This window comes from Petromyzon marinus, chromosome 64, assembly GCF_048934315.1.
Source record: "Petromyzon marinus isolate PM22_M1 ecotype Great Lakes invasive population chromosome 64, UKy_Petmar_22M1.pri1.0, whole genome shotgun sequence".
Classification (NCBI taxonomy): domain Eukaryota; kingdom Metazoa; phylum Chordata; class Hyperoartia; order Petromyzontiformes; family Petromyzontidae; genus Petromyzon; species Petromyzon marinus.
Window position 1 is genome coordinate 14,420,607 of NC_133730.1, and position 144,179 is coordinate 14,564,785.

General features: G+C 46.0%; 1 protein-coding gene across 1 annotated transcript; it reads right to left on the reverse strand.

The window, feature by feature from the left end:
* Positions 1 to 34,067: 34,067 nt before the first annotated feature.
* LOC142906386 (uncharacterized) lies at positions 34,068 to 114,231 on the reverse strand. The gene is made up of 3 exons (XM_076054043.1): positions 114,199 to 114,231; positions 46,002 to 46,152; positions 34,068 to 36,490 (listed from the first exon to the last, which is right to left on the reverse strand). The coding sequence occupies exons 1-3, from the start codon at positions 114,229 to 114,231 to the stop codon at positions 35,196 to 35,198; spliced, it is 1,479 nt and encodes a 492-aa protein (XP_075910158.1). The 3' UTR covers positions 34,068 to 35,195.
* Between the last annotated feature and the right edge of the window lie 29,948 nt (positions 114,232 to 144,179).

Here is a 144,179-nt window from a genome sequence, read left to right on the forward strand (position 1 = left end):
GTGAAGTGTCGATCGCCGGCTGGCAGGAGGTCACGGGGCAGACCCAGGTGCCACTGGTCGACTGACTGAGATGACTGAGATTACTGGCTGATGCACCACCTGTGCCCTCTACTGTGCCAACTTGCTGAGCTTTAGCCACCCGACGCTCCGCTCGTTTTTCTGAGCGTCGCTCCTCCGCCCTCCGTTGTTGTTGGAGGGCGACTGCCTCCAACTGCCCAGTAGAGACACCGCTGGTACCAGTCATTGGCAAGTCCACTCAGCTCCACATCCTCCTGTACCACATCACTCCATCTCTTCTCTAGTCCGTGCCACGCCCGTTTAGCTCCCTCGATCCGGCCGAACAAAAGCTGTTTGGGCATGCGGTGATTGGGCATGCGGGCTACATGGCCCAGCCAACGCAGCCTTGCCTGCTGGAGGAGCTCACCGATGGGACTTTGTCCAGATCTTTCGAGGATTTGTGAGCTCCTCACACAATCCAGCCTGGTTAAACCCAGGATTGATCGTAGGCAGGCCAGCCTAAATGTTTCTAACCGGTGAAGATGCTGCATTAGGGGGGTCCACGTTTTGCAAGCGTAGAGAAGGGAGGGAATGACTGTGGCCGAGAAGAACCGAAGCTTCATGCGGAGCGACAGACCAGGTAGCTTCCACACAACGTTACACAACAGATGAAAAGATAATGCCGCTCGACTAATTCGGAGTGAGACCTCTGCTGTTAAACCGGAGCCGATCATGAGCACACTGCCCAGGTATGAAAAACTCTCCACTCTCTCCCCAACTGCCCCATCACCGATTGGGAGTTGTGGGGGTAGAGTGCCCGATGGCACAAAATACCCAGGCAGGTGCTTCGTTTTGGTGGGGCTGATGGTAAGGCCCCACCTCTTAGTGGCACACTCCAGTTTCAGCAGCAGCGCCTCCAACTCCTCCTCTGAATGAGCAGCAATTACCAGGTCGTCGGCATACATAATGTGGTTGACCAATAGGGAGACATCCCTTGACCGCACCTGGGCATCGATCAGCCTCCCATTGTATCTGTACCAGACGTAAATTCCTCTGGTACAGCTACTGAAGGCTTCACGAACTATGTGGTCGAAATAGATGTTAAATAATGTTGGAGCCAGAGGACATCCCTGTCGCAGGCAATGGCTCTGACTCCCGGCTATGTAGTTTTACTCGGGTCTGCTCACCATCATGAAGGTCCTTAATGAGTGTGAGCAGGGGGTCAGGGACTCTGAAAGCACGAAGAACAACCCAGAGCCCAGGCCTACTGATGGTATCATAGGCCTTAACCAGGTCAATAAAGCAGAGATGTAGGTCTAGTTGGAATTCCCTCCACCTCTGCTGTAGCAGACGGACAGAAAATATGACATTTTTGCAGGACCGCCCTTTCTTGAAACCGCATTGGGGCTCCGCAAGCCTCTCCTTAGCGTACCTAGCAAGGTGATGTTGAATAATCCTTGCCAGGACCTTTCCCGGCACACTGAGGAGTTAGATGCCCCTGTAGTTGTTACAGTCTGTGCGGTCCCCCTTCTTAAAGAGGGGGACCGCCAGGGCATCTTTCCAATCCTGCGGAACCCGTCCAGTGGCCCAGACTGTTGTTATGATGTCATGTAGGGCAGTCTACGCACAAACGCCACCCTCCCTCAGCATTTCGCTTGGGAGATCATCTCTGCTCGGTGCCTTTCCTGGTCTCAGACTCTGGATCGCCCTCAGTACTTCCTCAACAGATGGTACCTCAGCCAGCCACTCACAGGGGGTGACTTCCTCCTCTAATATTTGAGGCACCGCATCCTCAGCAGGGTCATCCCCACTTTGTCCCATGATGTTTTCCAGGCTGAGGGATTCCCCCTCCCCCAGGACCTCACAGAAATGCTCAGCAAATCCGCAAACCTGTCGCTGGGGGTCGGAGATTGGATCACCCTTCGTTCCCCTAATGATGGTGTAGTGGGTATAAATTGACGAAGAAACTTCTGATGAGGCAACACGATATTTATTGTCTTGGCCCCTTTTTGGGCCATGGACATTAGCCCTGGCGTGATAGCGTTTCCGCCCCCTATTGACGATAAGGGGAAGCTACCAGCCCACAGAGTGGTGAGTGACGATTACCCCTACAATGGTAATAGGTGTGGCGCTGTAGGTTACTTTTTTAATGGAGTTAAATAGGGATTTGTGATCGCGGGCCATTGAGGCAGACTCCATCTCCTCAGCAACCCGCGACCACCACCCATCCTTGCAGCGCCTCACGGCTCTCCGAACCTCCGAGCGAAGGCTGCGGTAAGCCTCCTCATTCTCTGACGTGGGATGCTGTAGACGATTAGAGTGGGCCTGTCGCTTTTTCTCAACCATCCTGAACACCTCCTCTGTCAGCCAGGGTCTCTGGGGAGGTCTGGACCGCGTACACAAAGCAGCCATTGCAGCTGCATGAGTCACAGACCTAAACCTCGCCCATTTACCCTCGACATCAGGAGGAGTGGGGGACGATGCTGTCTCACTCACACTCACTCACAGCGCAAGGCCGACTCATTACATCTCGCGGAGGATCGTGCTGATGAACAAAAAAAGTTCCGCGGTTTCAGTTTGCAAGCGCGAGTTCGCGTTTTAAGGCGATGGGGGCCATCCATAAATGACGTCACGCACCTGGGGAGGGGGGTCAAACATTTGTGACGGGGGGGGGGGGGGTTTGAGAAATGTGACGTCACGTCGAAATGCGCAACTTTAAATAAATATAGACAACATGTTCTACTTAGTTAAATAGACTTTTTAATAAATGTTTTCTCCTACAACATCAGAGTGCAGCGCCACATTAAATACAATGACAATAGTTTAAAGCGATTTGAAGCATGTTTTATTTTCAAAATGGAAATATGGTTTTGGGGGGGGGGGGGGGCAGAGCTTTGTGACGTCAGCGAGCTCCGCGGCGGGAGCGAGCTCTGCGGCGGGAGCGAGCTCCGTGGCGGGAGCGAACTCCGCGGTGGGAGCGAGCTCCGCGGCGGGAGCGAGCTCTGCGGCGGGAGCGAGCTCCGCGGCGGGAGCGAGCTCCGCGGCGGAAGCGAGCTCCGCGGCGGGAGCGAGCTCCGCGGCGGGAGCGAGCTCCGCGGCGGGAGCGAGCTCCGCGGCGGGAGCGAGCTCCGTGGCGGGAGCGAGCTCCGTGGTGGGAGCGAGCTCCGTGGCGGGAGCGAGCTCCGTGGCGGGAGTGAGCTCCGTAACGGGAGCGAGCTCCGTGGCGGGAGCGAGCTCCTAGCGGGAGCGAGCTCCGTGGCGGGAGCGAGCTCCGTAGCGGGAGCGAGCTCCGCACCCGAACGCGTTGGCACGGCCAACTTTTAGATCGCTAACACGGCTGCTTTTGTCACACATGGACATGCTACCACCGGCATGACTGCATCGACTTGCTCATCTCTCATTGCCTTCAACATGATATTCTCATTGACTTCGTTCATGTACTTTTACATGCTTTTCTCTTTAACATGCCACTCTTGGTTACACATAGACTGACATTAGCTTACTAATTTTTTCATTAACTTTTACATGCTTCTCTCATTAAAACACATTCTCTCTCTCTCTCTCCCGCCAGCCGTTCTTATGCTAAGTTCATTAACTTTAACATACCACGCAATTTATTACACGTAGACTGACATCGACTTGCTCATCTCTCATTGACTTTAACATGATATTCTCATTAACTTCGCTCATTGACTTTGACATACTTTTCTCATCAACTTTAACATGCTATTCTTGGTTACACATAGACTGACATTAACTTGCTATTTTTTTCACTAACTTTTACATGCATCTCTTATCAAAATACATATGCTAATCCTACATGCTAATCTGAACTCTTATGCGCTACGGAAGCAAATTAACTTTGCACTATAATCCAACATGCTAATCTAAGTTCATTTCCTTTAACATGGCACGCTATTTATTACCTTTACACTATAATAACCCATTAGCACTACTTTGGCTACCTTTGTTCTCAAAAACTTATGTAAACTCTTGCTGGTAACAGCTTCTCTTCACAAGGCAGCAGACATCGTGCTGCTCGCAGCAGACATCGCGGCTGTCGCGATTTTCACCTGAAGACGATGGCTTGTGTTGCTATCGAAACGTCGTGATTTATTTTGTTTTATTTCTACCTACGTGACTTTACCGAAAGAACCAAAGAGTATGGATTCCTGCAGTCACAAAAGCTTCAAATCAAGATCGGTTTTAATTATTTATCGAGTGTGGGTAGAATCTGTGCAGAGTTGTGCTGTTTCCCCATGTGCAAGGTGGGGGTCTCTCTGGGTTCTACTCACACAGAGCCAAACGCTCATTAATGTAATTGCCAAATATCTAAATGCAATGGGAAACTTCTGAAAAAAAATCAGTCTTTAGACTCAATGAGGCTTTCCTGGGTAAATAGTTAATATTGTAATAATTAACATGAGCAATAATGAAGTTCACTTATGAGTGCCACGAATAGTACTATACTGGACTTTTAATTAAGACTATTTAACGTAGTTTTTTGGAAAAAGTGTCCATTCTCAACACTTTTTGACGGGCCCTCATGCAGAAATTATATTGCAATCTTACATGGGGATTGGGAGTCAAGTGTGTCATGAATAGGGACTGAACGTATGGTGCTATAATTAGCTTGCTGTTGTGTATATACAGAAAGGATCTCTGGTGGGTAACATTTGGAAAATGGAGATAGTCATTGTTGTTCATATACAAAATCTTATTTAGGTGATAATTTGAAGCTTTTGTGACTGCAGAAATCCATACTCTTTGGTTCTTTCGGTAAAGTCACGTAGGTAGAAAAATAAAAGAAAAAATAACATATAACGATGTTTCTATCGCAACACAAGCGGTTGTCCTCAGGTGGAAAAAATAATCCGCTGCATCTCCGACCAGCGCCACCTAGCCAGTGAACTGGAGCACATATGAAGTGGGTAAATAATCGGCGGAGAACTTCTTGCGAGGCAACACGATATTTATTAACACTATTTTACAGGGTCCCTAACACAAAGGGGTAGCGGCCCCTTAACCCGATACCTGGGGAGGTATGGCCTCCGGACTACACGGGCCCTAACACTGGGAACCCGTTAATTCCCCGTCCTCTGGCTGGGGGCCCTAGGGGAGGCTATGCTGACCCGACCGTGCCAGGGTCTTCGGGTCCTGAACACTGGCCTCACTGAGCTCCGACCCTTGGAAGGACGACGGAGCTTGGGGTCCAGGGTCCTAACTTCAGCCCAGGTCTTCAGCCTTCGGCTTGGAAATGCCTGAGCCGGACCCTTGAGAGGTCCAGCTTATATACTGGTTCGTGGCTTGCTCCGCTCTAGCCACACCTCCCTTCCAGAACTTTCTGGAAGGTGACATCATCTCCCAGTCCCCCCTCCCAGGGTCCGGGGAATGTGTCTCAGGATCCGCTTCCCAGGGATTGTCGTTGGCCCCTTGGGGCATAGTCATTAACAGTGGCGTGATAGCGCTTCTGCCCCCTGTTGACGAGAAGTGGGAGCTACTCGCTAACAGGATGGGGAGTGCCGATTAATGCCTCTACACATACACCAAGCCCTCAAGATGAATGAATACTCAGACCGCACAATCCGCAAAGCTGTATCTCCAGCCATGTGGAGACAACCATCTGAGGGCCCAATCAAAACCATCACCTTGCCATACATAGCACGTGTCACCAAAAATATTTCCAAAATCTTAAACAAACACAAGATCCAGGTCCGATTCAATACAGTACACAAAATCCATGACATGTCTTGGACCGTGTTCGCGAACACAAGGCAGATTTGAAACACGGCAGAACCAATACCTCTGCCGTGGATGATCATTGTTATAATGCAGTGGGCTCGCACGATATTATTTTTTCCGAGACCTCCCATCTACGTGTAACCGGCCTCTGTTCTCCAATCCACGTATTCTTCCGCTCTGTCTTTCTCAGTGTTCCATAATAACGATTTTTTTTAATTACGCGTTTAATTTGGTTTGCCGCTAAATTTGGTAAATTCCAACTGTGGGTGGCTTTATATTTTTAGCCAAAACTTTTAGTTTCACGATTAACAACTCTTCCACATGCGACTCATCTCCCTGGGCCTGCCTGAGCTGCTGCTCCCTGGGTCTACCTGAGCTGCTACTCCGTGGGCCTGCCTGAGCTACTGCTCCCTGGGCCTGTCTGAGCTGCTGCTCCCTGTGTCTACCTGAGCTGCTACTCCCTGGGCCTGTCTAAGCTGCTCCCTGGGCCTGTCTGAGCTGCTGCTCCCTGTGTCTACCTGAGCTGCTGCTCCCTGGGCCTGCCTGAGCTGCTACTCCCTGTGTCTACCTGAGCTGCTGCTCCCTGTGTCTACCTGAGCTGCTGCTCCCTGGGCCTGCCTGAGCTGCTACTCCCTGCGTCTGCCTGAGCTGCTGCTCCCTGGGCCTGTCTAAGCTGCTCCCCAGGTCTACCTGAGCTGCTGCTCCCTGAGTCTGCCTGAGCTGCTGCTCCCTGGGCCTGTCTAAGCTGCTCCCCAGGTCTACCTGAGCTGCTGCTCCCTGCGTCTACCTGAGCTGCTGCTCCCTGGATCTACCTGAGCTGCTACTCCCTGCGTCTACCTGAGCTGCTGCTCCCTGGGTCTACCTGAGCTGCTGCTCCCTGGGTCTACCTGAGCTGCTGCTCCCTGGGTCTACCTGAGCTGCTGCTCCCTGGGTCTACCTGAGCTGCTGCTCCCTGGGTCTACCTGAGCTGCTGCTCCCTGGGTCTGCCTGAGCTGCTACTCTCTGGGTCTACCTGAGCTGCTCCCACGGCTCCCGTCACGCAGCGTTCGCAGCGCCACCATCGAGAAGCCGGAGCGGCGCCTGGGAGCCGTGGACGCCCTCCCATTTACAAGACACCGGGCATCTGGGTACAAGCTAGTGCTAGCTCCACACCTGGATTCCACCACTCCACTCCACCACCAACTTCCACTCAATCAACAACCACCTTCATTTGGACTGCATTGACATTCACCGAGAAACTGGACTAATTCGCCGTCCGCTTCACAAAGGCTCTGGTCCTGTTTGCGCCCCACAACTTCCTCAATACGTCATCACAACATACGACACGTGCACCTAACCAATCTCCGCCCCGTCCCTCGGTCCTCTCAATTCACCACGAAGCAAAGTCACCTGAAACTGGCTTTGCTCAACACCTGCTCACTAAACAATAAAAGCCTCATTTTAAATGAATTCATTACTGACAATAACCTGGATTTTCTCTGTATCACTGAAACTTGGCATAAACCTACGGACTATTTCGCACTCAACAGGACTACACCTACAGGATATGCATACATGGACAAACTCCGATCTGAGGGGCGGGGAGGTGGTGTCGCTGCAGTGTACAGAAAGGACATTAAAACATCCACCATCTCCATCCCTGCTGTTCACTCCTTTGAACACATCACTTTCAAACTCTCTGGTCCCACTCCTCTGGTCACTGCCATAATCTACCGACCCCCCAAACCAAATCCTTCCTTTCTCTCTGACTTTTTAACTGAGTTATCTGCCATCTCACCTTCAGTTCTGCTCCTGGGAGATTTCAACATCCACATTGACATTGACTGTAAATTTGCTATTGAATTCCTGGAACTGCTACACTGCTTCAATTTCACCCAACATCTCAACTTTCCAACCCACAGCCGTGATCACATTTTGGATCTGGTCTGCTCTACTGGTCTCACCATACCGCTCCCCGAGCCCCACAACCTCAACATCTCGGACCACCTGGCAATCACCATGAACATTGATCTCCCCATTTCTACAACCAAGGACAAAAGGACAACTTCTTTCAGAAATCTTAAATCCATCTCTAGTCCTGCCCTTTCAGCCTCTCTTGCCAGCAAAATATCCTCCTTCCCCCCACCCATGACTGACAACCCTTCCGACCTCACCAACTACTACAATGAAACACTTTCCACCAGTCTCGATCATCTGGCTCCCATCAAAACTAAAACTGTCTCATTCACTCACTCTGCTCCCTGGTACACTCATATTCTGCACAAATGAAATCCCGTAAGCGTCAGCTTGAAAGGCTCCATAAGAAAACTGGTTTAACTGTTCATCTACAAGCTCACACAGATTACCTTCAGCAGTATAAGGAAGCTCTTAACACTACCCGGTCCACCTACTACTCACACCTCATACATTCTGGTTCTACCAACCCAAAGGCTCTTTTCTACACAGTAAATACACTTCTCAAACCCAATGACAATATCGTCAACTCATTCACAATTGATAAATGCAACACCGTTCTATCATTCTTTCAGACCAAAATTGACACCATTTACAACAACCTGTCCTCTTCTTCTGCTTCCACTGTCTGCTCTGTCATTCCATCATTTGTTCCCCCCCACCACACCTCTCAGCCACTGTCTCAGTTCTCCCCAGTGTCGCCGGGGGAGCTGTCTAAAATCTTGACAGGGATGAAAACATCAACATGTGTCCTGGACCCCATCCCACCTCATCAAAGACTGTTTACCAGCTATCTCCACACTCATCACAAAAATAATTAACTCCTCTCTCAGCTCTGGCTCAATCCCACGTTCACTCAAACTGGCTGCTGTCACCCCCATTCTCAGAAAAAATGGACTTGACCCCAACATTGTCAAACTTTCGGCCCATTGCCAATCTCCCCTTTCTGTCTAAGATACTGGAACGCACTGTCGCCAAACAACTCAAAGCCCACCTCTCCTCAAATGACCTGTTCGAACCATTTCAATCCGGCTTCCGTTCACAACACAGCACTGAAACAGCCCTCCTCAGAGTTACCAACGACATCCTCCTCTCCGCAGACTCTGATGATAGGATCTGCACTATTGAGGAGTTCTGTTATATTGAGGAGTTCTGTTATAATGAATCTGTTATAATGAATCTTGCCACCTTATGTATGCCTTTGTGAGTCCACATATGACACAGGTGTAATGCGCTTGACCATTGTCTTTTGTTTCAGATGTGCGAGAGCAACTCCGCTGCGAGTCATGGTGGTGCTGGGAGAATTGCCTTTACCATCGATGGCACTTCACCAGCACCCGTCTCGACCCCACCTCAATCCGGTAGAGTTACAAGAGCGAAAAAACTCATCTCTTGTGACGTCTGTGGGAAAAAATTCCAACTGGCATGGTGCCTAGAAGCCCACGTAAGAACGCACAAGGAGACCCATGACCAATGGTGCGGCATATGCGGACGAAGCTTTGATCAGCAAGGAAAATTCAAAAGGCAGATGAAGACCCACGAAAAGGATTACATGATAAAGGGTGCACCAGGCTTGGTGAATAACGGCAGTTTTGCCAATGCGGTGTTGAATCCGATAGAGTCACTAGAATCCGATAGAGTCACTAGAGCAGTGGTTATTAACCTGGGTTCGATCGAACACCAGGGGTTCGGTGAGTCGATCTCAGGGGTTCGGCAGAGCCCCCGCCACGGAGGTCCGGACACACTTGAATTATTGTGTAAATTTGTGATGACACACACGGCCCGCTTGGCCATCACTGGCTGCAGATGATCATGCTACACTGCTTGGCCAATCAGCGCTGCGGGGAATTTAGTGCGTACTCAGTACTCAACGTGTGACTGTTGTTGTCGTACGTCGTGTGATTTCTTTAATATTTTATCCATACTAACTATGTCGGGCAAAAGAAGAAAGTGGTCGGACGAATATGTACAACATGGATTCTCATGTATCACGGAACGTGATGGGAGTGAGCGTCCTATCTGCATGATTTGCAACGCCAAGTTGAGCAACTCTAGTCTTGCACCGGCAAAACTAAAGGAACACTTCTTGAAGCTGCATGGAGACGGGGAATACAAGAACACAACACTTGCTGAATTCAGGGTGAAGAGAGCCAGATTCGATGAAAGGGCCACTCTGCCTGCTCTTGGATTTGTACCTGTTAACAAACCGATCCTGACAGCATCGTACGAAGTTGCTTACCTGATCGCAAAGCAGGGCAAGCCACACACCATTGGTGAAACACTTGTGAAACCAGCTGCATTAAAGATGGCGAATCTGATACTCGGAACAGCGGCCGAAGGTAAATTATCCCAAATTCCCCTTTCAAATGACACCGTCAGTGACAGAATAGAAGACATGAGTAAAGACATCTTGGCTCAAGTAGTCGCGGATCTGATTTCAAGCCCGGCAAAATTCAGCCTTCAACTCGACGAAACCACAGACGTTTCTGATCTAAGCCAGCTTGCTGTTTTTGTACGCTATGTGAAAGACGACATGATAAAAGAAGAGTTTTTATTTTGTAAGCCTCTTACAACAACAACGAAGGCAGCCGATGTGAAGAAGCTTGTGGATGACTTCTTCAGAGACAACAATCTTTCATGGGATATGGTTTCTGCAGTTTGTACGGACGGAGCTCCAGTCATGCTGGGAAGAAAGTCTGGTTTTGGTGCGCTAGTAAAGGCCGATGCACCACACATCATTGTGACGCATTGTATTCTGCACAGGCATGCGTTGGCAACAAAAACCTTACCTCCAAAAATGGCAGAAGTATAAAAAACTGTGGTGGAATGTGTGAACTATGTGCGAAAAAGTGCTCTGAGGCACCGCATCTTCAGTGAGCTGTGTAAAGAAATGGGCTCTGAATTTGAGGTACTTCTGCTCCATTCTAATATTCGGTGGTTATCCCGGGGACAGGTGCTGAATCGTGTTTTTGCCATGCGTGTGGAATTAGCCCTGTTTTTGCAAGAGCACCAACACTGCCATGCAGATTGCTTCAAAAATCCTGAGTTCATTCTCATTTTAGCGTACATGGCTGATATATTCGCAGCTCTCAATCATCTCAATCAGCAGATGCAGGGTGGTGGAGTCAATATCATGGAAGCGGAAGAACACCTGAAGGCTTTTCAAAAAAAGCTACCGTTATGGAAACGACGAACAGAGAACAATAACTTCGCAAACTTCCCGCTTCTGGACGACTGTGCAAGTAAGATCGAAGATGTGTCTGGAATCGGAGATATTTCTGTATCCACGGAACTGAAGCAAACAATTGCCACGCACTTAGATGAGCTTGCAAAGTCTCTCGACGGATATTTCCCTACAAGAGAGTCATATCCAGCATGGGTGAGACAGCCGTTCACGTTTGCTGTTGAAACAGCAGATGTCAATGATGAATTCCTCGACGAAATAATTGAAATTCAGCAGAGCCAGGTTCAACAGCAACTCTTCAGAACAACAACGCTCTCAACGTTTTGGTGTCGACAAATGAACAAGTATCCAGTTATTGCTAAGAAAGCCCTGGATTTTTTTATACCATTTGTTACAACATATCTTTGTGAGCAATCCTTTTCGAGGATGCTGGACATAAAAACGAAGAAAAGGAACAGACTTTGCTGTGAAAATGACATGAAAGTGGCACTTGCCAAGGTGAAGCCACGCATATCTGAACTGATCTCTCAAAGGCAACAGCAGAAGTCACATTGATTTCCAGGAACCGGTCCCGGGCCTCCCCTAGGTCTACTCAGCCTCAAATGAGTACCTGGTGCGGTGTGTAAACATCGCCACTAGGGAGACAAAGGCGGTCGGGCGTGGTGCTGGCCACCCACCCCCTCGTGTACTGTTCCGGCCTTCATAGGTGCTCGCTAACAGCACTTGCCCCTACAGTCTGTTCAGGCTATACGGGGGATCTTTGTGTCTCCCTGTCTGTGTTTGGTCTCTCTCTCAAATTTAGTTTCACCTGATGACGACTGCTTGGGTTGCAATCGAAACGTCGTATTCTATTATTTATTTTATTTTCTTTCTACGTGACTTTACCGAAAGACCATTGAGTAACAACAGTGTTTTTAAGAATCACAGCTAAGAGACAAACAGCATTATATTTTCTACTAAACATAACATTTTAATAACATGTAAAAAAATACTTTAAATCTCATCACTGCTCCTCATACTCAATCCGTGATCAGTGCCGGATTATCCTCGGAACAAAATAATCATTAGCTGTGGGCCCCGCACTTTCAAGGGCCCCGTGGTAAATGATCTCACGCTATAAATCCCGGTTCAGTGATTCTGTACTTGCTCTATTACTATAGTAAAATTACAATTACTTTACTATGCAAGTTAAAAACTTCGTGTTTCAATAATTGTGTTTTTTCATTATTTTGGGCACCTTTATAATATAAGCTACAGGACCCGCACGAGCTTAATCTGGCACTGTTCGGGATACTGTTCCAGTGCCCAACCAGGCTGTTGAAGACACCGTGAGTGGAGTTGAGGGGGATCGGTGGAGGTGTGAAGGGGGCGAGTGATGCCGACGGGCTGCGAGGGGGTCATCCGAGAGGGTGCCCAGTGGGGAGATGAAGCAATGAAATCGATCCACGTGCAGGTGCTGGGTGGATTACTGCACAGCGGCATCGTGGGAGGTGGCGACGGCTCGTGGAGGTCTCTACCCACTAGTGGATTGACCATGGCTGATGGTGGTGATGATGATGGATGTTGCTCACTCACTTGGCGACGTATGAAACGCCAGAGATGCACGGCGATGTGCAGGGTGTTCAGCAGCACGGTGGAGCTGATGGCCTCCTTGCAGCCGCTGTACAGCTGACCCACAACGTGGAGCAGAGCAGGGAGCATGCTGTCCACTATGGCCTGGCAGCTGCTGCTCAGCTCACCCATAGCCTGCAGTAGGGCAGGGAGCACGCTGTCCACAATGTCCTCACTGTGGCTACTGCACAGCTGACCCGCAGCGTGCAGGAGAGGAGTCGGCACGCTGTGCATGAGCCAGGACATCCCGTGGGGCCAGGCTGGGCCATCCCTCTCTTGTCCATCTGCGTGGCCGCTAGTGAACATCGGTCCCCAGGTGGCGACCCCTGCTGGTGCAGAGACGTTCTTCATGAGTCCCGAGTAGTTGATCGTGGTGGTGGTGGTGGTGGTGTTGGAGCCGTGGATGTCCGAACCCCCACGCCGAGATCCTCCGAGGAGTTCCACCATCGGCTGCGTGAGCAGCAGAACCACAGTGAGGACAGCCGTGAAGATCGCCATGGTGGTGGTGGCGAAGTTCTCTGAAGACCTCGAAGTGGAGGAGCAGCGTGGGGCGAGGTGGTTGCCTCTGCAGGAGCCGACTCCACTCTGGCCTCTGCCGTGACGTCACCGGGCCATGACGTCACCGTGATGTCAGAGCTTTCCACGGCTCTTTCGTCATTATAGCATTCCGCACGTGGCTGTGCAATGGAACATCACCACGTGATACACTACAACACTGTATTGTTTATAGAATTGTAATACAATACTAATTATTCACATCTGAGACACGAGTGACGCTCTAGATTCTGTGCGGATGGAGGAAGCCGCTGGGAGCAGCTGCGTCATTCTGGACGCTTCTGGCTGCCCCTGGCATCTGCTCGTAGCTACTGCCAGGGCTATAAAAGCAGCTGTGGTGCCGCCGCAGCGGAGCCGCTCCAGCGGAACCGCGCCCGCTACCGCGGCGCCATCACCTATGCCGCGGATTTCCCGCCACTCTCCCGGGGCCGGTGCCTTCTCAGACGTCCGCGTTTTGGCCCCTGCACAGTCGTGAGGCCGCTGCAGCAGGGCCACTCTGCCGAGGTCGTGGCCACCGCTGCAAAGCCGCCACCGGGGGATGTCGACGCCGACGCTGCGCACCTTCACCACCCCCCCCCCCACACACGAACGTACACACGCCCCACGTAGAGCCAGGAGGGGAGGTCACCCGGCTGATAGGTTTTTGTCCAGAAGTCCCTAGTGGGATCGAACCTCATGGTTTCCTGCGGCCGGGAAATTGGGCGATCCTCCCCCCTGTAGCTGACATGCACTGCGGCGCCGCGACCTGATATTAAAGTTGCATGGTCGCGGCAAGGGCCATCGAACCACCGCGAGTGGAACCACACACGCACAAGCACGGGTCAGTGGACTGGTAGCGGGAGAACAGAGAGCGGACGTCGGTGAGATCACTGCGGCGACGTCATCTGAGCTGGGATCCGGACATCGAAAGGGCGGGAGAATCCGAGCCCCTGATTGGACGGGAGGCCAAGGGTCGGAAAGAGCAAAAATTCCTTTGTTGTAGGTAGGATAAAAAGGGGGGGGATCGGGGTAGCAGGGGGGTTCTTCTGGTTCAAGATCATCGCGGTCCCGGGAGCAGGAGAGTCAGCCATCCGAGACGTCCGTGAGACGTACTCCGGCATCGGCAGGCTCGTCGCCTCATTCCCTCACAGCGGTCAGTACATCGGGGAGAAGTAAGTACGAGTGAGAGAGGCGTAAGTTCAGCCGTTTTACATCCAGGATAGAGAGCGGGGCGAGCGGTAGGGGAAATCGACTCGTAGACCTCCGAGGGATAGGTTAGCGTCCACTGACCATACCATCACAGGTAAATAAAATTCGCTAGTGGGGGGAAAAACAACTGTGTTGCGTGGTCTTTTGGGAGCGTGAAGTGGAGGGCAGTGTGCGCTGGGTGTCTACGTGTATGCGCGGCTGTGCACCTCGAGACGAAGCGGGTGGTGTTTACGTGCCCGCACGATTGCCCACCATAGTGCTTAGCGATCGCGTACCTGGGTGGCGGTGCCGCGGTCACGCACCCGCACACGGGTCTGGTCGCGAGATAGCGAGTTAGAGCGCCGAGCGTGCGCGTATTCGCGCGACTGTTTGAGCGGGACCTTTAACTCAGAGCCAAGCGAGCGTCCCCAATCAGCGGCGCGCACGGCAGAAACCCTGCCCGCCCGTCCCCCGGCTCCAACCCCTTCGTGTGCGATTGGTTTGTTTAGGGGCAGAGGGTAGGGGCGTGTTTGTTATTGTCGGTACACGTGGAGCGCGGGTGGGAGGGAAACACGCGCCGCGCCTGTTTGTTTACGGGCGGGACGGAGATTTACTGGTGAGCGCGCTTACAGCCCCACCCCGCCTTTGCACAGTGTAACGCATCGCAAGCGCGGAGCGTACGAGCCGCTAATTAAACTATGTAAACGCGGTCTACATCCCAGGCAGAGGTACAGGGGGGCGAGACGTTAGGGGTCGTTAGTCTGGACCTGAAGGAGCAGCCGGGGGGTAGCGGTGTGAGTGGAATGGGGGAGTCGGTGAGCAGCGGCCCCGACAATTCAGTGATGGCGGGGGACGGTAGCCCCCACACAGCTCCTGTAGCTGCACTGGCAGAACATCGGCGGAGGAGGGAGCAGCGCTCACAGCTGAAGCGAGCCTCACTGTGAAGTACATCAACAAGCATGGCCCTGAGTGTTTACTTCCCTGCGATGCACGTGATGGAGAGGAGCGTCTGGCCAGGCTGGCCGGTCTGGAACCCCCGCGGTGAAAGTCTCTTCCAGCAGCTGCAGCAAGACATGAGGAGCGAGATCGAGAGGATGGAGAGAATCTTCCGTGGAGTCGATCAGCTCAGCAGCCACACGCGGGCTCCGGGCAGCCTCGGAGACGCACTGCTGCAGGAGCCGGCCGTGAGCATGTGGGTTCCAGATTGAAGATCCACAGGAGCAAGGAGGCGGGTTTGTCGCGTCCCTGGACGTGCAGGACTTCTCCCCACAGGACCTGGCCGTGAAGGTGTCTGGAGACAAGCTGGTGGTGGCCGGACGGCGCGAGGTGAAGAGCGGAGAAGTCAGCAGCGGCAGCTACAGCCACAGCTGCCAGGAGTTCCACAGGGAGACGCAGCTGCCCAGGAACGTGGACCCGCAGAGCGTGAGCTGCTGCTTGACTGAAGACGGGAAGCTGAAGTTCAAGGCTCAGCGCCGCGCCCTCCCTGCAGCGGCCGAGAGGGTGGTGGTCATTGAGCAGCCAGCGACAGCGACTCCTGGCACGGCCTCTCAGTCCACTGGCACCACTCACGCGTAGAGTGGCGCCTGGAGGATCCATTCCAGCAACCTGCTTTATTGATGTTTTAATTGTATGGATATTTAGTTAAATCAGTTTCTTCTATCCACGCAATGTTCAGTAATATTTACGTGTTTCAGCGTTCACATTCAACTTTATTGGATTAGGTGTTTATTTTCCACAGTCTAATTTTCGAACTACTATAATATATACTGTTTGTGTGAATGGTAATGATGTTTGTTTTTTGTATTAAAATGCCTTTCAATTTCCTGTAACAGTTGCAACTGTTCTTTTTTTCTACATTGTGTTTGTTTCATCGTTACTGTGGATCAGAGTTCTGGACACAGAATTCCCCAAAACTAAGACAACCGGTAACGCGGCCTCATTGCTCCCTGTCCATGACAACTCCCAAGGTGCCAGGCTCACCCGTCGGCCCTGCCGAGTCACTCCGAACTCAGAATCTGGGATTGGCTTGCAATGATCTAAGGTCAATCTTACCACTTCACATTTCACTTGTATCATCCTTCAATTGGTAGTAAATCCGTCGCTAAGGAATTGGCCCTCAAATCGTGGGGACAATCGTACCACAGAAAAATTAGTTTCCATTTAATGTTTGCGGCACAGCGAATGTAACTAGTTACATGATAACATCGCTGCTGTAGCAGTGTAAGTCACGCTGCTATTAAAATATTCTATGTCTCGAGTTTCCTGGCTGGCTGCTGGCTGTGCTTCTCTCCACCCCAACAATAACTCCGTTGTTAGTGGGTGCAGGAGACAATAGGGACACCAACAAGGTGGGAATAACCAGAACAGTATTTGAAGACTCACACGGTTAATTTAAAATTTCACTTTCAATGTATGCGACAATTAACGTCATTATTTTTGACAAAATAACTTGTTTTATCCTAGAGAATTAGAAACTAAAGCTGAAGACATTAAACTAGCGCAATTAAAATGTACGATTGATTGTAAAGTTAGCAAAATAAATAAATGATCTAATTCATATACTATATTCTTGGTTCTTTCGGTAAAGTCACCAAGAAGGGAAACAATACATTAATAAAGATATAAAACAATAAAATTCTCACAAATCAAAATTCATATACTGTTGATTTATTCACTCCATCTCCGCACTTGACACTGCCGGTTGTGTCCCTCCTTAGCTCCCATTCCCACGTTAGTCTCGACCACCGGCCGTCATCACTTCAAGTTGTGTGTCCTGCCTCACCCCACCTTTCTAAACTAAAATTACGTCCTTAATTTGCATATGATGTCCAATTGATTTGTCCGTCTTCCAGTATCAGTGTAATTCTTAGGATGTGCATCATCTCTACGCTTCCTTGTGCATTTCTAAACATTGGTTCTATTTTCCGTTTGTGATGAATCTGTTTGAAAAAAACGTTGTGCTTAAGGTATATGGCTCAGTTACTTTTCATTATTAAGTTAAGATAACAATAAGCACTTTGTTCTGCCCTGATACGCCTCTCTTAATCATTTTCATTCCTCTTCCCTTCAACAACCGCCCTACGTGTAGATGCACTTCTGTGTTTTCAAGGCTGTGTCCCTGTTCTTTTTGCGTTCAGTTTGTTATTCACCCGCACCTCCAGTAAAGCATGGTTGGCTGCGTACGGTGCGAAAGAAGTTCACCATGCAAACATACGCTGCGTTGAAAAATTATTCTACTGACTGCAGACCAAACCTGGACAGATTTCTCAATACGAGTGCAATATCGAGGGTACAGATCAATGCCACCTGAACACAGATGCTAATTCCCGGACGGGTTGCAACTCTAGCCATGCCCATGCAAACATACACAACATCTTGACCATGAATCGCCTATGCGGCAGATTAAATGTCAAGCATTTAACATTGAATTCCGATCTACTTTTGTTCGTTTTGATTTATTTTGGCGCAGCTTCAAGTAAGTCTTTTTGATATAATTATTGTATTGTCTTTTTCTGTATAATTATGATAATAGACCAAGCACTGAGACATTGCCCAGGGTTGGTCTACAATCGAAAAGGTGGCAACCCCATAGCACACCCTCCTGTTCCAGTGTTAACACATCGTATGTTTGTATCTTGAACTTCTTTCGCACCGTACGTAGCGCACCGTGCTAATCGGAGGAATGAGGTGAGCGGGAATCGACCTCGTGTAGTCGGGGTTCGTAGCGCAGTGCGCTAACCGCTGCGCCACCGCTCCCCCCACCACACACGCGCACAGCAACTCCAGAGAGCGACTTTTGGGTCAGAGGTAGCCGCATTGCACTGGGGCCGTCCATAAATGACGTCACGCACCTGGGGTGGGGGGGGGTCAGACATTTGTGACGATGTGTGACGATGGGGGGGGGGGGGGGGTTGAGAAATGTGACGTCACATCAAAATGCACAACTTTAAATAAATACGGACAACACGTTCTACTTAATTAAATAGGCTTTTTAAATAAATCTTTTCTCCCATAACATCAGAGTGCAGCGCCACATTAAATACGCACTACAATGACAATAGTTTAAAGCGATTTGAAACACGTTTTATATTTGGGGCGTGGGGGGGGGGCAGAGCTTTGTGTCGTCATATTTGAGGGGGGGGGTCTGACTTTTTGTGACGCCGCGTGACGATGGGGGGGGGGGTGGTCCAAAATCGAGTGACGTCATTTATGGACGGCCCCCACAGCGTGAAATAGCGCAACAAACCGAACCCGCGTACATTGAGGGAAGCCCTGGCTGGTTTATCATTAATTAATCTCCAGTTAAGTCACAAACGAATCTCTTAGAGCCGAAGGCGCGATCCAGTATCACGTTGGCATGCCGTGTCAACCCGTACCGGGTTACCCCGTATTGGTGTACAGGGAGATTGAGTTCTCAGGTCCATACGGCTTACTATAGCCGTTTTAAAATGGGCAAAACAATGTTTTGTGTTTCTCCCCTTGTGATGGGACTTTGTAGGATGAATGTTGAGATTTGTAAGGGGCACGGGGTGACCAATAAGGTCTGAATTGGTCTGTAATAAGAGAGGCAATGGTTATGGGGTGACAGGTGTGCGTTGGCACTGCGTGCCACGTCGCGTTGTCATACAGCTGACACTCCGATGAGCAATGATTCAGCGACGCACGGTGCCAAAGGGGCCGTCCAAAAATGACGTCACGCGATTTCTGACGATTTTTGACCCCCCCCCCCCCATCGTCACGCGGCGACACAAAAAGTCAGACCCCCCCCTCAAATATGACGACACAAAGCTCTGTCCCCCCCCCCCAAAAAAAATATATAAAACATGCTTCAAATCGCTTTAAACTATTGTAAAGTAGAACGTGTTGTCTATGTTTATTTAAAGTTGCGCATTTTGATGTGACGTCACATTTCTCAGCCCCCCCCCCCCCCCCTTCGTCACACATCGTCACAAATGTCTGACCCCGATGCCTGCAGGATTAGCTTTTTTATTCTTCGTCTTCCAAAGAAGATCATTAATGAGAATATTTATGGAATTTCCCCCAGTGCATGTTGGCTGGGGAAGGGCTGTTTAAGACCCGCGGTGAACCCGCTCATCTCCACGTATCGGCATGAAATGATAAAATCGCGGATTTTAGGAAGCGCGTTCGTTTCAAGTGGATGCTTGTTGTCAACACCGCCACATTGACAGCATTCGCAACCATCCCATACCTCCGATTAGCACGGTGGGCTACGTACGGTGCCAAAGAAGTTCAAGATACAAACATACGATGTGTTAACACTGGAACACGAGGGTGTGCTATGGGGTTGCCACCTTTTCGATTGTAGACCAACCCTGGAAAATGTCTCAGTGGTTGGTCTATTATCATAATTATACAGCAAATGACAATACAAAATTATATCAAAAATACTTACTTGAAACTGCGCCAAAATAAATCAAAACGAACAAAAGTAGATCGGACTTCAATGTTAAATGCTTGACATTTAATCTGCCGCATAGGCGATTCATGGTCAAGATGTTGTGTATGTTTGTATGGGCATGGTTAGAGTTGCCACCCGTCGGGGAATTAGCATCTGTGTTCAGGTGGTATTGATCTGTACCCTCGATATTGCACTCGTATTGAGAAATCTGTCCAGGTTTGGTCTGCAGTCAGTAGAATCATATTTCAACGCAGCGTATGTTTGCATGGTGAACTTCTTTCGCACCGTATGCAGCCAACCATGCTTTACTGGAGGTGCGGGGGAATGACAGACTGAACCCAAAAAGAACAGGGACTCAGCCTTGAAAACACAGAAGTGCATCTCCACGTAGGGCGGTTGTTGAAGGGGAAGAGGGATGAAAATGATCAAGAGAAGCGTATCAGGGCAGAGCAAAGTGCTTATTGTTATCTTAACTTAATAATGAAACGTAACTGTACCATATGCCTTAAGCAGAACGTTTTCTTCAAAGAGATGCATCACAAACGAAAATAGAACCAATGTTTAGAAATGCACAAGGAAGCGTAGAGATGATGCACATCCTAAGGATTACACTGATACTGGAAGATGGACACGTCAATTGGACATCATATGCAAATTAAGGACGTAATTTTAGTTTAGAAAGGTGGGGTGAGGCAGGACACACAACTTGAAGTGATGGCGGCCGGTGGTCGAGACTAACGTGGGAATGGGAGCTAAGGAGGGAACACAACCGGCAGTGTCAACTGCGGAGATGGAGTGAATAAATCAACAGTATCTGAATTTTGATTTGGAGAATTTTATTGTTTTATATCTTTATTATTTTATTTTCTTTGGTTCTTTCGGTAAAGTCACGTAGAATGAGACTAAAATAATAAAATGACACGATAAAATTCTCACGACGTTTTGGCAACAACGCAAGCGGCCGTCTTTAGGTGAAAGGTACAGAACTGTCGGGACGACAGAGCTTCAATTAACGATGTTAAGATTCGTAGCGACTTTTAAGCTGGTTGGGAGAAGTGAGACACCTTGACAAAGGGGTTTACATATCAATAGCAGAGGGATTAGCTTGTGACTGGTCACGGAATTGGCTATGTTAAAGTCAAAACCTACACATTCACAGAGGCAACTAGTAATTTAGCATTGAAATAACTAAGGGATTAGCTTGTGACTGGTCACAGGAATGGCTATGTTAAAGTCAAAACCTACACATCCACAGAGGCAACTAGTAATTTAGCATTGAAATAGCTAAGGGATTAGCTTGTGCAAATAGCTGAGGGATTAGCTTGTAACTGGTCACGGAAATGGCTATGTTATTGTAAAAACCTACACATCCACGGAGGCAACTAGTAATTTAGCATTGAAATAGCTAAGGGATTAGCTTGTGACTGGTCACAGAAATATATGTTAAAGTAAGGCCTACACATCCACAGAGCTTCAATGAACGCTGTTAAGATTCGTAGCGACTTTTAAGCTGGTTGGGAGAAGTGAGGCACCTTGACAAAGGGGTTTACATATCAAATAGCTGAGGGATTAGCTTGTGACTGGTCATGGAAATGGCTATGTTAAAGTCAAAACCTACACATCCACAGAGGCAACTAGTAATTTAGCATTGAAATAGCTAAGGGATCAGCTTGTGACTGGTCACACAAATAGATGTTAAAGTCAAAGCCTACACATCCACAGATGCACCTCGTTCATGGACGCCAAAGGGGGCTGCAACAACTCAACTGTCATACAGTAAAGCGATATGCAAACCAACCGGCTACCATGAGAGATTCGTTCATGAGGCCATCCACATATAAAAACACAGAGACTATTTCAACCGAGAAGATGGATTCTGGCTTAGTAACCATTGGAAAGATGTTTTAAACCATTTCGGTTCTTAATTAATTGTATTTCACGAGGACCTTCAGACCGCTGCTCTTTCGCTGGCACTGACTTTTAATACCTCTCACACCACGGTTAATGGTATGGTTTATAACATGGAGTATAACAGCGCCTCGCAGCTGTTTCTCCCCTCCTTCCTCCTCTGCTCCAACCATGGATGGACTCGTCCGTCTGAACGTAGCTGTCCGTGGTGAGTAAGGTAAGAATCCACCCGTTTTTTCACCATATAACATTGTGATATAACATTGAGGTAGTTTTGATTTAAAGCTTTCGTGACTGCAGTAATTCATAATCTTAGTTCTTTCGGTAAAGTCACGTTGAAGGGAAACAATAAAATAATAAAAATATATAAAACAATAAAAATTATCACGACGTTTCGACCATAACACAAACGGTCGTCGTCAGGTGTGTCGGTTTGCATTAATTTATTTATTTTTAAACGGTGTAAAAATAAGAAGAAGGACCCTCTTGAGGAGCCTTTCAAAACCATCACTTTACCCTACATTGCGGGGATCACAAAAAAGATCTCCAAAATCTTGAATAAACACAAGATCCAGGTCCGTTTCAACACATTACATGAAATATGATATTCATTATATAGTGTAGTGTATACCCAGTTAATGTTAATAGCTCAGCTTATTGAAGAATATATTGAGTACATTTATTATATTGATGTAATTTAGAAATAGGTTTTTCACATCGCTTTACTGTATGACAGTTGAGTTGTTGCAGCCCCCTTTGGCGTCCATGTACGAGGTGCCTCTGTGGATGTGTAGGCTTTGACTTTAACATAGGTATTTCTATGACCAGTCACAAGCTTATCCCTTAGCTATTTCAATGCTAAATTCTCCTGTTTGATTTGTACTAGGTGCCTCTGTGGATGTGTAGGTTTTGACTTTAACATAGCCATTTCCGTGACCAGTCACAAGCTAACCCCTCAGCTATTTGATATGTAAACCCCTTTGTCAAGGTGCCTCACTTCTCCCAACCAGCTTAAAAGTCGCTACGAATCTTAACAGCGTTCATTGAAGCTATGTGGATGTGTAGGCCTTTACTTTAACATCTATTTCTGTGACCAGTCACAAGCTAATCCCTTAGCTATTTCAATGCTAACTTACTAGTTGCCTCTGTGGATGTGTAGGTTTTGACTTTAACATAGCCAATTCCGTGACCAGTCACAAGCTAATCCCTCAGCTATTTGCACTAGCTAATCCCTTAGCTATTTCAATGCTAAATTACTAGTTGCCTCTGTGGATGTGTAGGTTTTGACGTTTACATAGCCATTCCTGTGACCAGTCACAAGCTAATCCCTTAGCTATCTCAATGCTAAATTACTAGTTGCCTCTGTGAATGTGTAGGTTTTGACTTTAACATAGCTATTTCCGTGACCAGTCACAAGCTAATCCCTCAGCTATTTGATATGTAAACCCCTTTGTCAAGGTGCCTCACCTCTCCCAACCAGCTTAATAGTCGCTACGAATTTTAACAGCGTTCATTGAAGCTCTGTGGATGTGTAGGCCTTTACTTTAACATCTATTTCTGTGACCAGTCACAAGCTAATCCCTCAGCTATTTGCACAAGCTAATCCCTTAGCTATTTCAATGATAAATTAACAGTTGCCTCTGTGGATGTGTAGGTTTTGACTTTAATATAGCCATTCCTGTGACCAGTCCCAAGCTAATCCCTTAGCTATTACAATGCTAAATTACTAGTTGCCTCTGTGGATGTGTAGGTTTTGACTTTAACATAGCCATTTCCGTGACCGGTCACAAGCTAATCCCTCAGCTATTGATATGTAAACCCCTTTGTCAAGGTGCCTCACTTCTCCCAACCAGCTTAAAAGTCGCTACGAATATTAACATCGTTCATTGAAGCTCTGTCGTCCCGACAGTTCTGTACCTTTCACCTGAAGACGGCCACTTGCGTTGTGGCTGAAACGTCGTGAGAATTTTTATTGTGTTTTTTTTATTATTTTATTCTCATTCTACGTGACTTTACCGAAAGAACCAAAGAAGATGAATCCTTGCAGTCACGAAAGCTTCAAATCGAAAAAAAATATTTTATTGTTTCCCTTCTACGTGACTTCACCGAAAGAACCAAGAATATAGTATATGAATTAGATCATTTATTTATTTTGCTAACTTTACAATTAATCGTACATTTTAATTGTACTAGTTTAATGTCTTAAAGTTTAGTTTCCAATTCTCTAGGATAAAACAAGTTATTTTGTCAAAAAGAATGACGTTAATTGGCGCATACATTGAAAGTGCAATTTTAAATGAACCGTGTCAGTCTTCAAATACTGTTCTGGTTATTCCCACCTTGTTGGTGTCTCTATTGTTTCCTGCACCCACTAACAACGGAGTTATTGTTGGGGTGGAGAGAAGCACAGCCAGCAGCCAGCCAGGAAACTCGAGACATAGAATATGTTAATAGCAGCGTGACTTACACTGCTACAGCAGCGATGTTGCCATGTAACTATTTACATTCTCTGTGTCGCAAACATTAAATGGCAACAAATTTTTTCCGTGGTACGCTGTCCCCACGATTTGAGGACCAATTCTTTAGCGAAGGATTTACTACCAATTGAAGGATGATACAAGTGAAATGTGAAGTGGTAAGATTGATCATAGACAATTGCAAGCCAATCCCAGATTCTGAGTGCGGAGTGACTCGGCAGGGCCGACGGCGTGAGGCGGGCACCTTGGGAGTTGTCACGGACTGGGAGCAATGAGGCCGCGTTACCGGTTGTCTTAGTTTTGGGGAATTCTGTGTCCAGAACTCTGATCCACAGTAACGATGAAACAAACACAATGTAGAAAAAAGAACAGTTGCAACTGTTGCAGGAACTTGAAAGGCATTTTATTACAAAAAACAAACATCGTTTACCATTCACAAAAACAGTATAGTATTATAGTAGTTCGAAAATTAGACTGTGGAAAATAGTCATGTGTAATGATGAAAAATACTTGAAGATAACATCATTATCTCATTGCAATATATGAACGTGTAATGGCAAATTAAAACGATGCGATACAATTTGACAATCATTTACAGCGATACACTTAATCCAATGAAGTTGAATGTGAACGCTGAAACACGTAAATATTACTGAACATATCGTGGAAAGAAGAAACTGATTTAACAAAATATCCACGCAATTGAAACATCAATAAAGCAGGTTGCTGGAATGTATGCTCCAGGCGCCACTCTACGCGTGAGTGGTGCCAGTGGACTGAGAGGCCGTGCCAGGAGTCGCTGTCGCTGGCTGCTCAATGACCACCACCCTCTCGGCCGCTGCAGGGAGGGCGCGGCGCTGAGCCTTGAACTTCAGCTTCCCGTCTTCAGTCAAGCAGCAGCTCATGCTCTGCGGGTCCACGTCCCTGGGCAGCTGCGTCTCCCTGTGGAACTCCTGGCAGCTGTGGCTGTAGCTGCCGCTGCTGACTTCTCCGCTCTTCACCTCGCGCCGTCCGGCCACCACCAGCTTGTCTCCAGACACCTTCACGGCCAGGTCCTGTGGGGAGAAGTCCTGCACGTCCAGGGACGCGACAAACCCACCTCCCTGCTCCTGTGGATCTTCAATCTGGAACCCACTGCTCACGGCCGGCTGCTGCAGCAGTGCGTCTCCGAGGCTGCCCGGAGCCCGCGTGTGGCTGCTGAGCTGATCGACTCCACGGAAGATTCTCTCCATCCTCTCGATCTCGCTCCTCATGTCTCGCTGCAGCTGCTGGAAGAGACTTTCACCGCGGGGGTTCCAGACCGGCCAGCCTGGCCAGACGCTCCTCTCCATCACGTGCATAGCAGGGGAGTAAACACTCAGGGCCATGCTTGTTGATGTGCTTCACAGTGAGACTCGCTTCAGCTGTGAGCGCTGCTCCCTCCTCCGCCGATGTTCTGCCAGTGCAGCTACAGGAGCTGCTTTTATAGCCCTGGCAGTAGCTACGAGCAGATGCCAGGGGCAGCCAGAAGCGTCCAGAATTACGCAGCTGCTCCCAGGGCTTCGCTCATCCGCACAGAATCAAGAGCGTGACTCGTGTCTCAGGCTGCAGTTTGTGAGCAGTTTACTGCCATGAAATTCACTCTGCACTGATAATGAATGTAAAACAGAGTGATGCGCTCTTCTATATATAATTGAAATTACTACACTTTGAAGGGTGATACAAACCGAAACTTAAATTCTCGCTTACACAGCACAATGACATCATCAGCCTTATCAGGAAAGACTGAGTCACACAAAGACAACGAATGTCCCTTACATTTCACTTAATAAAAAACTATCAATTCTGTACAATGGTTATTTTTAAAATATACGTAATGCTATAGTTTGATACTTACACATTGGCAGGGTGAACTAAATGCTATTGTAGTGAACTTGTCACAAACTGCAGCCTGAGACACGAGTCACGCTCTTGATTCTGTGCGGATGGAGGAAGCCCCTGGGAGCAGCTGCGTCATTCTGGACGCTTCTGGCTCCCCCTGGCATCTGCTCGTAGCTACTGCCAGGGCTATAAAAGCAGCTCCTGTAGCTGCACTGGCAGAACATCGGCGGACGAGGGAGCAGCGCTCACAGCTGAAGCGAGCCTCACTGTGAAGCACATCAACAAGCATGACCCTGAGTGTTTACTTCCCTGCGATGCACGTGATGGAGAGGAGCGTCTGGCCAGGCTGGCCGGTCTGGAACCCCCGCGGTGAAAGTCTCTTCCAGCAGCTGCAGCGAGACATGAGGAGTGAGATCGAGAGGATGGAGAGAATCTTCCGTGGAGTCGATCAGCTCAGCAGCCACACGCGGGCTCCGGGCAGCCTCGGAGACGCACTGCTGCAGCAGCCGGCTGTGAGCAGTGGGTTCCAGATTGAAGATCCACAGGAGCAGGGAGGCGGGTTTGTCGCGTCCCTGGACGTGCAGGACTTCTCCCCACAGGACCTGGCCGTGAAGGTGTCTGGAGACAAGCTGGTGGTGGCCGGACGGCGCGAGGTGAAGAGCGGAGAAGTCAGCAGCGGCAGCTACAGCCACAGCTGCCAGGAGTTCCACAGGGAGACGCAGCTGCCCAGGGACGTGGACCCGCAGAGCATGAGCTGCTGCTTGACTGAAGACGGGAAGCTGAAGTTCAAGGCTCAGCGCCGCGCCCTCCCTGCAGCGGCCGAGAGGGTGGTGGTCATTGAGCAGCCAGCGACAGCGACTCCTGGCACGGCCTCTCAGTCCACTGGCACCACTCACGCGTAGAGTGGCGCCTGGAGCATCCATTCCAGCAACCTGCTTCATTGATGTTTTAATTGTGTGGATACTTTGTTAAATCAGTTTCTTCTATTCACGATATGTTCACTAATATGTAGGTGTTTCAGCGTTTCCAGTTAACTTAATTTGATTATGTGTATTGCTGTACAGGATTGTTAAATTGTTTCACATCGTTTTAATTTGCCATGACACTTTCATATATTGCAATAAGATAATGGTAAATGTTATCTTCAAGATTTTTCATCAAAGCTGCTATAGCAATGTAAGTCATACTGCTATTACAATAATGTATGCCTCGAGTTTCCTTACTGGCTGGGTTTCTCTCCACCACAAAATTAACTCTGTTAGTGGGTTCCAGCTGTTTCCACCGAAACTAACTGGGTAACTGGCTACACGGATTTTTCCGTTTACAGTCACAAATAAACATTACACATACATGCAGGCATCGACTTACGAACCACTCGACTTACGAATTTCCGCACTTAGGAACCAGCTTCCATGAAATGTGTTTTAACATTGAGAATTACAACGCGAACTCGCACTTGCAAACTGAACCGAGGATCTATTTTTTTTCAGCGGAGCGATCCTCCACGAGTTGTGTCATCCTCGCACTTCCAGTGTTTGTGCTCGTGTGTGCGTGCACGCACGTGTGTACATTATTGTGTTCCCACTTACAAACCGTTTGACTCACGAACGGGTCCCAGGAACTAATTGAGTTCATAAGTCGAGGACTGTCGGGATCGTGTATGAAACATAAAATACATACAAATTTATAAAAACATTTTATGTTCAAATACCTTGCGTCCTGATGCTGGCTTGCTTGTCGTAAGGGGCGAAATGAGTCACTACAATTGCACACACACAGACAACAACCGCCACTAAGTGGCTGTGACGTTGCTACGGCACTTGTGCCAGGCTAAGTGCACTTTATGGCCACGTGATCACGGGTCAGATTCAGCTGCCATGGTTTGACAGAGATGAGTGGCACATGCGTCAGCTGTGCCTCCCCTACTGTGCCAACTTGATGTGTTTTAGCCGCCTAAGGCTCTGCTCCTTGTTGTGAGCGTCTCTCTGCTGCCCTCTGTTGTTGCTGGAGGGCGACTACCTCCAACTGCCCAGTATCGTCCATTATGAGTCTCCTCCACATAGGCCGCGCTTTACACTGCTGGTACCAGTCATTCGCAAGTCAATTCAGTTCCACATCCTCTTGTACCACATCATTTAATCTCTTCTCTAGCCCGTGCCGCGCCTGTTTATCCCCCTTTAATGCAGTGGTTAGGGAGGCGTGGTACATGACCCAGCCAATGTAGCATTACCTGCTGGAGGCGCTTACCGATGGGACTTTGTCCAGATCTGTCAAGGATTGTGAGCTCACACAATCCAGCCTGGTTAAACCCAGGATGGATCGTAGGAAGGCCATCCTGAATGTTTATAACCGGCGAAGATGTTCCATTAGGGGGGTCCACGTTTGGCAAGCATCGAGAAGGAAGGGCATGACCGTGGCCGAGAAGCTCCGAAGACTGCTGTGGAGCGACAGATATCAGGTAGCTTCCACACAGCGTTATGCAACCGATGAAAAGATAATGCCGCTCGACTGATTCGGAGTGAGACCTCTTCTGTCAAACCGGAGTTGGTCATAAGCACACTATCCAGATGTGGAAAACTATCCAATTTACAACTGCCCCATCACCAATGGGGAGTTAAGGGGTGGAGGGTTTAATGCAGACATGGGCTGGGCTTTTTAATCCGGCCCCCTGAACGTGTCCAAATATTATTAAATTAAATTTTACCTTTCACCTGTAATGCCCTCATTTCCCCATTAGATGGAGCACTTTGACCGGGAGTGTGGTAATTGGTTTGGGCGCAGGCCTCAGATGTTTTCATGATGTTTGATCAGTCACGTTACGACATGTTTTTGTATTGTTCATGTTCGTGCAATTTGTTAAATGGCCTTGCAAATAAATGCTTTGCTACCTGTTAAAGGCCAAATCCTTTCATGTAATGATTTTTACATGCCATTTATATTAGTTCACACAAACACTCCATCCATCTGTTCCTTGCCCGGCCCCTCTGTCAAATTTTAGAACCCATTGTGGCCCGCGAGTAAAAAAAAATGCCCACCCCTTGTTTAATGGCACAACATAGCGAGGCAGGTGCTTAGTTTTGGTGGGGCTGATGGTTAAGGCCCCACCTCTTAGTGCAGGGGTGGGGAACCTTTTTTGTGCCAAGGGCCATTTGGATATTTATAACATCATTCGGGGGCCATACAAAATCATCAACTTAAAAATTAGCCTATTATATTTGGTCAAACATTTAATTAACTCACCCCTAATGTGATGGCTGGAACTGCTTCTCTTTGGTGAGTGTGTGGAGATATTAGCTGGCATTGATGATGTTAGCTGATATTGATGATGTTAGCTGGTATTGATGATGTTGCTACTTGCAACTGCTTTTCCAGGTTTGCTCCAAGATTGATTGAATTTCGAGTCCCGCCTGCGGTTGCCTTGGCAGGGCCAGACCAAATGATTTCGCAGGCCTCATGGCCGGCCGGCCGGACGTTCCCCACCCCTGTCTAGTGGCACGCTCCAGGTCTAGATCATTCGCATACGTAACATGGATGACAAATCGGGAGCAAGCTCTCAAGCGCACCCGGGCATCAATCGGCCTCCCATTGTATCTATATCAGATATAGATTGCTCCGGTACGGACATGGAAGGTTTCTCGAACGACGTGGACCAAAAATATTTTAAACAGTGTACGGAGCCAGAGGACATTACTGTCGAACCCCAAGGTTAACGGGGAATAGCTTCGTCTTCCGGCCAAGTAGCTTTACTCGGCCCTGCTCAATATCATGGAAGTCCTTAATTATTGTGAGCAGAGAGTCAGAGACTCCGAAAGCATGAAGAACAACCCAGAGTCCAGACCTATTGATGGTATCATAGGCATTGACCAGGTCAATAAAGCAGAGATGTAAGTCCTGTCGGAATTCAACACTCCTCTGCTGTAGCAAACGAAAGGAAGATGTGGCATCTGTGGCTGCCCTGGCCTGAAACCACAATGGGGCTCCCCAATCCTCTTCTCAGCATGCCTGGCAAGGTGATGTTGAATAATCCTTGCCAGGACTTTTTCCGGCACTCTAACACAGGCACAGACTCTAACCAAAACTATCGAATAATTACACGGTTTATTTAAAATTGCACTTTCAATTAATGTGCCTATTAATGTCATTATTTCGGCAAAAAATGTTTTTATCTTAAACTAGTGCAATGAAAAAAATACCCTTTATTGTAAAATTTGCAAAATAAAGACGATATAATTCCTGTACTGTTTTAGTTTATCTTTCTGAATACACATTTAATGAAAATGTGTTTTAGTGAATGGTTGTTTTTGAAGGTGATATCGTGTAAATGTTTTCCAAAGCTGCTTATGCAGCCGTCACCATCTCCAGCCGTGATTTCTCCACTTCTGTCCGAAGCCATCACCATCTCTTGCGGATTTGCAATGCAAAAATCTGTCTGGCTACTGCCCACCGGTTGATTTATTCGATCCATCTTCGCAGTGGACGCTCTATTGGTTGTGTTCCCTCCTTTAGCTCCCATTCCCACGTTAGTCACGACCACCGGCCGTCATCTCTTCAAGTTGTGTGTCCCGCCTCACCCCACCTTTCTAAACTAAAATTATGCCTTTAATTTGCATATGATGTCCAATTGACGTGTCTGTCTTCCATTCTCAGTTTAATTCCTAGCATGTGCATCTCTATGCTTCCTTGTGCACTTCTGAACATTGGTTCCATTGTCTTCGTCAATGGCCATGTTTGTGATGCATCTGTTGTTGCAGGTCATATCCACTGATTAAAAAACGTTCTGCTTTACGAAAATGGCTTTGTTACGTTTCATGATTTAAGTTCAGATTCCAATCAGCACTGTGCTCTGCCCTGATACGCTTCTCTTAATAATTTTCATCCCTCTCCCCCTTCAACAACCGCCCCACGTATAAATGCACTTCTATGTTTTCAAGCTGTGTCCCTGTTCTTTTTGTTCAATTTGTTATTCCCCCGCACCTCCAATAAGCATGGTTGCCTGCGTACGGTGCGAAAGAAGTTCAGCATGCAAACATACGCTGCGTTGAAAACTTACTCTACAGCATATTCACACTGGAGACGCAGGAGGGTGCTGCTATGAGATTGCCACATTTTTGACTGTAGACAAAGCCTGGACAGATTTCTCAGTCAGCACTCAGTCTAGAATTATCAGAACTACACAGTAAACGACACAATGCGGGTGCTATATCTCGTAAGAATGAATACCCACCACCTAAACACAAATGGTAATTCCTGGACAGGTGACAACTCTAGCCATGCCCATGAAAAAATATATAGTGACTAACTTGGAGACGTAACTTCTTCGAGGCAATTCTTTAATTACACACCGAGCATACTGTTACACACTCTCTGCTGTAATACAACGCTCTGTCCCTCGCTTAAACGCAACTCTGCACTGGTGGCTAGCCTACAACACAACGCTCGCCATCTGACACTGACGGCGCTGAACTAAGACAGGCAACTACTGCTAGCAGCACAATTATCAAGTGGATGACGACAGCGGCGAAGGCGACGATCTTCAACAGCAATGACGACGACGACGGGGATCCCACTCCAAACGATGGCCCTCATCCCCTGCTCGGGGTCCCCTTTAATCCTGTAAGCGTGGCCTCGCTCCACTCCGGCCACGCTCCCCTTCTATAATCTACTAGCAGGCTCTCGACGTGTCCTACCCGAGATCCTTCTCAGGTCTATCACGTGGTCTGCTGTCAATCAGGGCTGCTTCACTCTGCAGATCCCTTTCCCTGCCAGCAGCCAGCGCTATGTTACGTAGTGACCAATTCTATGTGACTACACATACACAACATCCTGACCATCACTCGCCTATGCGGATGATAAAATATCAAGCATTGGAGATTTAATTCTGATCTACTGTTGTTCGTTTTGATTGATTTTGGCACAGTTTAAAATATATATTTTCATATCAGTACCCAGCGTTTCCCGGGGGAAAAATATATTTACAAACTTGTCTTCTCTTAAAAACATAACATATACATACTCAAACACTAAGCTATTGTGCCCTTTGTCCATTTGTCCGTCAACAAAATTATAGGAGGAGCGACACTGGAAAAACGGCGTATTCTATTATTTAATGTATTTTCTGTCAACGTGACTTTACCGAAAGAACCAAAGAGTAATTCCTGCAGTCACGAAAACTCTGAATCTAGTTTTAGCGTGTTAATGTTAAATAAACGTGTTGTCTCCTATAGAAGCCTGAGTCTCCATTTGAGCCCACTACAACTGGTGTTGGAAGTGGCCAAACGTTAGTTAATTAACTATAGATTATGGAGACTAGGCGAACAATACGCACCAGGTCTCCAGATGAAGAGGACGACGACCCACCGGCCCCGGGGATGTCGGCGCAATCCCCCAGCCCCCACTGGGGGCCTGGGGTGTCCACCTCCGATTCCAAACCGCCCTCCAAATTGCCTTACCTACGAGTCCTACTTGGTACAGGCCGGACCCGCTATTGCCCCCTGTTGGGCCCTGACTGCAGCTACATATTTTCCAGTAGTGGTGGCGGCATATTACGCCTGACAATTACCCACCACATTAAGAAGCACGATGGTAGCTTGCAGTTGTGTGTCGACTTTAGGAAGCTTCATAAGATATCGGTGGCTGACGCGTATCCTCTCCCTCGGATGGACGATTCCCTGGACGCTCTGGTGGGAGCACAGAACTTCTCCACCCTTGATCTCCTGTCCGGATTTTGGCATTTGCCCCTAAATGATGCCTCTAAACCCAAACGGCTTTTCGAACACCTCAAGGCCTGTTTGAATTAAATCAGCTTCCCATGGGACTCCACGCAGCACCGGCTACGTTCCAACGACTGATGGAGCTGGTGCTGGCTGGACTTCAATGGGACTCATGCTTAATATACCTCGACGATGTCATCGTCTTCAGCCGTACGTTCAAAGAACATCCTGATTGGTTACGCGCGGTCTTTCTTAAAATGTGAGCGGCCCATCTCAAATTCAAGCCGCAGAAGTGTTACCCCCTTCAGAAATCCGTGCGGTATCTCGGTCATATTGTCAGTAAATCGGGCATTGCGATAGATCCCGACAAAACCACGTGTGTTCGGACGTGGCCGACCCCCACGTTGATGATGCAGGTGCAGAGTTTTATTGGTTTTGCGTCTTATTATCGCCGGTTTGTCACTGGGTTCGCTACCTTCGCAAAACCTCTCCACGCCTTGACGGTTATGGGTCAGAGGTTTCATTGGGGGGAGGAGGAAGCCGCATTTGTTGCGCTTCGCAATTCCCCTCCGCTACTCTGACTTTGCCATGCCGTGCGTCCTTGATACTGACGCAACCAACACCAGCATTGGCGCGGTTCTGTCCCAGGTTGTCAACGGGGTGGAGTGTGTTGTTGCATACGGCAGCAGAGTGCTGTCGCCAGCCGAACAGCGTTACTGTGTCACGCGCCGGGAACTATTCAGGTCTCCCGCATTAACGAGTTGATTGCTCTGGACATCCCTGGTTCGGTTCCCGTCACCCCTCGTGGGAATAAATATTTGTTGGTTGGCGTCGAATATTTATCGCGCTGGCCGATGGCCTGGCAGCTATGGATGGGAGCCATCCGGTAGTGCCACCTAGGCACATGCCATGGTACAATGGTGAGCACACAGGACTTGTAATCAATACAGAGGTACTATGCACAGGGGCGGCAAGCAGCTAAAAAATGGTGCACGTTTATTATAAATACGACATTCTCAAATGGTTTCGAAATTAAGTGTCTTATCAGCAGAATCGTGCAGAGTTTCTGCCGAACATACACAGCATTAGTTCCTAAAACACTTTGGCAGAGTTGGTGTCAATGCCCGGGAAAGGAACATTAATGGTGATTTTGTGGAAAGTCAGGTGAAATGGGTGGTTGGTCAGACTGACCAGCACCCTGTGCTGTGTGGATCGCTCGTGGTTCTGGCCACCAATCGCCAAGCAAATTGGTTGCAGAGACTTCCACGTGTAGAGTGACTTCAGTTGTGTGCAACCGAGTTGCGCAACTGCTTGCACCGGCTGTGGCCGTGTGCGGAAAGCTAACTCGGGTCAAACCTGGGTTTCGAAGCGCGGTGTAGCGTTAACCATGACACTACCGCTCCCGACAATCACACACACGCGAAGATCGACACCAAATACGTGCTCTGTTGCACCGCACAGCAACTCACACGCACACTGCAGTGTCCAATAACAACACAAATGTATTAATCATGACAACCACCTGCTCTGCCACTCAAAGCAATGTCCATCACATGGCCATCAACGCGACACATATAGTTCATCACGGTCACCCGACCAGCAGGAGTCACGTGTGTGAGCAGTCCGTGAATGTCGCCGGGCTATGGTGATGCAGTGGTGTGGGTTGGACAAGAGGCGGATGATGATGTCTGTCGTGGAAATCTGTGGAGCGGCACGGAACAAAAGTGGGACGGGTGGCCCAGTGTGGAGCAGGAGCCGCTCGGCTGGGACGAAGGTGGGGAGGAATCCACTGATCCGGTGGAGGCGTGGGGAGGAGGGCGGGACGCCGCGTGAAGCGCGACTCGTGGGAGTGGTGCCAGGCAGAAGGGGCACCTGGGACTCCGTACGCGGGACCCCGGCCGTTGCACCTGGGCTGGGGGGGGATCCACTGCCCTGCAGGTGGAGCGAGGCGGGGGGGAAGGTGCTCTCGGTCTGGGTGGTTGGGACGAATCAATGCGGATGGAGTTGAGGATTCGAGAGGAGGTTTGCGGAGGCGGGGAGGAAGGCGGCTGTTGCGGGACTTGCGGTAACGCTGCTGTGAAGAACAGGGAGCAAAAGACTCGTGTGCCGGGCCCGGTCTGGTATCACGGTGGCGTGGAGGAACCCAGGGCTCTGGTGGAGGTGGAGGCAGGTGGAAAGCAGGGAGCTCCCAATCCTGGGGGTTAGCTTGATTACTCATGGGTGGAGGTGATGGTGCGAGTGGCGGTGGTGGCGACAGTGGCAGTGGAAGCGATGGCAGAAGTGGAGGTTGAGGCAATGGCAGGAGTGAAGGTGGAGTCGATGTCAGCAGTGGGGGTAGAGTTGATATCAGTGGTGGAGGCAATGGCCTGAGTAGAGATGGAGTCGATGGCAGCAGTGGAGTTGAGGATTCGAGAGGAGGTTTGCGGAGGCGGGGAGGAAGGCGGCTGTTGCGGGACTTGCGGTAACGCTGCCGTGAAGAACAGGGAGCAAAAGACTCGTGTGCCGGGCCCGGTCTGGTATCACGGTGGGGTGGAGGAGCCCAGGGCTCTGGTGGAGGTGGAGGTGGAGGCAGGTGGAAAGCAGGGAGCTCCCAATCCTGGGGGTTAGCTTGATTACTCATGGGTGGAGGTGATGGTGCGAGTGGCGGTGGTGGCGATAGTGGCAGTGGAGGCGATGGCAGAAGTGAAGGTTGAGGCAATGGCAGGAGTGAAGGTGGAGTCAATGTCAGCAGTGGGGGTAGAGTTGATATCAGTGGTGGAGGCAATGGCCTGAGTAGAGATGGAGGCGATGGCCTGAGTAGAGGTAGAGGCGATGGCCTGAGTAGAGGTGGAGACGATGGCATGAGTAGAGGTGGAGGCGATGGCCTGAGTAGAGGTGGAGGCGATGGCCTGAGTAGAGATGGAGGCGATGGCCTGAGTAGAGGTGGAGGCGATTGCCTGAGTGCAGATGGAGGCGATGGCCTGAGTAGAGGTGGAGGCGATGGCCTGAGTAGAGGTAGAGGCGATGGCCTGAGTAGAGGTGGAGGCGATGGCCTGAGTTGAGGTGGAGATGATGGCATGAGTAGAGGTGGAGGCGATGGCCTGAGTAGAGATGGAGGCGATGGCCTGAATAAAGGTGGAGGCGATGGCCTGAGTGGAGGTAGAGGCGATTGCCTGAGTGGAGGTGGAGGCGATGGCCTGAGTAGAGGTGGAGGCGATGGCCTGAGTGGAGGTGGAGGCGATGGCCTGAGTAGAGGTGGAGGCGATGGCCCGAGTGGAGGTGGAGAAGATGGCCCGAGTGGAGGTGGAGGCGATGGCCCGAGTAGAGGTGGAGGCGATGGAAGCAGTGGAGGTGGAGTTGATATCAGTGGGGGAGGCGATGGCCTGAGTAGAGATGGAGACGATGGCCTGAGTGGAGGTGGAGGCGATGGCCTGAGTAGAGGTGGAGGCGATGGCCTGAGTAGAGGTGGAGGCGATGGCCCGAGTGGAGGTGGAGGCGATGGCCCCAGTGGAGGTGGAGGCGATGGAAGCATTGGAGGTGGAGTTGATATCAGTGGGGGAGGCGATGGCCTGAGTAGAGATGGAGGCGATGGCCTGAGTGGAGGTGGAGGCGATGGCAGCGGTGGAGGCGATGGCAGCGGTGGAGGCGATGGCCCGAGTAGAGATGGAGGCAATGGCCCGAGTGGAGGTGGAGGCGATGGCCCCAGTGGGAGCGATGGCCTGAGTGGAGCTGGATTCTTCAGGTGAGGAGCACAGCTCTGCTTGGTGCCGGGGCTGTTTCCCCTCCCCTGCGCCCGCCGCTTTCGTCTCCGCGCCGCGGCCATACGAGCCCGGGGACTCGGTGCTCGGCCGAGACCTCCACCTTTCTTTCTCTGCAGCGCCCGGGAAATCTTCCTCCTTCCGGTCCTCATCCTCATTCTCATCGCTCTCTGCAAAAGTTACGAAAAACATCAACGGCATCATTAGCTGAATCTCCCTGCTCCGTGTCTGTGAGTGCGTTGTGACCCTGGGGACAGACTTGCGAGTTTGTTTTTTACGTTTTTGAGCCAGGAGGCCAGGATTGGGAAAAACTTGGGCCACTTTTCATCCAGGCAACTGGAGAGCAGCACAGACTAAGTCTTACTTACCAAACATTTAAACTAACAACAGCATACTATTTGGTTTCTTTCGGTAAAGTCACGTAGATAGAAAAATAACTAATAAAGTGAAACCTTGGATTGCGAGCATAATTCCTTCTGGAAACGTGCTCTTAATCCAAAGCACTCGTATATCAAAGCGAATTTCCCCCATAAGAAATAATGGAAACTCAGATGATTCGTTCCACAAACCAAAAATACTGTATTCATGTAAAAATATTAATACAAAATACCTTTTTATATTTTTATTATTTAATATAAAGTAATCAAATTTATTAATTACATTTAATCGTGTCTGGTGTGAGGAATACGAGATAGATGGTTATTGTGTAGGACGACTTTCACTTGCAGTACAGTTACTAAAGAACAGTCACTACACATGGACACAAAATAAAAAAAATGCTTTACGCACACACACGTATTCACAACACTACAGTACTGTAGTAAACAGTACACACGTGGTCACAACACTATAGTACTGTAGTAAACAGTATACACGTGGTCACAACACTATAGTACTGTAGTAAACAGAATACACGTGGTCACAACACTATAGTACTGTAGTAAACAGTACACACGTGGTCACAACACTATAGTACTGTAGTACACAGTATACACGTGGTCACAACACTATAGTACTATAGCAAACACAGTATACACGTGGTCACAACACTACAGTACTATAGTAAACAGTATACACGTGGTCACAACACTATAGTACTGTAGTAAACAGTACACACTTGGTCACAACACTATAGTACTGTAGGAAAGAGTATACACGTGGTCACAACACTATAGTACTGTAGTAAACAGTATACACGTGGTCACAACACTATAGCACTGTAGTAAACAGTATACACGTGGTCACAACACTATAGTACTATAGTAAATAGTACACACTGGTCACAACACTATACTGTAGTAAACAGTATACACGTGGTCACAACACTATAGAACTGTGGTAAACAGTACACACGTGGTCACAACACTATAGTACTGTAGTAAACAGTATACACGTGGTCACAACACTATAGTACTGTAGTAAACAGTATACACGTGGTCTCACCACTATAGTACTGTAGTAAACAGTATTCACGTGGTCACAACACTATAGTACTATAGTAAACAGTATACACGTGGTCACAACACTATAGTACTGTAGTAAACAGTATACACGTGGTCACAACACTATAGTACTGTAGTAAACGGTATACACGTGGTCACAACACTATAGTACTGTAGTAAACAGTATACACGTGGTCACAACACTATAGTACTGTAGTAAACAGTATACACGTGGTCACACTATAGTACTATAGTAAACAGTATACACGTGGTCACAACACTATAGTACTATAGTAAACAGTATACACGTGGTCACAACACTATAGTACTGTAGTAAACAGTACATACTTGGTCACACCACTATAGCACTGTAGTAAAGAGTATACACGTGGTCACAACACTATAGTACTGTAGTAAACAGTATACACGTGGTCACAACACTATAGCACTGTAGTAAACAGTATACACGTGTTCACAACACTATAGTAATATAGTAAACAGTATACACGTGGTGACAACACTATAGTACTGTAGTAAACAGTATACACGTGGTCACAACACTATAGTACTATAGTAAACAGTATACACGTGGTTACAACACTATAGTACTGTAGTAAACAGTACACACGTGGTCACAACACTATAGTACTGTAGTAAACAGTATACACGTGGTCACAACACTATAGTACTATAGCAAACACAGTATACACGTGGTCACAACACTACAGTACTATAGTAAACAGTATACACGTGGTCACAACACTATAGTACTGTAGTAAACAGTACACACTTGGTCACAACACTATAGTACTGTAGGAAAGAGTATACACGTGGTCACAACACTATAGTACTGTAGTAAACAGTATACACGTGGTCACAACACTATAGTACTGTAGTAAACAGTATACACGTGGTCACAACACTATAGTACTGTAGTAAACAGTATACACGTGGTCACAACACTATAGTACTATAGTAAATAGTACACACGTGGTCACAACACTATACTGTAGTAAACAGTATACACGTGGTCACAACACTATAGTACTATAGTAAATAGTACACACGTGGTCACAACACTATAGTACTGTAGTAAACAGTACACACGTGGTCACAACACTATAGTACTATAGTAAATAGTACACACGTGGTCACAACAATATACTGTAGTAAACAGTACACACGTGGTCACAACACTATAGTACTATAGGAAATAGTACACACGTGGTCACAACACTATACTGTAGTAAACAGTATACACGTGGTCACAACACTATAGTACTATAGTAAATAGTACACACGTGGTCACAACACTATACTGTAGTAAACAGTATACACGTGGTCACAACACTATAGTACTATAGTAAATAGTACACACGTGGTCACAACACTATACTGTAGTAAACAGTATACACGTGGTCACAACACTATAGTACAGTGGTAAACAGTACACACGTGGTCACCATACTATAGTACTGTAGTAAACAGTATACACGTGGTCACAACACTATAGTACTGTAGTAAACAGTATACACGTGGTCACACCACAATAGTACTGTAGTAAACAGTATACACGTGGTCACAACACTATAGTACTATAGTAAACAGTATACACGTGGTCACAACACTATAGTACTGTAGTAAACAGTATAGACGTGGTCACAACACTATAGTAGTGTAGTAAACAGTATACACGTGGTCACAACACTATAGTACTGTAGTAAACAGTATACACGTGGTCACAACACTATAGTACTGTAGTAAACAGTATACATGTGGTCACACTATAGTACTATAGTAAACAGTATACACGTGATCACAACACTATAGTACTATAGTAAACAGTATACACGTGGTCACAACACTATAGTACTGTAGTAAACAGTACACACTTGGTCACACCACTATAGCACTGTAGTAAAGAGTATACACGTGGTCACAACACTATAGTACTATAGTAAACAGTATACACGTGGTCACAACACTATAGCACTGTAGTAAACAGTATACACGTGGTCACAACACTATAGTAATATAGTAAACAGTATACACGTGGTCACAACACTATAGTACTGTAGTGAACAGTATACACGTGGTCACAACACTATAGTACTATAGTAAATAGTACACACGTGGTCACAACACTATACTGTAGTAAACAGTATACACGTGGTCACAACACTATAGTACTGTGGTAAACAGTACACACGTGGTAACAACACTATAGTACTGTAGTAAACAGTATACACGTGGTCACAACACTATAGTACTGTAGTAAACAGTATACACGTGGTCACACCACTATAGTATGTAGTAAACAGTATACACGTGGTCACAACACTATAGTACTGTAGTAAACAGTATAGACGTGGTCACAACACTATAGTACTGTAGTAAACAGTATACACGTGGTCACAACATTATAGTACTGTAGTAAACAGTATACACGTGGTCACAACACTATAGTACTGTAGTAAACAGTATACACGTGGTCACACTATAGTAATATAGTAAACAGTATACACGTGGTCACAACACTATAGTACTGTAGTAAACAGTATACAAGTGGTCATAACACTATAGTACTGTAGCAAACATTACAAACGTGGTCACAACACTATAGTACCGTAGTAAACATTACACACGTGGTCACAACACTATAGTCCTGTAGTAAACAGTGTACACGTGGTCACAACACTATAGTACTATAGTAAACAGTATACACGTGGTCACAACACTATAGTACTGTAGTAAACAGTATACACGTGGTCACAACACTATAGTACTGTAGTAAACATTACACACGTGGTCACAACACTATAGTACTGTAGTAAACAGTATACACGTGGTCACAACACTATAGTACTATATTAAACAGTACACACGTGGTCACAACACTATAGTACTGTAGTAAACAGTATACACGTGGTCACAACACTATAGTACTATAGTAAACAGTACACACTAGGTCACACCACTATAGTACTGTAGTAAACAGTATACACGTGGTCACAACACTATAGTACTATAGTAAACCGTATACACGTGGTCACAACACTATAGTACTATAGTAAACAGTATAAACGTGGTCACAACACTATAGTACTGTAGTAAACAGTATACACGTGGTCCCAATAGTATAGTACTATAGTAAACAGTATACACGTGGTCACAACACTATAGTACTGTGGTAAACAGTACACACGTGGTCACAACACTATAGTACTGTAGTAAACAGTATACACGTGGTCACAACACTATAGTACTGTAGTAAACAGTATACACGTGGTCACACCACTATAGTACTGTAGTAAACAGTATACACGTGGTCACAACACTATAGTGCTATAGTAAACAGTATACACGTGGTCACAACACCATAGTACTATAGTAAACAGTATACACGTGGTCACAACACTACAGTACTGTAGTAAACAATATACACGTGGTCACAACACTATAGTACTATAGAAAACAGTATACACGTGTTCACAACACTATAGTACTGTAGTAAACAGTATACACGTGGTCACAACACTATAGTACTATAGTAAACAGTATACACGTGGTCACAACACTATATTACTGTAGTAAACAGTATAGACGTGGTCACAACACTATAGTACTGTAGTAAACAGTATACACGTGGTCACACTATAGTACTATAGTAAACAGTATACACGTGGTCACAACACTATAGTACTGTAGTAAACAGTATACACGTGGTCACAACACTATAGTACTGTAGTAAACATTACACACGTGGTCACAACACTATAGTACTGTAGTAAACATTACACACGTGGTCACAACACTATAGTACTGTAGTAAACAGTGTACACGTGGTCACAACACTATAGTACTATAGTAAACAGTACACACGTGGTCACACCACTATAGTACTGTAGTAAACAGTATACACGTGGTCACAACACTATAGTACTATAGTAAACAGTATACACGTGGTCACAACACTATAGTACTATAGTAAACAGTATACACGTGGTCACAATACTATAGTACTATAGTAAACAGTATACACGTGGTCACAACACTATAGTACTATAGTAAACAGTATACACGTGGTCACACCACTATAGTACTGTAGTAAACAGTATACACGTGGTCACAACACTATAGTGCTATAGTAACAGTATACACGTGGTCACAACACCATAGTACTATAGTAAACAGTATACACGTGGTCACAACACTATAGTACTGTAGTAAACAATATACACGTGGTCACAACACTATAGTACTATAGTAAACAGTATACACGTGGTCACAACACTATAGTACTGTAGTAAACAGTATACACGTGGTCACAACACTATAGTACTATAGTAAACAGTATACACGTGGTCACAACACTATAGTACTGTAGTAAACAGTATACACGTGGTCACAACACTATAGTACTGTAGTAAACATTACACACGTGGTCACAACACTATAGTACTGTAGTAAACATTACACACGTGGTCACAACACTATAGTACTGTAGTAAACAGTGTACACGTGGTCACAACACTATAGTACTATAGTAAACAGTACACACGTGGTCACACCACTATAGTACTGTAGTAAACAGTATACACGTGGTCACAACACTATAGTACTAGAGTAAACAGTATACACGTGGTCACAACACTATAGTACTATTGTAAACAGTATACACGTGGTCACAACACTATAGTACTATAGTAAACAGTATACACGTGGTCACAACACTATAGTACTGTAGTAAACAGTATACACGTGGTCCCAACACTATAGTACTATAGTAAACAGTATACACGTGGTCACAACACTACAGTACTATAGTAAACAGTATGCACGTGGTCACAACACTATAGTACTGTAGTAAACAGTATAGACGTGGTCACAACACTATAGTACTATAGTAAACAGTATACACATGGTCACAACACTATAGTACTGTAGTAAACAGTATAGACGTGGTCACAACACCATAGTACTATAGTAAACAGTATAAACGTGGTCACAACACTATAGTACTGTAGTAAACAGTATACACGTGGTCACACTATAGTACTATAGTAAACAGTATACACGTGGTCACAACACTATAGTACTATAGTAAACAGTATACACGTGGTCACAACACTATAGTACTGTAGTAAACAGTACATACTTGGTCACACCACTATAGCACTGTAGTAAAGAGTATACACGTGGTCACAACACTATAGTAATATAGTAAACAGTATACACGTGGTGACAACACTATAGTACTGTAGTAAACAGTATACACGTGGTCACAACACTATAGTACTATAGTAAACAGTATACACGTGGTTACAACACTATAGTACTGTAGTAAACAGTACACACGTGGTCACAACACTATAGTACTGTAGTAAACAGTATACACGTGGTCACAACACTATAGTACTATAGCAAACACAGTATACACGTGGTCACAACACTACAGTACTATAGTAAACAGTACACACGTGGTCACACCACTATAGTACTGTAGTAAACAGTATACACGTGGTCACAACACTATAGTACTATTGTAAACAGTATGCACGTGGTCACAGCACTATAGTACTATAGTAAACAGTATACACGTGGTCACAACACTATAGTACTGTAGTAAACAGTATACACGTGGTCCCAACACTATAGTACTATAGTAAACAGTATACACGTGGTCACAACACTACAGTACTATAGTAAACAGTATGCACGTGGTCACAACACTATAGTACTGTAGTAAACAGTATACACGTGGTCACAACACTATAGTTCTGTAGTAAACATTACACACGTGGTCACAACACTATAGTACTGTAGTAAACATTACACACGTGGTCACAACACTATAGTACTGTAGTAAACAGTGTACACGTGGTCACAACACTATAGTACTATAGTAAACAGTACACACGTGGTCACACCACTATAGTACTGTAGTAAACAGTATACACGTGGTCACAACACTATAGTACTATTGTAAACAGTATACACGTGGTCACAGCACTATAGTACTATAGTAAACAGTATACACGTGGTCACAACACTATAGTACTGTAGTAAACAGTATACACGTGGTCCCAACACTATAGTACTATAGTAAACAGTATACACGTGGTCACAACACTACAGTACTATAGTAAACAGTATGCACGTAGTCACAACACTATAGTACTGTAGTAAACAGTATAGACGTGGTCACAACACTATAGTACTATAGTAAACAGTATACACATGGTCACAACACTATAGTACTGTAGTAAACAGTATAGACGTGGTCACAACAATATAGTACTATAGTAAACAGTATACACATGGTCACAACACTATAGTACTATAGTAAACAGTATACACGTGGTCACAACACTATAGTACTGTAGTAAACAGTATACACGTGGTCCCAACACTATAGTACTATAGTAAACAGTATACACGTGGTCACAACACTATCGTACTGTAGTAAACAGTATACACGTGGTCCCAACACTATAGTACTATAGTAAACAGTATACACGTGGTCACAACACCATAGTACTGTAGTAAACAGTATACACGTGGTCACAACACTATAGTACTATAGTAAACAGTATACACGTGGTCACAACACCATAGTACTATAGTAAACAGTATACAAGTGGTCACAACACTATAGTACTATACTCGTCTTGCAAAACACTCGCAGACCAAGTTACTCGCAATCCAAGGTTTCACTGTAGATCACGACGTTTCGATCGTAACACAAGCAATCGTCTTCAGGTGAAATAATACAGCAGGCGGACTGCTGAGACAGGAAGAAATGTAGCGAGAGAGCTACTGCAACCAAAGGTTACACTATATACGTTTGTGGTGGGATTTGCAAGTAAATGTAAGATCGCAGAGCAAGCATACCCCGGCTAATCCCTCGGCTACTCCGAGGGGGAGTGGGAGCGGAGGGGCTTCCGTAACGGGCGAGATAGTGGGGGTGACATTTACAGAGGGTACAAGCTGATAGAAAGAAGATCAAACTCAGCAAACTTAGAAATGTAATGCAACTCATTGAGTCGGCCAACACAACAAATAATACTTTGCCTGGTTGATCACCGTCCTTCTCTGCTTGTGTGTCTGTGTGTCTCCCTGTTGTGGGGAGCGGTGGTGCAGCTGTTAGCGCTACGCTGCGTATGAACCTGGCGACCCGGGTTCGATTCCCGCTCACGGCCAACACCAGTGACGATTATCTGAACCGGTCCCGGGCCTCCCCTAGGTCGACTCAGCCTCAAATGAGTACCTGGTGCGGTGTGTACACATCGCCACTGGGGAGACAAAGGCGGTCGGGCGTGGTGCTGGCCACCCACCCCCTCGTGTACTGTTCCGGCCTTCATAGGTGCTCGCTAACAGCACTTGCCCCTACAGTCTGTGCAGGCTATACGGGGGATCTTTGTGTCTCCCTGTCTGTGTTTGGTCTCTCTCTCAAATTTAGTTTCACCTGATGACGACTGCTTGGGTTGCAATCGAAACGTCGTATTCTATTATTTATTTTATTTTCTTTCTACGTGACTTTACCGAAAGACCATTGAGTAACAACAGTGTTTTTAATAATCACAGCTAAGAGACACACAACAACATTATAGTTTCTATTAAACATAACATTTTAATAACATGTAAAAAAAATACTTTAAATCTCATCACTGCTCCTCATACTCAATCCGTGATCAGTGCCGGATTATCATCGGAACAAAATAATCATTAGCTGGGGGCCCCGCACTTTCAAGGGCCCCGTGCTAAATGATCCCACGCTATAAATCCCGGTTCAGTGATTCTGTACTTGCTCTATTACTATAGTAAAATTACAATTACTTTACAATGCAAGTTAAAAACTTCGTGTTTTATAATTGTGTTTTTTTATTTATTCTGGGCACCTTTATAATATAAGCTACAGGACCCGAACGAGCTTAATCCGGCACTGTCCGGGATACTGTTCCAGTGCCCAACCAGGCTGTTGAAGACACCGTGAGTGGAGTTGAGGGGGATCGGTGGAGGTGTGAAGGCGGCGAGTGATGCCGACGGGCTGCGAGGGGGTCATCCGAGAGGGTGCCCAGTGGGGAGATGAAGCCATGAAATCGCTCCACGTGCAGGTGCTGGGTGGATTACTGCACAGCGGCATCGTGGGAGGTGGCGACGGGTCGTGTTGGTCTCTACCCACTAGTGGATTGACCATGGCTGATGGTGGTGATGATGATGGATGTTGCTCACTCACTTGGCGACGTATGAAACGCCAGAGATGCACGGCGATGTGCAGGGTGTTCAGCAGCATGGTGGAGCTGATGGCCTCCTTGCAGCCGCTGTACAGCTGACCTACAGCGTGGAGCAGAGCAGGGAGCGCGCTGTCCACTATGGCCTGGCAGCTGCTGCTCAGCTCACCCATAGCCTGCAGGAGGGCAGGGAGCACGCTGTCCACAATGTCCTCACTGTGGCTACTGAACATCGGTCCCCAGGTGGCGACCCCTGCTGATGCAGAGACGTTCTTCACGAGTCCCGAGTAGTTGATCGTGGTGGTGTTGGAGCCGTTAATGTCCGAACCCCCACGCCGAGATCCTCCGAGGAGCTCCACCATCGGCTGCGTGAGCAGCAGAACCACAGTGAGGACAGCCGTGAAGATCGCCATGGTGGTGGTGGTGGCGAAGGTCTCTGAAGAACTCGAAGTGGAGGAGCAGCGTGGGGCGAGGTGGTTTCCTCTCCAAGAGCCGACTCCACTCTGACCTCTGCCGTGACGTCACCGGGCCATGACGTCACCGTGACGTCAGAGGTTTCCACGGCTCTTACGTCATTATAGCATTTGGAACGTGGCTGTGCAATGGAACATCAACACGTGATGCACTACAACACTGTATTGTTTATAGAATTGTAATACAATACTAATTATTCACATCTGAGACAGAACATCGGCAGAGGAGGGAGCCTCACTCCTCACTTCTCCCAACCAGCTTAAAAGTCGCTACGAATCTTAACAGCGTTCATTGAAGCTCTGTGGATGTGTAGGCCTTACTTTAACATATATTTCTGTGACCAGTCACAAGCTAATCCCTTAGCTATTTCAATGCTAAATTACTAGTTGCCTCCGTGGATGTGTAGGTTTTTACTTTAACATAGCCATTTCCGTGACCAGTCACAAGCTAATCCCTCAGCTATTTGCACAAGCTAATCCCTTAGCTATTTCAATGCTAAATTACTAGTTGCCTCTGTGGATGTGTAGGTTTTGACTTTAACATAGCCATTCCTGTGACCAGTCACAAGCTAATCCCTTAGCTATTTCAATGCTAAATTACTAGTTGCCTCTGTGGATGTGTCGGTTTTGACTTTAACATAGCCAATTCCGTGACCAGTCACAAGCTAATCCCTCAGCTATTGATATGTAAACCCCTTTGTCAAGGTGCCTTACTTCTCCCAACCAGCTGAAAAGTCGCTACGAATCTTAACATCGTTAATTGAAGCTCTGTCGTCCCGACAGTACTGTACCTTTCACCTAAAGACGGCCGCTTGCGTTGTGGCCAAAACGTCGTGAGAATTTTATTGTGTTTTTTTATTATTTTATTCTCATTCTACGTGACTTTACCGAAAGAACCAAAGAAAATAAAATAATAAAGATATAAAACAATAAAATTCCCCAAATCAAAATTCATATACTGTTGATTTATTCACTCCATCTCCGCAGTGGACACTGCCGATTGTGTTCCTTCCTTAGCTCCCATTCCCACGTTAGTCTCGACCACCGGCCGTCATCACTTCAAGTTGTGTGTCCTGCATCACCCCACCTTTCTAAACTAAAATTACGTCCTTAATTATATGAAGTCATATGAAGTCCAATTGACTTGTCCGTCTTCCAGTATCAGTGTAATTCTTAGGATGTGCATCATCTCTACGCTTCCTTGTGCATTTCTAAACATTGGTTCTATTTTCCGTTTGTGATGCATCTGTTTGAAAAAAAACGTTCTGCTTAAGGCATATGGCTCAGTTACGTTTCATTATTAAGTTAAGATAACAATAAGCACTTTGTTCTGCCCTGATACACCTCTCTTAATCATTTTCATCCGTCTTCCCCTTCAACAACCGCCCTACGTGTAGATGCACTTCTGTGTTTTCAAGGCTGTGTCCCTGTTCTTTTTGCGTTCAGTTTGTTATTCCCCCGCACCTCCAGTAAAGCATGGTTGGCTGCGTACGGTGCGAAAGAAGTTCACCATGCAAACATACGCTGCGTTGAAAAATGATTCTACTGACTGCAGACCAATCCTGGACAGAGTTCTCAATACGAGTGCAATATCGAGGGTACAGATCAATACCAACTGAACACAGATGCTAATTCATGGACGGGTGGCAACTCTAGCCATGCCCATGCAAACATACACAACATCTTGACCATGAATCGCCTATGCGGCAGATTAAATGTCAAGCATTATACATTGAATTTCGATCTACTTTTGTTCGTTTTGATTTATTTTGGCGCAGTTTCAAGTAAGTATTTTTAATAGAATTATTGTATTGCCATTTACTGTATAATTGTGATAATAGACCAAGCACTGAGACATTGCCCAGGGTTGGTCTACAATCGAAAAGGTTGCAACCCCATAGCACACCCTCATGTGTTCCAGTGTTAACACATCGTATGTTTGTATCTTGAAATTCTTTCGCACCGTACGTAGCCCACCGCTCCCCCCACCACACACGTGCACAGCAGCTCCAGAGAGCGACTTTTGGGTCAGAGGTAGCCGCATTGTACTGGGGCCGTCCATAAATGAGGGGGGGGTTGAGAAATGTGACGTCACATCAAAATGCGCAACTTTAAATAACTATAGACAACACGTTCTACGTAATTAAATAGACTTTTTAATAAATATTTTCTCCTACAACATCAGAGTGCAGCGCCACATTAAATAAGCACCACGATGACAATAGTTTAAAGCGATATGAAGCATGCTTTATTTTTGGGGGGGGCACAGCTTTGTACCGTCATATTTGAGGGGGGGCTCTGACTCTTTGTGACGCCGCGTGACGATGGGAGGGGGGGTCAAAAATCGTCTAAAATCGCGTGACGTCATTTATGGACGGCCCCCACAGCGTGAAATAGCGCAACAAACCGAACCCGCGTACAGCGAGGGAAGCCCTGGCTGGTTTATCATTCATTAATCTCCAGTTCAGTCACAAACGAATCTCTTAGAGCCGAAGGCGCGATTCAGTATCACGTTGGCATGCCGTGTCAACCCGTACGGGGTTACCCCGTATTGGTGTACAGGGAGATTGAGTTCTCAGGTCCATACGGCTTACTAGAGCCGTTTCAAAACGGGCAAAACAATGTTTTGTGTTTCTCCCCTTGTGATGGGATTTTGTAGGATGAACGTTGAGATTTGTAAGGGGCACGGGGTGACCAATAAGGTCTGAATTGGTCTGTAATAAGAGAGGCAATGGTTAGGGGGTGACAGGTGTGCGTTGGCACTGCGTGCCACGTCGCGTTGTCATACAGCTGACACTCCGATGAGCAATGATTCGGCGACGCACGGTGCCAAAGGGGCCGTCCATAAATGACGTCACGCGACTTCTGACGATTTTTGACCCCACCCCCCCATTGTCACACGGCGTCACAAAAAGTCAGACCCCCCCCTCAAATATGACGTCACAAAGCTCTGGCCCCCCTCCCACCAAATAAAACATGCTTCAAATCGCTTTAAACTATTGTCATTGTAGTGCGTATTTAATGTGGCGCTGCACTCTGATGTTGTAGGAGAAAACATTTATTTAAAAGTATATTTAATTAAGTAGAACGTGTCGTCTATATTTACTTAAAGTTGCGCATTTTGATGTGACGTCACATTTCTCACCCCCCCCCCCTCGTCACACATCGTCACAAATGTCTGATCGCCCCCCCCCCCAGGTGCGTGACGTCATTTATGGACGGCCCCAAAGACGTTCAACATTCGTGCGTATCCGCCGTGATGTGGGGCGAAGTAATATTCTAATCTTATTATCCGCGATGCCTGCAGGATTAGCTTTTTTCTTCTTCGTCTTCCAAAGCAGATTATTAATGAGAATATTGATGGAATTTCCCCCAGTGCATGTTGGCTGGGGAAGGGCTGTTTAAGACCCGCGGTGAACCCGCTCATCTCCACGTATCGGCATGAAATGATAAAATCTCAGATTTTCGGAAGCGCGTTCGTTTCAAGTGGATGCTTGTTGTCAACACCGCCATATTGACAGCACTCGCAATCATCCCATACTCAATTGAAACTCTTCTTAAGTAATTGCTTATTGTGTTTAGTTCCTTGTCCTTATCTCATACCTCCGATTAGCACGGTGGGCTACGTACGGTGCGAAAGAATTTCAAGATACAAACATACGATGTGTTAACACTGGAACACATGAGGGTGTGCTATGGGGTTGCCACCTTTTCGATTGAAGACCAACCCTGGGCAATGTCTCAGTGCTTGGTCTATTATCATAATTATACAGTAAATGACAATACAATAATTGTATAAAAAATACTTACTTGAAACTGCTCCAAAATCAATCAAAACGAACAAAAGTAGATCGGAATTCAATGTAAAATGCTTGACATTTAATCTGCCGCATAGGCGATTCATGGTCAAGATGTTGTGTATGTTTGTATGGGCATGGCTAGAGTTGCCAACCGTCCGAGAAATAGCATCTGTGTTCAGGTCGTATTGATCTGTACCCTCGATATTGCACTCGTATTGAGAAATCTGTCCAGGTTTGGTCTGCTATCAGTAGAATCATTTTTCAACGCAGCGTATGTTTGCATGGTGAACTTCTTTCGCACCGTACGCTGCCAACCATGCTTTAATGGAGGTGCGGGGGAATGACAAACTGAACGCAAAAAGAACAGGGACACAGCCTTGAAAACACAGAAGTGCATTTGCACGTAGGGCGGTTGTTGAAGGGGAAGAGGGATGAAAATGATTAAGAGAGGCGTATCAGGGCAGAGCAAAGTGCTTATTTTTATCTTAACTTAATAATGAAACGTAACTGAGCCATATGCCTTAAGCAGAACGTTTTTTTCAAACAGATGCATCACAAACAGAAAATATAACCAATGTTTAGAAATGCACAAGGAAGCGTAGAGATGATGCGCATCCTAAGAACAACACTGATACTGGAAGACGGACACGTCAATTGGACTTCATATGCAAATTAAGGACGTAATTTTAGTTTAGAAAGGTGAGGTGAGGCAGGACACACAACTTGAAGTGATGACGGCCGGTGGTCGAGACTAACGTGGGAATGGGAGCTAAGGAAGGAACACAACCGGCAGTGTCCACTGCGGATATGGAGTGAATAAATCAACAGTATATGAATTTTGATTTGGATAATTTTATTGTTTTATATCTTTATTATTTTATTTTCTTTGGTTCTTTCGGTAAAGTCACGTAGAATGAGAATAAAATAATAAAATGACACGATAAAATTCTCACGACGTTTTGGCCACAACGCAAGCGGCCGTCTTTAGGTGAAAGGTAACTGTCGGGACGACAGAGCTTCAATTAACGATGTTAAGATTCGTAGAGACTTTTAAGCTGGTTGGGATAAGTGAAGCACCTTGACAAAGGGGTTTACATATCAATAGCTGAGGGATTAGCTTGTGACTGGTCACGGAATTGGCTATGTTAAAGTCAAAACCTACACATCCACAGAGGCAACTAGTAATTTAGCATTGAAATAGCTAAGGGATTAGCTTGTGACTGGTCACAGGAATGGCTATGTTAAAGTCAAAACCTACACATCCACAGAGGTAACTAGTAATTTAGCATTGAAATAGCTAAGAGATTGGTTTGTGCAAATAGCTGAGGGATTATCTTTATTATTTTATTGTTTCCCTTCTACGTGACTTTACCGAAAGAACCAAGAATATAGTATATGAATTAGATCATTTATTTATTTTGCTAACTTTACAATTAATCGTACATTTTAATTGTACTAGTTTAATGTCTTCAGGTTTAGTTTCTAATTCTCTAGGATAAAACAAGTTATTTTGTCAAAAAGAATGACGTTAATTGGCGCATACATTGAAAGTGCAATTTTAAATGAACCGTGTCAGTCTTCAAATACTGTTCTGGTTATTCCCACCTTGTTGGTGTCCCTATTGTCTCCTGCACCCACTAACAACGGAGTTATTGTTGGGATGGAGAGAAGCACAGCCAGCCAGGAAACTCGAGACATAGAATATATTAATAGCAGCATGACTTACACTGCTACAGCAGCGAGGTGGTCATGTAACTATTTACATTCTCTGTGTCGCAAACATTAAATGGCAACTAATCTTTCCGTGGTACGCTTGTCCCCACGATTTGAGGACCAATTCCTTAGCGAAGGATTTACTACCAATTGAAGGATGATACAAGTGAAATGTGAAGTGGTAAGATTGATCTTAGATCATTGCAAGCCAATCCCAGATTCTGAGTGCGGAGTGACTCGGCAGGGCCGACGGCGTGAGCCTGGCACCTTGGGAGTTGTCATGGTCAGGGAGCAATGAAGCCGCGTTACCGGTTGTCTTAGTTTTGGGGAATTCTGTGTCCAGAACTCTGATCCACAGTAACGATGAAACAAACACAATGTAGAAAAAAGAACAGTTGCAAATGTTGCAGGAAATTGAAAGGCATTTTATTACAAAAATCATTACCATTCACACAAACAGTATAGTATTATAGTAGTTCGAAAATTAGACTGTAGAAAATAGTCATGTGTAATGATGAAAAATACTTGAATATAACATTTATCATTATCTTATTAGAATATATGAACGTGTAATGGCAAATTAAAACGATGCGATACGATTTGACAATCCTTTACAGCGATACACTTAATCCAGTGAAGTTGAATGTGAACGCTGAAACACGTAAATATTACTGAACATATCGTGAATAGAAGAAACTGATTTAACAAAATATCCATACAATTAAAACATCAATGAAGCAGGTTGCTGGAATGGATGCTCCAGGCGCCACTCTACGCATGAGTGGTGCCAGTGGACTGAGAGGCCGTGCCAGGAGTCGCTGTCGCTGGCTGCTCAATGACCACCACCCTCTCGGCCGCTGCAGGGAGGGCGCTGCGCTGAGCCTTGAACTTCAGCTTCCCGTCTTCAGTCATGCAGCAGCTCACGCTCTGCGGGTCCACGTCCCTGGGCAGCTGCGTCTCCCTGTGGAACTCCTGGCAGCTGTGGCTGTAGCTGCCGCTGCTGACTTCTCCGCTCTTCACCTCGCGCCGTCCGGCCACCACCAGCTTGTCTCCAGACACCTTCACGGCCAGGTCCTGTGGGGAGAAGTCCTGCACGTCCAAGGACGCGACAAACCCGCCTCCCTGCTTCTGTGGATCTTCAATCTGGAACCCACTGCTCACGGCCGGCTGCTGCAGCAGTGCGTCTCCGAGGCTGCCCGGAGCCCGCGTGTGGCTGCTGAGCTGATCGACTCCACGGAAGATTCTCTCCATCCTCTCGATCTCGCTCCTCATGTCTCGCTGCAGCTGCTGGAAAATACTTTCACCGCGGGGGTTCCAGACCGGCCAGCCTGGCCAGACGCTCCTCTCCATCACGTGCATCGCAGGGAAGTAAACACTGAGGGCCATGCTTGTTGATGTGCTTCACAGTGAGGCTCGCTTCAGCTGTGAGCGCTGCTCCCTCCTCCGCCGATGTTCTGCCAGTGCAGCTATAGGAGCTGCTTTTATAGCCCTGGCAGTAGCTATGAGCAGATGCCAGGGGGAGCCAGAAGCGTCCAGAATGACGCAGCTGCTCCCAGGGCTTCCCTCATCCACAGCAAATAGCAGTGACTCAAACCTGGGGTTCAGCTGTGTGACGTCTTCTCTAAACTAAAAATGATATTTCCATTGGAAACAAGCAGGCAAGACACAACTTTAATACACTATAGTACACCAGGACAGTGATATTTTGAAATGTACATATTGTCAATGAGAAAACGTGGTGTGCATTTGTGTAATTCCTTCACGTAAAGTCCTGGTCACAAAAGCAAAGTTTATGGGGAATAATAATACCCATTTTATATAGTTTTGAGGCATAAGCAATTAGAAAATAACACTTACTACCCAGGAACAAAAATCGTGTTACATAGTGAATTATCAGTGCAGAGCGAATTCCATGGCAGTAAACTGCTCACAGACTGCAGCCCGAGACACGAGTCACGCTCTTGATTCTGTGCGGATGGAGGAAGCCCCTGGGAGCAGCTGCGTCATTCTGGACGCTTCTGGCTGCCCCTGGCATCTGCTCGTAGCTACTGCCAGGGCTATAAAAGCAGCTCCTGTAGCTGCACTGGCAGAACATCGGAAGAGCAGGGAGCAGCGCTAACAGCTGAAGCGAGCCTCACTGTGAAGCACATCAACATGGAAGCATGAGATGTCCTTAATTAACGCTAAGACACATTAATCAAAAACGCTAAAACACCTATTAGCAACATCAGTAAGGATGAGCGCTTTGAGCTTCCTCAATTAAAAAAGAGAGAGGACATCGTCATCCTCTCAGCCGACAAGGGCGATGTCACTGTCATCATGGAAAAAAAAACACATACAATAACAAAATTCAGGACCTACTGAATGATTGTAGCTATACCAAAGTCAATAGAGATCCCACCAACCGCCTTGATACAAAAACCAACAATATCATCACTGATTCAACATCTTTAATCGAACCAACCAAGCGGCTTTCCTTAAAACCCTCTGCTGCTAGACCACACAGATTTTATGGCTTACCAAAAATCCATAAAGAAGATACACCACTTCGTTCTATCATCTTCATCATTAACTCACCCACCCACAAACTGGCCCGATTTCTGTCTGAGACCTTACAACCATTCACTGGTAAGACCACCTCAGCTGTACTTAAATCAGCTCACTTGGTATCGTTAATTAAGGACATCTCACTATCTCCAGGTGATTTGCTTGTCACTTTCGATCTAGTATCGTTGTTTACCAAAGTTCCTGTGCCTGACACCATTACAATCATTGAAGATGTGGTCCAACAAGGATTGAATGCTGATGTACCGGCCCTGGTTAGACACTGCCTCACCAACACTTACTTCACCTGGAATGGAACATTGTACAAACAAGTTGAAGCTACCCCAATGGATTCGCCCTTATCTCCAGTTGTAGCCAATGTTTTCATGGAAAAATGTTTTGAGACGGATGCCATCCAGGCATCCACCCTACGTCCTTGTCTAAGAGGTACATAGATGACACGTTCGTCATCTGGCCACATGGCCTACCAGCTCTGGGCCAATTCTTCAACCACATCAATTCCATACACCCAGCCATCAGATTTACCATGGAGGTGGAAAAAGATGGAAAGCTACCCTTTTTGGATATCTTAATTAAAAGGAGACCTGACGGTTCAATGAGCCACTCTGTCTACAGGAAAGCTACCCATACAGATGCTTACTTGAAACCGGATTCCCACACCATCCATCCCAGAAGAACTCCCTCATCAAGACTCTATACCATGGAGCCCAATGCATTCCGACCAGGAACACATTACCAGTGAACTCAAACACGTACACCAGGCTCTCAGGGCTAATGGTTACTCCGACTACACAATCCGCAAAGCCATCACTCCAGTCATGAAGAAGGATCCTCTTGTGGAGCCACTCAAAACCATCACCTTACCCTACATTGCAGGGGTCACTAAAACGATCTCCAAAATCCTGAATAAACACAAGATCCAGGTCCGATTCAACACAGTACATAAAATCCGTGATCTGGTTCCATCTGTAAAAGATGCTGTTCCAGACATACAGTACCCGGGTGTTTACAAACTAAAGTGCCTCTGTGGTAGTAGCTACATTGGAGAAACCAAACGACATATCTCGGACCGCATCCGCGAACATAATGCAGACTTGAAACACATTAGAACGAACTCCTCCGCCGTGGCAGATCACTGTTATAATTCAGTGGGCTCACATGACATTGACTTCTCAAAGACGGAGGTTCTGTGCAAGCCAACCGGCTACCATGAGAGATTCGTTCATGAGGCTATCCACATATACAAGCACAGAGACAATTTCAACCGAGAAGATGGATTCTGGCTTAGTAACCATTGGAAAGATGTTTTAAACCATTGCGGTTCTTAATTAATCATTTTATGGTGATCTTCAGACGGCAGCTCTTTCACTGGCATTGACTCTTAATACTTCTCACACCACGGTTAATGGTATGGTTTATAACATGATTATAACAGCGCCTCGCAGCTGTTTCTCTCCTCCCTCTGTACCGACCATGGATGGACTCATCCGTCTGAACGGGGCTGGTAGCTGTCCGTGGTGCTGATGTGGAGGGTAAGAATCCACCCATTTTTTCGCCATATAGCATCGTGATATATAACGACTTATTGTTGGTAGCTCAGCTGATTGGAGAATATATAGAGTTTATTGTTAACATTGAGGTAGATTATATTTTAGTTTTTTTTTATCTGTTTACTATATGGTATTCATTATATAGTGTAGTGCATACCCAGTTGCTGTTATGAGCTCTGCTTATTGAAGAATATATTGAGTACATTTATTATATTGATGTTATTTGGACTCAGGTTTTTTCACATCGGTTTACTGTATGATATTTGAGTTGTTGCATCCCCCTTTTTGCATCCTTGTACGAGGTGCCTCGGTGGATGTGTAGGCTTTGACTTTAACATAGCTATTTCGTTTACCAGTCACAAGCTAATCCCTCAGCTATTCAATGCTAAAATCTCTTGTTTGATTTGTACTAGGTGCCTCTGTTGATGTGTAGGCTTTGAATTTAACATATCTATTTTTGTGACCAGTCACAAGCTAAATCCGTCAGCTATTTCAATGATAAATTCTCCTGTTTGATATGTTAACCCCTTTGTCAAGGTGCCTCTCTTCTCTCAACCAACTTAAAAGACGCTACGAATCTTAGCAGCGTTCATTGGAGCTCTGTCGTCCCGACAGTCACAAGCTAATCCCTCAGCTATTCAATGCTAAATTCTCCCGTTTGATTTGTACTAGGTGCCTCTGTGGATGTGTAGGCTTTGACTTTAACATAGCTATTTCTGTGACCAGTCACAAGCTAAATACATCAGCTATTTCAATGATAAATTCTCCTGTTTGATATGTTAACCCCTTTGTCAAGGTGCCTCTCTTCTCTCAACCAGCTTAAAAGACGCTACGAATCTTAGCAGCGTTCATTGGAGCTCTGTCGTCCCGACAGTTTTTTGTTCCTTCACCTGAAGAAGGCCAATTGTGTTGTGGCCGAAACGTCGTGAGAATTTAATTGTTATATTTTATTATTTTATTCTCATTCTACGTGATTTTACTGAAAGAACCAAATAAGATGAATCCTTGCAGTCACGAAAGCTTCAAATCGAAAAATGTCCTTAATTAACGCTAAGACACATATTAATCAAAAACGCTAAGACACCTATTAGCAACATCAGTAAGTATGTGCGCTTTGAGCTTTCTCAATTAAAAAAGAGAGAGGGCATCGTCATCCTCTCAGCCGACAAGGGCAATGTCACTGTCATCATGGAAAAAAACCCATAAAATAACAAAATTCAGGATCTACTGAATGATGGTAGCTGTACCAAAATCAATAGAGATCCCACCAACCGCCTTGTTACAAAAACCAACAATATCATCACTGATTCAACATCTTTAATCGAACCAACCAAGCAGCTTTCCTTAAAACCCTCTGCTGTTAGACCACCCAGATTTTATGGCTTACCAAAAATCCATATAGAAGATACACCCCTTCATCCTATCGTCTTCATCATTAACTCACCCACCTGCAAACTGGCCCCATTTCTGTATCAGACCTTACAACCATTCACTGGTAAGACCACCTCAGCTGTACTTAAATCAGCTCACTTGGTATCGTTATTTAAGGACATCTCACCATTTCCAGGTGATTTGCTTGTCAGTTTCGATCTAGTATCGTTGTTTACCAAAGTTCCTGTGCCTGACACCATTGCAATCATTGAAGATTTGCTCCAAACTGGAATTGAATGCTGATGTACCGGCCCTGGTTAGACACTGCCTCACCAACACTTACTTCACCTGGAATGGAACATTCTATAAACAAGGTGAAGTTACCCCAATTGGTTCTCCCTTATCTCCAGTTATAGCCAATGTTTTCATGGAAAAATGTTTTGAGACAGATGCCATCCAGGCATCCACCCTACGTCTTTGTCTAAGAGGTACATAGATGACACGTTCGTCATCTGGCCACATGGCCTACCAGATCTGGGCCAATTTTTCAACCACATCAATTCCATACACCCAGCGATCAGATACACGATGGAGATGGAAAAGGATGGCAAATTAACATTCTTGGATGTTTTAATCGTACAGAGACCAGATGGCTCAATGGTACACTCTGTCTACAGGAAAGCCACCCATATGAATGCCTAACAAAACCTGACTCCCACCACCATCCATCCCAGAAGAATTCTCTCATCATAACTCTACACCATAGAGCTCGATGTATTTCCGACCATCACCGCCTAGCCAGTGAACTGGAACACGTACACCAAGGCCTCAAGATGAATGGATATTTAGACTACACAATCCGAAAAGCTATCACCCCAACCATTGGGAAGGAACCATCTGAGGACCCAATCAAAACCATCACCTTGCCATACGTAGCAGGGGTCACCAAAAATATTTCCAAAATCATGAGCAAACACAAGATCCAGGTTCGATTCAACACAGTACATAACATTTGTGATCTGATCCCATCTGTGAAGGATGTGATCCCTGACATGCAATACCCCGACGTCTAAAAACTAAGCTGCGTCTGCGGCAGTAGTTACATTGGGGAAACTAAGTGACATGTCTCGGACCGTGTTCGTGAACATAAGGCAGATCTGAAACACGGTAGGACCAATACCTCAGCCATGGCTGATCATTGTTTTAATGCTGTGGGCATACACGAAATTGATTTTTCCAAGACGAAGTTACTCTGCAAACCCACTGCTTATCAGCAAAGATTCGTTAATGAAGCCTTCCAGATGGGTTAACACAGACACAATTTCAACCGACTTGGGTACAAACTGACAAATCATTGGAAGGACGTTATTAACCAGTTTAAGTCATGACGGGCCATGATGTTCCCAGCCTACCACCTTCTGATATTAGTTGTTTTTTTCGGCTCTCTGATTTTTTACATTAACAGATGTCATTTCTCACTAACACAGCTACCTCGTGTGCCATCCTCGAGGCTGCTGCTTCAGGATCTCCCATTAACATGCTAATCTCTCACATTAACATAGCCACCTTGGCGCACTCGCCGTGAAGGAGTCTCGGCGATCTTGCATTGACATGCTAATTTCTGCCTGGCAGCCCTGTGATTGGTGGAAAGCCCACCACCGCCGCGGTCGCTACCCACCACTTGCATTGGCATTGGCTGCTGACATTTGGGCCACGCCCTTTTCAAACCTTTATACCTTTATAAGCAGTTGTTTTTAGCAGCTAACCCCACTTTTCCTGATGACGACCGCTCGTGTTGCGATTGAAACGTCGTGATATTTTTATTATGTTTTCTTATTTTTTCTCTCTACGTGACTTTACCTAAAGACCCAAACAATATGAATTCCTGCAGTCATGAAAGCTTTGAATCAAGGTTGATTAAATGTCAAGTATTGGAGATTTAATTCTGATACAATTATGTTAGTTTTTTATTGATTTTGGCGCAGTTTCAAATAATTATTTTTATATCAGTATTTACGTAACTACACTCGTTTACATTCGGCTGTACTCAGCTCACCATTCCTTTGAACTAATAAAAAACTTCTGCTTAACAATTATTAAACATCCTCAGTTGTGTGTCATTAGGTTCAGTATACAAACTGGACTAACAACATTTGGTTTTATGCAACAAAAACTTTATTTCAAAATGTATTTTTTAAAAAGTGTACTGACGAAAGCAACAAATTAAACGTTCTAAATTATATTGTACGTGTACTGCATACAATGTTAACAGTAAGAGCTCAAAGCAGGAACGTACATGTACGCCAGATAACTATATTCGTGTGTAAACAATAAATTGCTTACAATATTGTACTTAATGTTGCCCGGTGAAATTAAACATTCTAAATCTAATGAGTCGCATTGTAAATAACATCCTACAGGCTGTTAATATTACTGTTTAGATACGACACATTACATGTCTTTAACATTCTCATGAAGACAAATTACAAAATGCATGACATTGTATCACACTGAATTCCAGCACGAATACTGTTAAATAGTTAGACTACTGGAATGGATGCTCCAGGCACCACTCTATGCGTGAGTGGTGCCAGTGGACTGAGAGGCCGTGCCAGGAGTCGCTGTCGCTGGCTGCTCAATGACCACCACCCTCTCGGCCGCTGCAGGGAGGGCGCGGCGCTGAGCCTTGAACTTCAGCTTCCCGTCTTCAGTCAAGCAGCAGCTCACGCTCTGCGGGTCCACGTCCCTGGGCAGCTGCGTCTCCCTGTGGAACTCCTGGCAGCTGTGGCTGTAGCTGCCGCTACTGACTTCTCCGCTCTTCACCTCGCGCCGTCCGGCCACCACCAGCTTGTCTCCAGACACCTTCACGGCCAGGTCCTGTGGGGAGAAGTCCTGCACGTCCAAGGACGCGACAAACCCGCCTCCCTGCTTCTGTGGATCTTCAATCTGGAACCCACTGCTCACGGCCGGCTGCTGCAGCAGTGTGTCTCCGAGGCTGCCCGGAGCCCGCGTGTGGCTGCTGAGCTGATCGACTCCACGGAAGATTCTCTCCATCCTCTCGATCTCGCTCCTCATGTCTCGCTGCAGCTGCTGGAAAATACTTTCACCGCGGGGGTTCCAGACCGGCCAGCCTGGCCAGACGCTCCTCTCCATCACGTGCATCGCAGGGAAGTGAAGTAAACACTGAGGGCCATGCTTGTTGATGTGCTTCACAGTGAGGCTCGCTTCAGCTGTGAGCGCTGCTCCCTCCTCCGCCGATGTTCTGCCAGTGCAGCTATAGGAGCTGCTTTTATAGCCCTGGCAGTAGCTATGAGCAGATGCCAGGGGGAGCCAGAAGCGTCCAGAATGACGCAGCTGCTCCCAGGGCTTCCCTCATCCACAGCAAATAGCAGTGACTCAAACCTGGGGTTCAGCTGTGTGACGTCTTCTCTAAACTAAAAATGATATTTCCATTGGAAACAAGCAGGCAAGACACAACTTTAATACACTATAGTACACCAGGACAGTGATATTTTGAAATGTACATATTGTCAATGAGAAAACGTGGTGTGCATTTGTGTAATTCCTTCACGTAAAGTCCTGGTCACAAAAGCAAAGTTTATGGGGAATAATAATACCCATTTTATATAGTTTTGAGGCATAAGCAATTAGAAAATAACACTTACTACCCAGGAACAAAAATCGTGTTACATAGTGAATTATCAGTGCAGAGCGAATTCCATGGCAGTAAACTGCTCACAGACTGCAGCCCGAGACACGAGTCACGCTCTTGATTCTGTGCGGATGGAGGAAGCCCCTGGGAGCAGCTGCGTCATTCTGGACGCTTCTGGCTGCCCCTGGCATCTGCTCGTAGCTACTGCCAGGGCTATAAAAGCAGCTCCTGTAGCTGCACTGGCAGAACATCGGAAGAGCAGGGAGCAGCGCTAACAGCTGAAGCGAGCCTCACTGTGAAGCACATCAACATGGAAGCATGAGATGTCCTTAATTAACGCTAAGACACATTAATCAAAAACGCTAAAACACCTATTAGCAACATCAGTAAGGATGAGCGCTTTGAGCTTCCTCAATTAAAAAAGAGAGAGGACATCGTCATCCTCTCAGCCGACAAGGGCGATGTCACTGTCATCATGGAAAAAAAAACACATACAATAACAAAATTCAGGACCTACTGAATGATTGTAGCTATACCAAAGTCAATAGAGATCCCACCAACCACCTTGTTACAAAAACCAACAATATCATCACTGATTCAACATCTTTAATCGAACCAACCAAGCGGCTTTCCTTAAAACCCTCTGCTGCTAGACCACACAGATTTTATGGCTTACCAAAAATCCATAAAGAAGATACACCACTTCGTTCTATCATCTTCATCATTAACTCACCCACCCACAAACTGGCCCGATTTCTGTCTGAGACCTTACAACCATTCACTGGTAAGACCACCTCAGCTGTACTTAAATCAGCTCACTTGGTATCGTTAATTAAGGACATCTCACTATCTCCAGGTGATTTGCTTGTCACTTTCGATCTAGTATCGTTGTTTACCAAAGTTCCTGTGCCTGACACCATTACAATCATTGAAGATGTGGTCCAACAAGGATTGAATGCTGATGTACCGGCCCTGGTTAGACACTGCCTCACCAACACTTACTTCACCTGGAATGGAACATTGTACAAACAAGTTGAAGCTACCCCAATGGATTCGCCCTTATCTCCAGTTGTAGCCAATGTTTTCATGGAAAAATGTTTTGAGACGGATGCCATCCAGGCATCCACCCTACGTCCTTGTCTAAGAGGTACATAGATGACACGTTCGTCATCTGGCCACATGGCCTACCAGCTCTGGGCCAATTCTTCAACCACATCAATTCCATACACCCAGCCATCAGATTTACCATGGAGGTGGAAAAAGATGGAAAGCTACCCTTTTTGGATATCTTAATTAAAAGGAGACCTGACGGTTCAATGAGCCACTCTGTCTACAGGAAAGCTACCCATACAGATGCTTACTTGAAACCGGATTCCCACCACCATCCATCCCAGAAGAACTCCCTCATCAAGACTCTATACCATGGAGCCCAATGCATTCCGACCAGGAACACATTACCAGTGAACTCAAACACGTACACCAGGCTCTCAGGGCTAATGGTTACTCCGACTACACAATCCGCAAAGCCATCACTCCAGTCATGAAGAAGGATCCTCTTGTGGAGCCACTCAAAACCATCACCTTACCCTACATTGCAGGGGTCACTAAAACGATCTCCAAAATCCTGAATAAACACAAGATCCAGGTCCGATTCAACACAGTACATAAAATCCGTGATCTGGTTCCATCTGTAAAAGATGCTGTTCCAGACATACAGTACCCGGGTGTTTACAAACTAAAGTGCCTCTGTGGTAGTAGCTACATTGGAGAAACCAAACGACATATCTCGGACCGCATCCGCGAACATAATGCAGACTTGAAACACATTAGAACGAACTCCTCCGCCGTGGCAGATCACTGTTATAATTCAGTGGGCTCACATGACATTGACTTCTCAAAGACGGAGGTTCTGTGCAAGCCAACCGGCTACCATGAGAGATTCGTTCATGAGACTATCCACATATACAAGCACAGAGACAATTTCAACCGAGAAGATGGATTCTGGCTTAGTAACCATTGGAAAGATGTTTTAAACCATTGCGGTTCTTAATTAATAATTTTATGGTGATCTTCAGACGGCAGCTCTTTCACTGGCATTGACTCGTAATACTTCTCACACCACGGTTAATGGTATGGTTTATAACATGATTATAACAGCGCCTCGCAGCTGTTTCTCTCCTCCCTCTGTACCGACCATGGATGGACTCATCCGTCTGAACGGGGCTGGTAGCTGTCCGTGGTGCTGATGTGGAGGGTAAGAATCCACCCATTTTTTCGCCATATAGCATCGTGATATATAACGACTTATTGTTGGTAGCTCAGCTGATTGGAGAATATATAGAGTTTATTGTTAACATTGAGGTAGTTTATATTTTAGTTTTTTTCATCTGTTTACTATATGGTATTCATTATATAGTGTAGTGCATACCCAGTTGCTGTTATGAGCTCTGCTTATTGAAGAATATATTGAGTACATTTATTATATTGATGTAATTTGGACTCAGGTTTTTTCACATCGGTTTACTGTATGATATTTGAGTTGTTGCATCCCCCTTTTTGCATCCTTGTACGAGGTGCCTCGGTGGATGTGTAGGCTTTGACTTTAACATAGCTATTTCGTTGACCAGTCACAAGCTAATCCCTCAGCTATTCAATGCTAAAATCTCTTGTTTGATTTGTACTAGGTGCCTCTGTTGATGTGTAGGCTTTGAATTTAACATATCTATTTTTGTGACCAGTCACAAGCTAAATCCGTCAGCTATTTCAATGATAAATTCTCCTGTTTGATATGTTAACCCCTTTGTCAAGGTGCCTCTCTTCTCTCAACCAACTTAAAAGACGCTACGAATCTTAGCAGCGTTCATTGGAGCTCTGTCGTCCCGACAGTCACAAGCTAATCCCTCAGCTATTCAATGCTAAATTCTCCCGTTTGATTTGTACTAGGTGCCTCTGTGGATGTGTAGGCTTTGACTTTAACATAGCTATTTCTGTGACCAGTCACAAGCTAAATACATCAGCTATTTCAATGATAAATTCTCCTGTTTGATATGTTAACCCCTTTGTCAAGGTGCCTCTCTTCTCTCAACCAGCTTAAAAGACGCTACGAATCTTAGCAGCGTTCATTGGAGCTCTGTCGTCCCGACAGTTTTTTGTTCCTTCACCTGAAGAAGGCCAATTGTGTTGTGGCCGAAACGTCGTGAGAATTTAATTGTTATATTTTATTATTTTATTCTCATTCTACGTGATTTTACTGAAAGAACCAAATAAGATGAATCCTTGCAGTCACGAAAGCTTCAAATCGAAAAATGTCCTTAATTAACGCTAAGACACATATTAATCAAAAACGCTAAGACACCTATTAGCAACATCAGTAAGTATGTGCGCTTTGAGCTTTCTCAATTAAAAAAGAGAGAGGGCATCGTCATCCTCTCAGCCGACAAGGGCAATGTCACTGTCATCATGGAAAAAAACCCATAAAATAACAAAATTCAGGATCTACTGAATGATGGTAGCTGTACCAAAATCAATAGAGATCCCACCAACCGCCTTGTTACAAAAACCAACAATATCATCACTGATTCAACATCTTTAATCGAACCAACCAAGCAGCTTTCCTTAAAACCCTCTGCTGTTAGACCACCCAGATTTTATGGCTTACCAAAAATCCATATAGAAGATACACCCCTTCATCCTATCGTCTTCATCATTAACTCACCCACCTGCAAACTGGCCCCATTTCTGTATCAGACCTTACAACCATTCACTGGTAAGATCACCTCAGCTGTACTTAAATCAGCTCACTTGGTATCGTTATTTAAGGACATCTCACCATTTCCAGGTGATTTGCTTGTCAGTTTCGATCTAGTATCGTTGTTTACCAAAGTTCCTGTGCCTGACACCATTGCAATCATTGAAGATTTGCTCCAAACTGGAATTGAATGCTGATGTACCGGCCCTGGTTAGACACTGCCTCACCAACACTTACTTCACCTGGAATGGAACATTCTATAAACAAGGTGAAGTTACCCCAATTGGTTCTCCCTTATCTCCAGTTATAGCCAATGTTTTCATGGAAACATGTTTTGAGACAGATGCCATCCAGGCATCCACCCTACGTCTTTGTCTAAGAGGTACATAGATGACACGTTCGTCATCTGGCCACATGGCCTACCAGATCTGGGCTAATTTTTCAACCACATCAATTCCATACACCCAGCGATCAGATACACGATGGAGATGGAAAAGGATGGCAAATTAACATTCTTGGATGTTTTAATCGTACAGAGACCAGATGGCTCAATGGTACACTCTGTCTACAGGAAAGCCACCCATATGAATGCCTAACAAAACCTGACTCCCACCACCATCCATCCCAGAATAATTCTCTCATCATAACTCTACACCATAGAGCTCGATGTATTTCCGACCATCACCGCCTAGCCAGTGAACTGGAACACGTACACCAAGGCCTCAAGATGAATGGATATTTAGACTACACAATCCGAAAAGCTATCACCCCAACCATTGGGAAGGAACCATCTGAGGACCCAATCAAAACCATCACCTTGCCATACATAGCAGGGGTCACCAAAAATATTTCCAAAATCATGAGCAAACACAAGATCCAGGTTCGATTCAACACAGTACATAACATTTGTGATCTGATCCCATCTGTGAAGGATGTGATCCCTGACATGCAATACCCCGACGTCTAAAAACTAAGCTGCGTCTGCGGCAGTAGTTACATTGGGGAAACTAAGTGACATGTCTCGGACCGTGTTCGTGAACATAAGGCAGATCTGAAACACGGTAGGACCAATACCTCAGCCATGGCTGATCATTGTTTTAATGCTGTGGGCATACACGAAATTGATTTTTCCAAGACGAAGTTACTCTGCAAACCCACTGCTTATCAGCAAAGATTCGTTAATGAAGCCTTCCAGATGGGTTAACACAGACACAATTTCAACCGACTTTGGTACAAACTGAGCAATCATTGGAAGGACGTTATTAACCAGTTTAAGTCATGACGGGCCATGATGTTCCCAGCCTACCACCTTCTGATATTAGTTGTTTTTTTCGGCTCTCTGATTTTTTACATTAACAGATGTCATTTCTCACTAACACAGCTACCTCGTGTGCCATCCTCGAGGCTGCTGCTTCAGGATCTCCCATTAACATGCTAATCTCTCACATTAACATAGCCACCTTGGCGCACTCGCCGTGAAGGAGTCTCGGCGATCTTGCATTGACATGCTAATTTCTGCCTGGCAGCCCTGTGATTGGTGGAAAGCCCACCACCGCCGCGGTCGCTACCCACCACTTGCATTGGCATTGGCTGCTGACATTTGGGCCACGCCCTTTTCAAACCTTTATACCTTTATAAGCAGTTGTTTTTAGCAGCTAACCCCACTTTTCCTGATGACGACCGCTCGTGTTGCGATTGAAACGTCGTGATATTTTTATTATGTTTTCTTATTTTTTCTCTCTACGTGACTTTACCTAAAGACCCAAACAATATGAATTCCTGCAGTCATGAAAGCTTTGAATCAAGGTTGATTAAATGTCAAGTATTGGAGATTTAATTCTGATACAATTATGTTAGTTTTTATTGATTTTGGCGCAGTTTCAAATAATTATTTTTATATCAGTATTTACGTAACTACACTCGTTTACATTCGGCTGTACTCAGCTCACCATTCCTTTGAACTAATAAAAAACTTCTGCTTAACAATTATTAAACATCCTCAGTTGTGTGTCATTAGGTTCAGTATACAAACTGGACTAACAACATTTGGTTTTATGCAACAAAAAACTTTATTTCAAAATGTATTTTTTAAAAAGTGTACTGACGAAAGCAACAAATTAAACGTTCTAAATTATATTGTACGTGTACTGCATACAATGTTAACAGTAAGAGCTCAAAGCAGGAACGTACATGTACGCCAGATAACTATATTCGTGTGTAAACAATAAATTGCTTACAATATTGTACTTAATGTTGCCCGGTGAAATGAAACATTCTAAATCTAATGAGTCGCATTGTAAATAACATCCTACAGGCTGTTAATATTACTGTTTAGATACGACACATTACATGTCTTTAACATTCTCATGAAGACAAATTACAAAATGCATGACATTGTATCACACTGAATTCCAGCACGAATACTGTTAAATAGTTAGACTACTGGAATGGATGCTCCAGGCACCACTCTACGCGTGAGTGGTGCCAGTGGACTGAGAGGCCGTGCCAGGAGTCGCTGTCGCTGGCTGCTCAATGACCACCACCCTCTCGGCCGCTGCAGGGAGGGCGCGGCGCTGAGCCTTGAACTTCAGCTTCCCGTCTTCAGTCAAGCAGCAGCTCACGCTCTGCGGGTCCACGTCCCTGGGCAGCTGCGTCTCCCTGTGGAACTCCTGGCAGCTGTGGCTGTAGCTGCCGCTGCTGACTTCTCCGCTCTTCACCTCGCGCCGTCCGGCCACCACCAGCTTGTCTCCAGACACCTTCACGGCCAGGTCCTGTGGGGAGAAGTCCTGCACGTCCAGGGACGCGACAAACCCGCCTCCCTGCTCCTGTGGATCTTCAATCTGGAACCCACTGCTCACGGCCGGCTGCTGCAGCAGTGCGTCTCCGTGGCTGCCCGGGGCCCGCGTGTGGCTGCTGAGCTGATCGACTCCACGGAAGATTCTCTCCATCCTCTCGATCTCGCTCCTCATGTCTCGCTGCAGCTGCTGGAAGAGACTTTCACCGCGGGGGTTCCAGACCGGCCAGCCTGGACGTGCAGGACTTCTCCCCACAGGACCTGGCCGTGAAGGTGTCTGGAGACAAGCTGGTGGTGGCCGGACGGCGCGAGGTGAAGAGCGGAGAAGTCAGCAGCGGCAGCTACAGCCACAGCTGCCAAGAGTTCCACAGGGAGACGCAGCTGCTCAGGGACGTGGACCCGCAGAGCGTGAGCTGCTGCTTGACTGAAGACGGGAAGCTGAAGTTCAAGGCTCAGCGCCGCGCCCTCCCTGCAGCGGCCGAGAGGGTGGTGGTCATTGAGCAGCCAGCAACAGCGACTCCTGGCACGGCCTCTCAGTCCACTGGCACCACTCACGCGTAGAGTGGTGCCTGGAGCATCCATTCCAGTAGTCTAACTATTTAACAGTATTCGTGCTGGAATTCAGTGTGATACAATGTCATGCATTTTGTAATTTGTCTTCATGAGAATGTTAAAGACATGTAATGTGTCGTATCTAAACAGTAATATTAACAGCCTGTAGGATGTTATTTTCAATGCGACTCATTAGATTTAGAATTCATTTCACCGGGCAACATTAAGTACAATATTGTAAGCAATTTATTGTTTACACACGAATATAGTTATTTGGTGAACATGTACGTTCCTGCTTTGAGCTCTTACTGTTAACATTGTATGCAGTACACGTACAATATAATTTAGAACGTCAAATTTGTTGCTTTCGTCAGTACACTTTTTTAAAAATACATTTTGAAATAAAGTTTTTGTTGCATAAAACCAAATGTTGTTAGTCCAGTTTGTATACTGAACCTAATGACACACAACTGAGGATGTTTAATAATTGTTAAGCAGAAGTTTTTTATTAGTTCAAAGGAATGGTGAGCTGAGTACAGCCGAATGGAAATGAGTGTAGTTACGTAAATACTGATATAAAAATAATTATTATAAACTGCACCAAAATCAATAAAAACGAACATAATTGTATCAGAATTAAATCTCCAATACTTGCCATTTAATCAACCTTGACTTAAAGCGTTCATGTCTGCAGGAATTCATATTGTTTGGGTCTTTCGGTAAAGTCACGTAGAGAGAAAAAATAACCAAAAAAATAATAAAAATTTCACGACGTTTCAATCGCAACATGAGCGGTCGTCATCAGGAAAAGTGGGGTTAGCTGCTAAAGACAACTGCTTATAAAGCTTTGAAAAGGGCATAGCCCAAATGTCAGCAGCCAATGCCATTGCAAGTGGTGGGTAGCGACCGCGGCGGTGGTGGGCTTTCCACCAATCACAGGGCTGCCAGGCAGAAATTAGCATGTCAATGCAAGATCGCCGAGACTCCTTCACGGCGAGTGCGCCAAGGTGGCTATGTTAATGTGAGAGATTAGTATGTTAATGGGAGATCCTGAAGCAGCAGCCTCGAGGATGGCACACGAGGTAGCTGTGTTAGTGAGAAATGACATCTGTTAATGTAAAAAACTCAGAGAGCCGAAAAAAACAACTAATATTGGAAGGTGGTAGGCTGGGAACATAATGGCCCGTTATGACTTAAACTGGTTAACAATGTCCTTCCAATGATTGCTCAGTTTGTACCCATCTTCTCGGTTGAAATTGTGTCTGTGTTTACACATCTGCATTGCTTCATGAACGAATCTTTTGCTGATAGGCAGTGGTTTTGCAGAGTACCTTCGTCTTGGAAAAATCAATTTCGTGTATGCCCACAGCATTAAAACAATGATCAGCCACGGCTGAGGTATTGGTCCTACCGTGTTTCAGATCTGGCTTATGTTCACGAACATAGTCCGAAAGATGTCACTTAATTTCCCCAATGTAACTACTGCCGCAGACACAGCTTAGTTTTTAGACGCCGGGGTATTGCATGTCCGGGATCATATCCTTCACAGATGGGATCAGATCACAAATTGTATGTACTGTGTTGAATCGAACCTGGATCTTGTGTTTCCTCATGAGTTTAGAAATATTTTTGGTGACCCCTGCTATATATGGCAAGGTGATGGTTTTGATTGGTTCCTGAGATGGTTCTTTCCCAACAGTTGGGGTGATAGCTTTTCGGATTGTGTATTCTGAATATCCATTCATTTTGAGGGCTTGGTGTACGTGTTCCAGTTCACTGGCTAGGTGGTGATGGTCGGAAATACATCGAGCTCTATGGTGTAGAGTTTTGATGAGAGAATTCTTCTGGGATGGATGGTGGTGGGAGTCAGGTTTTGTTAGGCATTCGTATGGGTGGCTTTCCTGTAGACAGATTGTCCCATTGAGCCATCTGGTCTCTGTACGATGAAAACATCCAAGAATGGTAATTTGCCATCCTTTTCCACCTCCATGGTGAATTTGATCGCTGGGTGTATGGAATTGATGTGGTTGAAGAATTGGCCCAAAGCTGGTAGGCCATGTGGCCAGATGAGGAACGTGTCATCTATGTACCTCTTAGACAAGGACGTAGGGTGGATGCCTGGATGGCATCTGTCTCAAAATATGTTTCCATTAAAAATTGGCTTCAACTGGAGATAAGGGCGAACCCATTGGGGTAGCTTCAACTTCTTTGTATAGTGTTCCATTCCAGGTGAAGTAAGTGTTGGTGAGGCAGTGTCCAACCAGGGCCGGTACATCAGCATTCAATCCTTGTTGGACCAAATCGTCAATGATTGCAATGGTGTAAGGCACAGGAACTTTAGTAAACAACGATACTAGATCGAAACTGACAAGCAAATCACCTGGAAATAGTGAGATGTCATTAATTAACGATACCAAGTGAGCTGATTTAAGTACAGCTGAGGTGGTCTTACCAGTGAATGGTTGTAAGGTCTGAGACAGAAATGGGGCCCGTTTGTAGGTGAGTGAGTCAATAATGAAGACGATAGGATGAAGGGGTGTATCTTCTTTATGATTTTTGGTAAGCCATAAAGTCTGGGTGGTCTAGCAGCAGAGGGTTTTAAGGAAAGCCGCTTGGTTGGTTCGATTAAAGATGTTGAATCAGTGATGATATTGTTGGTTTTTGTAACAAGGCGGTTGGTGGGATCTCTATTGATTTTGGTAAATCTACCATCATTCAGTAGGTCCTGAATTTTGTTATTGTATGTGTTTTTTTTTCCATGAGGACAGTGAAATTGCCTTTGTCGGCTGAGATGATGACGATGTCCTCTCTCTTTTTTAATTGAGAAAGCAAAAAACGCTCATCCTTACTGATGTTGCTAATAGGTGTCTTAGCGTTTTTGATTAATATGTGTCTTAGCGTTAATTAAGGACATCTTATGCTTGCTTGTTGATGTGCTTCACAGTGACGCTCGCTTCACCTGTTAGCGCTGTGAGCGCTGCTACTTCCTCTGCCGATGTTCTGCCAGTGCAGCTACAGGAGCTGCTTTTATCGCCCTGGCAGTAGCTACGAGCAGATTCCAGGGGAGCCAGAAGCGTCCAGAATGACGCAGCTGCTCCCAGGGCTTCCCTCATCCACAGCAAATAGCAGTGACTCAAACCTGGGGTTCAGCTGTGTGACGTCTTCTCTAAACTAGCACATCAACAAGCATGGCCCTGAGTGTTTACTTTCCTGCGATGCACGTGAAGGAGAGGAACGTCTGGCCAGGCTGGCCGGTCTGGAACCCCCGCGGTGAAAGTCTCTTCCAGCAGCTGCAGCGAGACATGAGGAGCGAGATTGAGAGGATGGACAGAATCTTCCGTGGAGTCGATCAGCTCAGCAGCCACACGCGGGCTCCGGGCAGCCTCGGAGATGCACTGCTGCAGCAGCCGGCCGTGAGCAGTGGGTTCCAGATTGAAGATCCACAGGAGCAGGGAGGCGGGTTTGTCGCGTCCCTGGACGTGCAGGACTTCTCCCCACAGGACCTGGCCGTGAAGGTGTCTGGAGACAAGCTGGTGGTGGCCGGACGGCGCGAGGTGAAGAGCGGAGAAGTCAGCAGCGGCAGCTACAGCCACAGCTGCCAGGAGTTCCACAGGGAGACGCAGCTGCCCAGGGACGTGGACCCGCAGAGCGTGAGCTGCTGCTTGACTGAAGACGGGAAGCTGAAGTTCAAGGCTCAGCGCCGCGCCCTCCCTGCAGCGGCCGAGAGGGTGGTGGTCATTGAGCAGCCAGCGACAGCGACTCCTGGCACGGCCTCTCAGTCCACTGGCACCACTCACGCGTAGAGTGGCGCCTGGAGCATCCATTCCAGCAACCTGCTTCATTGATGTTTTAATTGTATGGATATTTTGTTTAATCAGTTTCTTCTATCCACGATATGTTGACTAATATGTACGTGTTTCAGCGTTTGCAATTAACTTAATTTGATTACGTGTATCGCTGTACAGGATTGCTAAATTGTTTCGCGTCGTTTTAATTTGCCATTACACTTTAATATATTGCAATAAGATAATGCTAAATGTGTTATTCAAGTATTTTTCATCAACGCTGCTATAGCAATGTAAGTCATACTACTATTACAATAATCTATGCCTCGAGTTTCCTTACTGGCTGGGTTTCTCTCCACCACAACATTAACTCTGTTAGTGGGTTCCAGCTGTTTCCACCGAAACTAGCTGGGTTACTGGCTACACGGATTTTTCCGTTTACAGTAACAAATAAACATTACACATACATGCAGGCATCGACTTACGAACACTCGACTTACGAATTTCCGCACTTAGGAACCAGCTACCATGAAACATGTTTTAACATTGAGAATTACAACGCGAACTCGCACTTGCAAACTGAACCGAGGATCTATTCTTTTTTCAGCGGAGCGATCCTCCACGAGTTGTGTCATCCTCGCGCTTCCAGTGTTTGTGCTCGTGTGTGCGTGCGCGCACGTGTGTACATTATTGTGTTCCCACTTACAAACCGTTTGACTCACGAACGGGTCCCAGGAACTAATTGAGTTCATAAGTCGAGGACTGTCGGGATCGTTGTGTGAAACATAAAATACATACAAATTTATAAAAACATTTTATGTTCAAATACCTTGCATCCTGATGCTGGCTTGTCGTAAGGGGCGAAATGAGTCACCACAATTGCACACACACACACGGACAACAAACGCCACTAAGTGGCGGTGACGTTGCCACGGCACTTGTGCCAGGCTAAGTGCACTTTATGGCCACGTGATCACGGGTCAGATCCAGCTGCCATGGTTTGACTGAGATGAGTGGCAGATGTGTAAGCTGTGCCTCCCCTACTGTGCCAACTTGATGTGTTTTATCCGCCTGAGGCTCTGCTCGTTGTTGTGAGCGTCTCTCTGCTGCCCTCTGTTGTTGCTGGAGGGCGACTACCTCCAACTGCCCAGTATCGTCCATCATGAGTCTCCTCCACATAGGCCGCTCTTTACACTGCTGGTACCAGTCATTCGCAAGTCAATTCAGTTCCACATCCTCTTGTACCACATCATTTAATCTCTTCTCTAGCCCGTGCCGCGCCTGTTTAGACCCCTTTAATGCAGTGGTTAGGGAGGCGTGGTACATGACCCAGCCAATGTAGCATTACCTGCTGGAGGCGCTTACCGATGGGACTTTGTCCAGATCTGTAAAGGATTGTGAGCTCACACAATCCAGCCTGGTTAAACCCAGGATGGATCGTAGGAAGGCCATCCTGAATGTTTATTACCGGCGAAGATGTTCCATTAGGGGGGTCCACGTTTGGCAAGCATCGAGAAGGAAGGGCATGACCGTGGCCGAGAAGATCCGAAGACTGCTGTGGAGCGACAGATATCAGGTAGCTTCCACACAGCGTCATGCAACCGATGAAAAGATAATGCCGCTCGACTGATTCGGAGTGAGACCTCTTCTGTCAAACCGGAGTTGGTCATAAGCACACTATCCAGATGTGGAAAACCATCCAATTTACAACTGCCCCATTACCAATGGGGAGTTAAGGGGTGGAGGGTTTAATGCAGACATGGGCTGGGCTTTTTAATCCGGCCCCCCGAACTTGTCCAAATATTATTAAATAAAATTTTACCTTTCACCTGTAATGCCCTCATTTCCCCATTAGATGGAGCACTTTGTCCGGGAATGTGGTAATTGGGTTGGGCGCAGGCCTCAGATGTTTTCATGATGTTTGATCAGTCACGTTACGACATGTTTTTGTATTGTTCATGTTCGTGCAATTTGTTAAATTGCCTTGCAAATAAATGCTTTGCTACCTGTTAAAGGCCAAATCCTTTCATGTAATGATTTTTACATGTCATTTATATTAGTTCACACAAACACTCCATCCATCTGTTCCTTGCCCGGCCCCTCTGTCAAATTTTAGAACCCATTGTGGCCTGCGAGTAAAAAAAATTGCCCACCCCTTGTTTAATGGCACAACATAGCGAGGCAGGTGCTTAGTTTTGGTGGGGCTGATGGTTAAGGCCCCACCTCTTAGTGCAGGGGTGGGGAACCTTTTTTGTGCCAAGGGCCATTTGGATATTTATAACATCATTCGCGGGCCATACAAAATCATCAACTTAAAAATGAGCCTATTATATTTGGTCAAACATTTAGTTAACTCACCCCTAATGCGATGGCTGGAACTGCTTCTCTTTGGTGAGGCGTGTGGAGATATTAGCTGGCATTGATGATGTTAGCTGGTATTGATGATGTTGCTACTCGCAACTGCTTTTCCAGGTTTGCTCCAAGATTGATTGAATTTCGAGTCCCGCCTGCGGTTGCCTTGGCAGGGCCAGACCAAATGATTTCGCAGGCCTCATGGCCGGCCGGCCGGACGTTCCCCACCCCTGTCTAGTGGCACGCTCCAGGTCTAGATCATTCGCATACGTAACATGGATGACAAATCGGGAGCAAGCTCTCAAGCGCACCCGGGCATCAATCCGCCTCCCATTGTATCTATATCAGATATAGATTGCTCCGGTACGGACATGGAAGGTTTCTCGAACGACGTGGACCAAAAATATTTTAAACAGTGTACGGAGCCAGAGGACATTACTGTCGAATCCCAAGGTTAACGGGGAATAGCTTTGTCTTCCGGCCAAGTAGCTTTACTCGGCCCTGCTCAATATCATGGAAGTCCTTAATTATTGTGAGCAGAGAGTCAGAGACTCCGAAAGCATGAAGAACAACCCAGAGTCCAGACCTATTGATGGTATCATAGGCATTGACCAGGTCAATAAAGCAGAGCTGTAAGTCCTGTCGGAATTCAACACTCCTCTGCTGTAGCAAACGGAAGGAAGATGTGGCATCTGTGGCTGCCCTGGCCTGAAACCACAATGGGGCTCCCCAATCCTCTTCTCAGCATGCCTGGCAAGGTGATGTTGAATAATCCTTGCCAGGACTTTTTCTGGCACTCTAACACAGGCACAGACTCTAACCAAAACTATCGAATAATTACACGGTTTATTTAAAATTGCACTTTCAATTAATGTGCCTATTAATGTCATTATTTCGGCAAAAAATGTTTTTATCTTAAACTAGTGCAATGAAAAAAATACCCTTTATTGTAAAATTTGCAAAATAAAGACGATATAATTCCTGTACTGTTTTAGTTTATCTTTCTGAATACACATTTAATGAAAATGTGTTTTAGTGAATGCTTGTTTTTGAAGGTGATATCGTGTAAATGTTTTCCAAAGCTGCTTATGCAGCCGTCACCATCTCCAGCCGTGATTTCTCCACTTCTGTCCGAAGCCATCACCATCTCTTGCGGATTTGCAATGCAAAAATCTGTCTGGCTACTGCCCACCGGTTGATTTATTCGATCCATCTTCGCAGTGGACGCTCTATTGGTTGTGTTCCCTCCTTTAGCTACCATTCCCACGTTAGTCACGACCACCGGCCGTCATCTCTTCAAGTTGTGTGTCCTGCCTCACCCCACCTTTCTAAACTAAAATTATGCCTTTAATTTGCATATGATGTCCAATTGACGTGTCCGTCTTCCATTCTCAGTTTAATTCCTAGCATGTGCATCTCTATGCTTCCTTGTGCACTTCTCAACATTGGTTCCATTGTCTTCGTCAATGGCCATGTTTGTGATGCATCTGTTGTTGCAGGTCATATCCACTGATTAAAAAACGTTCTGCTTTAGGAAAATGGCTTTGTTACGTTTCATGATTTAAGTTCAGATTCCAATCAGCACTGTGCTCTGCCCTGATACGCCTCTCTTAATAATTTTCATCCCTCTCCCCCTTCAACAACCGCCCCACGTATAAATGCACTTCTATGTTTTCAAGTTGTGTCCCTGTTCTTTTTGTTCAATTTGTTATTCCCCCGCACCGCCAATAAGCATGGTTGCCTGCGTACGGTGCGAAAGAAGTTCAGCATGCAAACATACGCTGCGTTGAAAACTTACTCTACAGCATATTCACACTGGAGACGCAGGAGGGTGCTGCTATGAGATTGCCACATTTTTGACTGTAGACCAAGCCTGGACAGATTTCTCAGTCAGCACTCAGTCTAGAATTATCAGAACTACACAGTAAACGACACAATGCGGGTGCTATATCTCGTAAGAATGAATACCCACCACCTAAACACAAATGGTAATTCCTGGACAGGTGACAACTCTAGCCATGCCCATGAAAAAATATATAGTGACTAACTTGGAGACGTAACTTCTTCGAGGCAATTCTTTAATTACACACCGAGCATACTGTTACACACTCTCTGCTGTAATACAACGCTCTGTCCCTCGCTTAAACGCAACTCTCACTCGTGGCTAGCCTACAACACAACGCTCGCCATCTGACACTGACGGCGCTGAACTAAGACAGGCAACTACTGCTAGCAGCACAATTATCAAGTGGATGACGACAGCGGCGAAGGCGACGATCTTCAACAGCAACGACGACGACGACGACGGCGATCCCACTCCAAACGATGGCCCTCATCCCCTGCTCGGGGTCCCCTTTAATCCTCTTAGCGCGGCCTCGCTCCCCTCCGGCCACGCTCCCCTTCTAGAATCTACTAGCAGGATCTCGATGTGTCCTACCCGAGATCCTTCTCAGGTCTATCACATGGTCTGCTGTCAATCAGGGCTGCTTCACTCTGCAGATCCCCTTCCCTGCCAGCAGCCAGCGCTATGCTATGTAGTGACCAATTCTATGTGACTACACATACACAACATCCTGACCATCACTCGCCTATGCGGATGATAAAATATCAAGCATTGTAGATTTAATTCTGATCTACTGTTGTTCGTTTTGATTGATTTTGGCACAGTTTAAAATATATATTTTAATATCAGTACCAGCGGGAAGTACCCAGCGTTTCCCGGGGCAAAAATATATTTACAAACTTGTCTTCTCTTAAAAACATAACATATACATACACAAACACTAAGCTATTGTGCCCTTTGTCCATTTGTCCGTCAACAAAATTATAGGAGCGACACTAGAAAAACGGCGTATTCTATTATTTAATTTTTTTCTGTCAACGTGACTTAACCGAAAAAACCAAAGAGTAATTCCTGCAGTCACGAAAACTTTGAATCTAGTTTTAGCGTGTTAATGTTAAATAAACGTGTTGTCTCCTATAGAAGCCTGAGTCTCCATTTGAGCCCACTACAACTGGTGTTGGAAGTGGCCAAACGTTAGTTAATTAACTATAGATTATGGAGACTAGGCGAACAATACGTACCAGGTCTCCAGATGAAGAGGACGACGACCCACCGGCCCCGGGGATGTCGGCGCAATCCCCCAGCCCCCACTGGGGGCCTGGGGTGTCCACCTCCGGTTCCAAACCGCCCTCCAAATTGCCTTACCTACGAGTCCTACTTGGTACAGGCCGGACCCGCTATTGCCGCCTGTTGGGCCCTGACTGCAGCTAGATATTTTCCAGTAGTGGTGGCGGCGTATTACGCCTGACAATTACCCACCACATTAAGAAGCACGATGGTAGCTTGCAGTTGTGTGTCGACTTTAGGAAGCTTCATAAGATATCGGTGGCTGACGCGTATCCTCTCCCTCGGATGGACGATTCCCTGGACGCTCTGGCGGGAGCACAGAACTTCTCCACCCTTGATCTCCTGTCTGGATTTTGGCATTTGCCACTAAATGAGGCCTCTAAACCCAAACGGCTTTTCGAACACCTCAAGGCCTGTTTGAATTAAATCAGCTTCCCATGGGACTCCACGCAGCACCGGCTACGTTCCAATGACTGATGGAGCTGGTGCTGGCTGGACTTCAATGGGACTCATGCTTACAATACCTCGACGATGTCATCGTCTTCAGCCGTACGTTCAAAGAACATCTTGATTGGTTACGCGCTGTCTTTCTTAAAATGCGAGCGGCCCATCTCAAATTCAAGCCGCAGAAGTGTTAGCCCCTTCAGAAATCCGTGCGGTATCTCGGTCATATTGTCAGTAAATCGGGCATTGCGATAGATCCCGACAAAACCACGTGTGTTCGGACGTGGCCGACCCCCACGTTGATGATGCAGGTGCAGAGTTTTATTGGTTTTGCGTCTTATTATCGCCGGTTTGTCACTGGGTTCGCTACCTTCGCAAAACCTCTCCACGCCTTGATGGTTATGGGTCAGAGGTTTCATTGGGGGGAGGAGGAAGCCGCATTTGTTGCGCTTCGCAATTCCCCTCCGCTACTCTGACTTTGCCATGCCGTGCGTCCTTGATACTGACGCAACCAACACCAGCATTGGCGCGGTTCTGTCCCAGGTTGTCAACGGGGTGGAGTGTGTTGTTGCATACGGCAGCAGAGTGCTGTCGCCAGCCGAACAGCGTTATTGTGTCACGCGCCGGGAACTATTCAGGTCTCCCGCATTAACGAGTTGATTGCTCTGGACATCCCTGGTTCGGTTCCCGTCACCCCTCGTGGGAATAAATATTTGTTGGTTGGCGTCGAATATTTATCGTGCTGGCCGATGGCCTGGCAGCTATGGATGGGAGCCATCCGGTAGTGCCACCTAGGCACATGCCATGGTACAATGGTGAGCACACAGGACTTGTAATCAATACAGAGGTACTATGTACAGGGGCGGCAAGCAGCTAAAAAATGGTGCACGTTTATTATAAATACGACATTCTCAAATGGTTTCGAAATTAAGTGTCTTATCAGCAGAATCGTGCAGAGTTTCTGCCGAACATACACAGCATTAGTTCCTAACACACTTTGGCAGAGTTGGTGTCACTGCCTGGGAAAGGAACATTAATGGTGATTTTGTGGAAAGTCAGGTGAAATGGGTGGTTGGTCAGACTGACCAGCACCCTGTGCTGTGTGGATCGCTCGTGGTTCTGGCCACCAATCGCCAAGCAAATTGGTTGCAGAGACTTCCACGTGTAGAGTGACTTCAGTTGTGTGCAACCGAGTTGCGCAACTGCTTGCACCGGCTGTGGCCATGTGCGGAAAGCTAACTCGGGTCAAACCTGGGTTTCGAAGCGGTGTAGCGTTAACCATGACACTACCGCTCCACACAATCACACACACGTGAAGATCGACACCAAATACGTGCTCTGTTGCACCGCACAGCAACTCACACGCACACTGCAGTGTCCAATAACAACACAAATGTATTAATCATGACAACCACCTGCTCTGCCACTCAAAGCAATGTCCATCACATGGCCATCAACGCGACACATATAGTTCATCACGGTCACCCGACCAGCAGGAGTCACGTGTGTGAGCAGTCCGTGAATGTCGCCGGGCTATGGTGATGCAGTGGTGTGGGTTGGACAAGGGGCGGATGATGATGTCTGTCATGGAAATCTGTGGAGCGGCACGGAACAAAAGTGGGACGGGTGGCCCAGTGTGGAGCAGGAGCCGCTCGGCTGGGACGAAGGTGGGGAGGAATCCACTGATCCGGTGGAGGCGTGGGGAGGAGGGCGGGACGCCGCGTGAAGCGCGACTCGTGGGAGTGGTGCCAGGCAGAAGGGGCACCTGGGACTCCGTACGCGGGACCCCGGCCGTTGCACCTGGGCTGGGGGTGGATCCGCTGCCCTGCAGGTGGAGCGAGGCCGGGGGGAAGGTGCTCTCGGTCCGGGTGGATGGGACGAATCAATGCGGATGGAGTTGAGGATTCGAGAGGAGGTTTGCGGAGGCGGGGAGGAAGGCGGCTGTTGCGGGACTTGCGGTAACGCTGCCGTGAAGAATAGGGAGCAAAAGACTCGTGTGCCGGGCCCGGTCTGGTATCACGGTGGCGTGGAAGAACCCAGGGCTCTGGTGGAGGTGGAGGCAGGTGGAAAGCAGGGAGCTCCCAATCCTGGGGTTTAGCTTGATTACTCATGGGTGGAGGTGATGGTGCGAGTGGCGGTGGTGGCGATAGTGGCAGTGGAAGCGATGGCAGAAGTGGAGGTTGAGGCAATGGCAGGAGTGAAGGTGGAGTCGATGTCAGCAGTGGGGTTAGAGTTGATATCAGTGGTGGAGGCAATGGCCTGAGTAGAGATGGAGGCGATGGCAGCAGTGGAGTTGAGGATTCGAGAGGAGGTTTGCGGAGGCGGGGAGGAAGGCGGCTGTTGCGGGACTTGCGGTAACGCTGCCGTGAAGAACAGGGAGCAAAAGACTCGTGTGCCGGGCCCGGTCTGGTATCACGGTGGGGTGGAGGAGCCCAGGGCTCTGGTGGAGGTGGAGGCAGGTGGAAAGCAGGGAGCTCCCAATCCTGGGGGTTAGCTTGATTACTCATGGGTGGAGGTGATGGTGCGAGTGGCGGTGGTGGCAATAGTGGCAGTGGAGGCGATGGCAGAAGTGAAGGTTGAGGCAATGGCAGGAGTGAAGGTGGAGTCGATGTCAGCAGTGGGGGTAGAGTTGATATCAGTGGTGGAGGCAATGGCCTGAGTAGAGATGGAGGCGATTGCCTGAGTAGAGGTGGAGACGATGGCCTGAGTAGAGGTGGAGGCGATGGCCTGAGTAGAGGTAGAGGCGATGGCCTGAGTTGAGGTGGAGACGATGGCATGAGTAGAGGTGGAGGCAATGGCCTGAGTAGAGATGGAGGCGATGGCCTGAGTAGAGGTGGAGGCGATGGCCTGAGTGGAGGTGGAGGCGATGGCCTGAGTTGAGGTGGAGACGATGGCATGAGTGGAGGTAGAGGCGATTGCCTGAGTGGAGGTGGAGGCGATGGCCTGAGTAGAGGTGGAGGCGATGGCCTGAGTGGAGGTGGAGGCGATGGCCTGAGTAGAGGTGGAGGCGATGGCCCGAGTGGAGGTGGAGAAGATGGCCCGAGTGGAGGTGGAGGCGATGGCCTGAGTGGAGGTGGAGGCGATGGAAGCAGTGGAGGTGGAGTTGATATCAGTGGGGGAGGCGATGGCCTGAGTAGAGATGGAGACGATGTCCTGAGTGGAGGTGGAGGCGATGGCCTGAGTAGAGGTGGAGGCGATGGCCTGAGTTGAGGTGGAGACGATGGCATGAGTAGAGGTGGAGGCGATGGCCTGAGTAGAGATGGAGGCGATGGCCTGAGTAGAGGTGGAGGCGATGGCCTGAGTAGAGGTGGAGGCGATGGCCCGAGTGGAGGTAGAGGCGATTGCCTGAGTGGAGGTGGAGGCGATGGCCTGAGTAGAGGTGGAGGCGATGGCCTGAGTGGAGGTGGAGGCGATGGCCTGAGTAGAGGTGGAGGCGATGGCCCGAGTGGAGGTGGAGAAGATGGCCCGAGTGGAGGTGGAGGCGATGGCCTGAGTGGAGGTGGAGGCGATGGAAGCAGTGGAGGTGCAGTTGATATCAGTGGGGGAGGCGATGGCCTGAGTAGAGATGGAGACGATGTCCTGAGTGGAGGTGGAGGCGATGGCCTGAGTAGAGGTGGAGGCGATGGCCTGAGTAGAGGTGGAGGCGATGGCCCGAGTGGAGGTGGAGGCGATGGCCCGAGTGGAGGTGGAGGTGATGGCCCGAGTGGAGGTGGAGGCGATGGAAGCATTGGAGGTGGAGTTGATATCAGTGGGGGAGGCGATGGCCTGAGTAGAGATGGAGGCGATGGCCTGAGTGGAGGTGGAGGCGATGGCAGCGGGGGAGGCGATGGCAGCGGTGGAGGCGATGGCCCGAGTAGAGATGGAGGCAATGGCCCGAGTGGAGGTGGAGGCGATGGCCCCAGTGGGAGCGATGGCCTGAGTGGAGCTGGATTCTTCAGGTGAGGAGCACAGCTCTGCTTGGTGCCGGGGCTGTTTCCCCTCCCCTGCGCCCGCCGCTTTCGTCTCCGCGCCGCGGCCATACGAGCCCAGGGACTCGGTGCTCGGCCGAGACCTCCACCTTTCTTTCTCTGCAGCGCCCGGGAAATCTTCCTCCTTCCGGTCCTCATCCTCATTCTCATCGCTCTCTGCAAAAGTTACGAAAAACATCAACGGCGTCATTAGCTGAATCTCCCTGCTCCGTGTCTGTGAGTGCGTTGTGACCCTGGGGACAGACTTGCGAGTTTGTTTTTTACGTTTTTGAGCCAGGAGGCCAGGATTGGGAAAAACTTGGGCCACTTTTCATCCAGGCAACTGGAGAGCAGCACAGACTAAGTCTTACTTACCAAACATTTAAACTAACAACAGCATACTCTTTGGTATCTTTCGGTAAAATCACGTAGATAGAAAAATAACTAATAAAGTGAAACCTTGGATTGCGAGCATAATTCCTTCTGGAAACGTGCTCTTAATCCAAAGCACTCGTATATCAAAGCGAATTTCCCCCATAAGAAATAATGGAAACTCAGATGATTCGTTCCACAAACCAAAAATACCGTATTCATATAAAAAATATTAATACAAAATACCTTTTTATATTTTTATTATTTAATATAAAGTAATCAAATTTATTAATTACATTTAATCGTGGCTGGTGTGAGGGAGACGAGATAGAGGATGGTTATTGTGTAGGACGACTTTCACTTGCAGTACAGTTACTAAAGAACAGTCACTACACATGGACACAAAATAAAAAAATGCTTTACGCACACACGTATTCACAACACTACAGTACTGTAGTAAACAGTATACACGTAGTCACAACACTATAGTACTGTAGTAAACAGTATACACGTGGTCACAACACTATAGTACTATAGTAAACAAGATAGGTTCGCACGGATGTTGACTATACGAGTGAGGCACACCGACTGAGACCGAGCATGGGAGACGATTACCCACAATCCCGCAGTATACACGTGGTCACAACACTATAGTACTATAGTAAACAGTATACACGTGGTCACAACACTATAGTACTGTAGTAAACAGTACACACGTGGTCACAACACTATAGTACTGTAGTAAACAGTATACACGTGGTCACAACACTATAGTACTATAAAAAATACAGTATACACGTGGTCACAACACTACAGTACTATAGTAAACAGTATACACGTGGTCACAACACTATAGTACTGTAGTAAACAGTACACACTTGGTCACAACACTATAGTACTGTAGTAAAGAGTATACACGTGGTCACAACACTATAGTACTGTAGTAAACAGTATACACGTGGTCACACTATAGTACTATAGTAAACAGTACACACGTGGTCACAACACTATAGTACTGTAGTAAACAGTATACACGTGGTCACAACACTATAGTACTGTAGTAAACATTACACACGTGATCACAACACTATAGTACTGTAGTAAACATTACACACGTGGTCACAACACTATAGTACTGTAGCAAACAGTGTACACGTGGTCACAACACTATAGTACTATAGTAAACAGTACACACGTGGTCACACCACTATAGTACTGTAGTAAACAGTATACACGTGGTCACAACATTATAGTACTATAGTAAACAGTATACACGTGGTCACAACACTATAGTACTATAGTAAACAGTATAGACGTGGTCACAACACTATAGTACTATAGTAAACAGTATACACGTGGTCACAACACTATAGTACTGTAGTAAACAGTATACACGTGGTCCCAACACTATAGTACTATAGTAAACAGTATACACGTGGTCCCAACACTATAGTACTATAGTAAACAGTATGCACGTGGTCACAACACTATAGTACTGTAGTAAACAGTATAGACGTGGTCACAACACTATAGTACTATAGTAAACAGTATACACATGGTCACAACACTATAGTACTATAGGAAACAGTATACACGTGGTCACAACACTATAGTACTGTAGTAAACAGTATACACGTGGTCCCAACACTATAGTACTATAGTAAACAGTATACACGTGGTCACAAGACTATAGTACTGTAGTATACAGTATACACGTGGTCACAACACTACAGTACTATAGTAAACAGTATGCACGTGGTCACAACACTATAGTACTGTAGTAAACAGTATAGACGTGGTCACAACACTATAGTACTATAGTAAACAGTATACACATGGTCACAACACTATAGTACTATAGTAAACAGTATACACGTGGTCACAACACTATAGTACTGTAGTAAACAGTATACACGTGGTCCCAACACTATAGTACTATAGTAAACAGTATACACGTGGTCACAACACTATATTACTGTAGTATACAGTATACACGTGGTCACAACACTACAGGACTATAGTAAACAGTATGCACGTGGTCACAACACTATAGTACTGTAGTAAACAGTATAGACGTGGTCACAACACTATAGTACTATAGTAAACAGTATACACATGGTCACAACACTATAGTACTATAGTAAACAGTATACACGTGGTCACAACACTATAGTACTGTAGTAAACAGTATACACGTGGTCACAACACTATAGTACTATAGTAAACAGTATACACATGGTCACAACACTATAGTACTATAGGAAACAGTATACACGTGGTCACAACACTATAGTACTGTAGTAAACAGTATACACGTGGTCCCAACACTATAGTAATGTAGTAAACATTACACACGTGGTCACAACACTATAGTACTGTAGTAAACAGTGTACACGTGGTCACAACACTATAGTACTATAGTAAACAGTAAACACGTGGTCACAACACTATAGTACTATAGTAAACAGTATACACGTGGTCACAACACTATAGTACTGTAGTAAACAATATACACGTGGTCACAACACTATAGTACTATAGTAAACAGTATACACGTGGTCACAACACTATAGTACTGTAGTAAACAGTATAGACGTGGTCACAACACTATAGTACTGTAGTAAACAGTATACACGTGGTCACAACACTATAGTACTGTAGTAAACAGTATACACGTGGTCACAACACCATAGTACTGTAGTAAACAGTATACACGTGGTCACAACACTATAGTACTGTAGTAAACAGTATACACGTGGTCACAACACTATAGTACTGTAGTAAACAGTATACACGTGGTCACACTATAGTACTATAGTAAACAGTATACACGTGGTCACAACACTATAGTACTGTAGTAAACAGTATACACGTGGTCACAACACTATAGTACTGTAGTAAACATTACACACGTGATCACAACACTATAGTACTGTAGTAAACATTACACACGTGGTCACAACACTATAGTACTGTAGCAAACAGTGTACACGTGGTCACAACACTATAGTACTATAGTAAACAGTACACACGTGGTCACACCACTATAGAACTGTAGTAAACAGTATACACGTGGTCACAACATTATAGTACTATAGTAAACAGTATACACGTGGTCACAACACTATAGTACTATAGTAAACAGTATAGACGTGGTCACAACACTATAGTACTGTAGTAAACAGTATACACGTGGTCACACTATAGTACTATAGTAAACAGTATACACGTGGTCACAACACTATAGTACTGTAGTAAACAGTATACACGTGGTCACAACACTATAGTACTGTAGTAAACATTACACACGTGATCACAACACCATAGTACTGTAGTAAACATTACACACGTGGTCACAACACTATAGTACTGTAGCAAACAGTGTACACGTGGTCACAACACTATAGTACTATAGTAAACAGTACACACGTGGTCACACCACTATAGAACTGTAGTAAACAGTATACACGTGGTCACAACATTATAGTACTATAGTAAACAGTATACACGTGGTCACAACACTATAGTACTATAGTAAACAGTATAGACGTGGTCACAAAACTATAGTACTATAGTAAACAGTATACACGTGGTCACAACACTATAGTACTGTAGTAAACAGTATACACGTGGTCCCAACACTATAGTACTATAGTAAACAGTATACACGTGGTCACAACACTATAGTACTGTAGTAAACAGTATACACGTGGTCCCAACACTATAGTACTATAGTAAACAGTATACACGTGGTCACAACTCTACAGTACTATAGTAAACAGTATACACTTGGTCTCAACACTATAGTAATGTAGTAAACAGTATACACGTGGTCACAACACTATAGTACCATAGTAAACAGTATACACATGGTCACAACACTATAGTACTATAGGAAACAGTATACACGTGGTCACAACACTATAGAACTGTAGTAAACAGTATACACGTGGTCCCAACACTATAGTACTATAGTAAACAGTATACACGTGGTCACAACACTATAGTACTATAGTAAACAGTATACACGTGGTCACAACACTATAGTACTATAGTAAACAGTATACACGTGGTCACAACACTATAGTACTGTAGTAAACAGTATACACGTGGTCCCAACACTATAGTACTATAGTAAACAGTATACACGTGGTCACAACACTATAGTACTGTAGTATACAGTATACACGTGGTCACAACACTACAGTACTATAGTAAACAGTATGCACGTGGTCACAACACTATAGTACTGTAGTAAACAGTATAGACGTGGTCACAACACTATAGTACTATAGTAAACAGTATACACATGGTCACAACACTATAGTACTATAGGAAACAGTATACACGTGGTCACAACACTATAGTACTGTAGTAAACAGTATACACGTGGTCCCAACACTATAGTACTATAGTAAACAGTATACACGTGGTCACAACACTATAGTACTGTAGTATACAGTATACACGTGGTCACAACACTACAGTACTATAGTAAACAGTATACACGTGGTCCCAACACTATAGTACTATAGTAAACAGTAAACACGTGGTCAAAACACTATAGTACTATAGTAAACAGTATACACGTGGTCACAACACTATAGTACTGTAGTAAACAGTATACACGTGGTCACAACACTATAGTACTGTAGTAAACATTACACACGTGATCACAACACTATAGTACTGTAGTAAACATTACACACGTGGTCACAACACTATAGTACTGTAGCAAACAGTGTACACGTGGTCACAACACTATAGTACTATAGTAAACAGTACACACGTGGTCACACCACTATAGAACTGTAGTAAACAGTATACACGTGGTCACAACATTATAGTACTATAGTAAACAGTATACACGTGGTCACAACACTATAGTACTATAGTAAACAGTATAGACGTGGTCACAACACTATAGTACTGTAGTAAACAGTATACACGTGGTCACACTATAGTACTATAGTAAACAGTACACACGTGGTCACACCACTATAGAACTGTAGTAAACAGTATACACGTGGTCACAACATTATAGTACTATAGTAAACAGTATACACGTGGTCACAACACTATAGTACTATAGTAAACAGTATAGACGTGGTCACAACACTATAGTACTGTAGTAAACAGTATACACGTGGTCACACTATAGTACTATAGTAAACAGTATACACGTGGTCACAACACTATAGTACTGTAGTAAACAGTATACACGTGGTCACAACACTATAGTACTGTAGTAAACATTACACACGTGATCACAACACTATAGTACTGTAGTAAACATTACACACGTGGTCACAACACTATAGTACTGTAGCAAACAGTGTACACGTGGTCTCAACACTATAGTACTATAGTAAACAGTACACACGTGGTCACACCACTATAGAACTGTAGTAAACAGTATACACGTGGTCACAACACTATAGTACTGTAGTAAACATTACACACGTGATCACAACACTATAGTACTGTAGTAAACATTACACACGTGGTCACAAAACTATAGTACTATAGTAAACAGTATACACGTGGTCACAACACTATAGTACTATAGTAAACAGTACACACGTGGTCACACCACTATAGTACTGTAGTAAACAGTATACACGTGGTCACAACATTATAGTACTATAGTAAACAGTATACACGTGGTCACAACACTATAGTACTATAGTAAACAGTATGCACGTGGTCACAACTCTACAGTACTATAGTAAACAGTATACACTTGGTCTCAACACTATAGTACTGTAGTAAACAGTATACACGTGGTCACAACACTATAGTACCATAGTAAACAGTATACACATGGTCACAACACTATAGTACTATAGGAAACAGTATACACGTGGTCACAACACTATAGTACTGTAGTAAACAGTATACACGTGGTCCCAACACTATAGTACTATAGTAAACAGTATACACGTGGTCACAACACTATAGTACTATAGTAAACAGTATACACGTGGTCACAACACTATAGTACTATAGTAAACAGTATACACGTGGTCACAACACTATAGTACTGTAGTAAACAGTATACACGTGGTCCCAACACTATAGTACTATAGTAAACAGTATACACGTGGTCACAACACTATAGTACTGTAGTATACAGTATACACGTGGTCACAACACTACAGTACTATAGTAAACAGTATGCACGTGGTCACAACACTATAGTACTGTAGTAAACAGTATAGACGTGGTCACAACACTATAGTACTATAGTAAACAGTATACACATGGTCACAACACTATAGTACTATAGGAAACAGTATACACGTGGTCACAACACTATAGTACTGTAGTAAACAGTATACACGTGGTCCCAACACTATAGTACTATAGTAAACAGTATACACGTGGTCACAACACTATAGTACTGTAGTATACAGTATACACGTGGTCACAACACTACAGTACTATAGTAAACAGTATACACGTGGTCCCAACACTATAGTACTATAGTAAACAGTATACACGTGGTCAAAACACTATAGTACTATAGTAAACAGTATACACATGGTCACAACACTATAGTACTATAGTAAACAGTATACACGTGGTCACAACACTATAGTACTGTAGTAAACAGTATATACGTGGTCCCAACACTATAGTACTATAGTAAACAGTATACACGTGGTCCCAACACTATAGTACTGTAGTAAACAGTATACACGTGGTCCCAACACTATAGTACTATAGTAAACCGTATACACGTGGTCACAACACTATAGTACTGTAGTAAACAGTATACACGTGGTCCCAACACTATAGTACTATAGTAAACAGTATACACGTGGTCAAAACACTATAGTACTATAGTAAACAGTATACACGTGGTCACAACACTATAGTACTATATTAAACAGTATACACGTGGTCACAACACCATAGTACTGTAGTAAACAGTATACACGTGGTCACAACACAAGCAATCGTCTTCAGGTGAAATAATACAGCAGGCGGACTGCTGAGACAGGAAGAAATGTAGCGAGAGAGCTACTGCAACCAAAGGTTACACTATATACGTTTGTGGTGGGATTTGCAAGTAAATGTAAGATCGCAGAGCAAGCATACCCCGGCTAATCCCTCGGCTACTCCGAGGGGGAGTGGGAGCGGAGGGGCTGCCGTAACGGGTGAGATAGTGGGGGTGAAATTTACAGAGGGTACAAGCTGATAGAAAGAGGATCAAACTCAGCAAACTTAGAAATGTAATGCAACTCATTGAGTCGGCCAACACAACAAATAATACTTTGCCTGGTTGATCACCGTCCTTCTCTGCTTGTGTGTCTCCCTGTGTGTGGGGAGCGGTGGTGCAGCTGTTAGCGCTACGCTGCGCTATGAACCTGGCGACCCGGGTTCGATTCCCGCTCACGGCCAACACCAGTGACGATTATCTGAACCGGTCCCGGGCCTCCCCTAGGTCGACTCAGCCTCAAATGAGTACCTGGTGCGGTGTGTAAACATCGCCACTAGGGAGACAAAGGCGGTCGGGCGTGGTGCTGGCCACCCACCCCCTCGTGTACTGTTCCGGCCTTCACAGGTGCTCGCTAACAGCACTTGCCCCTACAGTCTGTTCAGGCTATACGGGGGATCTTTGTGTCTCCCTGTCTGTGTTTGGTCTCTCTCTCTCAACTTTAGTTTCACCTGATGACGACTGCTTGAGTTGCAATCGAAACGTCGTATTCGATTATTTTGTTTATTTTTTCTACGTGACTTTACCGAAAGACTATTGAGTAACAACAGTGTTTTTACGAATCACAGCTAAGAGACAAACAACATTATATTTTCTATTAAACATAACATTTTAATAACATGTTAAAAAATACTTTACATCTCATCACTGCTCCTCATACTCAATCCGTGATCAGTGCCGGATTATCCTCGGAACAAAATAATCATTAGCTGTGGGCCCCGCACTTTCAAGCGCCCCGCGCTAAATGATCTCACCCTATAAATCCCCGTTCAGTGATTCTGTACTTGCTCTATTACTATAGTAAAATTACAATTACTTTACTATGCAAGTTAAAAACTTCGTGCTTTATAATTGTGTTTTTTATTTATTCTGGGCACCTTTATAATATAAGCTACAGGACCCGCACGAGCTTAATCCGGCACTGTCCGGGATACTGTTCCAGTGCCCAACCAGGCTGTTGAAGACACCGTGAGTGGAGTTGAGGGGGATCGGTGGAGGTGTGAAGGGGGCGAGTGATGCCGACGGGCTGCGAGGGGGTCATCCGAGAGGGTGCCCAGTGGGGAGATGAAGCAATGAAATCGCTCCACGTGCAGGTGCTGGGTGGATTACTGCACAGCGGCATCGTGGGAGGTGGCGACGGATCGTGGAGGTCTCTACCCACTAGTGGATTGACCATGGCTGATGGTGGTGAGGATGATGGATGTTGCTCACTCACTTGGCGACGTATGAAACGCCAGAGATGCACGGCGATGTGCAGGGTGTTCAGCAGCACGGTGGAGCTGATGGCCTCCTTGCAGCCGCTGTACAGCTGACCTACAGCGTGGAGCAGAGCAGGGAGCGCGCTGTCCACTATGGCCTGGCAGCTGCTGCTCAGCTCACCCATAGCCTGCAGGAGGGCAGGGAGCACGCTGTCCACAATGTCCTCACTGTGGCTACTGAACATCGGTCCCCAGGTGGCGACCCCTGCTGATGCAGAGACGTTCTTCACGAGTCCCGAGTAGTTGATCGTGGTGGTGGTGGTGTTGGAGGCGTTAATGTCCGAACCCCCACGCCGAGATCCTCCGAGGAGCTCCACCATCGGCTGCGTGAGCAGCAGAACCACAGTGAGGACAGCCGTGAAGATCGCCATGGTGGTGGTGGTGGCGAAGGTCTCTGAAGAACTCGAAGTGGAGGAGCAGCGTGGGGTGAGGTGGTTTCCTCTCCAGGAGCCGACTCCACTCTGACCTCTGCCGTGACGTCACCGGGCCATGACGTCACCGTGACGTCAGAGGTTTCCACGGCTCTTACGTCATTATAGCATTTGGAACGTGGCTGTGCAATGGAACATCAACACGTGATGCACTACAACACTGTATTGTTTATAGAATTGTAATACAATACTAATTATTCACATCTGAGACAGAACATCGGCAGAGGAGGGAGCCTCACTCCTCACTTCTCCCAACCAGCTTAAAAGTCGCTACGAATCTTAACAGCGTTCATTGAAGCTCTGTGGATGTGTAGGCCTTACTTTAACATATATTTCTGTGACCAGTCACTAGCAAATCACCCAGTTATTTCAATGCTAAAATCGCCTAGTTATTTCAATGCTAAATTCTCCTGTTTTGATTTGTACTAAGTGCCTCGGTGAATGTGTATGCTCTGACTTCAACGTAACTATTTCTGTAGCAGTTACAAGCGAGTCACTCAGCCATTTCAATGCTAAATTCTATGCTAATCCCATTGTCAAGGGGTGCCTCTGCGGATGTGTATGCCTTAACTTAGCTATTTCAATGCTAAATTCTATGCTAATTCCTTTTAACAATGGGGGCCTCTGCGGATGTGTACGCTTTAACTTTTAACATAGCTATTTCTGTGACCAGTCACAAGCTAATCATTCAGCCATTTCAATGCTAAATTTTATGCTAATTCCTTCGTCAAGGCTCTTTGTTCCTCTCACACAGCTTAAAAGCCGTGATCTGAACGTGGCTCTCTCACTCCAGCGCTGTCCTACCAGACAGTCTCGCCCCCTTCACCTGATGAAGGCCGCTTGTGTTGTGGCCGAAACGTCGTGAGAATATTATTGTGTTATTTTATTTTATAAATTTATTATTTTATTCTCATTCTACGTGACTTTACCGAAAGAACCAAAGAAGATGTAGGTTTTTACTTTAACATAGCCATTTCCGTGACCAGTCACAAGCTAATCCCTCAGCTATTTGCACAAGCTAATCCCTTAGCTATTTCAATGCTAAATTACTAGTTGCCTCTGTGGATGTGTAGGTTTTGACTTTAACATAGCCATTCCTGTGACCAGTCACAAGCTAATCCCTTAGCTATTTCAATGCTAAATTACTAGTTGCCTCTGTGGATGTGTCGGTTTTGACTTTAACATAGCCAATTCCGTGACCAGTCACAAGCTAATCCCTCAGCTATTGATATGTAAACCCCTTTGTCAAGGTGCCTTACTTCTCCCAACCAGCTTAAAAGTCGCTACGAATCTTAACATCGTTAATTGAAGCTCTGTCGTCCCGACAGTACTGTACCTTTCACCTAAAGACGGCCGCTTGCGTTGTGGCCAAAACGTTGTGAGAATTTTATTGTGTTTTTTTATTATTTTATTCTCATTCTACGTGACTTTACCGAAAGAACCAAAGAAAATAAAATAATAAAGATATAAAACAATAAAATTCCCCAAATCAAAATTCATATACTGTTGATTTATTCACTCCATCTCCGCAGTGGACACTGCCGGTTGTGTTCCTTCCTTAGCTCCCATTCCCACGTTAGTCTCGACCACCGGCCGTCATCACTTCAAGTTGTGTGTCCTGCCTCACCCCACCTTTCTAAACTAAAATTACGTCCTTAATTATATGAAGTCATATGAAGTCCAATTGACGTGTCCGTCTTCCAGTATCAGTGTAATTCTTAGGATGTGCATCATCTCTACGCTTCCTTGTGCATTTCTAAACATTGGTTCTATTTTCCGTTTGTGATGCATCTGTTTGAAAAAAACGTTCTGCTTAAGGCATATGGCTCAGTTACGTTTCATTATTAAGTTAAGATAACAATAAGCACTTTGTTCTGCCCTGATACACCTCTCTTAATCATTTTCATCCGTCTTCCCCTTCAACAACCGCCCTACGTGTAGATGCACTTCTGTGTTTTCAAGGCTGTGTCCCTGTTCTTTTTGCGTTCAGTTTGTTATTCCCCCGCACCTCCAGTAAAGCATGGTTGGCTGCGTACGGTGCGAAAGAAGTTCACCATGCAAACATACGCTGCGTTGAAAAATGATTCTACTGACTGCAGACCAATCCTGGACAGATTTCTCAATACGAGTGCAATATCGAGGGTACAGATCAATACCAACTGAACACAGATGCTAATTCATGGACGGGTGGCAACTCTAGCCATGCCCAGGCAAACATACACAACATCTTGACCATGAATCGCCTATGCGGCAGATTAAATGTCAAGCATTATACATTGAATTTCGATCTACTTTTGTTCGTTTTGATTTATTTTGGCGCAGCTACGTACGGTGCGAAAGAATTTCAAGATACAAACATACGATGTGTTAACACTGGAACACATGAGGGTGTGCTATGGGGTTGCCACCTTTTCGATTGTAGACCAACCCTGGGCAATGTCTCAGTGCTTGGTCTATTATCATAATTATACAGTAAATGACAATACAATAATTGTATAAAAAATACTTACTTGAAACTGCTCCAAAATCAATCAAAACGAACAAAAGTAGATCGGAATTCAATGTAAAATGCTTGACATTTAATCTGCCGCATAGGCGATTCATGGTCAAGATGTTGTGTATGTTTGTATGGGCATGGCTAGAGTTGCCAACCGTCCGAGAAATAGCATCTGTGTTCAGGTCGTATTGATCTGTACCCTCGATATTGCACTCGTATTGAGAAATCTGTCCAGGTTTGGTCTGCTATCAGTAGAATCATTTTTCAACGCAGCGTATGTTTGCATGGTGAACTTCTTTCGCACCGTACGCTGCCAACCATGCTTTAATGGAGGTGCGGGGGAATGACAAACTGAACGCAAAAAGAACAGGGACACAGCCTTGAAAACACAGAAGTGCATTTGCACGTAGGGCGGTTGTTGAAGGGGAAGAGGGATGAAAATGATTAAGAGAGGCGTATCAGGGCAGAGCAAAGTGCTTATTATTATCTTAACTTAATAATGAAACGTAACTGAGCCATATGCCTTAAGCAGAACGTTTTTTTCAAACAGATGCATCACAAACAGAAAATATAACCAATGTTTAGAAATGCACAAGGAAGCGTAGAGATGATGCGCATCCTAAGAACACCACTGATACTGGAAGACGGACACGTCAATTGGACTTCATATGCAAATTAAGGACGTAATTTTAGTTTAGAAAGGTGGGGTGAGGCAGGACACACAACTTGAAGTGATGACGGCCGGTGGTCGAGACTAACGTGGGAATGGGAGCTAAGGAAGGAACACAACCGGCAGTGTCCACTGCGGATATGGAGTGAATAAATCAACAGTATATGAATTTTGATTTGGATAATTTTATTGTTTTATATCTTTATTATTTTATTTTCTTTGGTTCTTTCGGTAAAGTCACGTAGAATGAGAATAAAATAATAAAATGACACGATAAAATTCTCACGACGTTTTGGCCACAACGCAAGCGGCCGTCTTTAGGTGAAAGGTAACTGTCGGGACGACAGAGCTTCAATTAACGATGTTAAGATTCGTAGAGACTTTTAAGCTGGTTGGGATAAGTGAAGCACCTTGACAAAGGGGTTTACATATCAATAGCTGAGGGATTAGCTTGTGACTGGTCACGGAATTGGCTATGTTAAAGTCAAAACCTACACATCCACAGAGGCAACTAGTAATTTAGCATTGAAATAGCTAAGGGATTAGCTTGTGACTGGTCACAGGAATGGCTATGTTAAAGTCAAAACCTACACATCCACAGAGGCAACTAGTAATTTAGCATTGAAATAGCTAAGGGATTGGTTTGTGCAAATAGCTGAGGGATTATCATTATTATTTTATTGTTTCCCTTCTACGTGACTTTACCGAAAGAACCAAGAATATAGTATATGAATTAGATCATTTATTTATTTTGCTAACTTTACAATTAATCGTACATTTTAATTGTACTAGTTTAATGTCTTCAGGTTTAGTTTCTAATTCTCTAGGATAAAACAAGTTATTTTGTCAAAAAGAATGACGTTAATTGGCGCATACATTGAAAGTGCAATTTTAAATGAACCGTGTCAGTCTTCAAATACTGTTCTGGTTATTCCCACCTTGTTGGTGTCCCTATTGTCTCCTGCACCCACTAACAACGGAGTTATTGTTGGGATGGAGAGAAGCACAGCCAGCAGCCAGCCAGGAAACTCGAGACATAGAATATATTAATAGCAGCATGACTTACACTGCTACAGCAGCGAGGTGGTCATGTAACTATTTACATTCTCTGTGTCGCAAACATTAAATGGCAACTAATCTTTCCGTGGTACGCTTGTCCCCACGATTTGAGGACCAATTCCTTAGCGAAGGATTTACTACCAATTGAAGGATGATACAAGTGAAATGTGAAGTGGTAAGATTGATCTTAGATCATTGCAAGCCAATCCCAGATTCTGAGTGCGGAGTGACTCGGCAGGGCCGACGGCGTGAGCCTGGCACCTTGGGAGTTGTCATGGTCAGGGAGCAATGAGGCCGCGTTACCGGTTGTCTTAGTTTTGGGGAATTCTGTCTCCAGAACTCTGATCCACAGTAACGATGAAACAAACACAATGTAGAAAAAAGAACAGTTGCAAATGTTGCAGGAAATTGAAAGGCATTTTATTACAAAAATCATTACCATTCACACAAACAGTATAGTATTATAGTAGTTCGAAAATTAGACTGTAGAAAATAGTCATGTGTAATGATGAAAAATACTTGAATATAACATTTATCATTATCTTATTAGAATATATGAACGTGTAATGGCAAATTAAAACGATGCGATACGATTTGACAATCCTTTACAGCGATACACTTAATCCAGTGAAGTTGAATGTGAACGCTGAAACACGTAAATATTACTGAACATATCGTGAATAGAAAAAACTGATTTAACAAAATATCCATGCAATTAAAACATCAATGAAGCAGGTTGCTGGAATGGATGCTCCAGGCGCCACTCTACGCGTGAGTGGTGCCAGTGGACTGAGAGGCCGTGCCAGGAGTCGCTGTTGCTGGCTGCTCAATGACCACCACCCTCTCGGCCGCTGCAGGGAGGGCGCGGCGCTGAGCCTTGAACTTCAGCTTCCCGTCTTCAGTCAAGCAGCAGCTCACGCTCTGCGGGTCCACGTCCCTGGGCAGCTGCGTCTCCCTGTGGAACTCCTGGCAGCTGTGACTGTAGCTGCCGATGCTGACTTCTCCGCTCTTCACCTCGCGCCGTCCGGCCACCGCCAGCTTGTCTCCAGACACCTTCACGGCCAGGTCCTGTGGGGAGAAGTCCTGCACGTCCAGGGACGCGACAAACCCGCCTCCCTGCTCCTGTGGATCTTAATCTGGAACCCACTGCTCACGGCCGGCTGCTGCAGCAGTGCATCTCCGAGGCTGCCCGGAGCCCGCGTGTGGCTGCTGAGCTGATCGACTCCACGGAAGATTCTCTCCATCCTCTCGATCTCGCTCCTCATGTCTCGCTGCAGCTGCTGGAAAATACTTTGACCGCGGGGGTTCCAGACCGGCCAGCCTGGCCAGACGCTCCTCTCCATCACGTGCATCGCAGGGAAGTAAACACTGAGGGCCATGCTTGTTGATGTGCTTCACAGTGAGGCTCGCTTCAGTTGTGAGCGCTGCTCCCTCCTCCGCCGATGTTCTGCCAGTGCAGCTACAGGAGCTGCTTTTATAGCCCTGGCAGTAGCTATGAGCAGATGCCAGGGGGAGCCAGAAGCGTCCAGAATGACGCAGCTGCTCCCAGGGCTTCCCTCATCCACAGCAAATAGCAGTGACTCATACCTGGGGTTCAGCTGTGTGACGCCTTCTCTAAACTAAAAATGATATTTCCATTGGAAACAAGCAGGCAAGACACAACTTTAATACACTATAGTACACCAGGACAGTGATATTTTGAAATGTACATATTGTCAATGAGAAAACGTGGTGTGCATTTGTGTCATTCCTTCACGTAAAGTCCTGGTCACAAAAGCAAAGTTTATGGGGAATAATAATACCCATTTTATATAGTTTTGAGGCATAAGCAATTAGAAAATAACACTTACTACCCAGGAACAAAAATCGTGTTACATAGTGAATTATCAGTGCAGAGCGAATTCCATGGCAGTAAACTGCTCACAGACTGCAGCCCGAGACACGAGTCACGCTCTTGGGAGCAGCTGCGTCATTCTGGATTCTTCTGGCTGCCCCTGGCATCTGCTCGTAGCTACTGCCAGGGCTATAAAAGCAGCTCCTGTAGCTGCACTGGCAGAACATCGGAAGAGCAGGGAGCAGCGCTAACAGCTGAAGCGAGCCTCACTGTGAAGCACATCAACATGGAAGCATGAGATGTCCTTAATTAACGCTAAGACACATTAATCAAAAACGCTAAAACACCTATTAGCAACATCAGTAAGGATGAGCGCTTTGAGCTTCCTCAATTAAAAAAAAGAGAGGACATCGTCATCCTCTCAGCCGACAAGGGCAATGTCACTGTCATCATGGAAAAAAAAAACACATACAATAACAAAATCCAGGACCTACTGAATGATTGTAGCTATACCAAAGTCAATAGAGATCCCACCAACCGCCTTGTTACAAAAACCAACAATATCATCACTGATTCAACATCTTTAATCGAACCAACCAAGCGGCTTTCCTTAAAACCCTCTGCTGCTAGACCACACAGATTTTATGGCTTACCAAAAATCCATAAAGAAGATACACCACTTCGTTCTATCATCTTCATCATTAACTCACCCACCCACAAACTGGCCCGATTTCTGTCTGAGACCTTACAACCATTCACTGGTAAGACCACCTCAGCTGTACTTAAATCAGCTCACTTGGTATCGTTAATTAAGGACATCTCACTATCTCCAGGTGATTTGCTTGTCACTTTCGATCTAGTATCGTTGTTTACCAAAGTTCCTGTGCCTGACACCATTACACTCATTGAAGATGTGGTCCAACAAGGATTGAATGCTGATGTACCGGCCCTGGTTAGACACTGCCTCACCAACACTTACTTCACCTGGAATGGAACATTGTACAAACAAGTTGAAGCTACCCCGATGGATTCGCCCTTATCTCCAGTTGTAGCTACTGTTTTCATGGAAAAATGTTTTGAGACGGATGCCATCCAGGCATCCACCCTACGGCTTTGTCTAAGAGGTACATAGATGACACGTTCGTCATCTGGCCACATGGCCTACCAGCTCTGGGCCAATTCTTCAACCACATCAATTCCATACACCCAGCCATCAGATTTACCATGGAGGTGGAAAAAGATGGAAAGCTACCCTTTTTGGATATCTTAATTAAAAGGAGACCTGGCGGTTCAATGAGCCACTCTGTCTACAGGAAAGCTACCCATACAGATGCTTACTTGAAACCGGATTCCCACCACCATCCATCCCAGAAGAACTCCCTCATCAAGACTCTATACCATGGAGCCCAATGCATTCTGACCAGGAACACATTACCAGTGAACTCAAACACGTACACCAGGCTCTCAGGGCTAATGGTTACTCCGACTACACAATCCGCAAAGCCATCACTCCAGTTATGAAGAAGGATCCTCTTGTGGAGCCACTCAAAACCATCACCTTACCCTACATTGCAGGGGTCACTAAAACGATCTACAAAATCCTGAATAAACACAAGATCCAGGTCCGATTCAACACAGTACATAAAATCCGTGATCTGGTTCCATCTGTAAAAGATGCTGTTCCAGACATACAGTACCCGGGTGTTTACAAACTAAAGTGCCTCTGTGGTAGTAGCTACATTGGAGAAACCAAACGACATATCTCGGACCGCATCCGCGAACATAAAGCAGACTTGAAACACATTAGAACGAACTCCTCCGCCGTGGCAGATCACTGTTATAATTCAGTGGGCTCACATGACATTGACTTCTCAAAGACGGAGGTTCTGTGCAAGCCAACCGGCTACCATGAGAGATTCGTTCATGAGGCTATCCACATATACAAGCACAGAGACAATTTCAACCGAGAAGATGGATTCTGGCTTAGTAACCATTGGAAAGATGTTTTAAACCATTGCGGTTCTTAATTAATAATTTTATGGTGATCTTCAGACGGCAGCTCTTTCACTGGCATTGACTCTTAATACTTCTCACACCACGGTTAATGGTATGGTTTATAACATGATTATAACAGCGCCTCGCAGCTGTTTCTCTCCTCCCTCTGTTCCGACCATGGATGGACACATCAGTCTGAACGGGGCTGGTAGCTGTCCGTGGTGCTGATGTGGAGGGTAAGAATCCACCCATTTTTTCGCCATATAGCATCGTGATATATAACGACTTATTGTTGGTAGCTCAGCTGATTGGAGAATATATAGAGTTTATTGTTAACATTGAGGTAGTTTATATTTTAGTTTTTTTCATCTGTTTACTATATGGTATTCATTATATAGTGTAGTGCATACCCAGTTGCTGTTATGAGCTCTGCTTATTGAAGAATATATTGAGTACATTTATTATATTGATGTAATTTGGACTCAGGTTTTTTCACATCGGTTTACTGTATGATATTTGAGTTGTTGCATCCCCCTTTTTGCATCCTTGTACGAGGTGCCTCGGTGGATGTGTAGGCTTTGACTTTAACATAGCTATTTCGTTGACCAGTCACAAGCTAATCCCTCAGCTATTCAATGCTAAAATCTCTTGTTTGATTTGTACTAGGTGCCTCTGTTGATGTGTAGGCTTTGAATTTAACATATCTATTTTTGTGACCAGTCACAAGCTAAATCCGTCAGCTATTTCAATGATAAATTCTCCTGTTTGATATGTTAACCCCTTTGTCAAGGTGCCTCTCTTCTCTCAACCAACTTAAAAGACGCTACGAATCTTAGCAGCGTTCATTGGAGCTCTGTCGTCCCGACAGTCACAAGCTAATCCCTCAGCTATTCAATGCTAAATTCTCCCGTTTGATTTGTACTAGGTGCCTCTGTGGATGTGTAGGCTTTGACTTTAACATAGCTATTTCTGTGACCAGTCACAAGCTAAATCCATCAGCTATTTCAATGATAAATTCTCCTGTTTGATATGTTCACCCCTTTGTCAAGGTGCCTCTCTTCTCTCAACCAGCTTAAAAGACGCTACGAATCTTAGCAGCGTTCATTGGAGCTCTGTCGTCCCGACAGTTTTTTGTTCCTTCACCTGAAGAAGGCCAATTGTGTTGTGGCCGAAACGTCGTGAGAATTTAATTGTTATATTTTATTATTTTATTCTCATTCTACGTGATTTTACTGAAAGAACCAAATAAGATGAATCCTTGCAGTCACGAAAGCTTCAAATCGAAAAATGTCCTTAATTAACGCTAAGACACATATTAATCAAAAACGCTAAGACACCTATTAGCAACATCAGTAAGTATGTGCGCTTTGAGCTTTCTCAATTAAAAAAGAGAGAGGGCATCGTCATCTTCTCAGCCGACAAGGGCAATGTCACTGTCATCATGGAAAAAAAAACCATACAATAACAAAATTCAGGATCTACTGAATGATGGTAGCTGTACCAAAATCAATAGAGATCCAACCAACTGCCTTGTTACAAAAACCAACAATATCATCACTGATTCAACAGCTTTAATCGAACCAACCAAGCAGCTTTCCTTAAAACCCTCTGCTGTTAGACCATCCAGATTTTATGGCTTACCAAAAATCCATAAAGAAGATACACCTCTTCATCCTATCGTCTTCATCATTAACTCACCCACCTGCAAACTGGCCCCATTTCTGTATCAGACCTTACAACCATTCACTGGTAAGACCACCTCAGCTGTACTTAAATCAGCTCACTTGGTATCGTTATTTAAGGACATCTCACCATTTCCAGGTGATTTGCTTGTCAGTTTCGATCTAGTATCGTTGTTTACCAAAGTTCCTGTGCCTGACACCATTGCAATCATTGAAGATTTGCTCCAAACTGGAATTGAATGCTGATGTACCGGCCCTGGTTAGACACTGCCTCACCAACACTTACTTCACCTGGAATGGAACATTCTATAAACAAGGTGAAGTTACCCCAATTGGTTCTCCCTTATCTCCAGTTATAGCCAATGTTTTCATGGAAAAATGTTTTGAGACAGATGCCATCCAGGCATCCACCCTACGGCTTTGTCTAAGAGGTACATAGATGACACGTTCGTCATCTGGCCACATGGCCTACCAGATCTGGGCCAATTTTTCAACCACATCAATTCCATACACCCAGCGATCAGATTCACGATGGAGATGGAAAAGGATGGCAAATTAACATTCTTGGATGTTTTAATCGTACAGAGACCAGATGGCTCAATGGTACACTATGTCTACAGGAAAGCCACCCATATGAATGCCTAACAAAACCTGACTCCCACCACCATCCATCCCAGAAGAATTCTCTCAACATAACTCTACACCATAGAGCTCGATGTATTTCCGACCATCACCGCCTAGCCAGTGAACTGGAACACGTACACCAAGGCCTCAAGATGAATGGATATTTAGACTACACAATCCGAAAAGCTATCACCCCAACCATTGGGAAGGAACCATCTGAGGACCCAATAAAAACCATCACCTTGCCATACATAGCAGGGGTCACCAAAAATATTTCCAAAATCATGAGCAAACACAAGATCCAGGTTCGATTCAACACAGTACATAACATTTGTGATCTGATCCCATCTGTGAAGGATGTGATCCCTGACATGCAATACCCCGACGTCTAAAAACTAAGCTGCGTCTGCGGCAGTAGTTACATTGGGGAAACTAAGTGACATGTCTCGGACCGTGTTCGTGAACATAAGGCAGATCTGAAACACGGTAGGACCAATACCTCAGCCATGGCTGATCATTGTTTTAATGCTGTGGGCATACACGAAATTGATTTTTCCAAGACGAAGTCACTCTGCAAACCCACTGCTTATCAGCAAAGATTCGTTAATGAAGCCGTCCAGATGGGTTAACACAGACACAATTTCAACAGACTTGGGTACAAACTGAGCAATCATTGGAAGGACGTTATTAACCAGTTTAAGTCATGACGGGCCATGATGTTCCCAGCCTACCACCTTCTGATATTAGTTGTTTTTTTCGGCTCTCTGATTTTTTACATTAACAGATGTCATTTCTCACTAACACAGCTACCTCGTGTGCCATCCTCGAGGCTGCTGCTTCAGGATCTCCCATTAACATGCTAATCTCTCACATTAACATAGCCACCTTGGCGCACTCGCCGTGAAGGAGTCTCGGCGATCTTGCATTGACATGCTAATTTCTGCCTGGCAGCCCTGTGATTGGTGGAAAGCCCACCACCGCCGCGGTCGCTACCCACCACTTGCATTGGCATTGGCTGCTGACATTTGGGCCACGCCCTTTTCAAACCTTTATACCTTTATAAGCAGTTGTTTTTAGCAGCTAACCCCACTTTTCCTGATGACGACCGCTCGTGTTGCGATTGAAACGTCGTGATATTTTTATTATGTTTTCTTATTTTTTCTCTCTACGTGACTTTACCTAAAGACCCAAACAATATGAATTCCTGCAGTCATAAAAGCTTTGAATCAAGGTTGATTAAATGTCAAGTATTGGAGATTTAATTCTGATACAATTATGTTAGTTTTTATTGATTTTGGCGCAGTTTCAAATAATTATTTTTATATCAGTATTTACGTAACTACACTCGTTTACATTCGGCTGTACTCAGCTCACCATTCCTTTGAACTAATAAAAAACTTCTGCTTAACAATTATTAAACATCCTCAGTTGTGTGTCATTAGGTTCAGTATACAAACTGGACTAACAACATTTGGTTTTATGCAACAAAAACTTTATTTCAAAATGTATTTTTTTTAAAGTGTACTGACGAAAGCAACAAATTAAACGTTCTAAATTATATTGTACGTGTACTGCATACAATGTTAACAGTAAGAGCTCAAAGCAGGAACGTACATGTACACCAGATAACTATATTCGTGTGTAAACAATAAATTGCTTACAATATTGTACTTAATGTTGCCCGGTGAAATGAAACATTCTAAATCTAATGAGTCGCATTGAAAATAACATCCTACAGGCTGTTAATATTACTGTTTAGATACGACACATTACATGTCTTTAACATTCTCATGAAGACAAATTACAAAATGCATGACATTGTATCACACTGAATTCCAGCACGAATACTGTTAAATAGTTAGACTACTGGAATGGATGCTCCAGGCACCACTCTACGCGTGAGTGGTGCCAGTGGACTGAGAGGCCGTGCCAGGAGTCGCTGTCGCTGGCTGCTCAATGACCACCACCCTCTCGGCCGCTGCAGGGAGGGCGCGGCGCTGAGCCTTGAACTTCAGCTTCCCGTCTTCAGTCAAGCAGCAGCTCACGCTCTGCGGGTCCACGTCCCTGGGCAGCTGCGTCTCCCTGTGGAACTCCTGGCAGCTGTGGCTGTAGCTGCCGCTGCTGACTTCTCCGCTCTTCACCTCGCGCCGTCCGGCCACCACCAGCTTGTCTCCAGACACCTTCACGGCCAGGTCCTGTGGGGAGAAGTCCTGCACGTCCAGGGACGCGACAAACCCGCCTCCCTGCTCCTGTGGATCTTCAATCTGGAACCCACTGCTCACGGCCGGCTGCTGCAGCAGTGCGTCTCCGTGGCTGCCCGGGGCCCGCGTGTGGCTGCTGAGCTGATCGACTCCACGGAAGATTCTCTCCATCCTCTCGATCTCGCTCCTCATGTCTCGCTGCAGCTGCTGGAAGAGACTTTCACCGCGGGGGTTCCAGACCGGCCAGCCTGGACGTGCAGGACTTCTCCCCACAGGACCTGGCCGTGAAGGTGTCTGGAGACAAGCTGGTGGTGGCCGGACGGCGCGAGGTGAAGAGCGGAGAAGTCAGCAGCGGCAGCTACAGCCACAGCTGCCAGGAGTTCCACAGGGAGACGCAGCTGCCCAGGGACGTGGACCCGCAGAGCGTGAGCTGCTGCTTGACTGAAGACGGGAAGCTGAAGTTCAAGGCTCAGCGCCGCGCCCTCCCTGCAGCGGCCGAGAGGGTGGTGGTCATTGAGCAGCCAGCGACAGCGACTCCTGGCACGGCCTCTCAGTCCACTGGCACCACTCACGCGTAGAGTGGTGCCTGGAGCATCCATTCCAGTAGTCTAACTATTTAACAGTATTCGTGCTGGAATTCAGTGTGATACAATGTCATGCATTTTGTAATTTGTCTTCATGAGAATGTTAAAGACATGTAATGTGTCGTATCTAAACAGTAATATTAACAGCCTGTAGGATGTTATTTTCAATGCGACTCATTAGATTTAGAATTCATTTCACCGGGCAACATTAAGTACAATATTGTAAGCAATTTATTGTTTACACACGAATATAGTTATTTGGTGAACATGTACGTTCCTGCTTTGAGCTCTTACTGTTAACATTGTATGCAGTACACGTACAATATAATTTAGAACGTCAAATTTGTTGCTTTCGTCAGTACACTTTTTTTTAAATACATTTTGAAATAAAGTTTTTGTTGCATAAAACCAAATGTTGTTAGTCCAGTTTGTATACTGAACCTAATGACACACAACTGAGGATGTTTAATAATTGTTAAGCAGAAGTTTTTTATTAGTTCAAAGGAATGGTGAGCTGAGTACAGCCGAATGGAAATGAGTGTAGTTACGTAAATACTGATATAAAAATAATTATTATAAACTGCACCAAAATCAATAAAAACGAACATAATTGTATCATAATTAAATCTCCAATACTTGCCATTTAATCAACCTTGACTTAAAGCGTTCATGTCTGCAGGAATTCATATTGTTTGGGTCTTTCGGTAAAGTCACGTAGAGAGAAAAAATAACCAAAAAAATAATAAAAATTTCACGACGTTTCAATCGCAACATGAGCGGTCGTCATCAGGAAAAGTGGGGTTAGCTGCTAAAGACAACTGCTTATAAAGCTTTGAAAAGGGCATAGCCCAAATGTCAGCAGCCAATGCCATTGCAAGTGGTGGGTAGCGACCGCGGCGGTGGTGGGCTTTCCACCAATCACAGGGCTGCCAGGCAGAAATTAGCATGTCAATGCAAGATCGCCGAGACTCCTTCACGGCGAGTGCGCCAAGGTGGCTATGTTAATGTGAGAGATTAGTATGTTAATGGGAAATCCTGAAGCAGCAGCCTCGAGGATGGCACACGAGGTAGCTGTGTTAGTGAGAAATGACATCTGTTAATGTAAAAAACTCAGAGAGCCGAAAAAAACAACTAATATTGGAAGGTGGTAGGCTGGGAACATAATGGCCCGTTATGACTTAAACTGGTTAACAATGTCCTTCCAATGATTGCTCAGTTTGTACCCATCTTCTCGGTTGAAATTGTGTCTGTGTTTACACATCTGCATTGCTTCATGAACGAATCTTTGCTGATAGGCAGTGGGTTTGCAGAGTACCTTCGTCTTGGAAAAATCAATTTCGTGTATGCCCACAGCATTAAAACAATGATCAGCCACGGCTGAGGTATTGGTCCTACCGTGTTTCAGATCTGGCTTATGTTCACGAACATAGTCCGAAACATGTCACTTAATTTCCCCAATGTAACTACTGCCGCAGACACAGCTTAGTTTTTAGACGCCGGGGTATTGCATGTCAGGGATCACATCCTTCACAGATGGGATCAGATCACAAATTGTATGTACTGTGTTGAATCGAACCTGGATCTTGTGTTTCCTCATGAGTTTAGAAATATTTTGGTGACCCCTGCTATATATGGCAAGGTGATGGTTTTGATTGGTTACTGAGATGGTTCTTTCCCAACAGTTGGGGTGATAGCTTTTCGGATTGTGTATTCTGAATATCCATTCATTTTGAGGGCTTGGTGTACGTGTTCCAGTTCACTGGCTAGGTGGTGATGGTCGGAAATACATCGAGCTCTATGGTGTAGAGTTTTGATGAGAGAATTCTTCTGGGATGGATGGTGGTGGGAGTCAGGTTTTGTTAGGCATTCGTATGGGTGGCTTTCCTGTAGACAGATTGTCCCATTGAGCCATCTGGTCTCTGTACGATGAAAACATCCAAGAATGGTAATTTGCCATCCTTTTCCACCTCCATGGTGAATTTGATCGCTGGGTGTATGGAATTGATGTGGTTGAAGAATTGGCCCAAAGCTGGTAGGCCATGTGGCCAGATGAGGAACGTGTCATCTATGTACCTCTTAGACAAGGACGTAGGGTGGATGCCTGGATGGCATCTGTCTCAAAATATGTTTCCATTAAAAATTGGCTTCAACTGGAGATAAGGGCGAACCCATTGGGGTAGCTTCAACTTCTTTGTATAGTGTTCCATTCCAGGTGAAGTAAGTGTTGGTGAGGCAGTGTCCAACCAGGGCCGGTACATTAGCATTCAATCCTTGTTGGACCAAATCGTCAATGATTGCAACGGTGTAAGGCACAGGAACTTTAGTAAACAACGATACTAGATCGAAACTGACAAGCAAATCACCTGGAAATAGTGAGATGTCATTAATTAACGATACCAAGTGAGCTGATTTAAGTACAGCTGAGGTGGTCTTACCAGTGAATGGTTGTAAGGTCTGAGACAGAAATGGGGCCCGTTTGTAGGTGAGTGAGTCAATAATGAAGACGATAGGATGAAGGGGTGTATCTTCTTTATGATTTTTGGTAAGCCATAAAGTCTGGGTGGTCTAGCAGCAGAGGGTTTTAAGGAAAGCCGCTTGGTTGGTTCGATTAAAGATGTTGAATCAGTGATGATATTGTTGGTTTTTGTAACAAGGCGGTTGGTGGGATCTCTATTAATTTTGGTAAATCTACCATCATTCAGTAGGTCCTGAATTTTGTTATTGTATTTTTTTTTCCATGAGGACAGTGAAATTGCCCTTGTCGGCTGAGATGATGACGATGTCCTCTCTCTTTTTTAATTGAGAAAGCAAAAAACGCTCATCCTTACTTATGTTGCTAATAGGTGTCTTAGCGTTTTTGATTAATATGTGTCTTAGCGTTAATTAAGGACATCTTATGCTTGCTTGTTGATGTGCTTCACAGTGACGCTCGCTTCACCTGTTAGCGCTGTGAGCGCTGCTCCTTCCTCTGCCGATGTTCTGCCAGTGCAGCTACAGGAGCTGCTTTTATCGCCCTGGCAGTAGCTACGAGCAGATTCCAGGGGAGCCAGAAGCGTCCAGAATGACGCAGCTGCTCCCAGGGCTTCCCTCATCCACAGCAAATAGCAGTGACTCAAACCTGGGGTTCAGCTGTGTGACGTCTTCTCTAAACTAGCACATCAACAAGCATGGCCCTGAGTGTTTACTTTCCTGCGATGCACGTGAAGGAGAGGAACGTCTGGCCAGGCTGGCCGGTCTGGAACCCCCGCGGTGAAAGTCTCTTCCAGCAGCTGCAGCGAGACATGAGGAGCGAGATTGAGAGGATGGAGAGAATCTTCCGTGGAGTCGATCAGCTCAGCAGCCACACGCGGGCTCCGGGCAGCCTCGGAGACGCACTGCTGCAGCAGCCGGCCGTGAGCAGTGGGTTCCAGATTGAAGATCCACAGGAGCAGGGAGGCGGGTTTGTCGCGTCCCTGGACGTGCAGGACTTTTCCCCACAGGACCTGGCCGTGAAGGTGTCTGGAGACAAGCTGGTGGTGGCCGGACGGCGCGAGGTGAAGAGCGGAGAAGTCAGCAGCGGCAGCTACAGCCACAGTTGCCAGGAGTTCCACAGGGAGACGCAGCTGCCCAGGGACGTGGACCCGCAGAGCGTGAGCTGCTGCTTGACTGAAGACGGGAAGCTGAAGTTCAAGGCTCAGCGCCGCGCCCTCCCTGCAGCGGCCGAGAGGGTGGTGGTCATTGAGCAGCCAGCGACAGCGACTCCTGGCACGGCCTCTCAGTCCACTGGCACCACTCACGCGTAGAGTGGCGCCTGGAGCATCCATTCCAGCAACCTGTTTCATTGATGTTTTAATTGTATGGATATTTTGTTTAATCAGTTTCTTCTATCCACGATATGTTCAATAATATGTACGTGTTTCAGCGTTTGCAATTAACTTAATTTGATTACGTGTATCGCTGTACAGGATTGCTAAATTGTTTCGCGTCGTTTTAATTTGCCATTACACTTTAATATATTGCAATAAGATAATGCTAAATGTGTTATTCAAGTATTTTTCATCAACGCTGCTATAGCAATGTAAGTCATACTACTATTACAATAATCTATGCCTCGAGTTTCCTTACTGGCTGGGTTTCTCTCCACCACAACATTAACTCTGTTAGTGGGTTCCAGCTGTTTCCACCGAAACTAGCTGGGTTACTGGCTACACGGATTTTTCCGTTTACAGTAACAAATAAACATTACACATACATGCAGGCATCGACTTACGAACACTCGACTTACGAATTTCCGCACTTAGGAACCAGCTACCATGAAACATGTTTTAACATTGAGAATTACAACGCGAACTCGCACTTGCAAACTGAACCGAGGATCTATTCTTTTTTCAGCGGAGCGATCCTCCACGAGTTGTGTCATCCTCGCGCTTCCAGTGTTTGTGCTCGTGTGTGCGTGCGCGCACGTGTGTACATTATTGTGTTCCCACTTACAAACCGTTTGACTCACGAACGGGTCCCAGGAACTAATTGAGTTCATAAGTCGAGGACTGTCGGGATCGTTGTGTGAAACATAAAATACATACAAATTTATAAAAACATTTTATGTTCAAATACCTTGCATCCTGATGCTGGCTTGTCGTAAGGGGCGAAATGAGTCACCACAATTGCACACACACACACGGACAACAAACGCCACTAAGTGGCGGTGACGTTGCCACGGCACTTGTGCCAGGCTAAGTGCACTTTATGGCCACGTGATCACGGGTCAGATCCAGCTGCCATGGTTTGACTGAGATGAGTGGCAGATGTGTAAGCTGTGCCTCCCCTACTGTGCCAACTTGATGTGTTTTATCCGCCTGAGGCTCTGCTCGTTGTTGTGAGCGTCTCTCTGCTGCCCTCTGTTGTTGCTGGAGGGCGACTACCTCCAACTGCCCAGTATCGTCCATCATGAGTCTCCTCCACATAGGCCGCTCTTTACACTGCTGGTACCAGTCATTCGCAAGTCAATTCAGTTCCACATCCTCTTGTACCACATCATTTAATCTCTTCTCTAGCCCGTGCCGCGCCTGTTTAGACCCCTTTAATGCAGTGGTTAGGGAGGCGTGGTACATGACCCAGCCAATGTAGCATTACCTGCTGGAGGCGCTTACCGATGGGACTTTGTCCAGATCTGTAAAGGATTGTGAGCTCACACAATCCAGCCTGGTTAAACCCAGGATGGATCGTAGGAAGGCCATCCTGAATGTTTATTACCGGCGAAGATGTTCCATTAGGGGGGTCCACGTTTGGCAAGCATCGAGAAGGAAGGGCATGACCGTGGCCGAGAAGATCCGAAGACTGCTGTGGAGCGACAGATATCAGGTAGCTTCCACACAGCGTCATGCAACCGATGAAAACATAATGCCGCTCGACTGATTCGGAGTGAGACCTCTTCTGTCAAACCGGAGTTGGTCATAAGCACACTATCCAGATGTGGAAAACCATCCAATTTACAACTGCCCCATTACCAATGGGGAGTTAAGGGGTGGAGGATTTAATGCAGACATGGGCTGGGCTTTTTAATCCGGCCCCCCGAACGTGTCCAAATATTATTAAATTAAATTTTACCTTTCACCTGTAATGCCCTCATTTCCCCATTAGATGGAGCACTTTGACCGGGAGTGTGGTAATTGGTTTGGGCGCAGGCCTCAGATGTTTTCATGATGTTTGATCAGTCACGTTACGACATGTTTTTGTATTGTTCATGTTCGTGCAATTTGTTAAATTGCCTTGCAAATAAATGCTTTGCTACCTGTTAAAGGCCAAATCCTTTCATGTAATGATTTTTACATGCCATTTATATTAGTTCACACAAACACTCCATCCATCTGTTCCTTGCCCGGCCCCTCTGTCAAATTTTAGAACCCATTGTGGCCCGCGAGTAAAAAAAATTGCCCACCCCTTGTTTAATGGCACAACATAGCGAGGCAGGTGCTTAGTTTTGGTGGGGCTGATGGTTAATGCCCCACCTCTTAGTGCAGGGGTGGGGAACCTTTTTTGTGCCAAGGGCCATTTGGATATTTATAACATCATTCGGGGGCCATACAAAATCATCAACTTAAAAATTAGCCTATTATATTTGGTCAAACATTTAATTAACTCACCCCTAATGCGATGGCTGGAACTGCTTCTCTTTGGTGAGGCGTGTGGAGATTTTAGCTGGCATTGATGATGTTAGCTGGTATTGATGATGTTAGCTGGTATTGATGATGTTGCTACTCGCAACTGCTTTTCCAGGTTTGCTCCAAGATTGATTGAATTTCGAGTCCCGCCTGCGGTTGCCTTGGCAGGGCCAGACCAAATGATTTCGCAGGCCTCATGGCCGGCCGGCCGGACGTTCCCCACCCCTGTCTAGTGGCACGCTCCAGGTCTAGATCATTCGCATACGTAACATGGATGACAAATCGGGAGCAAGCTCTCAAGCGCACCCGGGCATCAATCCGCCTCCCATTGTATCTATATCAGATATAGATTGCTCCGGTACGGACATGGAAGGTTTCTCGAACGACGTGGACCAAAAATATTTTAAACAGTGTACGGAGCCAGAGGACATTACTGTCGAACCCCAAGGTTAACGGGGAATAGCTTCGTCTTCCGGCCAAGTAGCTTTACTCGGCCCTGCTCAATATCATGGAAGTCCTTAATTATTGTGAGCAGAGAGTCAGAGACTCCGAAAGCATGAAGAACAACCCAGAGTCCAGACCTATTGATGGTATCATAGGCATTGACCAGGTCAATAAAGCAGAGATGTAAGTCCTGTCGGAATTCAACACTCCTCTGCTGTAGCAAACGGAAGGAAGATGTGGCATCTGTGGCTGCCCTGGCCTGAAACCACAATGGGGCTCCCCAATCCTCTTCTCAGCATGCCTGGCAAGGTGATGTTGAATAATCCTTGCCAGGACTTTTTCCGGCACTCTAACACAGGCACAGACTCTAACCAAAACTATCGAATAATTACACGGTTAATTTAAAATTGCACTTTCAATTAATGTGCCTATTAATGTCATTATTTCGGCAAAAAATGTTTTTATCTTAAACTAGTGCAATGAAAAAAATACCCTTTATTGTAAAATTAGCAAAATAAAGACGATATAATTCCTGTACTGTTTTAGTTTATCTTTCTGAATACACATTTAATGAAAATGTGTTTTAGTGAATGGTTGTTTTTGAAGGTGATATCGTGTAAATGTTTTCCAAAGCTGCTTATGCAGCCGTCACCATCTCCAGCCGTGATTTCTCCACTTCTGTCCGAAGCCATCACCATCTCTTGCGGATTTGCAATGCAAAAATCTGTCTGGCTACTGCCCACCGGTTGATTTATTCGATCCATCTTCGCAGTGGACGCTCTATTGGTTGTGTTCCCTCCTTTAGCTCCCATTCCCACGTTAGTCACGACCACCGGCCGTCATCTCTTCAAGTTGTGTGTCCTGCCTCACCCCACCTTTCTAAACTAAAATTATGCCTTTAATTTGCATATGATGCCCAATTGACGTGTCCGTCTTCCATTCTCAGTTTAATTCCTAGCATGTGCATCTCTATGCTTCCTTGTGCACTTCTCAACATTGGTTCCATTGTCTTCGTCAATGGCCATGTTTGTGATGCATCTGTTGTTGCAGGTCATATCCACTGATTAAAAAACGTTCTGCTTTAGGAAAATGGCTTTGTTACGTTTCATGATTTAAGTTCAGATTCCAATCAGCACTGTGCTCTGCCCTGATACGCCTCTCTTAATAATTTTCATCCCTCTCCCCCTTCAACAACCGCCCCACGTATAAATGCACTTCTATGTTTTCAAGTTGTGTCCCTGTTCTTTTTGTTCATTTTGTTATTCCCCCGCACCTCTAATAAGCATGGTTGCCTGCGTACGGTGCGAAAGAAGTTCAGCATGCAAACATACGCTGCGTTGAAAACTTACTCTACAGCATATTCACACTGGAGACGCAGGAGGGTGCTGCTATGAGATTGCCACATTTTTGACTGTAGACAAAGCCTGGACAGATTTCTCAGTCAGCACTCAGTCTAGAATTATCAGAACTACACAGTAAACGACACAATGCGGGTGCTATATCTCGTAAGAATGAATACCCACCACCTAAACACAAATGGTAATTCCTGGACAGGTGACAACTCTAGCCATGTCCATGAAAAAATATATAGTGACTAACTTGGAGACGTAACTTCTTCGAGGCAATTCTTTAATTACACACCGAGCATACTGTTACACACTCTCTGCTGTAATACAACGCTCTGTCCCTCGCTTAAACGCAACTCTGCACTCGTGGCTAGCCTACAACACAACGCTCGCCATCTGACACTGATGGCGCTAAACTAAGACAGGCAACTACTGCTAGCAGCACAATTATCAAGTGGATGACGACAGCGGCGAAGGCGACGATCTTCAACAGCAACGACGACGACGACGGCGATCCCACTCCAAACGATGGCCCTCATCCCCTGCTCGGGGTCCCCTTTAATCCTGTTAGCGTGGCCTCGCTCCACTCCGGCCACGCTCCCCTTCTAGAATCTACTAGCAGGCTCTCGACGTGTCCTACCCGAGATCCTTCTCAGGTCTATTACGTGGTCTGCTGTCAATCAGGGCTGCTTCACTCTGCAGATCCCCTTCCCTGCCAGCAGCCAGCGCTATGCTACGTAGTGACCAATTCTATGTGACTACACATACACAACATCCTGACCATCACTCGCCTATGCGGATGATAAAATATCAAGCATTGGAGATTTAATTCTGATCTACTGTTGTTCGTTTTGATTGATTTTGGCACAGTTTAAAATATATATTTTCATATCAGTACCAGCGGGAAGTACCCAGCGTTTCCCGGGGGAAAAATATATTTACAAACTTGTCTTCTCTTAAAAACATAACATACACAAACACTAAGCTATTGTGCCCTTTGTCCATTTGTCCGTCAACAAAATTATAGGAGCGACACTGGAAAAACGGCGTATTCTATTATTTAATTTATTTTCTGTCAACGTGACTTTACCGAAAGAACGAAAGAGTAATTCCTGCAGTCACGAAAACTTTGAATCTAGTTTTAGCGTGTTAATGTTAAATAAACGTGTTGTCTCCTATAGAAGCCTGAGTCTCCATTTGAGCCCACTACAACTGGTGTTGGAAGTGGCCAAACGTTAGTTAATTAACTATAGATTATGGAGACTAGGCGAACAATACGTACCAGGTCTCCAGATGAAGAGGACGACGACCCACCGGCCCCGGAGATGTCGGCGCAATCCCCCAGCCCCCACTGGGGGCCTGGGGTGTCCACCTCCGGTTCCAAACCGCCCTCCAAATTGCCTTACCTACGAGTCCTACTTGGTACAGGCCGGACCCGCTATTGCCCCCTGTTGGGCCCTGACTGCAGCTACATATTTTCCAGTAGTGGTGGCGGCGTATTACGCCTGACAATTACCCACCACATTAAGAAGCACGATGGTAGCTTGCAGTTGTGTGTCGACTTTAGGAAGCTTCATAAGATATCGGTGGCTGACGCGTATCCTCTCCCTCGGATGGACGATTCCCTGGACGCTCTGGCGGGAGCACAGAACTTCTCCACCCTTGATCTCCTGTCCGGATTTTGGCATTTGCCACTAAATGAGGCCTCTAAACCCAAATGGCTTTTCGAACACCTCAAGGCCTGTTTGAATTAAATCAGCTTCCCATGGGACTCCACGCAGCACCGGCTACGTTCCAATGACTGATGGAGCTGGTGCTGGCTGGACTTCAATGGGACTCATGCTTACAATACCTCGACGATGTCATCGTCTTCAGCCGTACGTTCAAAGAACATCTTGATTGGTTACGCGCTGTCTTTCTTAAAATGCGAGCGGCCCATCTCAAATTCAAGCCGCAGAAGTGTTACCCCCTTGAGAAATCCGTGCAGTATCTCGGTCATATTGTCAGTAAATCGGGCATTGCGATAGATCCCGACAAAACCACGTGTGTTCGGACGTGGCCGACCCCCACGTTGATGATGCAGGTGCAGAGTTTTATTGGTTTTGCGTCTTATTATCGCCGGTTTGTCACTGGGTTCGCTACCTTCGCAAAACCTCTCCACGCCTTGACGGTTATGGGTCAGAGGTTTCATTGGGGGGAGGAGGAAGCCGCATTTTTTGCGCTTCGCAATTCCCCTCCGCTACTCTCGACTTTGCCATGCCGTGTGTCCTTGATACTGACGCAACCAACACCAGCATTGGCGCGGTTCTGTCCCAGGTTGTCAACGGGGTGGAGTGTGTTGTTGCATACGGCAGCAGAGTGCTGTCGCCAGCCGAACAGCGTTACTGTGTCACGCGCCGGGAACTATTCAGGTCTCCCGCATTAACGAGTTGATTGCTCTGGACATCCCTGGTTCGGTTCCCGTCACCCCTCGTGGGAATAAATATTTGTTGGTTGGCGTCGAATATTTATCGCGCTGGCCGATGGCCTGGCAGCTATGGATGGGAGCCATCCGGTAGTGCCACCTAGGCACATGCCATGGTACAATGGTGAGCACACAGGACTTGTAATCAATACAGAGGTACTATGTACAGGGGCGGCAAGCAGCTAAAAAATGGTGCACGTTTATTATAAATACGACATTCTCAAATGGTTTCGAAATTAAGTGTCTTATCAGCAGAATCGTGCAGAGTTTCTGCCGAACATACACAGCATTAGTTCCTAAAACACTTTGGCAGAGTTGGTGTCACTGCCCTGGAAAGGAACATTAATGGTGATTTTGTGGAAAGTCAGGTGAAATGGGTGGTTGGTCAGACTGACCAGCACCCTGTGCTGTGTGGATCGCTCGTGGTTCTGGCCACCAATCGCCAAGCAAATTTGTTGCAGAGACTTCCACGTGTAGAGTGACTTCAGTTGTGTGCAACCGAGTTGCGCAACTGCTTGCACCGGCTGTGGCCGTGTGCGGAAAGCTAACTCGGGTCAAACCTGGGTTTCGAAGCGCGGTGTAGCGTTAACCATGACACTACCGCTCCCCACAATCACACACACGCGAAGATCGACACCAAATACGTGCTCTGTTGCACCGCACAGCAACTCACACGCACACTGCAGTGTCCAATAACAACACAAATGTATTAATCCTGACAACCACCTGCTCTGCCACTCAAAACAATGTCCATCACATGGCCATCAACGCGACACATATAGTTCATCACGGTCACCCGACCAGCAGGAGTCACGTGTGTGAGCAGTCCGTGAATGTCGCCGGGCTATGGTGATGCAGTGGTGTGGGTTGGACAAGGGGCGGATGATGATGTCTATCGTGGAAATCTGTGGAGCGGCACGGAACAAAAGTGGGACGGGTGGCCCAGTGTGGAGCAGGAGCCGCTCGGCTGGGACGAAGGTGGGGAGGAATCCACTGATCCGGTGGAGGCGTGGGGAGGAGGGCGGGACGCCGCGTGAAGCGCGACTCGTGGGAGTGGTGCCAGGCAGAAGGGGCACCTGGGACTCCGTACGCGGGACCCCGGCCGTTGCACCTGGGCTGGGGGGGGATCCACTGCCCTGCAGGTGGAGCGAGGCGGGTGGGAAGGTGCTCTCGGTCTGGGTGGTTGGGACGAATCAATGCGGATGGAGTTGAGGATTCGAGAGGAGGTTTGCGGAGGCGGGGAGGAAGGCGGCTGTTGCGGGACTTGCGGTAACGCTGCCGTGAAGAACAGGGAGCAAAAGACTCGTGTGCCGGGCCCGGTCTGGTATCACGGTGGCGTGGAGGAACCCAGGGCTCTGGTGGAGGTGGAGGCAGGTGGAAAGCAGGGAGCTCCCAATCCTGGGGGTTAGCTTGATTACTCATGGGTGGAGGTGATGGTGCGAGTGGCGGTGGTGGCGATAGTGGCAGTGGAAGCGATGGCAGAAGTGGAGGTTGAGGCAATGGCAGGACTGAAGGTGGAGTCGATGTCAGCAGTGGGGGTAGAGTTGATATCAGTGGTGGAGGCAATGGCCTGAGTAGAGATGGAGGCGATGGCAGCAGTGGAGTTGAGGATTCGAGAGGAGGTTTGCGGAGGCGGGGAGGAAGGCGGCTGTTGCGGGACTTGCGGTAACGCTGCCGTGAAGAACAGGGAGCAAAAGACTCGTGTGCCGGGCCCGGTCTGGTATCACGGTGGGGTGGAGGAGCCCAGGGCTCTGGTGGAGGTGGAGGCAGGTGGAAAGCAGGGAGCTCCCAATCCTGGGGGTTAGCTTGATTACTCATGGGTGGAGGTGACGGTGCGAGTGGCGGTGGTGGCGATAGTGGCAGTGGAGGCGATGGCAGAAGTGAAGGTTGAGGCAATGGCAGGAGTAAAGGTGGAGTCGATGTCAGCAGTGGGGGTAGAGTTGATATCAGTGGTGGAGGCAATGGCCTGAGTAGAGATGGAGGCGATGGCAGCAGTGGAGCCGATGGCCCGATTGGAGGTGTAGGCGATGGCAGCAGTGGGGGCGATGTCCTGAGTAGAGATGGAGGCGATGGCCTGAGTAGAGGTAGAGGCGATGGCCTGAGTAGAGGTGGAGACGATGGCATAAGTAGAGGTGGAGGCGATGGCCTGAGCAGAGGTGGAGGCGATGGCCTGAGTAGAGATGGAGGCGATGGCCTGAGTAGAGGTGGAGGCGATGGCCTGAGTAGAGATGGAGGCGATGGCCTGAGTAGAGGTGGAGGCGATGGCCTGAGTAGAGGTGAAGGCGATGGCCTGAGTTGAGGTGGAGACGATGGCCTGAGTAGAGGTGGAGGCGATGGCCTGAGTAGAGGTGGAGGCGATGGCTCGAGTGGAGGTGGAGGCGATTGCCTGAGTGGAGATGGAGACGATGGCCTGAGTAGAGGTGGAGGCGATGGCCTGAGTAGAGGTAGAGGCGATGGCCTGAGTAGAGGTGGAGGCGATGGCCTGAGTAGAGATGGAGGCGATGGCCTGAGTAGAGGTGGAGGCGATGGCCTGAGTAGAGGTGGAGGCGATGGCCCGAGTGGAGGTGGAGGCGATGGCCTGAGTAGAGGTGGAGGCGATGGCCCGAGTGGAGGTGGAGAAGATGGCCCGAGTGGAGGTGGCGGCGATGGCCCGAGTGGAGGTGGAGGCGATGGAAGCAGTGGAGGTGGAGTTGATATCAGTGGGGGAGGCGATGGCCTGAGTAGAGATGGAGACGATGGCCTGAGTGGAGGTGGAGGCGATGGCCTGAGTAGAGGTGGAGGCGATGGCCTGAGTAGAGGTGGAGACGATGGCCCGAGTGGAGGTGGAGGCGATGGCCCGAGTGGAGGTGGAGGCGATGGCCCGAGTGGAGGTGGAGGCGATGGCCCGAGTGGAGGTGGAGGCGATGGCCCGAGTGGAGGTGGAGGCGATGGCCCGAGTGGAGGTGGAGGCGATGGCCCGAGTGGAGGTGGAGGCGATGGAAGCAGTGGAGGTGGAGTTGATATCAGTGGGGGAGGCGATGGCCTGAGTAGAGATGGAGGCGATGGCCTGAGTGGAGGTGGAGGCGATGGCAGCGGGGGAGGCGATGGCAGCGGTGGAGGCGATGGCCCGAGTAGAGATGGAGGCAATGGCCCGAGTGGAGGTGGAGGCGATGGCCCCAGTGGGAGCGATGGCCTGAGTGGAGCTGGATTCTTCAGGTGAGGAGCGCAGCTCTGCTTGGTGCCGGGGTTGCTTCCCCTCCCCTGCCCCCGCCGCTTTCGTCTCCGTGCCGCGGCCATATGAGCCCGGGGACTCGGTGCTCGGCCGAGACCTCCACCTTTCTTTCTCTGCAGCGCCCGGGAAATCTTCCTCCTTCCGGTCCTCATCCTCATTCTCATCGCTCTCTGCAAAAGTTACGAAAAACATCAACTGCGTCATTAGCTGAATCTCCCTGCTCCGTGTCTGTGAGTGCGTTGTGACCCTGGGGACAGACTTGCGAGTTTGTTTTTTACGTTTTTGAGCCAGGAGGCCAGGATTGGGAAAAACTTGGGCCACTTTTCATCCAGGCAACTGGAGAGCAGCACAGACTAAGTCTTACTTACCAAACATTTAAACTAACAACAGCATACTCTTTGGTTTCTTTCGGTAAAATCACGTAGATAGAAAAATAACTAATAAAGTGAAACCTTGGATTGCGAGCATAATTCCTTCTGGAAACGTGCTCTTAATCCAAAGCACTCGTATATCAAAGCGAATTTCCCCCATAAGAAATAATGGAAACTCAGATGATTCGTTCCACAAACCAAAAATACCGTATTCATATAAAATTTTTTAATACAAAATACCTTTTTATATTTTTATTATTTAATATAAAGTAATCAAATTTATTAATTACATTTAATCGTGGCTGGTGTGAGGGAGACGAGATAGAGGATGGGTATTGTGTAGGACGACTTTCACTTGCAGTACAGTTACTAAAGAACAGTCACTACACATGGACCACACGTGGTCACAACACTATAGTACTATAGTAAACAGTACACACTAGGTCACAACACTATAGTACTGTAGTAAACAGTATACACGTGGTCACAACACTACAGTACTGTAGTAAACAGTAAACACGTAGTCACAACACTATAGTACTGTAGTAAACAGTATACACGTGGTCACAACACTATAGTACTATAGTAAACAAGATAAGTTCGCACGGATGTTGACTATACGAGTGAGGCACACCGACTGAGACCGAGCATGGGAGACGATTACCCACAATCCCGCAGTATACACGTGGTCACAACACTATAGTACTGTAGTAAACAATATACACGTGGTCACAACACTATAGTACTATAGTAAACAGTATACACGTGGTCACAACACTATAGTACTGTAGTAAACAGTACACACGTGGTCACAACACTATAGTACTGTAGTAAACAGTATACACGTGGTCACAACACTATAGTACGATAGCAAATACAGTATACACGTGGTCACAACACTACAGTACTATAGTAAACAGTATACACGTGGTCACAACACTGTAGTACTGTGGTAAACAGTACACACGTGGTCACAACACTATAGTACTGTAGTAAACAGTATACACGTGGTCACAACACTATAGTACTGTAGTAAACAGTATACACGTGGTCACACCACTATAGTACTGTAGTAAACAGTATACACGTGGTCACAACACTATAGTACTATAGTAAACAGTATACACGTGGTCACAACACTATAGTACTGTAGTAAACAGTATAGACGTGGTCACAACACTATAGTACTGTAGTAAACAGTATACACGTGGTCACAACACTATAGTACTGTAGTAAACAGTATACACGTGGCCACACTATAGTAATATAGTAAAAAGTATACACGTGGTCACAACACTATAGTACTGTAGTAAACAGTATACACGTGGTCACAACACTATAGTACTGTAGTAAACAGTATAGACGTGGTCACAACACTATAGTACTATAGTAAACAGTACACACGTGGTCACAACACTATAGTACTATAGTAAACAGTACACACTAGGTCACAACACTATAGTACTGTAGTAAACAGTATACACGTGGTCACAACACTATAGTACTATAGTAAACCGTATATACGTGGTCACAACACTATAGTACTATAGTAAACAGTATACACGTGGTCACAACACTATAGTACTGTAGTAAACAGTATACACGTGGTCCCAATACTATAGTACTATAGTAAACAGTATACACGTGGTCACAACACTATAGTACTGTGGTAAACAGTACACACGTGGTCACAACACTATAGTACTGTAGTAAACAGTATACACGTGGTCACAACACTATAGTACTGTAGTAAACAGTATACACGTGGTCACACCACTATAGTACTGTAGTAAACAGTATACACGTGGTCACAACACTATAGTGCTATAGTAAACAGTATACACGTGGTCACAACACCATAGTACTATAGTAAACAGTATACACGTGGTCACAACACTACAGTACTGTAGTAAACAATATACACGTGGTCACAACACTATAGTATTATAGAAAACAGTATACACGTGGCCACAACACTATATTACTGTAGTAAACAGTATACACGTGGTCACAACACTATAGTACTATAGTAAACAGTATACACGTGGTCACAACACTATAGTACTGTAGTAAACAGTATAGACGTGGTCACAACACTATAGTACTGTAGTAAACAGTATACACGTGGTCACAACACTATAGTACTGTAGTAAACAGTATACACGTGGTCACACTATAGTACTATAGTAAACAGTATACACGTGGTCACAACATTATAGTACTGTAGTAAACAGTATACACGTGGTCACAACACTATAGTACTGTAGTAAACATTACACACGTGGTCACAACACTATAGTAATGTAGTAAACATTACACACGTGGTCACAACACTACAGTACTGTAGTAAACAGTGTACACGTGGTCACACCACTATAGTACTATAGTAAACAGTACACACGTGGTCACACCACTATAGTACTGTAGTAAACGGTATACATGTGGTCACAACACTATAGTACTATAGTAAACAGTATACACGTGGTCACAACACTATAGTACTATAGTAAACAGTATACACGTGGTCACAACACCATAGTACTATAGTAAACAGTATACAAGTGGTCACAACACTATAGTACTATACTCGTCTTGCAAAACACTCGCAGACCAAGTTACTCGCAATCCAAGGTTTCACTGTAGATCACGACGTTTCGATCGTAACACAAGCAATCGTCTTCAGGTGAAATAATACAGCAGGCGGACTGCTGAGACAGGAAGAAATGTAGCGAGAGAGCTACTGCAACCAAAGGTTACACTATATACGTTTGTGGTGGGATTTGCAAGTAAATGTAAGATCGCAGAGCAAGCATACCCCGGCTAATCCCTCGGCTACTCCGAGGGGGAGTGGGAGCAGAGGGGCTGCCGTAACGGGCGAGATAGTGGGGGTGAAATTTACAGAGGGTACAAGCTGATAGAAAGAAGATCAAACTCAGCAAACTTAGAAATGTAATGCAACTCATTGAGTCGGCCAACACAACAAATAATACTTTGCCTGGTTGATCACCGTCCTTCTCTGCTTGTGTGTCTCCCTGTTGTGGGGAGCGGTGGTGCAGCTGTTAGCGCTACGCTGCGCTATGAACCTGGCGACCCGGGTTCGATTCCCGCTCACGGCCAACACCAGTGACGATTATCTGAACCGGTCCCGGGCCTCCCCTAGGTCGACTCAGCCTCAAATGAGTACCTGGTGCGGTGTGTAAACATCACCACTAGGGAGACAAAGGCGGTCGGGCGTGGTGCTGGCCACCCACCCCCTCGTGTACTGTTCCGGCCTTCACAGGTGCTCGCTAACAGCACTTGCCCCTACAGTCTGTTCAGGCTATACGGGGGATCTTTGTGTCTCCCTGTCTGTGTTTGGTCTCTCTCTCTCAAATTTAGTTTCACCTGATGACGACTGCTTGGGTTGCAATCGAAACGTCGTATTCTATTTTTTTTATTTTTTCTACCTGACTTTACCGAAAGACCATTGAGTAACAACAGTGTTTTTAAGAATCACAGCTAAGAGACAAACAACATTATATTTTCTATTAAACATAACATTTTAATAACATGTAAAAAAATACTTTAAATCTCATCACTGCTCCTCATACTCAATCCGTGATCAGTGCCGGATTATCCTCGGAACAAAATAATCATTAGCTGTGGGCCCCGCACTTTCAAGCGCCCCGCGCTAAATGATCTCACGCTATAAATCCCCGTTCAGTGATTCTGTACTTGCTCTATTACTATAGTAAAATTACAATTACTTTACAATGCAAGTTAAAAACTTCGTGTTTTATAATTGTGTTTTTTTATTTATTCTGGGCACCTTTATAATATAAGCTACAGGACCCGCACGAGCTTAATCCGGCACTGTCCGGGATACTGTTCCAGTGCCCAACCAGGCTGTTGAAGACACCGTGAGTGGAGTTGAGGGGGATCGGTGGAGGTGTGAAGGCGGCGAGTGATGCCGACGGGCTGCGAGAGGGTCATCCGAGAGGGTGCCCAGTGGGGAGATGAAGCAATGAAATCGCTCCACGTGCAGGTGCTGGGTGGATTACTGCACAGCGGCATCGTGGGAGGTGGCGACGGGTCGTGTTGGTCTCTACCCACTAGTGGATTGACCATGGCTGATGGTGGTGATGATGATGGATGTTGCTCACTCACTTGGCGACGTATGAAACGCCAGAGATGCACGGCGATGTGCAGGGTGTTCAGCAGCACGGTGGAGCTGATGGCCTCCTTGCAGCCGCTGTACAGCTGACCCACAGCGTGGAGCAGAGCAGGGAGCGCGCTGTCCACTATGGCCTGGCAGCTGCTGCTCAGCTCACCCATAGCCTGCAGGAGGGCAGGGAGCACGCTGTTCACAATGTCCTCACTGTGGCTACTAAACATCGGTCCCCAGGTGGCGACCCCTGCTGGTGCAGAGACGTTCTTCATGAGTCCGGAGTAGTTGATCGTGGTGGTGGTGGTGTTGGAGCCGTTAATGTCCGAACCCCCACGCCGAGATCCTCCGAGGAGCTCCACCATCGGCTGCGTGAGCAGCAGAACCAAAGTGAGGACAGCCGTGAAGATCGCCATGGTGGTGGTGGCGAAGTTCTCTGAAGAACTCGAAGTGGAGGAGCAGCGTGGGGCGAGGTGGTTGCCTCTCCAGGAGCCGACTCCACTTTGACCTCTGCCGTGACGTCACCGGGCCATGACGTCACCGTGACGTCAGAGGTTTCCACGGCTTTTACGTCATTATAGCATTTGGAACGTGGCTGTGCAATGGAACATCAACACGTGATGCACTACAACACTGTATTGTTTATAGAATTGTAATACAATACTAATTATTCACATCTGAGACACGAGTGACGCTCTAGATTCTGTGCGGATGGAGGAAGCCCCTGGGAGCAGCTGCGTCATTCTGGACGCTTCTATCTGCCCCTGGCATCTGCTCGTAGCTACTGCCAGGGCTATAAAAGCAGCTCCTGTAGCTGCACTGGCAGAACATCGGCAGAGGAGGGAGCAACGCTCACAGCTGAAGCGAGCCTCACTGTGAAGCACATCAACAAGCATGGCCCTGAGTGTTTACTTCTCTGCGATGCACGTGATGGAGAGGAGCGTCTGGCCAGGCTGGCCGGTCTGGAACCCCCGCGGTGAAAGTCTCTTCCAGCAGCTGCAGCGAGACATGAGGAGCGAGATCGAGAGGATGGAGAGAATCTTCCGTGGAGTCGATCAGCTCAGCAGCCACACGCGGGCTCCGGGCAGCCTCGGAGACGCACTGCTGCAGCAGCCGGCCGTGAGCATGTGGGTTCCAGATTGAAGATCCACAGGAGCAAGGAGGCGGGTTTGTCGCGTCCCTGGACGTGCAGGACTTCTCCCCACAGGACCTGGCCGTGAAGGTGTCTGGAGACAAGCTGGTGGTGGCCGGACGGCGCGAGGTGAAGAGCGGAGAAGTCAGCAGCGGCAGCTACAGCCACAGCTGCCAGGAGTTCCACAGGGAGACGCAGCTGCCCAGGGACGTGGACCCGCAGAGCATGAGCTGCTGCTTGACTGAAGACGGGAAGCTGAAGTTCAAGGCTCAGCGCCGCGCCCTCCCTGCAGCGGCCGAGAGGGTGGTGGTCATTGAGCAGCCAGCGACAGCGACTCCTGGCACGGCCTCTCAGTCCACTGGCACCACTCACGCGTAGAGTGGCGCCTGGAGCATCCATTCCAGCAGCCTACTTTATTGATGTTTTAATTGAGTGGATATTTTGTTAAATCAGTTTCTTCTATTCACGATATGTTTAGTAATATTTACGTGTTTCAGCGTTCACATTCACCTTCATTGGATTAAGTGTATCGCTGTAAAGGATTGTCAAATCGTATCGCTTCGTTTAATTTGCCATTACACGTTCATATATTGCAATAAGATAATGATAAATGTTATCTTCAATTATTTTTCATCATTACACATGACTATTTTGCACAGTCTAATTTTCGAACTACTATAATACTATACTATTTGTGTGAATGGTAAATGATGTTTGTTTTTTGTAATAAAATGCCTTTCAATTTCCTGCAACAGTTGCAACTGTTCTTTTTTCTACATTGTGTTTGTTTCATCGTTACTGTGGATCAGAGTTCTGGACACAGAATTCCCCAAAACTAAGACAACCGTTAACGCGGCCTCATTGCTCCCTGTCCGTGACAACTCCCAAGGTACCAGGCTCACGCCGTCGGCCCTGCCGAGTCACTCCGCACTCAGAATTTGGGATTGGCTTGCAATTGTCTATGATCAATCTTACCACTTCACATTTCACTTGTATTATCCTTCAATTAGTAGTTAATCCTTCGCTAAGGAATTTGTCCTCAAATCGTGGGGACAAGCCTACCACAGAAAAATTAGTTGCCGTTTAATGTTTGCGACACAGAGAATGCAAATAGTTACATGACAACATCGCTGCTGTAGCAGTGTAAGTCACGCTGCTATTAAAATATTCTGTCTCGAGTTTCCTGGCTGGCTGCTGGCTGTGCTTCTCTCCACCCCAACAATAACTCCGTTGTTAGTGGGTGCAGGAGACAATAGGGACACCAACAAGGTGGGAATAACCAGAACAGTATTTGAAGACTGACACGGTTCATTTAAAATTGCACTTTCAATGTATGCGCCAATTAACGTCATTCTTTTTGAAAAAATAACTTGTTTTAACCTAGAGATTTAGAAACTAAACCTTAGGACATTAAACTAGTACAATTAAAATGTACGATTAATTGTAAAGTTAGCAAAATAAATAAATGATCTAAATCATATACTATATTCTTGGTTCTTTCGGTAAAGTCACGTAGAAGGGAAACAATAAAATAATAAAGATATAAAACAATAAAATTCTCACATGTCAAAATTCATATACTGTTGATTTATTCTCTCCATCTCCGCAGTTGACACTGCCGGTTGTGTTCCCTCCTTAGCTCCCATTCCCACGTTAGTCTCGACCACCGGACTTCATCACTTCAAGTTGTGTGTCCTGCCTCACCCCACCTTTCTAAACTAAAATAACGTCCTTAATTTGCATATGATGTCCAATTGACGTGTCCGTCTTCCAGTATCAGTGTAATTCTTAGGATGTGCATCATCTCTACGCTTCCTTGTGCATTTCTAAACATTGATTCTATTTTCCGTTTGTGATGCATCTGTTTGAAAAAAAACGTTCTGCCTAAGGCATATGGCTCAGTTACGTTTCATTTCGATTTAAAGCTTTCGTGACTGCAAGGATTAATATTCTTTGGTTCTTTCGGTAAAGTCACGTAGAATGAGAATAAAATAATAAATTGATAAAATAAAATAACACAATCAAATTCTCACGACGTTTCGGCCACAACACAAGCGGCCTTCATCAGGTGACGGGACGAGACTGTCTGGAGGACAGCGCTGGAGCGAAAAAGCCACGCTCATATCGCGACCTTTAAGCTGTGTGAGAAGAAACAGAGCGCCTTGACAAAGGAATTAGCATAGAATTTAGCATTGAAACAGCTGAGTGATTAGCGTTTCATTATTAACGTTTCATTATTAAGTCAAGATAACAATAAGCACTTTGCTCTGCCCTGATATGCCTCGTTAATCATTTTCATCCCTCTTCCCCTTCAACAACTGCCCTACGTGTAGATGCACTTCTGTGTTTTCAAGGCTGTGTCCCTGTTCTTTTTGCGTTCAGTTTGTTATTCCCCCGCACCGCCATTAAAGCATGGTTGGCTGCGTACGGTGCGAAAGAAGTTCACCCTGCAAACATACGCTGCGTTGAAAAATGATTCTACTGACTGCAGACCAATCCTGGACAGATTTCTCAATACGAGTGCAATATCAAGGGTACAGATCAATACCACCTGAACACAGATGCTAATTCCCGGACGGGTGGCAACTCTAGCCATGCCCATGAAAACATACAAAACATCTTGACCATGAATCGCCTATGCGGCAGATTAAATGTCAAGCATTTAACATTGAATTCCGATCTACTTTTGTTCGTTTTGATTTATTTTGGCGCAGTTTCAAGTAAGTATTTTTGATATAATTATTGTATTGTCATTTTCTGTATAATTATGATAATAGACCAAGCACTGAGACATTGCCCAGGGTTGGTCTACAATCGAAAAGGTGGCAACCCCATAGCACACCCTAACGTGTTCCAGTGTTAACACATCGTATGTTTGTATCTTGAACTTCTTTCGCACCGTACGTAGCCCACCGTGCTAATCGGAGGTATGAGGTGAGCGGGAATCGAACTCGTGTAGTCGGGGTTCGTAGCGCAGTGCGCTAAACGCTGCGCCACCGCTCTCCCCACCACACACGCGCACAGCAGCTCCAGAGAGCAACTTTTGTGTCAGAGGTAGCCGCATTGCACTGGGGCCGTCCATAAATGACGTCACGCACCTAGGGGGGGGGGGGAGGTCAGACATTTGTGACGATGTGTGACGAGGGGGGAGGGTTTGAGAAATGTGACGTCACCTCAAAATGCGCAACTTTAATTAAATATAGACAACACGTTCTACATAATTAAATAGGCTATTTAACAAATCTTTTCTCCTACAACATCAGAGTGCAGCGCCACATTAAATACGCACTACAATGACGATAGTTTAAAGCGATATGAAACATGTTTTATATTTTTGGGGAGGGGCGGGGCACAGCTTTGTGACGTCATATTTGAGGGGGGGGGTCTGACTTTTTGTGACGCCGTGTGACGATGGAGGGGGGGTCAAAAATCGTCCAAAATCGCGTGACGTCATTTATGGACGCCTCCACAGCGTGAAATAGCGCAACAAACCGAACCCGCGTACAGCGAGGGAAGCCCTGGCTGGTTTATCATTCATTAATCTCCAGTTCAGTCACAAACGAATCTCTTAGAGCCGAAGGCGCGATCCAGTATCACGTTGGCATGCCGTGTCAACCCGTACCGGGTTACCCCGTATTCGTGTACAGGGAGATTGAGTTTTCAGGTCCATACGGCTTACTACAGCCGTTTCAAAACGGGCAAACCAATGTTTTGTTTGATGGGACTTTGTAGGATGAACGTTGAGATTTGTAAAGGGCACGGGGTGACCAATAAGGTGTGAATTGGTCTGTAATAAGAGAGGCAATGGTTAGGGGGTGACAGGTGTGCGTTGGCACTGCGTGCCACGTCGCGTTGTCATACAGCTGACACTCCGATGAGCAATGATTCGGCGACGCACGGTGCCAAAGGGGCCGTCCATAAATGACGTCACGCGATTTCTGACTATTTTTGACCCCCCCCCCCATCGTCACGCGGCGTCACAAAAAGTCAGACCCCCCATCAAATGTGACGTCACAAAGTTCTGCCCACCCCCTAAAAAAATAAAACATCCTTCAAATCGCTTTAAACTATTGTCATTGTAGTGCGTATTTAACGTGGCGCTGCACTCTGATGTTGTAGGAGAAAACATTTATTAAAAAGTCTATTTAATTAAGTAGAACGTGTTGTTTATATTCATTTAAAATTGCGCATTATGATGTGACGTCACATTTCTCAAACCCCTCCCCCCTCGTCACACATCGTCACAAATGTCTGAACCCTCCCCCCCCCAGGTGCGTGACGTCATTTATGAACGGCCCCAAAAAGTTCAACATTCGTGCGTATCCGCCGTGATGTGGGGCGAAGTTTAAATCTAATCTTATTATCCGCGATGCCTGCAGGATTAGCTTTTTTTATTCTTCGTCTTCCAAAGCAGATAATTAATGAGAATATTGATGGAATTCCCCCCAGTGCATGTTGGCTGGGGAAGGGCTGTTTAAGACCCGCGGTGAACCCGCTCATCTCCACGTATCGGCATGAAATGAAAAATCGCGGATTTTAGGAAGCGCGTTCGTTTCAAGTGGATGCTTGTTGTCAACACCGCCACATTGACAGCACTCGCAACCATCCCATACTCAATTGAAAACTCTTCTTAAGTAATTGCTTATTGTGTTTAGTTTCTTGTCCTTACCTCATACCTCCGATTAGCACGGTGGGCTACGTACGGTGCGAAAGAATTTCAAGATACAAACATACGATGTGTTAACACTGGAACACATGAGGGTGTGCTATGGGGTTGCCACCTTTTCGATTGTAGACCAACCCTGGGCAATGTCTCAGTGCTTGGTCTATTATCATAATTATACAGTAAATGACAATACAATAATTGTATAAAAAATACTTACTTGAAACTGCTCCAAAATCAATCAAAACGAACAAAAGTAGATCGGAATTCAATGTAAAATGCTTGACATTTAATCTGCCGCATAGGCGATTCATGGTCAAGATGTTGTGTATGTTTGTATGGGCATGGCTAGAGTTGCCAACCGTCCGAGAAATAGCATCTGTGTTCAGGTCGTATTGATCTGTACCCTCGATATTGCACTCGTATTGAGAAATCTGTCCAGGTTTGGTCTGCTATCAGTAGAATCATTTTTCAACGCAGCGTATGTTTGCATGGTGAACTTCTTTCGCACCGTACGCTGCCAACCATGCTTTAATGGAGGTGCGGGGGAATGACAAACTGAACGCAAAAAGAACAGGGACACAGCCTTGAAAACACAGAAGTGCATTTGCACGTAGGGCGGTTGTTGAAGGGGAAGAGGGATGAAAATGATTAAGAGAGGCGTATCAGGGCAGAGCAAAGTGCTTATTATTATCTTAACTTAATAATGAAACGTAACTGAGCCATATGCCTTAAGCAGAACGTTTTTTTCAAACAGATGCATCACAAACAGAAAATATAACCAATGTTTAGAAATGCACAAGGAAGCGTAGAGATGATGCGCATCCTAAGAACACCACTGATACTGGAAGACGGACACGTCAATTGGACTTCATATGCAAATTAAGGACGTAATTTTAGTTTAGAAAGGTGGGGTGAGGCAGGACACACAACTTGAAGTGATGACGGCCGGTGGTCGAGACTAACGTGGGAATGGGAGCTAAGGAAGGAACACAACCGGCAGTGTCCACTGCGGATATGGAGTGAATAAATCAACAGTATATGAATTTTGATTTGGATAATTTTATTGTTTTATATCTTTATTATTTTATTTTCTTTGGTTCTTTCGGTAAAGTCACGTAGAATGAGAATAAAATAATAAAATGACACAATAAAATTCTCACGACGTTTTGGCCACAACGCAAGCGGCCGTCTTTAGGTGAAAGGTAACTGTCGGGACGACAGAGCTTCAATTAACGATGTTAAGATTCGTAGAGACTTTTAAGCTGGTTGGGATAAGTGAAGCACCTTGACAAAGGGGTTTACATATCAATAGCTGAGGGATTAGCTTGTGACTGGTCACGGAATTGGCTATGTTAAAGTCAAAACCTACACATCCACAGAGGCAACTAGTAATTTAGCATTGAAATAGCTAAGGGATTAGCTTGTGACTGGTCACAGGAATGGCTATGTTAAAGTCAAAACCTACACATCCACAGAGGCAACTAGTAATTTAGCATTGAAATAGCTAAGGGATTGGTTTGTGCAAATAGCTGAGGGATTATCTTTATTATTTTATTGTTCCCTTCTACGTGACTTTACCGAAAGAACCAAGAATATAGTATATGAATTAGATCATTTATTTATTTTGCTAACTTTACAATTAATCGTACATTTTAATTGTACTAGTTTAATGTCTTCAGGTTTAGTTTCTAATTCTCTAGGATAAAACAAGTTATTTTGTCAAAAAGAATGACGTTAATTGGCGCATACATTGAAAGTGCAATTTTAAATGAACCGTGTCAGTCTTCAAATACTGTTCTGGTTATTCCCACCTTGTTGGTGTCCCTATTGTCTCCTGCACCCACTAACAACGGAGTTATTGTTGGGATGGAGAGAAGCACAGCCAGCAGCCAGCCAGGAAACTCGAGACATAGAATATATTAATAGCAGCATGACTTACACTGCTACAGCAGCGAGGTGGTCATGTAACTATTTACATTCTCTGTGTCGCAAACATTAAATGGCAACTAATCTTTCCGTGGTACGCTTGTCCCCACGATTTGAGGACCAATTCCTTAGCGAAGGATTTACTACCAATTGAAGGATGATACAAGTGAAATGTGAAGTGGTAAGATTGATCTTAGATCATTGCAAGCCAATCCCAGATTCTGAGTGCGGAGTGACTCGGCAGGGCCGACGGCGTGAGCCTGGCACCTTGGGAGTTGTCATGGTCAGGGAGCAATGAGGCCGCGTTACCGGTTGTCTTAGTTTTGGGGAATTCTGTCTCCAGAACTCTGATCCACAGTAATGATGAAACAAACACAATGTAGAAAAAAGAACAGTTGCAAATGTTGCAGGAAATTGAAAGGCATTTTATTACAAAAATCATTACCATTCACACAAACAGTATAGTATTATAGTAGTTCGAAAATTAGACTGTAGAAAATAGTCATGTGTAATGATGAAAAATACTTGAATATAACATTTATCATTATCTTATTAGAATATATGAACGTGTAATGGCAAATTAAAACGATGCGATACGATTTGACAATCCTTTACAGCGATACACTTAATCCAGTGAAGTTGAATGTGAACGCTGAAACACGTAAATATTACTGAACATATCGTGAATAGAAAAAACTGATTTAACAAAATATCCATGCAATTAAAACATCAATGAAGCAGGTTGCTGGAATGGATGCTCCAGGCGCCACTCTACGCGTGAGTGGTGCCAGTGGACTGAGAGGCCGTGCCAGGAGTCGCTGTTGCTGGCTGCTCAATGACCACCACCCTCTCGGCCGCTGCAGGGAGGGCGCGGCGCTGAGCCTTGAACTTCAGCTTCCCGTCTTCAGTCAAGCAGCAGCTCACGCTCTGCGGGTCCACGTCCCTGGGCAGCTGCGTCTCCCTGTGGAACTCCTGGCAGCTGTGACTGTAGCTGCCGATGCTGACTTCTCCGCTCTTCACCTCGCGCCGTCCGGCCACCGCCAGCTTGTCTCCAGACACCTTCACGGCCAGGTCCTGTGGGGAGAAGTCCTGCACGTCCAGGGACGCGACAAACCCGCCTCCCTGCTCCTGTGGATCTTAATCTGGAACCCACTGCTCACGGCCGGCTGCTGCAGCAGTGCATCTCCGAGGCTGCCCGGAGCCCGCGTGTGGCTGCTGAGCTGATCGACTCCACGGAAGATTCTCTCCATCCTCTCGATCTCGCTCCTCATGTCTCGCTGCAGCTGCTGGAAAATACTTTGACCGCGGGGGTTCCAGACCGGCCAGCCTGGCCAGACGCTCCTCTCCATCACGTGCATCGCAGGGAAGTAAACACTGAGGGCCATGCTTGTTGATGTGCTTCACAGTGAGGCTCGCTTCAGTTGTGAGCGCTGCTCCCTCCTCCGCCGATGTTCTGCCAGTGCAGCTACAGGAGCTGCTTTTATAGCCCTGGCAGTAGCTATGAGCAGATGCCAGGGGGAGCCAGAAGCGTCCAGAATGACGCAGCTGCTCCCAGGGCTTCCCTCATCCACAGCAAATAGCAGTGACTCATACCTGGGGTTCAGCTGTGTGACGCCTTCTCTAAACTAAAAATGATATTTCCATTGGAAACAAGCAGGCAAGACACAACTTTAATACACTATAGTACACCAGGACAGTGATATTTTGAAATGTACATATTGTCAATGAGAAAACGTGGTGTGCATTTGTGTCATTCCTTCACGTAAAGTCCTGGTCACAAAAGCAAAGTTTATGGGGAATAATAATACCCATTTTATATAGTTTTGAGGCATAAGCAATTAGAAAATAACACTTACTACCCAGGAACAAAAATCGTGTTACATAGTGAATTATCAGTGCAGAGCGAATTCCATGGCAGTAAACTGCTCACAGACTGCAGCCCGAGACACGAGTCACGCTCTTGGGAGCAGCTGCGTCATTCTGGATTCTTCTGGCTGCCCCTGGCATCTGCTCGTAGCTACTGCCAGGGCTATAAAAGCAGCTCCTGTAGCTGCACTGGCAGAACATCGGAAGAGCAGGGAGCAGCGCTAACAGCTGAAGCGAGCCTCACTGTGAAGCACATCAACATGGAAGCATGAGATGTCCTTAATTAACACTAAGACACATTAATCAAAAACGCTAAAACACCTATTAGCAACATCAGTAAGGATGAGCGCTTTGAGCTTCCTCAATTAAAAAAAAGAGAGGACATCGTCATCCTCTCAGCCGACAAGGGCAATGTCACTGTCATCATGGAAAAAAAAACACATACAATAACAAAATTCAGGACCTACTGAATGATTGTAGCTATACCAAAGTCAATAGAGATCCCACCAACCGCCTTGTTACAAAAACCAACAATATCATCACTGATTCAACATCTTTAATCGAACCAACCAAGCGGCTTTCCTTAAAACCCTCTGCTGCTAGACCACACAGATTTTATGGCTTACCAAAAATCCATAAAGAAGATACACCACTTCGTTCTATCATCTTCATCATTAACTCACCCACCCACAAACTGGCCCGATTTCTGTCTGAGACCTTACAACCATTCACTGGTAAGACCACCTCAGCTGTACTTAAATCAGCTCACTTGGTATCGTTAATTAAGGACATCTCACTATCTCCAGGTGATTTGCTTGTCACTTTCGATCTAGTATCGTTGTTTACCAAAGTTCCTGTGCCTGACACCATTACACTCATTGAAGATGTGGTCCAACAAGGATTGAATGCTGATGTACCGGCCCTGGTTAGACACTGCCTCACCAACACTTACTTCACCTGGAATGGAACATTGTACAAACAAGTTGAAGCTACCCCGATGGATTCGCCCTTATCTCCAGTTGTAGCCACTGTTTTCATGGAAAAATGTTTTGAGACGGATGCCATCCAGGCATCCACCCTACGGCTTTGTCTAAGAGGTACATAGATGACACGTTCGTCATCTGGCCACATGGCCTACCAGCTCTGGGCCAATTCTTCAACCACATCAATTCCATACACCCAGCCATCAGATTTACCATGGAGGTGGAAAAAGATGGAAAGCTACCCTTTTTGGATATCTTAATTAAAAGGAGACCTGGCGGTTCAATGAGCCACTCTGTCTACAGGAAAGCTACCCATACAGATGCTTACTTGAAACCGGATTCCCACCACCATCCATCCCAGAAGAACTCCCTCATCAAGACTCTATACCATGGAGCCCAATGCATTCCGACCAGGAACACATTACCAGTGAACTCAAACACGTACACCAGGCTCTCAGGGCTAATGGTTACTCCGACTACACAATCCGCAAAGCCATCACTCCAGTTATGAAGAAGGATCCTCTTGTGGAGCCACTCAAAACCATCACCTTACCCTACATTGCAGGGGTCACTAAAACGATCTACAAAATCCTGAATAAACACAAGATCCAGGTCCGATTCAACACAGTACATAAAATCCGTGATCTGGTTCCATCTGTAAAAGATGCTGTTCCAGACATACAGTACCCGGGTGTTTACAAACTAAAGTGCCTCTGTGGTAGTAGCTACATTGGAGAAACCAAACGACATATCTCGGACCGCATCCGCGAACATAAAGCAGACTTGAAACACATTAGAACGAACTCCTCCGCCGTGGCAGATCACTGTTATAATTCAGTGGGCTCACATGACATTGACTTCTCAAAGACGGAGGTTCTGTGCAAGCCAACCGGCTACCATGAGAGATTCGTTCATGAGGCTATCCACATATACAAGCACAGAGACAATTTCAACCGAGAAGATGGATTCTGGCTTAGTAACCATTGGAAAGATGTTTTAAACCATTGCGGTTCTTAATTAATAATTTTATGGTGATCTTCAGACGGCAGCTCTTTCACTGGCATTGACTCTTAATACTTCTCACACCACGGTTAATGGTATGGTTTATAACATGATTATAACAGCGCCTCGCAGCTGTTTTTCTCCTCCCTCTGTTCCGACCATGGATGGACACATCAGTCTGAACGGGGCTGGTAGCTGTCCGTGGTGCTGATGTGGAGGGTAAGAATCCACCCATTTTTTCGCCATATAGCATCGTGATATATAACGACTTATTGTTGGTAGCTCAGCTGATTGGAGAATATATAGAGTTTATTGTTAACATTGAGGTAGTTTATATTTTAGTTTTTTTCATCTGTTTACTATATGGTATTCATTATATAGTGTAGTGCATACCCAGTTGCTGTTATGAGCTCTGCTTATTGAAGAATATATTGAGTACATTTATTATATTGATGTAATTTGGACTCAGGTTTTTTCACATCGGTTTACTGTATGATATTTGAGTTGTTGCATCCCCCTTTTTGCATCCTTGTACGAGGTGCCTCGGTGGATGTGTAGGCTTTGACTTTAACATAGCTATTTCGTTAACCAGTCACAAGCTAATCCCTCAGCTATTCAATGCTAAAATCTCTTGTTTGATTTGTACTAGGTGCCTCTGTTGATGTGTAGGCTTTGAATTTAACATATCTATTTTTGTGACCAGTCACAAGCTAAATCCGTCAGCTATTTCAATGATAAATTCTCCTGTTTGATATGTTAACCCCTTTGTCAAGGTGCCTCTCTTCTCTCAACCAACTTAAAAGACGCTACGAATCTTAGCAGCGTTCATTGGAGCTCTGTCGTCCCGACAGTCACAAGCTAATCCCTCAGCTATTCAATGCTAAATTCTCCCGTTTGATTTGTACTAGGTGCCTCTGTGGATGTGTAGGCTTTGACTTTAACATAGCTATTTCTGTGACCAGTCACAAGCTAAATCCATCAGCTATTTCAATGATAAATTCTCCTGTTTGATATGTTCACCCCTTTGTCAAGGTGCCTCTCTTCTCTCAACCAGCTTAAAAGACGCTACGAATCTTAGCAGCGTTCATTGGAGCTCTGTCGTCCCGACAGTTTTTTGTTCCTTCACCTGAAGAAGGCCAATTGTGTAGTGGCCAAAACGTCGTGAGAATTTAATTGTTATATTTTATTATTTTATTCTCATTCTACGTGATTTTACTGAAAGAACCAAATAAGATGAATCCTTGCAGTCACGAAAGCTTCAAATCGAAAAATGTCCTTAATTAACGCTAAGACACATATTAATCAAAAACGCTAAGACACCTATTAGCAACATCAGTAAGTATGTGCGCTTTGAGCTTTCTCAATTAAAAAAGAGAGAGGGCATCGTCATCTTCTCAGCCGACAAGGGCAATGTCACTGTCATCATGGAAAAAAAACCATACAATAACAAAATTCAGGATCTACTGAATGATGGTAGCTGTACCAAAATCAATAGAGATCCAACCAACTGCCTTGTTACAAAAACCAACAATATCATCACTGATTCAACATCTTTAATCGAACCAACCAAGCAGCTTTCCTTAAAACCCTCTGCTGTTAGACCACCCAGATTTTATGGCTTACCAAAAATCCATAAAGAAGATACACCTCTTCATCCTATCGTCTTCATCATTAACTCACCCACCTGCAAACTGGCCCCATTTCTGTATCAGACCTTACAACCATTCACTGGTAAGACCTCCTCAGCTGTACTTAAATCAGCTCACTTGGTATCGTTATTTAAGGACATCTCACCATTTCCAGGTGATTTGCTTGTCAGTTTCGATCTAGTATCGTTGTTTACCAAAGTTCCTGTGCCTGACACCATTGCAATCATTGAAGATTTGCTCCAAACTGGAATTGAATGCTGATGTACCGGCCCTGGTTAGACACTGCCTCACCAACACTTACTTCACCTGGAATGGAACATTCTATAAACAAGGTGAAGTTACCCCAATTGGTTCTCCCTTATCTCCAGTTATAGCCAATGTTTTCATGGAAAAATGTTTTGAGACAGATGCCATCCAGGCATCCACCCTACGGCTTTGTCTAAGAGGTACATAGATGACACGTTCGTCATCTGGCCACATGGCCTACCAGATCTGGGCCAATTTTTCAACCACATCAATTCCATACACCCAGCGATCAGATTCACGATGGAGATGGAAAAGGATGGCAAATTAACATTCTTGGATGTTTTAATCGTACAGAGACCAGATGGCTCAATGGTACACTATGTCTACAGGAAAGCCACCCATATGAATGCCTAACAAAACCTGACTCCCACCACCATCCATCCCAGAAGAATTCTCTCAACATAACTCTACACCATAGAGCTCGATGTATTTCCGACCATCACCGCCTAGCCAGTGAACTGGAACACGTACACCAAGGCCTCAAGATGAATGGATATTTAGACTACACAATCCGAAAAGCTATCACCCCAACCATTGGGAAGGAACCATCTGAGGACCCAATAAAAACCATCACCTTGCCATACATAGCAGGGGTCACCAAAAATATTTCCAAAATCATGAGCAAACACAAGATCCAGGTTCGATTCAACACAGTACATAACATTTGTGATCTGATCCCATCTGTGAAGGATGTGATCCCTGACATGCAATACCCCGACGTCTAAAAACTAAGCTGCGTCTGCGGCAGTAGTTACATTGGGGAAACTAAGTGACATGTCTCGGACCGTGTTCGTGAACATAAGGCAGATCTGAAACACGGTAGGACCAATACCTCAGCCATGGCTGATCATTGTTTTAATGCTGTGGGCATACACGAAATTGATTTTTCCAAGACGAAGTTACTCTGCAAACCCACTGCTTATCAGCAAAGATTCGTTAATGAAGCCGTCCAGATGGGTTAACACAGACACAATTTCAACAGACTTGGGTACAAACTGAGCAATCATTGGAAGGACGTTATTAACCAGTTTAAGTCATGACGGGCCATGATGTTCCCAGCCTACCACCTTCTGATATTAGTTGTTTTTTTCGGCTCTCTGATTTTTTACATTAACAGATGTCATTTCTCACTAACACAGCTACCTCGTGTGCCATCCTCGAGGCTGCTGCTTCAGGATCTCCCATTAACATGCTAATCTCTCACATTAACATAGCCACCTTGGCGCACTCGCCGTGAAGGAGTCTCGGCGATCTTGCATTGACATGCTAATTTCTGCCTGGCAGCCCTGTGATTGGTGGAAAGCCCACCACCGCCGCGGTCGCTACCCACCACTTGCATTGGCATTGGCTGCTGACATTTGGGCCACGCCCTTTTCAAACCTTTATACCTTTATAAGCAGTTGTTTTTAGCAGCTAACCCCACTTTTCCTGATGACGACCGCTCGTGTTGCGATTGAAACGTCGTGATATTTTTATTATGTTTTCTTATTTTTTCTCTCTACGTGACTTTACCTAAAGACCCAAACAATATGAATTCCTGCAGTCATGAAAGCTTTGAATCAAGGTTGATTAAATGTCAAGTATTGGAGATTTAATTCTGATACAATTATGTTAGTTTTTATTGATTTTGGCGCAGTTTCAAATAATTATTTTTATATCAGTATTTACGTAACTACACTCGTTTACATTCGGCTGTACTCAGCTCACCATTCCTTTGAACTAATAAAAAACTTCTGCTTAACAATTATTAAACATCCTCAGTTGTGTGTCATTAGGTTCAGTATACAAACTGGACTAACAACATTTGGTTTTATGCAACAAAAACTTTATTTCAAAATGTATTTTTTAAAAAGTGTACTGATGAAAGCAACAAATTAAACGTTCTAAATTATATTGTACGTGTACTGCATACAATGTTAACAGTAAGAGCTCAAAGCAGGAACGTACATGTACACCAGATAACTATATTCGTGTGTAAACAATAAATTGCTTACAATATTGTACTTAATGTTGCCCGGTGAAATGAAACATTCTAAATCTAATGAGTCGCATTGAAAATAACATCCTACAGGCTGTTAATATTACTGTTTAGATACGACACATTACATGTCTTTAACATTCTCATGAAGACAAATTACAAAATGCATGACATTGTATCACACTGAATTCCAGCACGAATACTGTTAAATAGTTAGACTACTGGAATGGATGCTCCAGGCACCACTCTACGCGTGAGTGGTGCCAGTGGACTGAGAGGCCGTGCCAGGAGTCGCTGTCGCTGGCTGCTCAATGACCACCACCCTCTCGGCCGCTGCAGGGAGGGCGCGGCGCTGAGCCTTGAACTTCAGCTTCCCGTCTTCAGTCAAGCAGCAGCTCACGCTCTGCGGGTCCACGTCCCTGGGCAGCTGCGTCTCCCTGTGGAACTCCTGGCAGCTGTGGCTGTAGCTGCCGCTGCTGACTTCTCCGCTCTTCACCTCGCGCCGTCCGGCCACCACCAGCTTGTCTCCAGACACCTTCACGGCCAGGTCCTGTGGGGAGAAGTCCTGCACGTCCAGGGACGCGACAAACCCGCCTCCCTGCTCCTGTGGATCTTCAATCTGGAACCCACTGCTCACGGCCGGCTGCTGCAGCAGTGCGTCTCCGTGGCTGCCCGGGGCCCGCGTGTGGCTGCTGAGCTGATCGACTCCACGGAAGATTCTCTCCATCCTCTCGATCTCGCTCCTCATGTCTCGCTGCAGCTGCTGGAAGAGACTTTCACCGCGGGGGTTCCAGACCGGCCAGCCTGGACGTGCAGGACTTCTCCCCACAGGACCTGGCCGTGAAGGTGTCTGGAGACAAGCTGGTGGTGGCCGGACGGCGCGAGGTGAAGAGCGGAGAAGTCAGCAGCGGCAGCTACAGCCACAGCTGCCAGGAGTTCCACAGGGAGACGCAGCTGCCCAGGGACGTGGACCCGCAGAGCGTGAGCTGCTGCTTGACTGAAGACGGGAAGCTGAAGTTCAAGGCTCAGCGCCGCGCCCTCCCTGCAGCGGCCGAGAGGGTGGTGGTCATTGAGCAGCCAGCGACAGCGACTCCTGGCACGGCCTCTCAGTCCACTGGCACCACTCACGCGTAGAGTGGTGCCTGGAGCATCCATTCCAGTAGTCTAACTATTTAACAGTATTCGTGCTGGAATTCAGTGTGATACAATGTCATGCATTTTGTAATTTGTCTTCATGAGAATGTTAAAGACATGTAATGTGTCGTATCTAAACAGTAATATTAACAGCCTGTAGGATGTTATTTTCAATGCGACTCATTAGATTTAGAATTCATTTCACCGGGCAACATTAAGTACAATATTGTAAGCAATTTATTGTTTACACACGAATATAGTTATTTGGTGAACATGTACGTTCCTGCTTTGAGCTCTTACTGTTAACATTGTATGCAGTACACGTACAATATAATTTAGAACGTCAAATTTGTTGCTTTCGTCAGTACACTTTTTTTTAAATACATTTTGAAATAAAGTTTTTGTTGCATAAAACCAAATGTTGTTAGTCCAGTTTGTATACTGAACCTAATGACACACAACTGAGGATGTTTAATAATTGTTAAGCAGAAGTTTTTTATTAGTTCAAAGGAATGGTGAGCTGAGTACAGCCGAATGGAAATGAGTGTAGTTACGTAAATACTGATATAAAAATAATTATTATAAACTGCACCAAAATCAATAAAAACGAACATAATTGTATCAGAATTAAATCTCCAATACTTGACATTTAATCAACCTTGACTTAAAGCGTTCATGTCTGCAGGAATTCATATTGTTTGGGTCTTTCGGTAAAGTCACGTAGAGAGAAAAAATAACCAAAAAAATAATAAAAATTTCACGACGTTTCAATCGCAACATGAGCGGTCGTCATCAGGAAAAGTGGGGTTAGCTGCTAAAGACAACTGCTTATAAAGCTTTGAAAAGGGCATAGCCCAAATGTCAGCAGCCAATGCCATTGCAAGTGGTGGGTAGCGACCGCGGCGGTGGTGGGCTTTCCACCAATCACAGGGCTGCCAGGCAGAAATTAGCATGTCAATGCAAGATCGCCGAGACTCCTTCACGGCGAGTGCGCCAAGGTGGCTATGTTAATGTGAGAGATTAGTATGTTAATGGGAGATCCTGAAGCAGCAGCCTCGAGGATGGCACACGAGGTAGCTGTGTTAGTGAGAAATGACATCTGTTAATGTAAAAAACTCAGAGAGCCGAAAAAAACAACTAATATTGGAAGGTGGTAGGCTGGGAACATAATGGCCCGTTATGACTTAAACTGGTTAACAATGTCCTTCCAATGATTGCTCAGTTTGTACCCATCTTCTCGGTTGAAATTGTGTCTGTGTTTACACATCTGCATTGCTTCATGAACGAATCTTTGCTGATAGGCAGTGGGTTTGCAGAGTACCTTCGTCTTGGAAAAATCAATTTCGTGTATGCCCACAGCATTAAAACAATGATCAGCCACGGCTGAGGTATTGGTCCTACCGTGTTTCAGATCTGGCTTATGTTCACGAACATAGTCCGAAACATGTCACTTAATTTCCCCAATGTAACTACTGCCGCAGACACAGCTTAGTTTTTAGACGCCGGGGTATTGCATGTCAGGGATCACATCCTTCACAGATGGGATCAGATCACAAATTGTATGTACTGTGTTGAATCGAACCTGGATCTTGTGTTTCCTCATGAGTTTAGAAATATTTTGGTGACCCCTGCTATATATGGCAAGGTGATGGTTTTGATTGGTTACTGAGATGGTTCTTTCCCAACAGTTGGGGTGATAGCTTTTCGGATTGTGTATTCTGAATATCCATTCATTTTGAGGGCTTGGTGTACGTGTTCCAGTTCACTGGCTAGGTGGTGATGGTCGGAAATACATCGAGCTCTATGGTGTAGAGTTTTGATGAGAGAATTCTTCTGGGATGGATGGTGGTGGGAGTCAGGTTTTGTTAGGCATTCGTATGGGTGGCTTTCCTGTAGACAGATTGTCCCATTGAGCCATCTGGTCTCTGTACGATGAAAACATCCAAGAATGGTAATTTGCCATCCTTTTCCACCTCCATGGTGAATTTGATCGCTGGGTGTATGGAATTGATGTGGTTGAAGAATTGGCCCAAAGCTGGTATGCCATGTGGCCAGATGAGGAACGTGTCATCTATGTACCTCTTAGACAAGGACGTAGGGTGGATGCCTGGATGGCATCTGTCTCAAAATATGTTTCCATTAAAAATTGGCTTCAACTGGAGATAAGGGCGAACCCATTGGGGTAGCTTCAACTTCTTTGTATAGTGTTCCATTCCAGGTGAAGTAAGTGTTGGTGAGGCAGTGTCCAACCAGGGCCGGTACATTAGCATTCAATCCTTGTTGGACCAAATCGTCAATGATTGCAACGGTGTAAGGCACAGGAACTTTAGTAAACAACGATACTAGATCGAAACTGACAAGCAAATCACCTGGAAATAGTGAGATGTCATTAATTAACGATACCAAGTGAGCTGATTTAAGTACAGCTGAGGTGGTCTTACCAGTGAATGGTTGTAAGGTCTGAGACAGAAATGGGGCCCGTTTGTAGGTGAGTGAGTCAATAATGAAGACGATAGGATGAAGGGGTGTATCTTCTTTATGATTTTTGGTAAGCCATAAAGTCTGGGTGGTCTAGCAGCAGAGGGTTTTAAGGAAAGCCGCTTGGTTGGTTCGATTAAAGATGTTGAATCAGTGATGATATTGTTGATTTTTGTAACAAGGCGGTTGGTGGGATCTCTATTGATTTTGGTAAATCTACCATCATTCAGTAGGTCCTGAATTTTGTTATTGTATTTTTTTTTCCATGAGGACAGTGAAATTGCCCTTGTCGGCTGAGATGATGACGATGTCCTCTCTCTTTTTTAATTGAGAAAGCAAAAAACGCTCATCCTTACTTATGTTGCTAATAGGTGTCTTAGCGTTTTTGATTAATATGTGTCTTAGCGTTAATTAAGGACATCTTATGCTTGCTTGTTGATGTGCTTCACAGTGACGCTCGCTTCACCTGTTAGCGCTGTGAGCGCTGCTCCTTCCTCTGCCGATGTTCTGCCAGTGCAGCTACAGGAGCTGCTTTTATCGCCCTGGCAGTAGCTACGAGCAGATTCCAGGGGAGCCAGAAGCGTCCAGAATGACGCAGCTGCTCCCAGGGCTTCCCTCATCCACAGCAAATAGCAGTGACTCAAACCTGGGGTTCAGCTGTGTGACGTCTTCTCTAAACTAGCACATCAACAAGCATGGCCCTGAGTGTTTACTTTCCTGCGATGCACGTGAAGGAGAGGAACGTCTGGCCAGGCTGGCCGGTCTGGAACCCCCGCGGTGAAAGTCTCTTCCAGCAGCTGCAGCGAGACATGAGGAGCGAGATTGAGAGGATGGAGAGAATCTTCCGTGGAGTCGATCAGCTCAGCAGCCACACGCGGGCTCCGGGCAGCCTCGGAGACGCACTGCTGCAGCAGCCGGCCGTGAGCAGTGGGTTCCAGATTGAAGATCCACAGGAGCAGGGAGGCGGGTTTGTCGCGTCCCTGGACGTGCAGGACTTCTCCCCACAGGACCTGGCCGTGAAGGTGTCTGGAGACAAGCTGGTGGTGGCCGGACGGCGCGAGGTGAAGAGCGGAGAAGTCAGCAGCGGCAGCTACAGCCACAGTTGCCAGGAGTTCCACAGGGAGACGCAGCTGCCCAGGGACGTGGACCCGCAGAGCGTGAGCTGCTGCTTGACTGAAGACGGGAAGCTGAAGTTCAAGGCTCAGCGCCGCGCCCTCCCTGCAGCGGCCGAGAGGGTGGTGGTCATTGAGCAGCCAGCGACAGCGACTCCTGGCACGGCCTCTCAGTCCACTGGCACCACTCACGCGTAGAGTGGCGCCTGGAGCATCCATTCCAGCAACCTGCTTCATTGATGTTTTAATTGTATGGATATTTTGTTTAATCAGTTTCTTCTATCCACGATATGTTCACTAATATGTACGTGTTTCAGCGTTTGCAATTAACTTAATTTGATTACGTGTATCGCTGTACAGGATTGCTAAATTGTTTCGCGTCGTTTTAATTTGCCATTACACTTTAATATATTGCAATAAGATAATGCTAAATGTGTTATTCAAGTATTTTTCATCAACGCTGCTATAGCAATGTAAGTCATACTACTATTACAATAATCTATGCCTCGAGTTTCCTTACTGGCTGGGTTTCTCTCCACCACAACATTAACTCTGTTAGTGGGTTCCAGCTGTTTCCACCGAAACTAGCTGGGTTACTGGCTACACGGATTTTTCCGTTTACAGTAACAAATAAACATTACACATACATGCAGGCATCGACTTACGAACACTCGACTTACGAATTTCCGCACTTAGGAACCAGCTACCATGAAACATGTTTTAACATTGAGAATTACAACGCGAACTCGCACTTGCAAACTGAACCGAGGATCTATTCTTTTTTCAGCGGAACGATCCTCCACGAGTTGTGTCATCCTCGCGCTTCCAGTGTTTGTGCTCGTGTGTGCGTGCGCGCACGTGTGTACATTATTGTGTTCCCACTTACAAACCGTTTGACTCACGAACGGGTCCCAGGAACTAATTGAGTTCATAAGTCGAGGACTGTCGGGATCGTTGTGTGAAACATAAAATACATACAAATTTATAAAAACATTTTATGTTCAAATACCTTGCATCCTGATGCTGGCTTGTCGTAAGGGGCGAAATGAGTCACCACAATTGCACACACACACGGACAACAAACGCCACTAAGTGGCGGTGACGTTGCCACGGCACTTGTGCCAGGCTAAGTGCACTTTATGGCCACGTGATCACGGGTCAGATCCAGCTGCCATGGTTTGACTGAGATGAGTGGCAGATGTGTAAGCTGTGCCTCCCCTACTGTGCCAACTTGATGTGTTTTATCCGCCTGAGGCTCTGCTCGTTGTTGTGAGCGTCTCTCTGCTGCCCTCTGTTGTTGCTGGAGGGCGACTACCTCCAACTGCCCAGTATCGTCCATCATGAGTCTCCTCCACATAGGCCGCTCTTTACACTGCTGGTACCAGTCATTCGCAAGTCAATTCAGTTCCACATCCTCTTGTACCACATCATTTAATCTCTTCTCTAGCCCGTGCCGCGCCTGTTTAGACCCCTTTAATGCAGTGGTTAGGGAGGCGTGGTACATGACCCAGCCAATGTAGCATTA

What these genes read in the sequence shown, in the direction of transcription:
- LOC142906386 (XM_076054043.1), bottom strand. Translation starts at nt 114,231, where the DNA reads ATGACCGAGATACTGCACGGATTTCTCAAGGGG. An exon ending in TGCACGGATTTCTCAAGGGG is followed by an intron (nt 46,153 to 114,198) that starts GTAACACTTCTG and finishes TGAGCTGAGCAG; the next exon opens with CAGCTGCCAGGCCATAGTGG. An exon ending in GGCGTTTCATACGTCGCCAA is followed by an intron (nt 36,491 to 46,001) that starts GTGAGTGAGCAA and finishes TAACTTTTGCAG; the next exon opens with AGAGCGATGAGAATGAGGAT.